The sequence below is a fragment of the Mya arenaria genome, chromosome 4 (assembly GCF_026914265.1).
Source record: "Mya arenaria isolate MELC-2E11 chromosome 4, ASM2691426v1".
NCBI lineage: Eukaryota > Metazoa > Mollusca > Bivalvia > Myida > Myidae > Mya > Mya arenaria.
Genome location: NC_069125.1, coordinates 65,315,918 through 65,460,096, shown reverse-complemented (window position 1 = coordinate 65,460,096; position 144,179 = coordinate 65,315,918). Strand labels below are relative to the sequence as shown.

General features: G+C 36.4%; 8 protein-coding genes across 8 annotated transcripts; 5 read left to right on the top strand and 3 right to left on the bottom strand.

Moving 5' to 3' along the window:
- The first annotated feature begins 2,144 nt into the window (after window positions 1-2,144).
- On the top strand, window positions 2,145-8,212 carry LOC128230999 (mucin-2-like). Its single transcript, XM_052943423.1, has 9 exons — window positions 2,145-2,289; window positions 2,483-2,607; window positions 3,093-3,261; window positions 3,791-3,967; window positions 4,502-5,096; window positions 5,160-7,307; window positions 7,542-7,693; window positions 7,893-7,916; window positions 8,187-8,212. Exons 1-9 carry the CDS (start codon window positions 2,145-2,147, stop codon window positions 8,210-8,212), a joined length of 3,561 nt encoding a protein of 1,186 aa, XP_052799383.1.
- A 36,302-nt stretch (window positions 8,213-44,514) lies between these two features.
- LOC128230998 (serine-rich adhesin for platelets-like) lies at window positions 44,515-62,816 on the bottom strand. Its single transcript, XM_052943421.1, has 5 exons — window positions 62,809-62,816; window positions 60,893-61,092; window positions 46,035-47,991; window positions 45,140-45,264; window positions 44,515-44,646 (listed from the first exon to the last, which is right to left on the bottom strand). The coding sequence occupies exons 1-5, from the start codon at window positions 62,814-62,816 to the stop codon at window positions 44,615-44,617; spliced, it is 2,322 nt and encodes a 773-aa protein (XP_052799381.1). The 3' UTR covers window positions 44,515-44,614.
- A 3,548-nt stretch (window positions 62,817-66,364) lies between these two features.
- Window positions 66,365-68,002, top strand: LOC128230997 (paramyosin-like). Its single transcript, XM_052943420.1, has 2 exons — window positions 66,365-66,671; window positions 67,233-68,002. Exons 1-2 carry the CDS (start codon window positions 66,365-66,367, stop codon window positions 68,000-68,002), a joined length of 1,077 nt encoding a protein of 358 aa, XP_052799380.1.
- Window positions 68,003-68,380: 378 nt separating this feature from the next.
- On the top strand, window positions 68,381-69,360 carry LOC128230996 (paramyosin-like). Its single transcript, XM_052943419.1, has 2 exons — window positions 68,381-68,695; window positions 68,857-69,360. The coding sequence occupies exons 1-2, from the start codon at window positions 68,381-68,383 to the stop codon at window positions 69,358-69,360; spliced, it is 819 nt and encodes a 272-aa protein (XP_052799379.1).
- A 7,149-nt stretch (window positions 69,361-76,509) lies between these two features.
- On the bottom strand, window positions 76,510-91,211 carry LOC128231563 (ribosomal protein S6 kinase-related protein-like). The gene is made up of 14 exons (XM_052944561.1): window positions 91,050-91,211; window positions 89,619-89,831; window positions 89,146-89,229; window positions 88,551-88,619; window positions 87,616-87,688; window positions 87,287-87,394; window positions 83,085-83,125; window positions 81,964-81,991; window positions 81,598-81,687; window positions 80,424-80,512; window positions 79,850-79,960; window positions 78,772-78,873; window positions 78,287-78,388; window positions 76,510-78,025 (listed from the first exon to the last, which is right to left on the bottom strand). The coding sequence occupies exons 1-14, from the start codon at window positions 91,107-91,109 to the stop codon at window positions 77,972-77,974; spliced, it is 1,224 nt and encodes a 407-aa protein (XP_052800521.1). The 5' UTR covers window positions 91,110-91,211; the 3' UTR covers window positions 76,510-77,971.
- Window positions 91,212-91,248: 37 nt separating this feature from the next.
- LOC128231562 (RING-type E3 ubiquitin-protein ligase PPIL2-like) lies at window positions 91,249-103,808 on the top strand. The gene is made up of 19 exons (XM_052944560.1): window positions 91,249-91,323; window positions 94,048-94,146; window positions 94,741-94,803; window positions 95,052-95,155; window positions 95,470-95,561; window positions 96,283-96,372; window positions 97,056-97,131; window positions 97,639-97,739; window positions 98,163-98,207; window positions 98,455-98,530; window positions 99,324-99,430; window positions 99,801-99,890; window positions 100,312-100,345; window positions 100,648-100,765; window positions 101,037-101,093; window positions 101,809-101,878; window positions 102,269-102,331; window positions 102,957-103,102; window positions 103,491-103,808. Exons 1-19 carry the CDS (start codon window positions 91,292-91,294, stop codon window positions 103,591-103,593), a joined length of 1,566 nt encoding a protein of 521 aa, XP_052800520.1. The 5' UTR covers window positions 91,249-91,291; the 3' UTR covers window positions 103,594-103,808.
- A 1,175-nt stretch (window positions 103,809-104,983) lies between these two features.
- LOC128232379 (E3 ubiquitin-protein ligase DTX1-like) lies at window positions 104,984-137,202 on the bottom strand. The gene is made up of 9 exons (XM_052945896.1): window positions 137,001-137,202; window positions 123,410-124,307; window positions 111,528-111,583; window positions 111,147-111,239; window positions 110,172-110,236; window positions 109,766-109,912; window positions 109,234-109,395; window positions 108,689-108,778; window positions 104,984-107,019 (listed from the first exon to the last, which is right to left on the bottom strand). The coding sequence occupies exons 1-9, from the start codon at window positions 137,194-137,196 to the stop codon at window positions 106,780-106,782; spliced, it is 1,947 nt and encodes a 648-aa protein (XP_052801856.1). The 5' UTR covers window positions 137,197-137,202; the 3' UTR covers window positions 104,984-106,779.
- A 191-nt stretch (window positions 137,203-137,393) lies between these two features.
- Window positions 137,394-143,460, top strand: LOC128230125 (coiled-coil domain-containing protein 92-like). Its single transcript, XM_052942152.1, has 4 exons — window positions 137,394-137,504; window positions 138,815-138,998; window positions 139,813-139,860; window positions 140,931-143,460. Exons 2-4 carry the CDS (start codon window positions 138,872-138,874, stop codon window positions 141,695-141,697), a joined length of 942 nt encoding a protein of 313 aa, XP_052798112.1. The 5' UTR covers window positions 137,394-137,504; window positions 138,815-138,871; the 3' UTR covers window positions 141,698-143,460.
- Window positions 143,461-144,179: the final 719 nt, after the last annotated feature.

Sequence of the window (144,179 nt, the reverse complement as noted above, 5' to 3'; positions counted from 1 at the left end):
AACGGTTAAATGTAATGAATGTTATAATGTAGTAAAAGTTGCGAATGGTTGAAATGCTGCGAATGGTTGAAATGTAATGAATGTCGAAAATGGTTCTAATGTAATGAATGTTGCGAATGTCGCGAATGGCTGAAATGTAATGAATGCCGCGAATGGTTAAAATGTCGTAAATGTCGCAAAAGGTTAAAATGTAGTGAATGTCTCTAATGGTTAAAATGTAGTGAATGCCGCGAATGGTTGAAATGTAATGAATGTCGCGAATGGTTGAAATGTAGTGAATGTCGCGAATGGTTGAAATGCTGAGAATGGTCGAACTGTAGTGAATGTTGCGAATGTGGTGAATGGTTGAAATGTAGTGAATGTCGCGAATGGTTGAAATGTAGTAAATGTCGCGAATGGTTGAAATGCTGAGAATGGTTGAAATGTAATGAATGTTGCGAATGTCGTGAATGGTTGAAATGCAGTGAATGTCGCGAATGGTTGAAATGCTGAGAATGGTTGAAATGTAGTGAATGTCGCAGATGGTTGAAATGTAATGAATTTTGCGAATGGTTGAAATGCTGAGAATGGTTGAAATGTAGTGAATATCGCAAATGGTTGAAATGTAATGAATTTTGTGAATGGTTGAAATGCTGAGAATGGTTGCAATGTTGAGAATGGTTGAAATGTAGTAAATGTTGCAAATGGTTGAAATGTTGAGAATGATTGAAATGTAGTGAGTTTTGCGAAGGGTTGAAATGTTTTGAATGTTGCAAATGTAGTAAATATGGCGAATGGTTCAAATATAGTGAATAAAGTAAATTGTTCAAATGTAATGAATGTTGCGAAGGGTTGAAATGTAGTGAATGTTACGAATGGTTGAAATATAGTGAATGTCGCAAATGGTTGAAATGTAGTGAATGTTGCAAAGGGTTAAAATGTAGTGAATGTCGCGAATGGTTCAAATGTACTGAATGTTGCAAAGGGTTAAAATGTAGTGAATGTCGCGAATGGTTCAAATGTACTGAATGTTGCAAAGGGTTAAAATGTAGTGAATGTCGCGAATGGTTCAAATGTACTGAATGTTGCAAAGGGTTAAAATGTAGTGATTGTTACGAATGGTTGAAATGTAGTAAATGTCGCGAATGATTGAAATGTTGCAAATGATTGAACTATAGTTAATGTCTTGAAGGGCTGAAATGTAGTGAACGTCTCGAATGGTTGAAATGAAGTAAATTTTGCAAAGTGTTGAACTGTATTGAATGTTGCGAATGGTTGAAATGTAGAAAATATCGCGAATCGTTGAAATGCTGAGAATGGTTTAAATGTAATGAATGTCGGGAATGGTTAAAATGTAATAAAAATTTTGACTGGTTGAAATGTAGTGAATGTCGCGAATGGTTGAAATGCCGAGAATCGTTCAAATGAAGCGAATGTCGCGAATGGTTGAAATCCTGAGAATAGTTCAAATGTAGTGAATGTCCCGAATGTTGTGAATGATTGAAATGTAGGGAATGTCGCGAATGTGGTGAATGGTTGAAAGGTAATGAATGTTGCGAATGGTTGAAATGTTCTAATCACGAACACTTTTTGATGATAAAGGTCACAAAAAGCTTATTCGATTAACAATAAAACACGACCGAAATGTCTGGAAATGAATAAGCACCCGCAGCGTCCGTCAAGAAGTTCACTAATCTTTAATGATAATAATGAACCAAATGATCCAAATAAGGAAAGGTAATTAGTCATTTTGCTCTCTGCTTCTTTTTATGGCTTGAAATACATAATAAAAAATATATTTTATTGATATTCAGTTTGCTTTATCAATGCTAATTTTCTGTCTGTCAGTTTAGTTACACTGACCTGAGATTTCAAGAAAATATTACTCGTTGGCAAAATCGAAAACATGTCTCGGCTAAAAACAAATGTTGAAAATAGTTTATTATTTTAGGCTTGTTTATCTACATACTGCTTAAGTTTAGTATTAAGAAAATTGCACAACCATCAGTTCTGAATGATAACTAGCAAAACAGCTACGATAGAGCCAAGTCGAACAAATAAAAACATATTTGAAATGATGTTTTGCGATTTAATGTGCATAAACTGTTTTTCATTCACGAGTTCCACTGTGTGACTTTGTTGCAGTGTCGTCTGCTGTTTCTTTCATGAATCTGCCGAGCACGATCAGTGTCAGCAGCAGTTTGGAGCCGGGCGACGCCGTCTTTACCGTACGCACCAACAATGACGCCGTCAACGCCGTCACGTTAGCGTCAGCGTCACAGTTCTTCTCACAGGACACCACAAATGATGGTAACGAACAGGCTTTTTCTTTCGTTATAATGGTATGATGGACAATATTTAAACCATGATAAATCATATTATTGTATTATACTTGTTAAAACTCTTCACATCAGAAGTTGCATTACATTTACTAGTTTCACTGCCAGTGCAGAATGATATTCCTCGCTTTTAACATCTGGCTGACAAATGCATCTATGGCCAGGTCTGCTGTCAGTCGAAACATGTATGGGGTCCAGTCTCGGAGACGTAACGGAGGTGTTGACGTTCACGGCCACGGACGGAACACAGACGGCCACCGCCACGCTCACCGTCAACATTGTTGACACGGTACGCCTCCGTCTTAATATAGGGCTATGGTCATAAGCAATCTGGGGGCAGTCATTTCGCATATGTAATAGATGCTGCACCCACAACTCCAGTTATATAGTTTAAACATGAACGCCTCAGTACGTGTATATAGTGTCAATCACGGTAGTAGCTGACGTATATACTCTGTGCAATGGTGTCAAGGTCACGGTTTAATAGCGTGCTCTATTAGTGAATAGAACTGTTTTTTATCCGCACGCTAGTTTTCCAACGATTAGGCTCCGTCTACTTGTTACCGTTCGGATATAGACAAAAAGAAAAGAACCACTCTAAAACATGGTATACGTCTAAAACACTTTTGTTCTCTTCATAAGTTTATATTACCCTTGGTGACTCGTTCTCTCTATAGGCATGTTTATTGTTGTTGTTGTTTTATCAACTTTGTTTGATCAGCGATTTTCGGATTATGTTAATATTAATTCATGCGGTGAGTATGGTCACTAAAGGTCCCGATAATGCACAACGTCCCAGCCACAACGTGGAAGCTGACCACATCGGAACGTAATGGTCTGCAGGAACTGTACGTTATTGACGTGTCTAACGGCTGTGACATTGTCGATTGCGTGGTGACGTCAGTCGTATCCGACACGAACGCTAACGTCTTTGTGCAACAAGGTAAATTGAACCTTTAGAAGTGTTGTTCATGTTTTGAACCCTAACTCAAACTTTAAAGCTGCACTCTCACAGATTGAACGTTTTGACAACTTTTTATTTTTTTATCCAGGAATGAGACAATGTTTGCGTAAATATCTGCAAACCAGTGATAAAAGACTGCTGACAAAAATCAGATTGCAGATTTTCACATTTCCGTTCGAAAATTAATGATTTATGGCTAAGAGCGTTACTAACGTTTTAGTATGCATAAAACATCAATTTTTTAACCTAAATATGAAAATCTGCGGTCTGATATTCTGTCAGCAGTCTTATATCACTGGTTTCCATGCATTTTCGCGTAAACTGGCTCGTTCCAAGATAAAAAAATAAAAAGTTGTCAAAACGTTCAATCTGTGAGAGTGCAGCTTTAAGCTTTGAATAAAAACGGTATTTATTTTTTATTTGTTGAGATTATTTTTACCGTGAAACATTTAAGCATTCAAGCAGTAAAGTGGCTCCATTTTATAATCAAGAATGATGTTCTTTTCAGGAACAATGATCGTAGCTGACGTACGAATGCTAAAACAGCCAACTTCCGCTGAAATATCCGTGGACTGCGGCGGCGCAACAGGGACAATTTACCTTGGCGTTTCTATAACAACCCCACCACCAACGACAACCACAAGCAGCACAACAGTGACAACGCCAACAACTACAACTTCTCAAAGTATCACTTTAACACCAACTACAACCATCACGACAACTGCGCCAATAACGCAAACAACCACTGCAGAGGAAACTTCTACAATTACAACGTCACCGACTACTACAACACCAACAACAACCACTGCAACGCAAACTACAACCACTGAAACCTCAACTACGACTACAAAGTTAACTACAATAACAACTTTTACTAAAAATACAACGTCAACTACAACGCAAATTACAACGCCAACAACAACTACAACGCCAACTACAACTACAACGCCAACTACAACTACAAATCCAACAACAATTCCAACGCCAACTACAACAGCAACTACAACGCCAATGACAGCGCCAACTACAGAGCCAACAACAACTACAACGCCAACTACAACTACAAATCCAACAACAATTCCAACGCCAACTACAACAGCAACTACAACGCCAATGACAGCGCCAACTACAGAGCCAACAACAACTACAACGCCAACTACAACTACAACGCCAACTACAACTACAAATCCAACAACAATTCCAACGCCAACTACAACAGCAACTACAACGCCAATGACAGCGCCAACTACAGAGCCAACAACAACTACAACGCCAACTACAACTACAAATCCAACAACAATTCCAACGCCAACTACAACAGCAACTACAACGCCAATGACAGCGCCAACTACAGAGCCAACAACAACTACAACGCCAACTACAACTACAAAGCCAATAACAACAATTCCAACGCCAACTACAACAGCAACTACAACGCCAATGACAGCGCCAACTACAGAGCCAACAACAACTACAACGCCAATAACAACTACAACGCCAACAACAACTACAACGCCAACAACAACTACAACGCCAACAACAACTATAACGCCAACAACAACTACAACACCAACAACAACTACAACGCCAACAACAACTACAAAGCCAATAACAACAATTCCAACGCCAACTACAACAGCAACTACAACGCCAACTACAGCTAAAACGCCAACTACAACAACAACAACAAATACAACGCCAACAACAACTCCAACAGCAACTACAACGCCAACTACAACTACAATGTCAACTACAACTACAACGCCAACAACAACAACGCCAACAACAACTGCAACACCAGCAACAACAACTACATTGCCTACTACAACCACAATACCAACTACAACCAAAACGCCAACTGTAGCGCCAACAACAACGCCAACTATAACTCCATCGATTACAACAGCAACAACTACAGCCACTACAAGGCCAACTACAACCATGACGTCAACTACAACGCAAACAACAACAACTACGCCAACAACAACACCAACTACAAACACAACGCCAACTGTAACTACAACGCAATCTACAACGCCAACAATAACTACAACGCCAACTACAACGCCAACTACAACGCCAACTACAACTCCAACGCTAACTACAACAACAACAACAACAACAACAACAACTACAATCACTACAACGCCAATTACAACGCCAACAACAACTACAACGCCATCTACTACCACAGTGCTTACGTCAACTACAACGCCAACTACAATAACACCAACTACAACTACAACGCAAGCTACAACTACTACGCAAACTACAACTACAACGCCAACAACAACTACAACGACAACTACAACGCCAACTACAACGCCAACGCCAACTACAACATCAACGCTAACTACAGCTTCAACACCAACTACAACTACAACGCCAACTACAGCGCCAACTACAATTTCAACGCTAACTTCAATTACAAAGCAAACAACAACTACAACGCCGATTACAACTACACCAACAACAACTACAACGCCAACTTCACCTCCAAGGACAACTACAACTTCAACGCAAACAACAACTACAAAGCCGATTACAACTACAACGCCAACTACAACTCCAACGCCAATTACAACAACAACTACAACTTCAACGCCAACAACAACTACAACGCCAACTATAACCACAACACCGACTACTAGTTTAACGCCAACAACATCTACAACGCCAACAACAATAACAACGCTAACTACAACTTTAACGCCAACAATAACTGCAACACCAGCAACATCAGCAACAACAACTACATTGCCAACTACAACCACAATGCCAACTACAACCACAACGCCAACTGCAGCGCCAACTACAACCATGACGTCAACTACAACGCCAGCAACAACTACATCGCCAACAACAACACCAACTACAACCACAACGCAAAATTCAACAACAACGCAATCTACAACGCCAACAATAACTACAACACCAACAACAACTACAACGCCAACTACAACTACAACTACAACTCCAGCGCTAACTACAACAACAACAACTACATTCACTACAATGCCAACTAAAACACCAACTACAACTACAACGCCAACAACAGCTACTACGCCAACTACAACTACAACGCCAACAACAACTACAACGCCAACTACTACTACAGCTTCAACGTCAACTACAACGCCAACTACAATAACACCAACTACAACTACAATGCAAACTACAACTACTACGCCAACAACAACTACAACGACAACTACATCGCCAACTTCAACCACTACCCCAACTACAACTTCAATGTCAACTACAACTACAGCGCCAACTACAACTAAAACACCAACTACAACTACAACGCCAACTACTACTACAGCGCTAACGTCAACTACAACGCCAAGTCCAATAACACCAACTACAACTACAACGCCAACTACAACTTCAATGTCAACTACAACTTCAATGTCAACTACAACTACAACGACAACTACATCGCCAACTACAACTACAACTACAACGCCAACGCCAACTTCAACGCAAACAACAACTACAACGCCGATTACAACTTCAACGCCAAAAGCCACTACAACGCAAACTACAACTACAACGCCAACTTCTACTACAACGCCAACAACAAGTACGACTGCAAGCACAATGTCAACTACTATTGTAACATCTTCAAATGCTATTATTACATTGCCAATAACAACTACAGAAGTCACTGCATCACCAAGAGCTACTACAACACCAACCATTGCAACAACTACTACAACAAAAACAACACTAAATACGACTAAAATGGCTACTCCTGTTACAACGGCAACTTCAAATTTTTCACAAACCAATACTTCTGCGCTTATTTCTTCCACAACATTTATGACTCTTGCACAATTTGATGAGGAACCAGACGTTCAAAACGTAAAGGAGGAGGAGTCCTCAGGGTTCTTTGACAGTCCATGGGTTATTGCGGGGCTGGCTTTGATACCTGTAGTGTTGGGCGGGGCGGGGCTCGCTCTCTGTCTTGCCAGGAGGCTTGGAGCACACGGGCTGAAGAAGGTGGCTGCTGCAAGACGAAGGTATCTAGTGATTTTATTTCTTTACGGTCTCATCTAACTATATAAAAAAACTAACTGAAAATATCACCCCAGTGTTAAGTAATCGACTGTGTACGCATATCTTAGACGGTTGCACAGTACGTAAATATCTGCCTGAACATACAGATACCATCTGCTGCATAACCATGTTTTGCATGCTCGGATGTTGAACTGTTGGTGATATTACACTTATATTATTGACTATCCTGTCCGAAGACGAGACAGCGAGGACGAGGAGGAGGATATAGACGGTGTTCAGGAGGAGGCGCCACGGCCATCCACCGAAAGGCGGTTCAGCATCTTCTCGTGCCGAGGTAGCGCCCAGCTGGCGCCCAGTTCAAGGACATTCACGGCCATGACACATCCAGGTACGTGGTTGGGGTCGTATTTTTGCGGAACTGCTCCTTGTATTTAGTATTGACTTCTACTTATACTTTTAGTATTGACTGATTGTCGGGTTTAAGCGGAACTACTCGAATAATTTAGTATAGAATTATGGTGTTGATGATATATCAAAGAATGTATATAGACACGATTTTTTACATAGCTTTTGATGTTGAATTTCAGATGACCACAGTCTTACACCCGTCGGTAAGTGCCTGCCTACTTTTTTTATAAAGTAAAACTATACATTTGCCAGTTTGTTTGTTTTTTAAACGCAAGCTACATTTATCATTCAATGCAAACTAATTCCTTGCATTCTTTGTGCCAACGATATTTTGCAAAATAGACCATCTGATTGGATTTTTTTAATATACAGTAATAACATTGTATTCGTTTGGTAAACAGCTTTTCCACTTATTTTATTAGAGTAATTTCCTTTAGAAAAGCTTGAAAAGAACATATTATTACCATTCACAGAACTGACTGGGATGCGGTTCGTATGAGACTGCAGATGGAAACCTGTCGTAGGCACTATACTTGTGCGACCGTACGTCATCATGGAACCAGTGACATTTTACCGGCATATTCAGATATTGTTTCTTGTGTGATCTTGTGTCCATTAATGACAACAAATGATTGAGACTTTAGATGCAGTTACTATAATGTCGATTTTATATTTATATATTGTATAACACCATGGCAACCAATATGTAAACGTTATACGGAAAACAACACCATGACTATCAATCTGTTAATTTTATACAGAATATAACACCATGACGGCGAAATCATTTAACTTTAGATAGAATGCAAAACCATGACCATCTAGTCCAAATAATTGTACGTTGACGGATTTTTTTTAGATTTTTGATATGGCAAATCCTTCACGTACAAATTGTTTAGTATCAAAAGTGGGTAGTTGTTCCGATCAGGATTCCGGGTCAAAGCATATAGCGTCTATAAAATATCATAAAAACAAGAAATATTACCAGATAATGTTATTTTATATTAGTTCTGTACACAAAAAATAAATATCCAACTAATAAGTAATAGTATGAGTTTGACGGCTTTTCTTCATTTCATTCTGTCAAAACATAACGATATATACATGAAGGGCACCTGCAAGGCTTCAGGGCACAGTTTAAAATCGCTCGGAACATTTCGGCCATGGCTGAGTTGTTACGATTGTATAACGAGGTCTATCTCGAAGCTTTGTCGGAGGAGGCCGAGTTCTTACGATTGTAACGAGTTGTTCCCCTTCGCATAATTGTTGTCAGTGTCAGTCAACTTCCGTTTTATTGGAAAGGTAAACAACTTGTTTTGATGCATGAAATGCTTGTTTAGTGCAAAATAACATTTTACTTACATGGTAAAATATAAATATAACTCTTTATGATCAATTTCAACCATAAAATACTTCACTTAAAAGAATTTCAATATTTTTAAAACAACCCCGTTTTTTGCACATTCCCGTTTAGACGTTAGGGATTGGAAGAATCCCGTATAACACGTCTATTATTTTAGACTACATGACCATCGGTCAGTAAACTTCGGACACAATGTAACACCTAATCCATATAAACAGCCGCTTCAGTCTTTGACGATTTTTGTGATGGCAACTCTATGTAAGAGGGAACATTACGAATGTCCAAATGTTAAATAGTTCCCTTAACGCGCAGTATTGTGGCTAATGTAGCACCATGACCACCAATCTGTAAACTTCATACACAATATAACACCATGACCGCCAATCTGTACACTTAGGGTTAGAGACCACTACATAAATTTCATATATATTCTATAGTCAATTGACTAATTTGCACGCGATATAACACTGATTAATAGTGCTTCTCCGCATCATATATGGGAAAAAGAGTTCCACTAAACAATAAACAACGTTTCTTATAAGATAAATACAATTGATTAAACGTAACCACTGTGTTTCCGATAAAGTGGCCACATCCGGTGTAAGGGTACACACAAAAAGGTGAAAATGTAAAAAAAGAGGAAATAGATCCAGCATGTTAAGTCCCTGTTTTTATATCACAATCCATTCAGCTTCAAACCATATCAAGGTTTGAAAGTAGCTATAATGGTCTGAGATGGTATACAAAGCATGCTTTAGACAAGTGTTAATAAAAAGGGGCTTGTAACACTGAGCAGTCCCTTCCGAATTGTGTGATTTGCATATTAGACAGAAAACAACACCATAATAATCTGTAAACTTCAGACATAATGTAACACCATGACTACCAATCGGTACACTTTAAAATGAAGACCAATCAGTACACTTTATAATGATCACCAATCCATTTACTTACGACACAATGAACCACTATGATCTCCAAATCTGTAAACTTTAGATAGAATACTAGACCATGAGCGCCAATCTGTTAACTACATGTGTAGATAGAATACAACACAATGAGTGCCAATCTGTAAACTGTGAATAGAATACAACGCTATGAGTGCCAGTCTGTAAACTGTAGATAAAATACTACACCATAAGTGCCAGTCTGTAAACTGTAGACAGAATACTACACCATGAGCGCCAGTCCAAACAGTCAGAATACAACACCATGAGCGCCAGTCTTCACTCTAGACAGAATAAAACACCATTCGCGCAAATCTGTAAACTGCATGTGCAAATAGAATACAACACAATGAATGCCAATCTGTAAACTGTAGATAGAATACTACACCATGAGCGGCAGTATGTAAACTGTAGATAGAATACTACACCATGAGCGGCAGTATGTAAACTGTAGATAGAATACTACACCATGAGCGGCAGTATGTAAACTGTAGATAGAATACAACATCATGAGCGGCAGTATGTAAACTGTAGATAGAATACTACACCATGAGCGGCAGTATGTAAACTGTAGATAGAATACAACACCATGAGTGGCAGTATGTAAACTGTAGATAAAATACTACACCATGAGCGCCAGTATGTACATTTTAAACAGAATACTACACCATGAGCGCCAGTCTGTATACTGTTTATAGAATACTACACCATGAGCGCCAGTCTGTATACTGTAGATGGAATACTACACCATGAGCGCCAGTCTGTATACTGTTTATAGAATACTACACCATGAGCGCCAGTCTGTATACTGTTTATAGAATACTACACCATGAGCGCCAGTCTGTATACTGTTGACATAATACAACACCATGAGCGCAAGTCTGTGAACTGTATATAGAATACTACACCATGAGCGCCAGTCTGTATATTTTAGACGGATTACAACACCATGGCCACCCATCTGCAAACTACAGACCGAATGTTGCTTTTTATGAGCAAAAAAATCCTTACGTAGATTTTAAGAAAAACAAGCAAATTCGTTGAATTGATATCCCCTGCCTGATTGGGCTAAGTCAAGGAATGGAAATCAATTGTTGGTGAAATATATATATTAGTATATGAGTTTGAGTTCGATTGCCACTGTTTGAATTAAAAAAAAATGTATATATAATGTAGTATTTAGAATTGACCAAGAAACCTAGTTTATGACTCCATGTTACCCAGTTCCAAACTTATCTAAGATTTCATCAAGGCAAACATTCTGATCAAGTTTCATGAAGATTGGTCGAGATATATTGCAAAACATATAGTCTCTAGAGTGTCCACAAAGTTTTTTTAAGATTTGACCCAGTGACCTCATGTTTGACCCCACATGACCTACTAGTTTCAAACTATTCCAAGATTTCATCGAGGCAAACATTCTGATTAAGTTTCATGGAAATTAGAGCAGATGTATTGCTTCTAGAGTGTTCCCAAGATTTCTGTAAGATATGACCTAGTGACCTAGTTTTTGACCCCATATGACCAATTTTAAAACACTTGTAATATTTCATAAAGGCAAACATTTTGACCAAATCTGAAGATAACTGACCATTTAATATCAATGTTTGGTTCGGGACCCAATTTTTCAAAGATTTCACCTACTGACCTGGTTTCTGACCCCATGTGACCCAGTTGAACTATTCAACAACAATCAAGGAAAACAGTCTGATTAACTTTCATGAATATTAGATTGCCTCTAGTGTGTTCCCAATATTTTTTCTAAGATTTGACCTATTGACCTTGTTTTTGACCCATATGACCCACTTTTAAAACGTCGAAATTTAACCCAAGAGAACATTCTGACCATGTTTGAACATAATCCGACCAATCACCACCATAAACTAGTTTCGGACAAGATTTTTGAAAGATTTGACCTAGTTACCTATTTTTTATGTTTAGTTTAATAATAGTTTATTGCATGTATGTTGACAATAAAGCAATACAAATATATCATATATATATACCTTATTTAAAGCAAATGAGTGATTATCTGACATGCAAAGGGATCGGGCCACGAGTTATACCAACATCAGTTACGGCCCTCTCCCAATTTACCTATTTTTTATCACATGTGACCCAGTTTAAAACAAGTCCAGGGGCTCATCAAGGAAAACATTCTGATCAAGTTTCATGAATATTAGACCATACATAATGCATCTAATGTGTTTCAAAGATTTTTCTAAGATTTGACCTAGTGACCTAGTTTTTGACCCCATGTGCCCCACTTTTACAAGCGGTCCATATTTTATCAAGGGGTACATCATGACCAAGTTTGAACATAATCCGACCAATCATTTCCATTTCGGACAAAATAAATCTAAAATTTGACCTAGTGACCTAATTTTCGATCATATGTGACCCAGTTTTAAATAAGTCCAAGATTTCATCAAGGAAAACATTCTGTTTAAGTTTTATGAATATTTGACCATGTATAATGCCTCTAGTATGTTCCAAAGATTTTTCTAAGATTTGACCTAGTGACCTAGTTTATGGCCCTATGTGACCCACTGTTACAAGTGGTCGAGATTTGATCAAGGGGAACAAGTAACCGTACACTGAGCGTTCGCCGAAGTAATGTTTATTTCAGATAAAATGTAATGTGTACAAAAACTATGATCAGCTTATTAAAATTCAAATAACAATGTGAAGGAATCTCAACAAGCGACACGTCTCATGCTGTTTGTTTGTTTTGTTGGTGTTCTCCATCAGAAGTCTGAAAAGAGAAAACAAGAAGAACTTGGTAGAGGGTCACTATTCAATGATCTTGGTTGAACAATTAAAGCATGTACTTTGTGGTTTCAGACTACACTATTTTAAAGTGTATTTTCTTAAGACGGACATGTTTAAACAAATCAGCCCTTTGGCTACTACTCACCAATGACTGTCATTCTGGAACTCTCTGAAAAACGAGATGATTCATTATTTAAAGAATACTGTTTCTCTTACGTTTTAGGATTTTAAATCTAAAACAAAGTCTTTTGACATGGTGCTCACAGATACATTATATAAGGTTAAAGTAACTCGCTCATGGTTTGTAAAATGCACTTTTTTAATTACGAAATATAGTGTGGCATATCATAAGGAGTGTTAAAACAAAAATACCAAAACCTGGAACCCTTCAGCAAATGTTGATATTTGATCAAATAGAAAATTTGCAAATAACAAAAAAAAAAACATGTTGTTGATCAAGCGAGAAAAGCTTTATTCAGTCTGTATGTTAAAATAAGAAATTTAGATTTACCAAAATTGTTTGATAACACTGTTGCACCAATTTTGTTATATGGTTGTGAAGTGTGGGGTTTTGGAGACCTTAGCACAATTGAAAAAATTCAAACTGATTGTATGAAGCATATTTTAAAAGTAAAGAAAGGCACACCTCATGTTATGCTGAATGGTGACTTAGGTAGATTCCCACTCAGTATTGTTATTAAGAATCGGATTATAGGATTCTGGTATAAACTTACTCACAATAACTACAATTTATCGTCGATATTGTATAAACTACTCTATAATGAGTCAATTAGAAATAATAGGCATTACCTGTGGCTAGACAATGTTAAGAATATTTTTTATGAATTTGGACTTAGTTTCATATGGAAAAACCAGTCCTTTGACGGTACAAAGGAATATTTGTTAAATCTTGTTGAAAATTTGTTAAATGATCAATACAAACAATCTTAGAATAGTACTGTAAATGAGTCTCAAAGTGTTACAATTATAGGATTTGACGGATCGCTAGCATGGTATTCAAAGAAATGACCGAAAATGTACTTTATGTAACTTAAATGACATTGGCGATGAATTTCATTACATTCTGAAATGCATCCACTTTGCAAATGAAAGAAGAACATATTTACCAGCTATTCATAGAAATGATGTCAATAAAATATCTTTCCAAAGGATAATGTGTGAGAATGATTGTGAAAAGCTAATACTCACAAGCAAATTCATATATTTTGTGTTTAAAACATTGCGAAACCCACCTGGCAATATAACCTAGTATTTTAAAGATGAGTAGTTCGACTATAACTTATTATGGTTAAGTGTATCTTATGTCTTTTCAAATTCAAATATATTATGCTTTAACATCTGACCCCAAAAACCTGGTTCATTATTTTTTTTGTTTTTTATATTATAATTACATTATATTATAATATAATGTCTACCTCTATTCGAATGTATAATGTGTTGAGTGCAATAAAAGTAAGAAAGAAAGAAATATCGTCTTTAAAGACCACAATTTTCATTAGCGTTAGTAACGCGATTGAAAATTAATTACGGCTGTGGTGTTGCGTGATTGGTTGATTGACATTGTCACGTGATGTTATCAATGTAGCGTTAACAGGTCAACATATCCACCCTCTTGTTAAAGTACTGGTGGTCGTATGGACTTGCAGTCTGTTTTCTACATGTTTCTTGACTTTACTGGCGTGGGTTCGAACCCCACTAAAACAAAAATTATTTTTTATGCTATAACTGTATTTTTTCTGCAATTTCGATATCATAGAGTAAAATAATGATAAAATGAGTGTTTTCAGATGCATTACCGGGAAAACTAATTTTTGGTCCCAAAACATGAGCGAGTCACTTTAATGTCTTGTTAAACTAGCTAGACCATAACTTATTTTAAACACATCAATAACGTGGAACACCACCTTGTTGCCCAATGCTGGAGTTAAAGCGTGTCCATCTGGGCTGCTGACCAAATGGCTCGGACGGTAAGTTGACGCTGGAAATATTAACAATGAAGACAACAATGTAAACGTATGTACACTGTGGACATAAAGTAAGTCATGGATATATTACAGTTACCGTTATAATTGATAGTAAACATGCTATTTACGATACCTTCCGGCAAGCTATTCCAGTGATTGGAATGAACCTGCCCTTTTGTATCTGAAGATATGAGATACGGATGTAAACTTATGCCTTCTGGATTTCTAGTTTACAAGCATTCTGCTATTACTATTAGAATTGAAGCAATCAACGTATATTTCTTTTTTACGACTTACTCAACAGACGAATTTCCAATGTTTGTTTTAGCAAAGCGTTTCTTCACAGCAACGGCGATGCCGGTTAGGACCAGCAGCCCACCAACGCTCCCCGCTACTATAGGAATGATATCTAGTCCCGAATTCTCCGCGGCCACCGGTACGGCTTGTGGCCCCGCAGTTTGTGTTGTTATCAGCGTTTCGTTTTTCGCAATAGAAGGTTTATCAGTCATTGTCGTCATTGCTGCTGACGTCGATGCCTTTGTAGTCGCAAACGATAAAGAAGTTGTTGTTGTCGGTGTTGCAGTTATTGTAGTAGACATTGTTGTTCTTATCGGTGTAGTTGTTGGTGTTGCAGTAGGTGTTGTTGTTATTGTTGTTGTCGCTGTAGTTGTCGTTCTCAGTGTAGTTTTTGTATTCGGTCTTGTTGATGTAGCTGATGTTTTTATTATAGTTGGTGTTGTTGTTGTATGTGATTCTGTTGTTGTTGTAGTCGATATTGCTGTTGCAGTTTGTGTTGTTTTAGTAGTTAATGTTTTGATTGTAACAGTCGGTATTGTTGTTGCACTCGGTATTGGTGCTGTAGTCGGTGTTGTTATTGCAATCGGTATTGTTGTTGTAGTAATTATTGTTGCTGATTTAGACGGTGGTTTTGTTTCTGTTGTACTCGGTTTTGTTGTTTGTATTGGTAATGCTGTTTCTGTTAGTGTTGCTGTTGTTGTTGTTTTTGTAGATTGTGTTGTATTCAGTGTTGATGCTGAAATCGGTGTTGGTGTAGATCTCAGCGATGCTGTTATTGTAGTAGTTGTTGATGTTGTTGTAATCGGCGTTGTTGTTGTAACCGGTTTTGTTGTTTTATTCGGTATTGTTGTTGTAGTCGGTGTTGTTGTTGTAGTCGGTGTTATAGTAGTGGTTGATGTTGTTGTAATCGGCGTTGTTGTTGTAATCGGTGTTGTTGTTTTAGTCGGTGTTGTTGTTATAATCGGTGTTGTTGTTGTAGTCGGTGTTGTTGTTGTAGTCGTTGTTGTTGTTGTTGTTGTTGTAGTCGGCGTTGTTGTCTTAGTCGGTGTTGTTATCTTAGTCGGTGTTGTTGTTGTAGTCGGTGTTATAGTAGTGGTTGATGTTGTTGTAATCGGCGTTGCTGTTGTAATCGGTGTTGTTGTTTTAGTCGGTGCTGTTGGTGTAGTCGGTGTTGTTGTTTTAGACGGTGGTGTTGGTGTAGTCGGTGTTGTTCTTGTAGTCGGTGTTGTTGTTTGAGTAGGTGTTGTTGTTGTAGTCGGTGTTGTTATCGTAATCGTTGTTGTAATCGGTGTCGTTGTTTTAGTCGGTGTTGTTGTTGTAGTCGGTGTTGTTATCGTAATCGGTGTTGTTATTGTAATCGGTGTCGTTGTTTTAGTCGTTGTTGCTGTTTGTTTAGTCAGTGTTGTTGTTGTATTCGGTGTTGTTTTTTTAGTCGGTGAGGTTGTTGTAATCGACGTTGTTGTTATAAAGTGTGTTGTTATAGTTGCTGTTGGTGTTGTAGTCGGTGTTGTTGTTTTAGTCGGTGTTGTTGTTTTAGACAGTGTTGTTGTATTAATCGGTGTTGTTGTTTTAGTCGGTGTTGTTGTTATAATCGGTGTTGTTGTTGTAGTCGGTGTCGTTGTTTTAGTCGTTGTTGCTGTTTGTTTAGTCAGTGTTGTTGTTGTATTCGGTGTTGTTTTTATAGTCAGTGGGGTTGTTGTAATCGACGTTGTTGCTATAATGTGTGTTGTTATAGTTGCTGTTGGCGTTGTAGTCGGTGTCTTTGTTTTAGTCGGTGTTGTTGTTTTAGACAGTGTTGTTGTATCAATCGGTGTTGTTGTTTTAGTCGGTGTTGTTGTTATAATCGGTGTTGTTGTTGTAGTCGGTGTTGTTGTTGTAGTCGTTGTTGTTGTTGTTGTTGTAGTCGGTGTTGTTGTTTTAGTCGGTGTTGTTGTTGTAGTCGGTGTTGTTGTTGTAGTCGGTGTTGTTGTTGTAGTCGGCGTTGTTGTTTTAGTCGGTGTTGTAGTTGTAGTCGGCGTTGTTGTTTTAGTTGTTGTTGTTTTTGTAGTCGGTGTTGTTGTTTTAGTCGGCGTTGTTGTTGTGGTCGGTGTTGTTGTTTTAGTCGGCGTTGTTTTTGTAGTCGGTGTTGGTGTTGTAGTCGGTGTTGTTGTTTTAGTCGGTGTTGTTGTTTTAGACAGTGTTGTTGTATCAATCGTTGTTGTTGTTTTAGTCGGTGTTGTTGTTATAATCGGTGTTGTTGTTGTTGTAGTCGGTGTTGTTGTTGTAGTCGTTGTTGTTGTTGTAGTCGGTGTTGTTGTTTTAGTCGGTTTTGTTGTTGTAGTCGGTGTTGTTGTTTTAGTCGGTGTTGTTGTTGTAGTCGGTGTTGTTGTTGTAGTCGATGTTGTTGTTGTAGTCGGCGTTGTTGTTTTAGTCGGTGTTGTAGTTGTAGTCGGCGTTGTTGTTTTAGTCGTTGTTGTTTTTGTAGTCGGTGTTGTTGTTTTAGTCGGCGTTGTTGTTGTGGTCGTTGTTGTTGTTTTAGTCGGCGTTGTTTTTGTAGTCGGTGTTGTTGTTGTGGTCGGTGTTGTTGTTATAATCGGTGTTGTTGTTGTAGTCGGTGTTGTTGTTTTAGTCGGTGTTGTTGTTGTAGTCCGTGTTGTTGTTATAGTCTGTGATATTGTTGTAATCGGCGTTGTTGTTGTAGTCGGTGATGTTGCTTTAGTCGGTGATGTTGTTGTAATCGGGGTTGTTGTTGTTGTTGTTGTCGGTGATGTTGTTGTAATCGGTGTTGTTGTTTTAGTCGATGAGGTTATTTTAGTCGGTGTTGTTGTTTTAGTCGGTGATGTTGTTGTAATCGGCGTTGTTTTTGTAATCAATGTTGTTGTTTTAGACGGTGATATTGTTGCTGTCGCTGTTGTTGTTATTGTAGATGGTGCTGTAGTTGGTGTTGTTAATGAAGTCGGTGATTTTGTAGTCGGTGTTGTTTTAGCCGTTGTGTTTGTGGTAGTCGGTGTTGTTGTTGTTTTTAAGAGAGAAAATGTTGATACAAATACAGTTGACGATGAATACGTTGATGACATCGCGTATGTACTCAGGGTTGGTGGAGTCATACCAATCCCAAGACCTAGGACACCCTTGGTAGGGCCGCAGGAAACGTCAAGAATAAGAGCCGTAGGCTCCCGGAACACTTTCTTGTAGGAAACGACATGGTAACCTGAAAACAGGCTATGAAAACTTATTATTATGGAATCGTAATTAAATAGTCACAATTAGAAACTCACAATGGTTGACCAATTAACTATTCTCATAGCCTATATCGTTTAGATACCTTTCGTCCAGACGTTCAGGCCGCTCGGCTTGACAGAGTCGACGCTGCACTGGACGCTGCCACAACCGTCAGACACGTCAAGATGGTAGAGCGTGCACAGGCCCGTCCCGACCTGAGAACCCACGTACACGGACGCCGGGATGTTGTGGATCTCAGGATTCTGAAAAGTTGGTCCCATGAAGTGTTCATGTTCGATGTAAAATCAAATACCCACTCCCTCTGTCTTTCATTTTAAGACGCTAAATACATACCAATAATTTAATAATAAACTTCACTGATTTGAAGGGAAGACTAATTTTTGATAAAAAATTCTTCCCATCTCAACAATTATTACCAAGTAATCATTGCCGCAAAATGCAAAACGCATAGCACTTGATTACTAATATGCATATGTTGTTAATCAAACACAAATACCTTTAGTTAACCGATACTCAGGTATGCCTATAGTTGTTTGGTTATTTTTGTGTAGAAAGCGAATATACATTACATGTATTTTTATCTTCAAAGACTGCAACATAGGTCATTAGAACTTCAGTAGAAAGGAAGAATACATTTACACAACTGTTCTTACATTATGTATTATAAAATTTCGGTCAATTCATTGACATATTAGTAATCAGCAAGTGATACCTTTTTGAACAATATCAAAGTTGTATGGGGTCACCAGCCATCAAAATGTAACAATACGGTTAGTAAAATCGTATACATTTACATAATCATTACTATCACTATTTAATCAAACGAGACTTTGAATAAAAACTGTCCATACGTACGTTGTCGATAACGTCAAACGTAAGAGACACTGTGGCCACACTGACTCCGTCTGTGGCTTCTATTTCTAATGTGTCCTGATCGCCAGCATTCAAACAATCTTTGACTATAACTGATTCTGAAACACAAATGTTAAATAACCATAGTAGTTTGAGGATAAGTGAGCGCTCTAGAATCATAATGGAAAAAAATAAAATATTTTAATGACCCTGATTCATAAATCAGAACTAGATATGTATTACCAAGATGTTATCAAAAAGTACTATAAGGCCTAAATCGGTCTTCTATCTTCAAACCACTCCGGTAAAGACTGAGAATACGTTCAGTGCTAATCGCATACAAAAACAAACGTAATTGTTGTTATTATAATCATATAACCATCGTATTTATTCCTGGTAATTACAAAGACAAAGTGAAACAAACTTAATCCCTACTCACTATCATTTGCAGGGTCGAGCTCAAAGAGTGATGATGAGGATGTCATAGAAATGGTGTTGGCGTCATCGTTGTCTGTGTGGATTGTGTAGGCGACCTCTCCAAGTTCTAGGAACTGGTTAACTTCAACACTTGACCCAGGGCTGAAGACAGACACCCCGTACAAGCCTGCAGAATGGACAAGCAGGTGAGGCTGGTCATAGGTGACGACATACATGCAGCGAAGTATTCATATTAAAGTAGTCTTAACTATTATTTCGATATTATCTCCTTCGATTTACACAGTTGATTGATAGCTATCAAAATACGTGAAGTCAGTTTTTATCGATTAAAAAGGGCATATACACTTTATTTTTGTTGTATGTGCTATTTGAAAATTGTTGTAGTGTAGCGTAACCGCATAGTTGCACGATTACCGCCCTTTGTTATAAATTAGCCATTTGCGCTTACAAAGTTAAATGTCTGGCGGTGTATTTCAAAGGTTAGTTTTACATTTTAGACTTATTTATTCCATACAACTATTTTATTAGCGACAATAATAATTAAAGAAATCATGTTAAACATTATTAATTAACCGGGAGTTGTTTTCATAAAGAGTATAAGTAAAAATAAAGCTGTCTCCCTTCATGTTTTCGCAAAGTGGAATATACCCGTTTTACCCATCTTAATAATGAACTCGTCCGCCCGGTGAGTATATAAGCGCGTCGCTTAGCGAAAAGATTCATTCTGTGTTTGACCGCCGTCGAAGTAACTTCAAACAGTAAACCGGAAATAGTCTTTCGAAGGCAAATAATTAGAGTCTTGACCTTCTGGTTGTTTATTATTGAACACAGAGCATTGCGATCTGTGGGATAAAAAGGCACCAGGAACTTGACATCTATAGGGTTATCTAGCGTTCCAGTTCAAGTAGCCAGATACATAGAGCATTGCGATCTAGTCTGGTGAACGGAGCTGGTGGCTAGAAACTCTAATAAGCCTCATACCTGACAACTGCGTTGGCCACAGAGCATTGCGATCTGCGTGCTGACAATGGTTAAGGTATTTTTCATCGCCAATAAAAAGCTCCCGTAAGAGAAAGCCGTTCATCAAATAAGTGACTGAACTTTATATAAACCAATGAATAATCTTTGAACCCTGATTATTTGGTTGATTATGTTTTAACTCACCAATCATTTTTGAATCATTTGTTTTAATCATAAGGCAAAGTAGCCTGAGGAAAATTTATATAAGAGCGATCCATATAGGCTCTACGACACCGATTGAACATACAGCCGGCACGTTACAAAATTTGGCGCCCAACAACATTAAATATGGATCGAACTTCATCACAGCCAGACCTATATGAAGAACGAGAGATGATGGCCAGAGAAATCGAACATTTAAAGCGGGTGGTGCACATTCTACAACTAGAGAAAGAAAAAGCGATGGCACAAAGGGACTTGGATTTATCCAGTAGCAGACTTGTGACTTCCACGCCTAAGCCAGGGGTTCACACGCGATGTGATGTAGGCATACAAACACCTGCTAGGACCGATTTTGTCATGGAGAGGCGACGGTTAAAAAGTGAGCCTGGGACCGACGAAGCTGGGATCGGTACTGTTTGTGGTGGTCTGAAACCACAAGCAATTGAGACTTGTCAGGGCCAGACAAGTAAGCCATTAAGGGCTGGAAGCTCAGCAGGTAGTGACAAACGTACCGTAATGAAGCCGGCTACGTTTGATGGAAATGGTGCCTGGACTGATTATAAGGCACATTTTGAAGCTTGTGCTATGTTAAATGACTGGGATGATACCCAAAAGGGTCTTTGTTTGTCAGTGTCATTGCGAGGACAGGCACAAGGTGTTTATGGCAATTTGGCCACGAAAACAACTAATTACACGGATTTAGTTCAAGCCCTTGAGGAGAGGTTCGCTCCTCCGAACCATACTGAACTATATAGAGTTCAGTTGAAGGACAGGCGACAGAGAGCTACAGAGTCGATTACTGAGTTAGGGCAAGATATTCGTCGCCTGACGAACCTTGCATATCCAAACGCACCCGTAGACGTGCGCGAGACATTGGCAAAAGAGCAGTTTGTGGATGCTCTGGTGAATTCGGATATGCGATTGAAGATAAAACAGGCTAGGCCTGTGAATTTAAATGACGCAGTGTGTCATGCTGTAGAGCTGGATGTTTTCTACAGAGCAGAAAGAAAGAGCAAGGGAATGGTGTGCCTTGCCGCAAACGAAAGTCCGACGATAGCGTATGAGGTAAAGGAACTTATGAAGAAAATGCAGGAAATGCAATGCACTATTGATAAGTTATCAAAGGAAATGTGTAGTCCGTCACATTCACAGATGAATTACGGCTGGAGTGGAAACGTCCGTAACCGTAAATGGGGTCTTAACAGGGACAACGGAAAAAGATGTTTTGAATGTGGGTCAAAGTACCATTTGAGAAGGAATTGTTCCAAACTAAAAGCTTCTCAATCCCATGCGAATACGGGTGAGCGTACATGTAAGAGAAAAGAGCCTTTATGGACAAAAGATTATGTTCTGTCGATATTCAGTTGGACAACGGCGAAAACTAAGACAACTGAGGAAAGGGATAAGGACATGGGATGGATAAAAAGGGCCGGAAGAACCTGTGAGAGTTGTACAAAAGTGTTCAAGAGAAGAGCATATATGCTAAAACACGTGCGAAAAGTACATCGTGGGAAGGATAGTGAAGTTCAATGGGTAACAGATCGGTCGCTAGAAAGTAAACCAAATGTGTTCATGGAGGACGAAAAAGAGCCAAAGAGCACACTGGAAGAGACAGCAGTCGGTATTGAGAAGCAGAAAGCAAGTGTGCCTACAGCGGAAAATAGTAAGGGCATTGAAATGGTGAAGTTTGTAGCGAAGAAAGGGAAGTCGAACATTCAGAAGATAGAGAAGACCAACGTTATCTTCAAGGGCAGAATCTTCGGGAAACAAACGTTCCAGCCAGTGTTTGCTTCCAAGAGGAAGTGCAACGACGTACCTTCCAACTCTACGCTAAAGAAGTTCTGTTTTCAGCCGAGAACGTCTGTGACTGAATTACAGACAGATCTGGTAATGATCAAGAAAGAATCAAGGGATCAGGAGATGCAGACTGAAAATGATGAGCCAGACGAACACATATATCAGAATAAGCAATTTGTTTGCAAATATTGTGGCATGCAGTATCGGGACTACGTCATGTATTGCGCTCATGCTGGTTGTCACAATATAAATACACCTTTGAGATGCAACATTTGTGGGCAGGATCAGAAGGACAGTCAATCATTCTATGTTCATCTGACTTGGGGACACAAGTAGAAACTGAACCAGAATAACATTTGTTTAAATGAGATAGTTAAGTTGTGAAAATGTTTGTATCTTTTGAGTGTTGAAATTACTGTGAATTTGTGGCATTAACATTTACGAAACATTTTTTTTTACGAAATTGTTGAACTTTATTGGCATTTTTGAAATTGCATATTGTATTGTATTGTTTGTGGTTACAAACTTGTTTTATTAAAAAGTTCATTGTTTGATCATTTTTTTTATTAATCATGCAGGGACGCATGAACTCGGAGGCGTGGGTAATGTAGCGTAACCGCATAGTTGCACGATTACCGCCCTTTGTTATAAATTAGCCATTTGCGCTTACAAAGTTAAATGTCTGGCGGTGTATTTCAAAGGTTAGTTTTACATTTTAGACTTATTTATTCCATACAACTATTTTATTAGCGACAATAATAATTAAAGAAATCATGTTAAACATTATTAATTAACCGGGAGTTGTTTTCATAAAGAGTATAAGTAAAAATAAAGCTGTCTCCCTTCATGTTTTCGCAAAGTGGAATATACCCGTTTTACCCATCTTAATAATGAACTCGTCCGCCCGGTGAGTATATAAGCGCGTCGCTTAGCGAAAAGATTCATTCTGTGTTTGACCGCCGTCGAAGTAACTTCAAACAGTAAACCGGAAATAGTCTTTCGAAGGCAAATAATTAGAGTCTTGACCTTCTGGTTGTTTATTATTGAACACAGAGCATTGCGATCTGTGGGATAAAAAGGCACCAGGAACTTGACATCTATAGGGTTATCTAGCGTTCCAGTTCAAGTAGCCAGATACATAGAGCATTGCGATCTAGTCTGGTGAACGGAGCTGGTGGCTAGAAACTCTAATAAGCCTCATACCTGACAACTGCGTTGGCCACAGAGCATTGCGATCTGCGTGCTGACAATGGTTAAGGTATTTTTCATCGCCAATAAAAAGCTCCCGTAAGAGAAAGCCGTTCATCAAATAAGTGACTGAACTTTATATAAACCAATGAATAATCTTTGAACCCTGATTATTTGGTTGATTATGTTTTAACTCACCAATCATTTTTGAATCATTTGTTTTAATCATAAGGCAAAGTAGCCTGAGGAAAATTTATATAAGAGCGATCCATATAGGCTCTACGACACCGATTGAACATACAGCCGGTGTAACGTTGTAAAGTGACCCCCATAGAATAATGACCCCCCGGTCATTATTTTATATAAAATAATGACCCCCGGTCATTATTTTATATAAAATATTGACCGGGGGGTCATTATATTATGACTGGGGGGTCATTATATTATGACTCCTCACACGTAGAAAAATGACCCCTCACGTAGAAATGTGACCCCCTATAGAATAAGGACCCCCCCCCCAATCCAAACCTTGACCTAACCTATCTAAGGTACACTTGCACAACATAATTATCTTCATCCATAGACATCGGAGGAGAGATGGCACCCGTCCGTGCATGCGTCCATACTGCACGTTTTTTTTTGACCGCAGTTAGATGGAATTGATCCAAGCTTCAGGGATTACCACTACCGATGCCTATTTGTGTGGAAAGAAAAAATGGTTAAAGTCTCCGACCGAGAATCACTTGCCCCTCACCGTTGTGAGTTCGACGCCTACCAGGGTCGTGTATGGGTGACAGGCATACAAACTGTGCGCTGCTCAGTTTATCATTTAAAACATAGGCGATGGACTGCATAGGAACGTTCCATCAACAAAATACGCAACTACTTGTTGTAATTTACGGCCTGTTTGAATATCAACAATCAAAAATATTTATAATCACAGAACTAGCTAGTTTTCAGGGGGCGAGGGTGGCTGGATTTCAATCTAGTATCGTTGGACTTCTTACCAGAACTCGTCTAATCCTGATCTGATGTAACATACTTCGATAGCTTCCTCGCCTAAGAATCGAATCTGTGCAACTGGATTAGGAGTCAACTATATAAACCTCTCTGCGATTGAAATTAAATAATTATTAATTATACAAGCAGAATCACTGTAAGTGCACTGTAAGTGACAAGTGTTTGTTAGTGATTTGAATCATTTTCGTAGTCATCAAAGTTGTATAGTGATTAAACGTCCCACACAGATTAATGGAACTAGCAATGATGAATGACTTAAAAATATTATCCCTTTTTTCTTTTCATGACCATTCGAAAAGTGGTTTTAGAAATCATTTAGCACAAAAAGGATAAGCAATTCATGCAAAAGATCTGAGTTACAGGTTAATTACAGCAACCTCTTATTATCATAAATGTTCTTTCTTCCCCAGGACTGTGTACCATTGGAACAACCTACCACTTACTGTTGCCCTCCTCCCTACCCCTGAGCAGTTCAGTGCAGCTATATTTAAGAAATGAACGCCTTCTCGCGTCGGTTCACGATTATATGAATACAACAAGTCTCGTGCATAGTTCGTAAACCCCGAAGGGGTTTACGTTAACTATGCACGCTACTTGTTGTATTCATATACCCGTTGAACTATAGCGAGAAGGCGTTCATTTCTTATATTTATATTATCATTTATATTATTTCTACTTATATCAAAAGAATAATAGTCGATTTATTGGATTATCTTCTAAGAAAATCGATTGCATCTTATTAACACGACGATCGCGTCCGTTATTCGGAAGAGCGGTGGCCAGCCCATATGACGTCACGGAGACTTGTTTATTTCGTATGTGCCAATCAGATTGCGTGACGAAATATCTCGCTCATTTTTTGAAGGAATTTAACATTAACTTGAGATATATTTTAACCTTAATTAGAAGACGTGTCGCGCACACCACCCAGATCCGCTCGTCAAAGGTCAAGGTCACACTTGGAGTCGGCGCAAAATCCGTGTCCGGAGCATAACTTCTATATGGATGGAGGGATTTTAATATAATTTGGCATAAATGTTCTCCATGGCAAGGCGGTGTGTCGCGCGAAAAAATTATGTCTCTGTGGCAAAGGTCAAGGTCACACTTAGAGGTCAAATGTCAAATAACAAGTTCAAGGTTACATAGACCTTAAAACTGAAAACGGTTTCCGCTCAATAACTTAATTATTGTTCAACCTTCAGCTGCCAAACCTGATAGGATGATCACCCATATTGAGTAAATGACCCCTATTGTTTTTGGGGTCACAATATCAAAGGTCAAGGTCATTATCATTCTTTCATCTTCACAAATGTCCATTATGAATCTTTCTGTGAAAATTTAAACCTACAAAGCGGGCTCGACATCTGCCCGTGGGCATGCAGAATGTATTTCTAGTTAACCCTTTTAAACATTCTTTTAAATCTTTTTAAACTACTCTTTAAACCTTCTTGCGATTTTGACGCGCAACCATGTCTACGTCCCCGGGGGTGTTTGACATTACCGGAAGACAGACAGACAGACGGACGGACGGACAAACGGACAGACGGACGGACATACTTCTAATTTTGACCTAATATGACTCAGTTTTAAACTCACTCGAATTAACTAGCATTCTGACCAAATTTTATAAAGATTCATATAAAAATGTGGCCTCTAGAGTGTTTTTACTTTTGTGTGAATATAGATACGGGTCTTGGTAGCATTATCGTTGAATTTGCTAGATCTGATTTTATCACATGACATCGCTTGTTTTTCATGTAATATAATCATTACGAATTTCTTTATATTTAACACGTGTAATATAACTTTGACGTGACTCATTTCCGCCAATACATTCCATATAGAAAAAAGGCGTGAAAAGCGTGCGTACTCATAGCGTTAAAAAGGGTTTATTTTATATGTTTTATTTTTATGTTTTAAGTCATGTGATAAAACGAATCTCACATTCGTTGTCAAAAAATATAATATTTTATTAAACTCGTTCAAGAAAATGTTATAAAGCTCGCCCGAGGCTCGCTATGTAACATTTTCTTGAGCTCGTTTAATAAAATCTTATATCATATGACAACTCATGTGAGATCCTATATATCCGTGGTTCGGGAGTGTTGTTCGGTATATAATAAGGACAATTTCATAAACGAAAGGACTTTTTATTTAAAACTGTATGGAATATAGAGGCGAATCCAACAAAACGTCCCAGGGTGTTGACCTGTGCTTTGGTAAAACTACATGTCACATATGTTTATATCTTAAGCTATTATTTTAGTTAGTAAATCACACAAGGTATATTTAGCACGCATTGTTATGCTCATCAGATGCAATATGTTAAACCAAATTTAGCATAAATTGTATCGTTCTCCACTGAGTTGTTGATTTATTCTTGCACGTGTCACTTATCAATTAAGTATGTTTTCGACATCGCTCCAGTCACATACTATATTGAAAATATTTGCATCCACCTCGTCAGATAACCCACGCAGCCCTTCTACATTGTAAGGCGTGTTAGTAAAAGCCTTCACATATACAGTCTTTACACTTTTGTCAAGTTTTAATAGCAAGGCTTCGTCTGCGTAACAATTCACTAAAGCAGCATCTAATATGTCATCACTTATAAGGGCGTGGTATCTTTCTGGAATGTGGTTCCGAATTCGTTTGTATGGCTTTCTTGAGAACTCTTCGCCATCTACCTCTAGCACCGGGACAAAATGGTCGCTGGAATTCTGAATGTACACTGCTCGACCCCTTAAATTACCACCAATGAGGCCTAACGGTTTGTATTCTAACCAACGCCACTGTTCCTTACTGCCATACTGTGAATAAACATACACAACGCTTCTGGTGAGAGTTGCAAAAGCAAATATCTCCACTTCTGTTCCCCAAGTGTTTTCGGAGGCCATCATTGACGTGTCTAGATATCTGGAAACCGAATCACGTGTAATGCCTTTCATTAGAGTTTCGTTTTCTTTCATGAAGTCAACAATCGCTTGCCTTATCAAGCTATGGTGTGTTTGTACGCCAAAAACTAAATAACTGAATGTTCTAAACAAACAATTGCCATCCCCACGCATGTTTACAGTTTTAGTAGGTTTGGCGTCTCGTCGTATATATTTGTCTGGACCGGATGCATACGTGTTTTTGACTGCCGACTTAAATACACTCGAGATTTGTTCCTGCCATTCTTGATTAGATGGTCTGAATTGAAATGGTTGGGGTTCTTGATTAGTAGATTCTGTAGAATTGGTAGGTTGTGTTGCAACATCTTCTCGCGATACTCTTCTCTTTTTTGGAGGGAGATTGCAGTCGTCAGATTTATCGTTTCTTTTTGCAGGTCTTTCAAACGCTTTCTCGTTTGCTTGGGTTCCTGTTTCTTTGTTTATTAGACTGTGGTCATCTTTTGGACCTTCAGTTGGTCGCTTTTCTGTGTTATCTGTAGCAGCATCGTCATTACTCTGCCTATAGCGATTCAGTCTGTTCCCACTTACACTTGTTTTCATTCCTTCTAGGAAATAAGTGCCTTTTCCAGTTACTTTTGTTATTTTGAATGGTCCTTTCCATTTTAGACCCAATTTCCCTCCTTTTCTCGTCAATTTTCTGGTGTTATGAAGAAGGACTTGGTCGCCGACTTCAAAACCTGCTGTATCGTCTTTAGGTAGTGAAGAATCGTAATATTTCTTCTGCTTCGATTGTGCCGTTTTAATATTGGACGATGCTTCTTTTCTGTTGCACGACAGTTTAATGAACGAGTCTATTCTTTCCTTTAGTGACAATTCAGAGTCTTGGTTATCATCCGATTGCATTGCTAAGTCTAGTTCTATTGGTAAGCGTGCGTGCCTTCCAAACACAAGATAGAATGGTGTTTGTTTCGTCGACTCATGTTTAGACGTTCTATAGGCAAACAGTACGTATGGTAACTTAATGTCCCAATTTTTCTGCGACAAATCTACACTGTGCACAAGCATATCGCACAAAGTCCTGTTAAATCTTTCAGTATGTCCTCCTGTTTGTGGGTGATATGCTGATGCAATTCTATGTTCTATCCCAAACTGCTTGCAAAACTTTTCATTCAAGTCGTTGCAGAATTCTCTCCCCTGATCCGTTATTAATACGCTGGGGCAACCATGTGTCGTGACAAACTTTGTGAATACTGATAGTACAGTTTCAGATGACTTGTCTGGAATCCCTTCTGCCTCTACCCATTTTGTCAAATATTCTGTTATAACGACAATGTACTTGTTTCCTGAAATGTATAAATGTAAGCATTTTACAATACTTATTTTAATCAACGATGCATTGTCAAAGACAATACTAGTATATCCCCAGCCGATAGATGTTTCTTTTCAAGTTTGAGTTTGCATAGAAACTAGAATTTCATTCTGCATGTCTACGGGCCAGCATCGCAGTTTTAAGATGTTGCATAAAAATTCCCTCATGCATATAGGATATCCTCTAGAAAAGCACTTCTAATGACCTCTGTTATCTTTACCTTTAACTGGAGACCTGGTTGATGCGTGCGACACTAGATCTCATGGTAGTTAACATTTGTGTGAAGTTATAGTAAAAAAAATCTCTTCATGCAGTTACCAGATATGCCCTGCACAAGCATTTATCAGTGATCTCTAAGAAGACCTTTACCTTTGACCCATAAACCCAGTTCATGCGCGCAGAACTAGAACTCATGGAGGTGATCACTTGTGTGAAGTTTTTACAGAAATTCCTCCATTTTCATTCAAATTGGAGTTATGGTCCGTAAAAATCAGGACGGACACATGCACGCACATATAGCGAACATCAAAACCTGGCGACTAAGGGTCGAGTTCACCGAAGGTGGGCTCGACAAAAATGGAAGGAAAATAAAAAAGCACTACTCTGTTTCTTAATAATATCTTTCTCAAGTTTACAGTTGATATGTTCTATACAAACTACTTTAAGAAAAAAATCCCCCATTCATTTCGCTTGAAAATTGCAAATTGCTAGTCAAATGCTATAACTCTTAAAAAAAATAATTGAAATCTGGCCAATAGTCTTCAAGAAATAGCCCGGAAACAAAATTTGGACGGACGGACAGACGGGACAGACGGACGGAGGGCAATCCTATCTCGGTTACACCGGTAGGGGAGTTCCATAAAAAAATTCAATGTACTTTTGGAGATATAGTGGAATCCAGTTAGGTTAAAGATGTGTTGAATGTTTTTTAAAGCAGACAGACAGACGGACGCAAAAACGAAAAAAATAAATAAATAAAAAGACGTGCATAATCTCCATATTGCCCTTTATCACTATTCCAAGTTTCATGAATTTTTTTTAAGTATTTTGAAGATATCGCGGGATCCAGATTTTCGGACGGACGGACGGACAGACGGACGGACGGACAGACTGACGGAGGGCATTCCTATAGTCCTCGTAGGGGACTAATAAGCCTGATCATATTTGACTGACAGGTCATAAACAGCTGGTACATTGACATATCAGCTGGCAACCGTCGACGGCGTTTAAGTTACAGAACTATCAAAATTTAATTTAATAAACTATGGTTTTCCCGTAAAAATACAGAACTATCAAAATTTAATTTAATAAACTATGGTTTTCCCGTAAAAATACGACATATATTTACAGTGCTTAAAAAGAAATGCAGTTGCTTTCGCACATGGCCCTGTTTCACATGGGCGGTCGCTTTGCTTGTAACTAATCGTAAACTGCGTAAAATCTATTTCAGTTTACCACCACTCAACAGGTGCATTACCGATACGTCTCTACCGCTCCAGTAACTAAAAATCTCAAGTTAAACTGACTACAATGTATTACAACGTTTCAAATGAGTACGGTGGTACAGAGGTGAAATACCCAGTAGGTTGTTTTCCACCATCATTTAGCATTAACTTCACCGTCAAACCACGTGAAGACTGGACATGGTGATTTTATCAATATAAGTATATTGTAACTTAGCAAACTGATCCTTATAGAAATATGAGTCGCATCATTACTTTTATGCATAATAGTGACTAAAAATGAGCAGTGCAACCGTTGGTACTATGTGAAGGGCGTTTTCTATGTGTAGGGGAGATGTAAAATTATGACCCCCAGTCACAGTTTATGACCGGGGGCACAATATTATGACTCTGCCTCACACAGAAAATAACCCTCATATAGTGGTTTGTGTGAGACTCATTTTCCTATGTGTGGAGGAGTCGTAATATTATGACCCCCGGTCACAGTATTATGACCCCCCGGTCATAGTATTATGACCCCCGGTCACAGTATTATGACCCCCGGTCATAGTATTATGACCCCCGGTCATAGTATTATGACCCCCAGTCATAGTATTATTACGGGGGTCATAACATTATTATGCCCTGTGGTGCCGCATAGCGGTGTTGCCGCATAAAGGTGGTCGGACTCGTTTATGCGGTGATTTTCAACGCATATAGAGGGTGACCACCTTTATGCGGCGACATGCCACGCATAAAACAACTAGATATGTGTCCATAGGACACTGGTGCACCCCTACATGATGCTTAGTAACATGTTATATCATTTGATCTTTAGCGCATATTAAGTTTGTCTTAAAAAGGTTGTTGTGCTCAAGCATGAAGAAAACTAATAAATAAATAGCAAAGTTTTAGTCACTTTTGGGAAATTTCAAACTTTAAAGTCCCATAAGGCTTTTATTTTTATGTTAAAAATGGGTTTAACATTTGTCTAAATAGGGAATGTCAACAATAAAACGTAAAGAAACACTCACTTTTAATTATCCTACATGTAAACATATAGTAAAAAGAATTAAGGGAGGTAATAAAATATTTTGTTTTCCTTATAATGCTTATTGGATATACAAATCTGTTAAAAAGCTTTAAGAAAACAGTTATTTCTTATATAATTTAACTTGAAAAATATATAATTTCTTTAGTATACTTTAGTCACAAAAATAGTGGCAGCCACTCCAAACACAAAGGCCTTATGAGGCTTTAAATTTGAAGGTCAAGGTCATTCAGAGGCCAAGGTTATCTTCATATTAATTTTTTGAAGGTCCAGTTCAAAGCTTTGTTGTGTTCAAATATGAAATTAATAAGTATATTAATACCAAAATTATTACTTCACAAATATTTCCTTATATAATGTATAGTGAATAAAACAACAAAGGGCCATAATTCTGCTAAGACTAAACGCAGCAAAAATTCCTGTCTGTACGATCATCAACATATTAAGGTTGATCATCTGTGAAAGTTTGAACAAAATCCCCCAAGCGGTGTAGGAGGAGTTGCGTTCACAATTTTTTTTCCATATATAATGTATAGTGAATAAAACATCAAAAGGCCATAATTTTGCTAAAACCAATCACAGCCAAAATTCCTGTCTTTACGATCATCTACACATTAAGGTTGATCATCTGTGAAAGTTTGAACAAAATCCACCAAGCGGTGTAGGAGAAGTTGCGTTCACAATTTTTTTCCCTATATAATGTATAGTGAATAAAATATGCCCCCACTTAAGATGGAATGACCTTCGGAACTTAAGACTTTTTCAGAGGAAGAGAGAGTGAGTACATAAAACTAGATCCTGGTCTGGTTGAAACTTCATAGAAGTAACTAGTAATTATCGTTTATGTTTTAATGGGTTTCTTTATGCGGCGAAAGGGGGCCTTTCTGCCGCCTAAACATGCCCTCTGCATGCGTTGAAAATCGCCGCATAATTTTGTTTGACCATCTTTATGCAGCAACACCGCTATGCGGCACCACAATGCCCCGACATATATTGTCTACGAGTCAAAGTCACCAGGGTCTACCAAAGCAGCCCAACAAACCGACAGACAAAACTTACCCTGATAAGAGGTTTCTAGAGGACCTATAAGGTCCATGCCCACTTGCTTGAAAGCCTCGGCGGGAACTGTGATAGGTCGCAGTGGCTTCTTTGCTTTCTTCAGGTTCACCTTTCTTTGACAGTTGTCGCAGTTCTGTATAAACGTGTGTACATCTTCGAAACATCCTTTCCAGTAAAACCTAGTCGAAATCTTTTCCCATCTGAAACAAAGCAAACATAACTATTAGTCCAGATAAGTTACCAAAATACAGTCAACCTTGCCTTAGCGACTCACTGATTTAGACAACTTCCTGCCGTATACGACCCTGTTTACGACCGCCTGACGTAAAAAAATCTATATAAAGTCACTGACTGAATTAAAAGACTCCCTGTCTGACGCCACAAACGACCGTAATGTTTGCACCCCGTGATGATAATATGGCTTAATTAAACGAATTTCATGCATTTTTCAGTCATTAACATATAGCGCTTCGGATCTTGGATTTCTTACCAGCGTGTTAACTTTACTGTGTGCTATGGCAAAAATGTTTATTTTTCTCTTTTATTATCTGAGTTAAGTCAATTTAACCATAACTTCTAATATGTCCAAAATTGGACGATCTGTGGATGCACGAGTTCATTTTATATAATCCGTACGAACAACTTTTCTTGTGAGAAAATCGAATTGGAGCTACCAACCTAATTAAAATTTCGAAATTTCAAAATCCCTGCTCCTTTTAGTATTACCAAACAATAATAAAATATGATGGAAATATAATCTCATATAAACCTATCCATTACCCGATGAATAAACGCGGGATTTGAAAACTCAACCGATGTGCAGTAATATGATATCACGGCAGACAAAATGGCTTGCAAAACAAGTAAAAAGGAATTAGACAAATAATAATGCAAATACGTATACATATTCTAAATAGGGAATATCTTATATCAATTTAAATACCATAATCCAAGAAAAAGACAGGCATCAGGATTTACAAGAACAAATAATAAATTGAAACACTTGACGTTAGTGGACCTGAATTAAAAGACTCCCAGTCATACGTGACCTTTTTGTTAAGGTCTCACGGAAAGTCACCTATTACAAGTTTCACTGTAGTATCATTACTAAAAATAAAGCTAGCCATGGATGCACCTGAGACAAGTTGAAATCCAATACATGTTGTTCTAAATGTTCTAAATGACGATAGAATTATTAGAATTAGTTTTGAGTTTACATAAGCAACTTTCAATGACTGTGGCGTAGTGGTATAATGGAAGAATGCGGAACACTACACATGTTATGATCATGGGTTCGATCCTCATAAGTGCACAGATACAACCTTTTCCTTTTCGGCGGAATTCAAATACTTTCCTGGCATTCTTATAGTTTACTTGGAGGATACTGTCTACTTATTATGTGTACTCGGACCTTATTTGAATTATACATGCAAAATCGAGATAAGTGAGGTTCTCGTGATTTAGATTTTTACATAACATTACTAAATACAAACTATGTAATTCTTTCCAAAAATGAAATAACAAGAGCTGTCACTGTAAGAGACAAATGCCCCCCTAGCACATTGACCTTAATTTGACCTTTGACCTTGAAGGATGACCTTGACCTTGAAATGTTTGAACTCAAAATTTGCAATTCTGTGAAGTTTGATTCAAATCCATTCAATAGTAAAGAAGTTATGGCTGAGACACGAAAAAATTGAACTTTGACCTTTAAGTGTGACCTTGACCTTGGACCTGGGGGACCCGAGAGTTGGATGCGACACACCGTCTCATGGTGCTTTACAATTCTGTGAAGTTTGATTCAAATCCATTCAATAGTAAAGAAGTTATGGCCAAGACACGAAAGATTTGAACTTTGACCTTTAAGTGTGACCTTGACCTTGGACCTGGGGAACTGAGAGTTGGACGCGACACACCTTCTCATGGTGCTTTACAATTCTGTGAAGTTTGATTCGAATCCATTCAACAGTTAAGAAGTTATGACGAAGACACGAAACGGGACGGACGGACGGACGAACGAACGAACGGACGAACGGACAGACAGTGCAATCACTATATGCCTCCCACTTTGTGGGGGGGGGGGGGGCATAAAAAAAACTTCCTCACTTGAGGTTCGAACCCACAACCGCTATCGTCATAGATCTGAACGATACCACTGGGCCAGCGACTCTATATGAGAAATTAATATCTGTAATTTCATTAAGTACAGAGCATTTTAGAGGACAATTAAATTAAAGTGAATATGCTAATGCATCAAGTAAATAAAATACTTATCAAAACAATAACATTTACCTGGAGTCATCCGATCATTACACCCCTATTTATTGACAATAAACTCGTATCTCATAATCAGCTTTTTTAAACGGACTATACTTTAATATTGCACACTGCATATCAAAATAAACCAGTATCATTTACTATTGGCATGAAAAGCGGACAATATATAGACAAAACACTTTATTTCAGTTTTATCTAATAATGGAATGATCCAAAGACCTGTTCACCTATATTATAAACTTTAAAATCAAGTACCGTTATATATTCTTTACCTTTTTCAGTATAATGGTTTTGTCAGCGAAAACCAAAATATTGCGTTCGGACTGTTCTCACAATATATTTACAGTTATTATAATCGAAAATTAATCATAACTGATACAAAGATCTAGAGCTTAATGTTAGTTTGTAAAACGACTCATCTGATACGCCTTATTTATACATACATGACTGTTTTAAAGCATGAAATAACTTTGAGAGTATCCCCTGCCTGTCGGTTGTTCGCTCTCAGTGTCCGTGTCCGTCATAATCCGTACAAGTCTAATAACAAGATAGTTGTCTCGTTATAACGAGATACTTAGTCGTTTTTACGAGATATTTATCTCGTTATTACGAGTTCAGTCACGTTTTGACGCTTTTGTTATTCAGCTTTCGTACTAATTTAAATAATCTTAAATGTCATATCTAACACAGGCTCACAGGAATCACAAGTTCCTTTTTGGTCATGATAATGAAATCATTATATCAAACTTACGTTTTTGAAACTCCCAAATGTCCTCCGTGATCTGATGCATGCATGCTCTGAATGATGTCATCTGTCTTCCCTTTCTTAACAACTTGCAAACGTTTTGATGAGCTGGTTTTCTTATAATACAACCCGTCATCAAAAATAAAAGGTTTGCACTTTCTACGAAAATTCCTCTTTTTGTTCTTGTCTTTTACAGAAACGGGATACTTCCCATTTTTTACAAACTCTACAACATCTGTGTAATCTTTCTCGTCCATGCTGCAAGGTTGGACTGACTGCTTACCACAGACCTTTATATATACACGCGTTTACGTAGAACTGCTTTCGGTGTCGCTGTCGTTTTCTTTGATGTTGAACGAGCGGCTTTTCTGAGGTAAATCAAAGGAACTATTTTTAGAAATGATGCAGTCTGCATAAAACATAAAAAACACCGCTCAGTGACATCATGGACTTTGATGTAAGTCATGGCACGAACAGTGACTGCTTAAATAGCTCCTCAAAGCCTTGCATTTTTAACACATTCGTTTTAAGCAATGCCTCCACGGTATGAACAAAGGCTATCTAACGTCAGATGAAGTAGAACAATGTTGTCTTTGAAGTTGAATCATATACAGCTACGTTAAAGCGACTTATGTATATTGTATTACATTGATGATAATTTAAATGAAATTCAAATGGAAGCAATTTTATATTTCATTTCAATAGATGTAGACACAGCAGCTTCTGCAGCAGTAACATGCAGCGGCTCCAGAAGCAAAAACAACAACAACAAATATAAAAGCCATAGAAACACGACAGTGACTTGAATTGATATAGATATGTTAGTAACAGGCTAAGTGGGGGGGGGGGGGGGTCAATATTTTACAGATAAAATCGGGGGGTCATTATTTTATAAGGGGAGTCAGTATTTTATAGAAAATGGTCATTATTTTATATAAAATAATGACCGGGGGGTCATTATTCTATGGGGGTCACTTTACAACGTTACACCGGCACGTTACAGTAGTATGTCAAATTTAGAAAGAAGCTGTATTAATGAATATGTGTTTCTAAGCCTCGCTCTAGCTACTGTGCCATATTGTTGGCTGTCAAGGAGGTCAGTACATAACATTGCTCGTTAAATCACGAAAGTATTTCATATGGTTATCACAAAAAAATGGTAGGCTATGCATAATAGATATCGACATTTTGTCGTCGGTCTGTTTGAACGGGAGTAATTAACACACTTTTGAGGGATTCGGTTTTAACCATGAGTGGATTCAATTCTGGCGATCTACAGATAATAGAGCGGCTGTACATCGGCTGCAGGCAGAGATGGCCCGCTTATGTACGTAAAATTTATATACATAAATTATTATATGAAAAAGCCTCGATTGACATAAGCCACACCAAAATGCTGCTAACACCAACGCAGTTCCAACGCCCGGAAGAAAAAAAACATAAAACGTGGGATGTTCTCGTTCTAATATATAGTAAAATTATTTAAAACACTCAATGAGTCAGGTGTAAAATCAACTCGTGTCGTAATACTATGTAACAATACCTAGTTATGTCTAAAGTACAATTGAGGGACAATATTTCGGATATGTCGGAGATAAATCATCTTCCATGGCCGCTCATGTAAGATCCCAGCCCTCGCGCAGACTCGGTTAACATGGCTTCCGCAAAAAAACTACCCCCTGGTTTGGATGAACCTATCTTACACTCTCGGCCATTGAATATACTATAATCTTATTTTGCTCTTTCTCAATAGCACTTCTTCTAAACGCCATCTCCACCACTTATGGGTGGTGCAAAGAAAATGATATGTCGACACTTCCGTGGTGCAGCTGGCGTTTAGTAGGCGTACTATTGACATCACAGTATAGCATTATGGAAGCCGAAGTTAATTTTCTACTTTTTGTAATATCCCTCAAAAAATAAAACTGTAACCTCTTCAAACAATCGATATTATCCTCCAAATGTCAAAGTTAGCATTGCCTGGTAACATTGGAATTATCTAAAGTCCGGATCAAATAAAGGACGGTACTACAATATGTTTAAAATGAACCTGCTTCATTAATTAATCATGATTACGAGATTTTCGTAGCCAAATCGCCCGCGGTTCACAGCGAAGCATAGCGTAGAATTTTCGGGTAGTTTGATATGGAAGAGCATATCGTTTATACATATGGTGTGATCTAAGTCAGATTTAAAGTTTTTTTAAACGATTTGCTTACGAAAATCTTGTAATCATGATTAATTAATGAAGCAGTCTCATTGGTTCCTCAAGACGCTTCTAAATTTTCTGACGAAAGCCGGATTTGAAATGGGTCTGCCTTTTCAGCACAATAGTTGTTTGTTTTTTTTCTACATGAGGTCTACTGGCATTACAGGGTTATTGCAGAATATTTAACTGTAACATGCTAATTCATTGGAAGAAGAGTTGTCTCCCCTGTCGCATGCATATTTATTAATAAGAATTTGTCAGTCAATTGTCTAACAGTTGTTACATGATAGCTTTATCATCTAAGGGTTATCTGCTCTAATGAGTTAAATACCTAGGCACAGCCACATGCTGATCAGTTTTAGTTTAGATATCGTACAATACATGTCGCAATAAATACTTAGAGCACATTTAGTGTCGTTCTTATATTTATATGTATTCCTCCATAACATAACAACAGTATTTATTAAGTATAACGGAATCAATTACCGTGGTTGCTGATGATGTGAAATCGTATGGTATACATATGGTAAAGAAGCTCTTGTATAAACGGTGGAAAGATAAGTTTTGTTCCACCTCCAAGTATATAACTATGGTATACCATTTATTTTAACAGGGTATATATGCACGTTACCATGATACTTAGAACAATGTATGTATTATAGACGATGCGCGTTATACAGTCTTCATAAAATGTCTCTTCTATTCTTGTCAACTAACTTCACCGAAGAACGTAGACCTGTGAAAGACTGCATTGTGTTTACCATCAACGTATATGGAAGGAACCACAATTGAAACGACATTGATGATGATTGCCAAGTAACTTTCCTCAACACGACATAGCTTAATCTAATAAAATGAATTATACATACCATGGTATCGTATAGTGAAATACAAACAAAGTCACCCTAAGTTACTTATCGTACGACGATTTTCAACTGAATGCTCAGAGTATTAAAGGGTCACAAATCGAATTAAATATTTAACCTGTTAACCTTAATAGGTCAAAGTACTATTTCTAGCCAAACATTTGTTTTAAAATATATCCCAATAAAACCAAGAATAAGAAAAATCCAAAATTCTATCGTACGATACAATCGCTGATTTGTCCGTTCTCTTTCTTCAGCATTTCTTATCACATATTGGCAATGTTTATGGCCATTACATCTCGACCAAGTTTGATAAATGACCAAGTCTCACTTTTCACTTCGGAGTTATGACCCTTGAATTGAAATTCAAAACTGGTTAAAATTTTATATTCCTGAACATTTTCTTTCCGAACTGTGTATAGGCATCTTGGAAAAGTTTGATAGACTGCAAGATTGCACCATTTTAATGGGGGTAACGTACCTTAACTTATTACAATCTGACCATGTCTCCGTAGGATATTATACCTTTAAGAAGGAAAAAAAACATTCAAAGAGTTTTCCAATTTCAGACAAAATTAGTGCATTGCAGTATAGTTTGAGATTTTTCATTATCATGACTATTTTGATCTTTAGAATTGACATCAACGATTTAAATATGAAATATGGGTTGATGCGGTAACAGGTCGTCATAAAAAAACAAAAGCAAGTTTTACTCGTCCTCGAACAATTACATTAGTTGTACGCGCTAGCGGATCCTGAGTTGTCCAAGTGAACTATTCAAATATCAATAATAAAAAATACATATTTTTTTTAAAAAACTAAGCCAGAACCACATGGGAGAGGTCACTCTCTTCCATATTAGATTTGGGAGTTATTTTTTCGGGACCTGGGGTAGGGGTTTTGCGTCCTAAGTTGCGCACCCGAAAGTGACTCCGCCCCCTCCACTATAACGTTAAGACCTTGGTCCACCTCGGCGTACTCTGGTGTTTGTTACTCAGGACATAACAAAAGAAATTATATATACTATCAATTTAATGTTTATATTTATGTATCAATTTCATAAATAATTATACACATAAAATTGAGTCTTGTATGATAAGTGTAGAGTAGAAAAGAAATAAAAGAAACGAAATGATTATTTTGAATCGCTAGTTTTTAGTAAAATACCTGGAAGGACTGTCATCAAACAGCTCACCAAAAGGAATAAGCCACCAAAATAATTTCCACTTTTCATTTTTAAAAACATAGGTAGTGCAAGAATATATCTTAACATCTCAAAGACCATGCAGCATTTACATATTGAGCTTCACCTTTTCTTTGCGAGTGTTTAACAATATGCGTTTATATTTGAAGAGATGAATCCTTAAATAGGACCAATTTGAATTTTTGGTGTTAATTATTTTATCTGGATAACAAAGCAAATATAACAGCATTTAATGGATTTAAAGACTGATTACTTAGTATTTAAACTCCCGCTAAGTGCTTGAACATAAAGGGATAGGCTAGAGATGTTTGTGCATTGTCACTCTAATTAAGTAATGGGCAAAGTCTCACTTAACTGTACGTTATATTAAATGAAATACTTAAATTGAAGTCTAAAAATCAAGATAGTTGGACTTCAACAATATGGGGTCAAATTGATCGAGTACGTAAGGTCCGTTGTGGAAGGCCAATTATGATATAAGCTCATTGTCAAATGCAAAATTCCATTTGCAGATCGAATTTTGCCAGTTGCAAATTTTAATTTTACAATTGTCAAATGGAGAGACTTTTGTATTTGTCAATTAACAACATGTACATACAGCATAAGTATCGACATTGATTCCAGACCTATATCAGCAATAGTCGCCGACCAGTGACGATTACTCGATTCCACTCGACAATCGTTAAATCACTAATGTCACATGGTAAGCAATTATTACCATGTTCAGAGTAACAAGCATATAGTAGACATTTTTGAGAACAGGTTAAACAAGTCTTGACACTATTTAGTAAAATTTAGATCGACCTAAGTTTCCGATTGCTATTTATCACATATAAGTGACAGTGGTATAGTGGTCAAGTAGTGTCCTCCTAACACCCAAGAGGATGTGAGTTCAATCCCCGCCAGGTTCAGAATGGTTAAGTGATCTGACGGTGTCCCCTATCACACAAGGAATTGTGGGTTCGATCCCAACCAGGGTATGAATGGTTAACTGGCCTAGAGGTGTCCGTACCCCACTCAGAAGTCAGGATGTGGGTTAAATCCCCTCCAGGGTGACAGTGGTCTGGCGGTATAGATGTCCGCCTCTCACCCAAGAGGTCTGGGGTTTGATCAACACCAGGTGTTCATTTTTAGTCGTAACTTAAATAATCTTAAATCTGTACAAACGTCATAAATGACAACACGTTGATTTGTTTTATTTCTTCAACGTTGTGGTCATTTGAATTACTGCTTGATGTTCAATTCAATCAGATGTGTGTATTAAAACAATGACACTATGATACTGAGATCATTTCAATTTTCGACTAAAATCGGCTAAGATCTTTATTGAAATGGGACCAGGGGTATTATCTCATGGCCTTGCTAGACCACGGGTATTATCTCATGGCATTGCTAGACCACGGGTATTATCTCATGGCTTGCTAGACCAGGGGTATTATCTCATGGCCTTGCTAGACCACGGGTATTAGCTCATGGTCTTGCTAGACCAGGGGTATTATCGCATGGCCTTGCTAGACCAGGGGCATTATCTCATGGCCTTGCTAGACCAGGGGCATTATCTCATGGCCTTGCTAGACCAGGGGCATTATCTCATGGCCTTTCTAGACCACGGGTATTATCTCATGGCCTTGCTAGACCATGGTATTATCTCATGGCCTTGCTAGACCAGGGGCATTATCTCATGGCCTTGCTAGACCAGGGTATTATATCATGGCCTTGCTAGACCAGGGGTATTATCTCATGGCCTTGCTAGACCAGAGGTATTATCCCATGGCCTTGCTAGACCAGGGGTATTATCCCATGGCCTTACTAGACCACGGGTATTATCCCATGCCCTTGCTAGACCAGGGGTATTATCCCATGGCATTGCTTGACCAGGGGTATTATCCCATGGCCTTGCTAGAACAGGGGTATTATCCCATGGCCTTGCTAGACCACGGGTATTATTTCATGGCCTTGCTAGACCACGGGTATTATCCCATGGCCTTGCTAGACCAGGGGTATTATCTCATGGCCTTGCTAGACCAGGGGTATTATCTCATGGGCTTGCTAGACCAGGCGTATTATCTCATGGCCTTGCTAGACCAGGGGTATTATCTCATGGCCTTGCTAGACCACGGGTATTATCTCATGGGCTTGCTAGACCACGGGTATTATCTCATGGGCTTGCTAGACCACGGGTATTATCTCATGGGCTTGCTAGACCAGGGATATTATCTCATGGCCTTGCTAGACCAGGCGTATTATCTCATGGCCTTGCTAGACCAGGGGTATTATCTCATGGGCTTGCTAGACCACGGGTATTATCTCATGGGCTTGCTAGACCACGGGTATTATCTCATGGCCTTGCTAGACCAGGGTATTATCTCATGGCCTTGCTAGACCAGGCGTATTATCTCATGGCCTTGCTAGCCCACGGGTATTATCTCATGGGCTTGCTAGACCAGGGGTATTATCCCATGGCCTTGCTAGACCAGGGTATTATCTCATGGCCTTGCTAGACCAGGGGTATTATCCCATGGCCTTGCTAGACCAGGGATATTATCTCATGGCCTTGCTAGACCACGGGTATTATCTCATGGGCTTGCTAGACCAGGGATATTATCTCATGGCCTTGCTAGACCAGGCGTATTATCTCATGGCCTTGCTAGACCACGGGTATTATCTCATGGCCTTGCTAGACCAGGCGTATTATCTCATGGCCTTGCTAGACCACGGGTATTATCTCATGGGCTTGCTAGACCAGGGATATTATCTCATGGGCTTGCTAGACCACGGGTATTATCTCATGGCCTTGCTAGACCACGGGTATTATCTCATGGCCTTGCTAGACCACGGGTATTATCTCATGGCCTTGCTAGACCAGGCGTATTATCTCATGGCCTTGCTAGACCACGGGTATTATCTCATGGCCTTGCTAGACCACGGGTATTATCTCATGGGCTTGCTAGACCAGGGGTATTATCCCATGGCCTTGCTAGACCAGGGGTATTATCTCATGGGCTTGCTAGACCACGGGTATTATCTCATGGGCTTGCTAGACCAGGGATATTATCTCATGGCCTTGCTAGACCAGGCGTATTATCTCATGGCCTTGCTAGACCAGGCGTATTATCCCATGGCCTTCTTAGACCAGGGGTATTATCTCATGGCCTTGCTAGACCACGGGTATTATCTCATGGCCTTGCTAGACCACGGGTATTATCTCATGGGCTTGCTAGACCAGGGGTATTATCCCATGGCCTTGCTAGACCAGGGGTATTATCTCATGGGCTTGCTAGACCACGGGTATTATCTCATGGGCTTGCTAGACCAGGGATATTATCTCATGGCCTTGCTAGACCAGGCGTATTATCTCATGGCCTTGCTAGACCAGGCGTATTATCCCATGGCCTTCTTAGACCAGGGGTATTATCTCATGGCCTTGCTAGACCACGGGTATTATCTCATGGCATTGCTAGACCAGAGATATTATCTCATGGCCTTGCTAGACCAGGGGTATTATCTCATGGCCTTGCTAGACCAGGCGTATTATCTCATGGCCTTGCTAGACCAGGCGTATTATCTCATGGCCTTGCTAGACCAGGCGTATTATTTCATGGCCTTGCTAGACCAGGGATATTATCTCATGGCCTTGCTAGACCAGGGGTATTATCTCATGGCCTTGCTAGACCAGGCATATTATCCCATGGCCTTGCTAGACCAGGCGTATTATCTCATGGCCTTGCTAGACCAGGGGTATCATCCCATGGCCTTGCTAGACCACGGGTATTATCTCATGGCATTGCTAGACCACGGGTATTATCTCATGGTATTGCTAGACCAGGGGTATTATCTCATGGGCTTGCTAGACCAGGGGTATTATTTAATGGCCTTGCTAGACCACGGGTATTATCTCATGGCATTGCTAGACCACGGGTATTATCTCATGGCTTGCTAGACCAGGGGTATTATCCCATGGCCTTGCTAGACCAGGGTATTATCTCATGGCCTTGCTAGACCACGGGTATTATCTCATGGCCTTGCTAGACCAGGGGTATCATCCCATGGCCTTGCTAGACCAGGGGTATTATCTCATGGGCTTGCTAGACCAGGGGTATTATCTCATGGCCTTGCTAGACCAGGGATATTATCTCATGGCCTTGCTAGACCAGGCGTATTATCTCATGGGCTTGCTAGACCAGGGGTATTATCTCATGGCCTTGCTAGACCAGGGGTATTATCTCATGGCCTTGCTAGACCAGGCGTATTATCTCATGGGCTTGCTAGACCACGGGTATTATCCCATGGCCTTGCTAGACCAGGGATATTATCTCATGGCCTTGCTAGACCAGGCGTATTATCTCATGGCCTTGCTTAAATGGCATCTGGGGTGGAGTTCAATATGCAACTTAAGTTATGCTTAGGTTCATACATCATTGACTTTATTCACTATATTGGTCAGTTATTAATAACAAGTAATCCGATTAGCTACATCGTTCTTAGATCCAATTAAGACCAGCATTGAATACCAGCCAACCACAAATTTCTACCTTGGACACGGACTCTTCTGTGATTCATATCAACATTCAGCTGTCTTCACAATCGAGATAAAATAAATAACTATAAACTACAGGTATGATTAAATGAGCTTGAGAACCGATTGAACAATTGTCATAATGTCATACGAAGCAACGAATCTTTAAGGCCTTATAGATTCATCGGTTCTCTGCCACGCGTGCTTTAGAAGTCTATCGCTGTCAGGTTCTGGTTATCTGGAAATAATAAAGATAAAATTCCCCAAGCGAATTAAAGATGTAGAACGAATTACTGATTTTATATTTCAAACTTTCGGAAACTTTCTTCTGACGATTTCACACATTAGGATTTCTTTACGAGTGTTGTTATCGTTTTTGAAGATAAATCCCAAAGCAAGATATCATTAAGTGTGAATCTTTATTTTTTAAAGACTAATAATAAAGTGCAAAATCTCCATTTTTGAGAAAAATGGTGAAGTCGTGAAGACTTAATTAAGAAACATGAAGCCACCACCGATCTTTCCTCGCATAATAAGTAGCTGTATGCGAATATAATTCACCGAAAAAAATCTTGAAATAACAATTTAATACTTTGTATTATAGTTCGCCAAACATGCATTTTCATATTGCATTTTCTCCACATACTATTTTTATAAAATGTATTAACGTGAGCACACAGGCATAGTTTGTAACTTCCAGTTTAAATATTAGAAAATACACCAATGCCTACACTGTCCTATCCCAGAACCATGTGGAGTTTCTCTGAACATCCTGTAGCCGTTCGACTTTCTCTGTTTCCCACGTTCTCCACGCTTACTGCTAGTGTCATTTTGGGCTTCGGCTTTGCTAAGGTTGCTTGAAAACGTAAAGAAAATAAGTCAATGCTTCCAGAGAAAAAAACATGGCAGAAGAAGTAAAGAAAAGGCGTTTCATCAAGAAAATTAGGGAGGATTAAAAACGGTGCCATATTTTTTTTTAAATAGTGTCTAAAATTATATATAAAATTGAAATGCAACTGATGTACCTGAGCATGATTCACACCATTTAGATGCGCTCGAGAGCCCGGCTTTTATACTATGTGACGTCATGATCCCAGTTATAAGATTATTGCAAAGCGCCTTGGGTCCGTTTCAGTAAAGGGTCTTATTTATAAATTCAACTATTTTAAAATTGTAGAAATGCTACAAATGTCAACAAGTTGATTTGTCTTTATTTGAAAGAGGAGTAAGATTTTTTTTATCGAAACGGACTCCTGGATGCCCAGGTAATCAAGTGACAAAATTTTCAAAACGAAAAATTCTAAAATGTAATCTTTAGTGGATACACTTCTTAATATCGTATTATCCAAATGATAATACAAGTGTAAATGAATGGCAAGAAAAACAACACTACTCAGTAATTGAAAGCAAGCATTTGATGACAAACGAAACACCGAAATTACCAAAAAAATGATAATATATTTACTTTACAATATATTTAAAACTTGAAATAAAATATGTAAAGCTGAGATTTAACTTTTGAAAGATATACGTTTTCAGGAATGCATAATGCATCACTTATAGTAAGTATCAAGGATGTAATTATGATGTCTGCAGGTTTCAAACATATGCATATGTATAGCAAACCTTTTTGATTGCACTGGTACACTTGGTTTCTTGTACTTGCTGATCAGCCCAAAGGCAACGCCTGACGCCGCCACAAGACCCGCCCCGGTTCCAACAGCGACCAGAAGGAGAAGATTCGTACCATCAGAACTTTCATCGTTAGATGCAGCTGACCATCCGACACCGGGAGTAGTTGTAGTTGATAATGTAGATTGTGACTTGGTGGCAGAAGTATTGGTCGTTGACACTGGTGGGGTTGTGCCGCCGGAAACTACATTAAATTGTGTTGTATCAGCCTGTGCACTAGTGGAAGATGATGTACTTGATGCTTGTGAAATAGATGTAGACGTGGAATCACTTTGCTGACCCGAACTAAGAGATAAAGTAACATCTGTGGACAGTATAGTTTGCGAAGCTGTTGATTCTGTACTTGAAAGTTCTGAACTAGTTGATGAAGTAGTTGTATCTGAATGTGGAATTTTAGTTTCTGTGCTGGAAAGTTTTGAACTAGTTAAAGCTGTTGTATCGGAACTAGTTGATGATGGTGTTGTATTAGAAGACGGTGTTTTAGTTGCTGTGCTGGAAGGTTCTGAACTAGTTAAAGCTGTTGTTTCGGAACTAGTTAATGCTGCTGCTGTTGTATTAAACGGTGGTGTGTTAATTGATGTGCTGGAAAGTTTTGAACTAGTTAAAGCTGTTGTTTCGGAACTAATTGTTGAAGTTGTTGTATCAGAAAGCGGTGTTTTAGTTGCTGTGCTGGAAAGTTCTAAACTAGTTGAAACTGTTGTTTCGGAACTAGTTGATGATGGTGTTGTATCAGAAAGCGGTGTTTTAGTTGCTGTGCTGGAAAGTTCTAAACTAGTTAAAACTGTGGCATCGGAACTAGTTGTTGAAGGTGTTGTATCAGAAAGCGGTGTTTTAGTTGCTGTGCTGGAAAGTTCTGAACTAGTTAAAACTGTGGCATCGGAACTAGTTGTTGAAGGTGTTGTATCAGAAAGCGGTGTTTTAGTTGCTGTGCTGGAAAGTTCTAAACTAGTTAAAATTGTGGCATCGGAACTAGTTGTTGAAGGTGTTGTATCAGAAAGCGGTGTTTTAGTTGCTGTGCTGGAAAGTTCTAAACTAGTTAAAACTGTTGTTTCGGAACTAGTTGATGATGGTTTTGTATCAGAAAGCGGTGTTTTAGTTGCTGTGCTGGAAAGTTCTAAACTAGTTAAAACTGTTGATTCGGAACTAGTTGATGATGGTGTTGTATTAGAAGGCGGTGTTTTAGTTGCTGTGCTGGAAAGTTCTAAACTAGTTAAAACTGTGGCATCGGAACTAGTTGTTGAAGGTGTTGTATCAGAAAGCGGTGTTTTAGTTGCTGTGCTGGAAAGTTCTAAACTAGTTAAAGCTGTTGTTTCGGAACTAATTGTTGAAGTTGTTGTATCAGAAATCGGTGTTTTAGTTGCTGTGCTGGAAAGTTCTAAACTAGTTAAAACTGTTGATTCGGAACTAGTTGATGATGGTGTTGTATCAGAAAGCGGTGTTTTAGTTGCTGTGCTGGAAAGTTCTGAACTAGTTAAAACTGTGGCATCGGAACTAGTTGATGATGGTGTTGTATCAGAAAGCGGTGTTTTAGTTGATGTGCTGGAAAGTTCTGAACTAGTTAAAGCTGTTGATTCGGAACTAATTGTTGAAGTTGTTGTATCAGAAAGCGGTGTTTTAGTTGCTGTGCTGGAAAGTTCTGAACTAGTTAAAACTGTTGATTCGGAACTAGTTGATGATGGTGTTGTATCAGAAAGCGGTGTTTTAGTTGCTGTGGTGGAAAGTCCTGAACTAGTTAAAGCTGTTGTTTCGTAACTAGTTGTTGAAGTTGTTGTTAATGGTGTGGTGGAACCTATTTCCATAATCAGTTTGGAAACTGCACTGCCGCAAGTGATTTCCAGGATCAGTGTGAACGTATCATCAAACAACTTCTTGTAGGAAACCACATCGTCACCTACAAAATAACAACGCAACGGCATTTGCATCAACTCATTTGGAGTCAAGCATGAAATGGTATGCATTGCTGATTTTTCTTCAGATTATATCCTAAATGGCAAACTATTATACAAGAGCCACCCAATATACTCTTTGATTTCAAATAAAATGGTCTGTAACATAATGATTTCCATTGAACCTTTCCGGTGGATTACAACACGAGACACCTCATGTATTTGACCAAATTTAAACATATTTGGTCTTTGTCTCGACAAACGAATCATATATTTCACTCAAAGTTGTTAGTAAAGTGAACAAATAAAGATAAAATGAAACTCGTTATAGTGTTAGTTGAAGGACATATTGGAAAAACCGCAAATTTCTTTATGTTGGACATATCTTCCCTACTGGATTCTTAGAATATGAGCAGACACACGTAATTTCATTAGCGTTATAAAAGATATCTGACTGATACAGACAATAACTCTCTGTTTCCTACGGAACTCCGTTAGGGCCTTCGCCTGTGAGTGTGTTAATCTGAAACGATATACTCGATAGTACGATGATGAAAACACGACAGAACGATCGTGTTTACAACGTAGTATATCGTATTATCATAATCGTACAGCAATATTCTCGCATTTTCGTTATTGACCTATCGCGTTGTCATTTTCAAACTGTCGAGTTTTCGTTATCGTAGTTCCGTTATTTCAGATCAACACATTCACAGTCGATGACTCTTATGCAAGTGTCACACTGTCCCGCAATAGACACAAGATAGCCATACGAATATGGAATTTTGAATTTGACACGAAGATAGCCCCGAATTTGGTAAACAGCCAGTGAACAGACGATGGTTCCACGACGTCGTATTGAGACGTTGAGACTTCTCTTCAGGGAGATTGAATATGTTGTTCGAACTATAATTTGTAGTCAACGTCGACCAGAGCCATAAGGACAATGGAGAAGAATCCCTTGTAGTTTCTGTACAGTTTTTCAGGTACGGATGACCGCTTACCATCCAGAGCACAACGGCAGTTTGGAAATTGCCATCTCGGTGTTCAGAGAAACTCTGAAGTAGTAGGACTGACTTGGATAATTGACACTGCAGGCCAGATGTCGTAGACCAATTGGCAGCTTGAGACCAGAAGGGATATACTTTCTGTTGCTCATGGCTGATTGAAGAACATGTTTGTTTGTGTATTTGAGTTTATCAAGATCTGCCCGTGCCTATTGGCTGATTTATGGCTTGACCCCGCCGTGACGCCATCACGATTTAAATTGTGCTGTAAATGCCATAAGTAACGAATGTAGAAGTGACTGCAATTCGCAGTCCAAGTCAAACAGAATGAAACAAATATAGATTTAAGAGTTCTGGGTACGATACCTTAGCTCTTTGTGGATAGACCTCTTGGATCTATTACGTGGTCGGTCTACAACACCCGTACATGGAATACAACTCTCCTTGGTTGAACTAGTACTGTGTACACTTTTTCGGTTTGACGGTCTGAGGAAGAGGCTCTGAGGCTGGCCATTTATTTGTCTACATTACCATGGCACATTGGTACGCCATCGTACTACAATACGGTGGCCACATGATGGCTACACGACGGCATTGCGAGTGCTTCAGGTAGTCATGTTACCTTCCTTAGACCTACGGGCCGCGTCTTGTTTCCTTCGTATTGTACTCGTGAGGCGACAATGCCCGATGATAACATGAAGTAATAACGAAGATGACACGATTTGACAAGATGCCCTTACTTTTGTAGTCCGAAAAGCATAACGGTAACACGAATTCAACACGAAAAAAACCTTCGCAAGGTCTTTCGGCTTTCTTTGGAATGCCAAAGAATTAATTCCGTCGTTTTCTTCTCGCTAAATGTATTTTAAGGATTTCTCCCACCCAAGATAAGTAAATCCAAATAGTTTGCCATGCTGGAAATCCTTTTCCCCCACCTCAGATAAGTAGATCCAATAATTTAACCATGCTAGAAATTCTTATCTTGCCCACGGGCGAAGATAAAATGCCCGTATGGAACTCCTTTTTAATGGTCACCACATTGTGATTACCTCCCTTAAAGACTGTCGTCTGTAGCATCACGGAAATCTTGTCTTGTGGCAATATTTAGAACGCTTATTAATTATTTCTCACTTCAAATGTCACCATAACAAAGTTTTCACGCACCTTTCATGAAATAATGCTTCATTCTCCATAGAACTATTTAAAGACCGATTTGTCTATTAACATAATCTGAATCACTGCGCGCATATCCATGACAACCACGAATTATCAAATACCCAGAGTTCCAGCAAAAAAATACATTTTTACCTAATTTTGTTTAACTGAGGTGGGAGTAAAAGCATCTACCATAGCCGCTCGTGTAAGACAGGTTCATCCCGACCCTCGTGCATTGTGTTTTGCGGAAACTCGGTAAACCTCGTTTCCGCAAAACACCCTACGTTCGGGTCGGAATGAACTTATCTTGCACTCTCGGCCATGGAAGATACTTATACACCTCCACCCCAGATATGTAGATCCAAATGTTTGCCTATGCTGGAATATTTAAAAGTATCTTCCATGGCCGAGAATGTAAGATATGTTCATCCCGACCCGATCTTACCCGAGCGGCTATGGTAGATGCTTTTTCTCCCACCTCAGTTCAACAAAATTTAGTAAAAATGTATTTTTTGCTGGAACTCTTTTGTGCGTAGTGAAAATAAATGCGTATGGATATGTGATAATTCGTGGTTGTCATGGATATGCGCGCAGTGATTCAGATTATGTTATTAGTCAAATCGGTCTTTATGAGGAGAGTTTTGTGAAAACTTTTTATGGTGACATTTGAAGCGATAAATAATTAATGAGCATTCTAAATATTGCCACAAGACAAGGTTTCTATGATGCTACAGACGATAGTCTTCAACAAGGGAGGTAATTACAATGTGAAGACCATTAAAAGGAGTTCCATACGGGTTCTTGTTTTATCTTTGCCCGTGGGCAAGATTATAAGTATCTTCCATGGCAGAGAGTGTAAGATAGGTTCATCCCGACCCGAGCATAGGTTTACCGAGTTTCCGCAAAACACCCTGCGCGAGGGTCGGGATGAACCTATCTTACACGAGCGGCTATGGTAGATGCTTTTTCTCCCACCTCAGTTAAACAAAATTAAGTAAAAATGTATTTTTCCTGGAACTCTTTTGTGCGTTGTGAAAATAATGCGTATGGATATTTGATAACTCGTTGTTGTCATGGATATGCGCGCATTGATTCGGATTATGTAAATAGTCAAAGCGGTCTTTAAATAGTACTGATGAGAGTGGAGCATTATTTCATGAAAGGTGCGTGAAAACTTTTTTATGGTGACATTTGAAGCGAGAAATAGTTAATTAGCAATCTAAATATTGCCACAAGACAAGGTTTCTATGATGCTACAGACGACTGTCTTCAACAAGGGAGGTAACTTCAATGTCGTGACCATTAATAAGGAGTTCCATACGGGCATTTTATCTTCGCCCGTGGGCAAGATAAGAATTTCTAGCATGGTTAAATTATTGGATCTACTTATCTGAGGTGGGAGAAAAGAATTTCTAGCATGGTTAAATTTTTGGATCTACTTATCTATGGTGGAAGAAACTCGCGCAAAACAACCTACGCTCGGATTGGGATGAACCTATCTTACACTCTCAGTCATGGAAAATACTTATAATGCTGCCCACGGGCAGATATAAAAAAGTACCCTTGTGTTAAAAGATAATTTTAAAAAAACATTTTTACTAATGTTTGTTTAACTGAAATGGTAGAAGGCATACACCATTTTTATCTAACGATAAGGTGTAAAATTTGAGCGATCTGTAAAAATTCAAAACTGAAAATAAGTGAACGAAAGATCCATCGTGGCCTTCAATAAACGCCTTTTATATTTATGTGTCTGGTGATTTCAGATTTCGTTTATCTTTATTTCTTACATAACACTATATGACAAAAACTTGTTCTTCATAACACATTTCTCTGTTGATGAGTGGTAGCATCTTATCAGGAGTCACCAGATTATTATTTACTCAACATTGTCATAAACTTCAGTGTGCACACCTGAATACATTTTTAAGTAATAGTTAGATGACATGAAGTTTATTCTTAATGATTAAGAATGGGCGGAGGAAGTGGAACGGAAGTTGAAAATCTTAATGATTGAGTCTTCTACTCTAATGGTTGCCTATCTGCAATTTCATTGGCTGAAAATGAAGGTTGTATTCAAAAGTACCATCGCAACTTACTCTTCATCCAGACATTATAACCGCTCGGAGATATGTCTGTTACGTCACAGCTGACATCATCACAACCGTCATACACGTCAACCGTATATAAGGTCGCCAATCCGTTATTGGCCGGTGTAACGTTGTAAAGTGACCCCCATAGAATAATGACCCCCCGGTCATTATTTTATATAAAATAATGACCCCCGGTCATTATTTTATATAAAATATTGACCGGGGGGTCATTATATTATGACTGGGGGGTCATTATATTATGACTCCTCACACGTAGAAAAATGACCCCTCACGTAGAAATGTGACCCCCTATAGAATAAGGACCCCCCCCCCCAATCCAAACCTTGACCTAACCTATCTAAGGTACACTTGCACAACATAATTATCTTCATCCATAGACATCGGAGGAGAGATGGCACCCGTCCGTGCATGCGTCCATACTGCACGTTTTTTTTTGACCGCAGTTAGATGGAATTGATCCAAGCTTCAGGGATTACCACTACCGATGCCTATTTGTGTGGAAAGAAAAAATGGTTAAAGTCTCCGACCGAGAATCACTTGCCCCTCACCGTTGTGAGTTCGACGCCTACCAGGGTCGTGTATGGGTGACAGGCATACAAACTGTGCGCTGCTCAGTTTATCATTTAAAACATAGGCGATGGACTGCATAGGAACGTTCCATCAACAAAATACGCAACTACTTGTTGTAATTTACGGCCTGTTTGAATATCAACAATCAAAAATATTTATAATCACAGAACTAGCTAGTTTTCAGGGGGCGAGGGTGGCTGGATTTCAATCTAGTATCGTTGGACTTCTTACCAGAACTCGTCTAATCCTGATCTGATGTAACATACTTCGATAGCTTCCTCGCCTAAGAATCGAATCTGTGCAACTGGATTAGGAGTCAACTATATAAACCTCTCTGCGATTGAAATTAAATAATTATTAATTATACAAGCAGAATCACTGTAAGTGCACTGTAAGTGACAAGTGTTTGTTAGTGATTTGAATCATTTTCGTAGTCATCAAAGTTGTATAGTGATTAAACGTCCCACACAGATTAATGGAACTAGCAATGATGAATGACTTAAAAATATTATCCCTTTTTTCTTTTCATGACCATTCGAAAAGTGGTTTTAGAAATCATTTAGCACAAAAAGGATAAGCAATTCATGCAAAAGATCTGAGTTACAGGTTAATTACAGCAACCTCTTATTATCATAAATGTTCTTTCTTCCCCAGGACTGTGTACCATTGGAACAACCTACCACTTACTGTTGCCCTCCTCCCTACCCCTGAGCAGTTCAGTGCAGCTATATTTAAGAAATGAACGCCTTCTCGCGTCGGTTCACGATTATATGAATACAACAAGTCTCGTGCATAGTTCGTAAACCCCGAAGGGGTTTACGTTAACTATGCACGCTACTTGTTGTATTCATATACCCGTTGAACTATAGCGAGAAGGCGTTCATTTCTTATATTTATATTATCATTTATATTATTTCTACTTATATCAAAAGAATAATAGTCGATTTATTGGATTATCTTCTAAGAAAATCGATTGCATCTTATTAACACGACGATCGCGTCCGTTATTCGGAAGAGCGGTGGCCAGCCCATATGACGTCACGGAGACTTGTTTATTTCGTATGTGCCAATCAGATTGCGTGACGAAATATCTCGCTCATTTTTTGAAGGAATTTAACATTAACTTGAGATATATTTTAACCTTAATTAGAAGACGTGTCGCGCACACCACCCAGATCCGCTCGTCAAAGGTCAAGGTCACACTTGGAGTCGGCGCAAAATCCGTGTCCGGAGCATAACTTCTATATGGATGGAGGGATTTTAATATAATTTGGCATAAATGTTCTCCATGGCAAGGCGGTGTGTCGCGCGAAAAAATTATGTCTCTGTGGCAAAGGTCAAGGTCACACTTAGAGGTCAAATGTCAAATAACAAGTTCAAGGTTACATAGACCTTAAAACTGAAAACGGTTTCCGCTCAATAACTTAATTATTGTTCAACCTTCAGCTGCCAAACCTGATAGGATGATCACCCATATTGAGTAAATGACCCCTATTGTTTTTGGGGTCACAATATCAAAGGTCAAGGTCATTATCATTCTTTCATCTTCACAAATGTCCATTATGAATCTTTCTGTGAAAATTTAAACCTACAAAGCGGGCTCGACATCTGCCCGTGGGCATGCAGAATGTATTTCTAGTTAACCCTTTTAAACATTCTTTTAAATCTTTTTAAACTACTCTTTAAACCTTCTTGCGATTTTGACGCGCAACCATGTCTACGTCCCCGGGGGTGTTTGACATTACCGGAAGACAGACAGACAGACGGACGGACGGACAAACGGACAGACGGACGGACATACTTCTAATTTTGACCTAATATGACTCAGTTTTAAACTCACTCGAATTAACTAGCATTCTGACCAAATTTTATAAAGATTCATATAAAAATGTGGCCTCTAGAGTGTTTTTACTTTTGTGTGAATATAGATACGGGTCTTGGTAGCATTATCGTTGAATTTGCTAGATCTGATTTTATCACATGACATCGCTTGTTTTTCATGTAATATAATCATTACGAATTTCTTTATATTTAACACGTGTAATATAACTTTGACGTGACTCATTTCCGCCAATACATTCCATATAGAAAAAAGGCGTGAAAAGCGTGCGTACTCATAGCGTTAAAAAGGGTTTATTTTATATGTTTTATTTTTATGTTTTAAGTCATGTGATAAAACGAATCTCACATTCGTTGTCAAAAAATATAATATTTTATTAAACTCGTTCAAGAAAATGTTATAAAGCTCGCCCGAGGCTCGCTATGTAACATTTTCTTGAGCTCGTTTAATAAAATCTTATATCATATGACAACTCATGTGAGATCCTATATATCCGTGGTTCGGGAGTGTTGTTCGGTATATAATAAGGACAATTTCATAAACGAAAGGACTTTTTATTTAAAACTGTATGGAATATAGAGGCGAATCCAACAAAACGTCCCAGGGTGTTGACCTGTGCTTTGGTAAAACTACATGTCACATATGTTTATATCTTAAGCTATTATTTTAGTTAGTAAATCACACAAGGTATATTTAGCACGCATTGTTATGCTCATCAGATGCAATATGTTAAACCAAATTTAGCATAAATTGTATCGTTCTCCACTGAGTTGTTGATTTATTCTTGCACGTGTCACTTATCAATTAAGTATGTTTTCGACATCGCTCCAGTCACATACTATATTGAAAATATTTGCATCCACCTCGTCAGATAACCCACGCAGCCCTTCTACATTGTAAGGCGTGTTAGTAAAAGCCTTCACATATACAGTCTTTACACTTTTGTCAAGTTTTAATAGCAAGGCTTCGTCTGCGTAACAATTCACTAAAGCAGCATCTAATATGTCATCACTTATAAGGGCGTGGTATCTTTCTGGAATGTGGTTCCGAATTCGTTTGTATGGCTTTCTTGAGAACTCTTCGCCATCTACCTCTAGCACCGGGACAAAATGGTCGCTGGAATTCTGAATGTACACTGCTCGACCCCTTAAATTACCACCAATGAGGCCTAACGGTTTGTATTCTAACCAACGCCACTGTTCCTTACTGCCATACTGTGAATAAACATACACAACGCTTCTGGTGAGAGTTGCAAAAGCAAATATCTCCACTTCTGTTCCCCAAGTGTTTTCGGAGGCCATCATTGACGTGTCTAGATATCTGGAAACCGAATCACGTGTAATGCCTTTCATTAGAGTTTCGTTTTCTTTCATGAAGTCAACAATCGCTTGCCTTATCAAGCTATGGTGTGTTTGTACGCCAAAAACTAAATAACTGAATGTTCTAAACAAACAATTGCCATCCCCACGCATGTTTACAGTTTTAGTAGGTTTGGCGTCTCGTCGTATATATTTGTCTGGACCGGATGCATACGTGTTTTTGACTGCCGACTTAAATACACTCGAGATTTGTTCCTGCCATTCTTGATTAGATGGTCTGAATTGAAATGGTTGGGGTTCTTGATTAGTAGATTCTGTAGAATTGGTAGGTTGTGTTGCAACATCTTCTCGCGATACTCTTCTCTTTTTTGGAGGGAGATTGCAGTCGTCAGATTTATCGTTTCTTTTTGCAGGTCTTTCAAACGCTTTCTCGTTTGCTTGGGTTCCTGTTTCTTTGTTTATTAGACTGTGGTCATCTTTTGGACCTTCAGTTGGTCGCTTTTCTGTGTTATCTGTAGCAGCATCGTCATTACTCTGCCTATAGCGATTCAGTCTGTTCCCACTTACACTTGTTTTCATTCCTTCTAGGAAATAAGTGCCTTTTCCAGTTACTTTTGTTATTTTGAATGGTCCTTTCCATTTTAGACCCAATTTCCCTCCTTTTCTCGTCAATTTTCTGGTGTTATGAAGAAGGACTTGGTCGCCGACTTCAAAACCTGCTGTATCGTCTTTAGGTAGTGAAGAATCGTAATATTTCTTCTGCTTCGATTGTGCCGTTTTAATATTGGACGATGCTTCTTTTCTGTTGCACGACAGTTTAATGAACGAGTCTATTCTTTCCTTTAGTGACAATTCAGAGTCTTGGTTATCATCCGATTGCATTGCTAAGTCTAGTTCTATTGGTAAGCGTGCGTGCCTTCCAAACACAAGATAGAATGGTGTTTGTTTCGTCGACTCATGTTTAGACGTTCTATAGGCAAACAGTACGTATGGTAACTTAATGTCCCAATTTTTCTGCGACAAATCTACACTGTGCACAAGCATATCGCACAAAGTCCTGTTAAATCTTTCAGTATGTCCTCCTGTTTGTGGGTGATATGCTGATGCAATTCTATGTTCTATCCCAAACTGCTTGCAAAACTTTTCATTCAAGTCGTTGCAGAATTCTCTCCCCTGATCCGTTATTAATACGCTGGGGCAACCATGTGTCGTGACAAACTTTGTGAATACTGATAGTACAGTTTCAGATGACTTGTCTGGAATCCCTTCTGCCTCTACCCATTTTGTCAAATATTCTGTTATAACGACAATGTACTTGTTTCCTGAAATGTATAAATGTAAGCATTTTACAATACTTATTTTAATCAACGATGCATTGTCAAAGACAATACTAGTATATCCCCAGCCGATAGATGTTTCTTTTCAAGTTTGAGTTTGCATAGAAACTAGAATTTCATTCTGCATGTCTACGGGCCAGCATCGCAGTTTTAAGATGTTGCATAAAAATTCCCTCATGCATATAGGATATCCTCTAGAAAAGCACTTCTAATGACCTCTGTTATCTTTACCTTTAACTGGAGACCTGGTTGATGCGTGCGACACTAGATCTCATGGTAGTTAACATTTGTGTGAAGTTATAGTAAAAAAAAATCTCTTCATGCAGTTACCAGATATGCCCTGCACAAGCATTTATCAGTGATCTCTAAGAAGACCTTTACCTTTGACCCATAAACCCAGTTCATGCGCGCAGAACTAGAACTCATGGAGGTGATCACTTGTGTGAAGTTTTTACAGAAATTCCTCCATTTTCATTCAAATTGGAGTTATGGTCCGTAAAAATCAGGACGGACACATGCACGCACATATAGCGAACATCAAAACCTGGCGACTAAGGGTCGAGTTCACCGAAGGTGGGCTCGACAAAAATGGAAGGAAAATAAAAAAGCACTACTCTGTTTCTTAATAATATCTTTCTCAAGTTTACAGTTGATATGTTCTATACAAACTACTTTAAGAAAAAAATCCCCCATTCATTTCGCTTGAAAATTGCAAATTGCTAGTCAAATGCTATAACTCTTAAAAAAAATAATTGAAATCTGGCCAATAGTCTTCAAGAAATAGCCCGGAAACAAAATTTGGACGGACGGACAGACGGGACAGACGGACGGAGGGCAATCCTATCTCGGTTACACCGGTAGGGGAGTTCCATAAAAAAATTCAATGTACTTTTGGAGATATAGTGGAATCCAGTTAGGTTAAAGATGTGTTGAATGTTTTTTAAAGCAGACAGACAGACGGACGCAAAAACGAAAAAAATAAATAAATAAAAAGACGTGCATAATCTCCATATTGCCCTTTATCACTATTCCAAGTTTCATGAATTTTTTTTAAGTATTTTGAAGATATCGCGGGATCCAGATTTTCGGACGGACGGACGGACAGACGGACGGACGGACAGACTGACGGAGGGCATTCCTATAGTCCTCGTAGGGGACTAATAAGCCTGATCATATTTGACTGACAGGTCATAAACAGCTGGTACATTGACATATCAGCTGGCAACCGTCGACGGCGTTTAAGTTACAGAACTATCAAAATTTAATTTAATAAACTATGGTTTTCCCGTAAAAATACAGAACTATCAAAATTTAATTTAATAAACTATGGTTTTCCCGTAAAAATACGACATATATTTACAGTGCTTAAAAAGAAATGCAGTTGCTTTCGCACATGGCCCTGTTTCACATGGGCGGTCGCTTTGCTTGTAACTAATCGTAAACTGCGTAAAATCTATTTCAGTTTACCACCACTCAACAGGTGCATTACCGATACGTCTCTACCGCTCCAGTAACTAAAAATCTCAAGTTAAACTGACTACAATGTATTACAACGTTTCAAATGAGTACGGTGGTACAGAGGTGAAATACCCAGTAGGTTGTTTTCCACCATCATTTAGCATTAACTTCACCGTCAAACCACGTGAAGACTGGACATGGTGATTTTATCAATATAAGTATATTGTAACTTAGCAAACTGATCCTTATAGAAATATGAGTCGCATCATTACTTTTATGCATAATAGTGACTAAAAATGAGCAGTGCAACCGTTGGTACTATGTGAAGGGCGTTTTCTATGTGTAGGGGAGATGTAAAATTATGACCCCCAGTCACAGTTTATGACCGGGGGCACAATATTATGACTCTGCCTCACACAGAAAATAACCCTCATATAGTGGTTTGTGTGAGACTCATTTTCCTATGTGTGGAGGAGTCGTAATATTATGACCCCCGGTCACAGTATTATGACCCCCCGGTCATAGTATTATGACCCCCGGTCACAGTATTATGACCCCCGGTCATAGTATTATGACCCCCGGTCATAGTATTATGACCCCCAGTCATAGTATTATTACGGGGGTCATAACATTATTATGCCCTGTGGTGCCGCATAGCGGTGTTGCCGCATAAAGGTGGTCGGACTCGTTTATGCGGTGATTTTCAACGCATATAGAGGGTGACCACCTTTATGCGGCGACATGCCACGCATAAAACAACTAGATATGTGTCCATAGGACACTGGTGCACCCCTACATGATGCTTAGTAACATGTTATATCATTTGATCTTTAGCGCATATTAAGTTTGTCTTAAAAAGGTTGTTGTGCTCAAGCATGAAGAAAACTAATAAATAAATAGCAAAGTTTTAGTCACTTTTGGGAAATTTCAAACTTTAAAGTCCCATAAGGCTTTTATTTTTATGTTAAAAATGGGTTTAACATTTGTCTAAATAGGGAATGTCAACAATAAAACGTAAAGAAACACTCACTTTTAATTATCCTACATGTAAACATATAGTAAAAAGAATTAAGGGAGGTAATAAAATATTTTGTTTTCCTTATAATGCTTATTGGATATACAAATCTGTTAAAAAGCTTTAAGAAAACAGTTATTTCTTATATAATTTAACTTGAAAAATATATAATTTCTTTAGTATACTTTAGTCACAAAAATAGTGGCAGCCACTCCAAACACAAAGGCCTTATGAGGCTTTAAATTTGAAGGTCAAGGTCATTCAGAGGCCAAGGTTATCTTCATATTAATTTTTTGAAGGTCCAGTTCAAAGCTTTGTTGTGTTCAAATATGAAATTAATAAGTATATTAATACCAAAATTATTACTTCACAAATATTTCCTTATATAATGTATAGTGAATAAAACAACAAAGGGCCATAATTCTGCTAAGACTAAACGCAGCAAAAATTCCTGTCTGTACGATCATCAACATATTAAGGTTGATCATCTGTGAAAGTTTGAACAAAATCCCCCAAGCGGTGTAGGAGGAGTTGCGTTCACAATTTTTTTTCCATATATAATGTATAGTGAATAAAACATCAAAAGGCCATAATTTTGCTAAAACCAATCACAGCCAAAATTCCTGTCTTTACGATCATCTACACATTAAGGTTGATCATCTGTGAAAGTTTGAACAAAATCCACCAAGCGGTGTAGGAGAAGTTGCGTTCACAATTTTTTTCCCTATATAATGTATAGTGAATAAAATATGCCCCCACTTAAGATGGAATGACCTTCGGAACTTAAGACTTTTTCAGAGGAAGAGAGAGTGAGTACATAAAACTAGATCCTGGTCTGGTTGAAACTTCATAGAAGTAACTAGTAATTATCGTTTATGTTTTAATGGGTTTCTTTATGCGGCGAAAGGGGGCCTTTCTGCCGCCTAAACATGCCCTCTGCATGCGTTGAAAATCGCCGCATAATTTTGTTTGACCATCTTTATGCAGCAACACCGCTATGCGGCACCACAATGCCCCGACATATATTGTCTACGAGTCAAAGTCACCAGGGTCTACCAAAGCAGCCCAACAAACCGACAGACAAAACTTACCCTGATAAGAGGTTTCTAGAGGACCTATAAGGTCCATGCCCACTTGCTTGAAAGCCTCGGCGGGAACTGTGATAGGTCGCAGTGGCTTCTTTGCTTTCTTCAGGTTCACCTTTCTTTGACAGTTGTCGCAGTTCTGTATAAACGTGTGTACATCTTCGAAACATCCTTTCCAGTAAAACCTAGTCGAAATCTTTTCCCATCTGAAACAAAGCAAACATAACTATTAGTCCAGATAAGTTACCAAAATACAGTCAACCTTGCCTTAGCGACTCACTGATTTAGACAACTTCCTGCCGTATACGACCCTGTTTACGACCGCCTGACGTAAAAAAATCTATATAAAGTCACTGACTGAATTAAAAGACTCCCTGTCTGACGCCACAAACGACCGTAATGTTTGCACCCCGTGATGATAATATGGCTTAATTAAACGAATTTCATGCATTTTTCAGTCATTAACATATAGCGCTTCGGATCTTGGATTTCTTACCAGCGTGTTAACTTTACTGTGTGCTATGGCAAAAATGTTTATTTTTCTCTTTTATTATCTGAGTTAAGTCAATTTAACCATAACTTCTAATATGTCCAAAATTGGACGATCTGTGGATGCACGAGTTCATTTTATATAATCCGTACGAACAACTTTTCTTGTGAGAAAATCGAATTGGAGCTACCAACCTAATTAAAATTTCGAAATTTCAAAATCCCTGCTCCTTTTAGTATTACCAAACAATAATAAAATATGATGGAAATATAATCTCATATAAACCTATCCATTACCCGATGAATAAACGCGGGATTTGAAAACTCAACCGATGTGCAGTAATATGATATCACGGCAGACAAAATGGCTTGCAAAACAAGTAAAAAGGAATTAGACAAATAATAATGCAAATACGTATACATATTCTAAATAGGGAATATCTTATATCAATTTAAATACCATAATCCAAGAAAAAGACAGGCATCAGGATTTACAAGAACAAATAATAAATTGAAACACTTGACGTTAGTGGACCTGAATTAAAAGACTCCCAGTCATACGTGACCTTTTTGTTAAGGTCTCACGGAAAGTCACCTATTACAAGTTTCACTGTAGTATCATTACTAAAAATAAAGCTAGCCATGGATGCACCTGAGACAAGTTGAAATCCAATACATGTTGTTCTAAATGTTCTAAATGACGATAGAATTATTAGAATTAGTTTTGAGTTTACATAAGCAACTTTCAATGACTGTGGCGTAGTGGTATAATGGAAGAATGCGGAACACTACACATGTTATGATCATGGGTTCGATCCTCATAAGTGCACAGATACAACCTTTTCCTTTTCGGCGGAATTCAAATACTTTCCTGGCATTCTTATAGTTTACTTGGAGGATACTGTCTACTTATTATGTGTACTCGGACCTTATTTGAATTATACATGCAAAATCGAGATAAGTGAGGTTCTCGTGATTTAGATTTTTACATAACATTACTAAATACAAACTATGTAATTCTTTCCAAAAATGAAATAACAAGAGCTGTCACTGTAAGAGACAAATGCCCCCCTAGCACATTGACCTTAATTTGACCTTTGACCTTGAAGGATGACCTTGACCTTGAAATGTTTGAACTCAAAATTTGCAATTCTGTGAAGTTTGATTCAAATCCATTCAATAGTAAAGAAGTTATGGCTGAGACACGAAAAAATTGAACTTTGACCTTTAAGTGTGACCTTGACCTTGGACCTGGGGGACCCGAGAGTTGGATGCGACACACCGTCTCATGGTGCTTTACAATTCTGTGAAGTTTGATTCAAATCCATTCAATAGTAAAGAAGTTATGGCCAAGACACGAAAGATTTGAACTTTGACCTTTAAGTGTGACCTTGACCTTGGACCTGGGGAACTGAGAGTTGGACGCGACACACCTTCTCATGGTGCTTTACAATTCTGTGAAGTTTGATTCGAATCCATTCAACAGTTAAGAAGTTATGACGAAGACACGAAACGGGACGGACGGACGGACGAACGAACGAACGGACGAACGGACAGACAGTGCAATCACTATATGCCTCCCACTTTGTGGGGGGGGGGGGGGCATAAAAAAAACTTCCTCACTTGAGGTTCGAACCCACAACCGCTATCGTCATAGATCTGAACGATACCACTGGGCCAGCGACTCTATATGAGAAATTAATATCTGTAATTTCATTAAGTACAGAGCATTTTAGAGGACAATTAAATTAAAGTGAATATGCTAATGCATCAAGTAAATAAAATACTTATCAAAACAATAACATTTACCTGGAGTCATCCGATCATTACACCCCTATTTATTGACAATAAACTCGTATCTCATAATCAGCTTTTTTAAACGGACTATACTTTAATATTGCACACTGCATATCAAAATAAACCAGTATCATTTACTATTGGCATGAAAAGCGGACAATATATAGACAAAACACTTTATTTCAGTTTTATCTAATAATGGAATGATCCAAAGACCTGTTCACCTATATTATAAACTTTAAAATCAAGTACCGTTATATATTCTTTACCTTTTTCAGTATAATGGTTTTGTCAGCGAAAACCAAAATATTGCGTTCGGACTGTTCTCACAATATATTTACAGTTATTATAATCGAAAATTAATCATAACTGATACAAAGATCTAGAGCTTAATGTTAGTTTGTAAAACGACTCATCTGATACGCCTTATTTATACATACATGACTGTTTTAAAGCATGAAATAACTTTGAGAGTATCCCCTGCCTGTCGGTTGTTCGCTCTCAGTGTCCGTGTCCGTCATAATCCGTACAAGTCTAATAACAAGATAGTTGTCTCGTTATAACGAGATACTTAGTCGTTTTTACGAGATATTTATCTCGTTATTACGAGTTCAGTCACGTTTTGACGCTTTTGTTATTCAGCTTTCGTACTAATTTAAATAATCTTAAATGTCATATCTAACACAGGCTCACAGGAATCACAAGTTCCTTTTTGGTCATGATAATGAAATCATTATATCAAACTTACGTTTTTGAAACTCCCAAATGTCCTCCGTGATCTGATGCATGCATGCTCTGAATGATGTCATCTGTCTTCCCTTTCTTAACAACTTGCAAACGTTTTGATGAGCTGGTTTTCTTATAATACAACCCGTCATCAAAAATAAAAGGTTTGCACTTTCTACGAAAATTCCTCTTTTTGTTCTTGTCTTTTACAGAAACGGGATACTTCCCATTTTTTACAAACTCTACAACATCTGTGTAATCTTTCTCGTCCATGCTGCAAGGTTGGACTGACTGCTTACCACAGACCTTTATATATACACGCGTTTACGTAGAACTGCTTTCGGTGTCGCTGTCGTTTTCTTTGATGTTGAACGAGCGGCTTTTCTGAGGTAAATCAAAGGAACTATTTTTAGAAATGATGCAGTCTGCATAAAACATAAAAAACACCGCTCAGTGACATCATGGACTTTGATGTAAGTCATGGCACGAACAGTGACTGCTTAAATAGCTCCTCAAAGCCTTGCATTTTTAACACATTCGTTTTAAGCAATGCCTCCACGGTATGAACAAAGGCTATCTAACGTCAGATGAAGTAGAACAATGTTGTCTTTGAAGTTGAATCATATACAGCTACGTTAAAGCGACTTATGTATATTGTATTACATTGATGATAATTTAAATGAAATTCAAATGGAAGCAATTTTATATTTCATTTCAATAGATGTAGACACAGCAGCTTCTGCAGCAGTAACATGCAGCGGCTCCAGAAGCAAAAACAACAACAACAAATATAAAAGCCATAGAAACACGACAGTGACTTGAATTGATATAGATATGTTAGTAACAGGCTAAGTGGGGGGGGGGGGTCAATATTTTACAGATAAAATCGGGGGGTCATTATTTTATAAGGGGAGTCAGTATTTTATAGAAAATGGTCATTATTTTATATAAAATAATGACCGGGGGGTCATTATTCTATGGGGGTCACTTTACAACGTTACACCGGCTCCGACATGTAAACTGTAGCAGGTAAGTTGTTGATGACAGGACCCTGTTTGAGACAACCGTAGGATCGTATGAATGTCGGTAATTCATATCGCATGGTGATATTTATATATACATCGTCATTATTTTCTACATGTATAATATGGTGAGTTAAGGTCGATTTTATTTCACTGATCGTTCACGGAAAAAAAACACAAAATAAATAATCACGAGTGAAATAATATCAAAATTCAACACATTTTCTGTCTCTTATATACTTATATTTCGATAAATGTCATTTATTAAATGATGTCCTGTGGCTCAAAGAATTCTATCAATGAAATATCATTTTGATAATTTTCACATTTTTGAATTCTGAATCCTATCTGAATTCCAAATCAAACGTCGGCGCGCACAGGGCTGGGACACAATTTCAACGCTGTCATTTCCGAAATGACGTTACATTCGTCGATTTTCAGACAGATAGACAGACAGAATTGTTTGTTGTCGTTAACATGTTAATAACAGTTTCTTGACAAAACATGTTAATAGCAGTGAAAATAACACGATATTTTAGGAAAACTTTGATACGTTAACTCAGTTAAAAGAAAAAAGATGCGAGAATGTGAAAAGGAAATATTGCGGGCTTTTTCTTCCCCAATTTCATGTGGTGAGGATCGAGACCTTGATGTCACCTTACATTGTTTGTTTTTTAATCAATTTAATATAATGGATACACATAATATTTTGCCATACGTCCAACATTTTTCATCAATAGGTTTACCAGTTTGAGGGTTTGAAAGACTTTAAAGAAAATAGAATTTACTTTATAATTGAGACTTTTATTTTGAAAAATAGTCTTGTGATTTGTAAAAAACGTTCAAACCAAATACGTGTAACCTTTTGTATAAAAGTACATTTTTCAAGCCATTCGACGTCTTTTATTGTTTAAAGAAATCGATGATAGACAAAACAAAAAATAAGCTATCAACAAAAACAACAACAAAACAAACATAACTGGTAAAAGCAGATACGTATAAAATATCCCGTTTGATAGGGAACAGTTTCATTCGATTAATAATTTAAAAGATGAACCGAATAAAAACAGTCTGTTAATCATTTCTTGTTGCGATTTTTGTATAAAATGCGTCACGTAAAGAAGACTCAAAACCAGACGTCATTTCGACGCTCAGTCGCAATCAATATATCGTTCCTCTGTGTAAGAAGTTATTTTAAGAGATGATATCAAGCCTTTGAGGATAAATAATTAATAAACTAATATACACTTACATGCAGAAGAAAACTTGATTTTAGATGGAACAAAAATATATATGATCTCATAGCATATGTCACTTTGAAAATATCATGTTTTTGAGATGAACGCAAACTCGTAAATGTGTTAATTTCACGATTATGTACGCGTATATAATTCTTATTTATTTCCAAAAAGTTTAAAAAATAACCGAAAAGTAAGAACAATCGATGTCGGTTCAAAATGCCCTTCTAAAACCGTCACCACGGGCGGTCCAGGAATTTACGTTAGAGGGGGCATTTAACTTAGAGGCGCAACCTTTTGGTGCATTTTGGGCACCAGAGTCTGTGAATTACATCCCGGGGGCCCGTTTCATCGACGATATTAATCGTAAAGTGAATGCTCTAAGACGTGAAGTGAATGATCTTAATTGTAAAGCGAATGCTCTTAGACGTGAAATGAATGATCTTAGTCGTGAAGTGAATGCTCTTAGACGTGAAATGAATGATCTTAGTCGTGAAGTGAATGCTCTTAGACGTGAAATGAATTATCTAAGTCGTGAAGTGAATGATTTAAGTTGTGAAATGAATGCTCTTAGACGTGAAATGAATTATCTTAGTCGTGAAGTGAATGCTCTTAGACGTGAAATGAATTATCTTAGTTGTTAAGTGAATGCTCTTAGACGTGAAATAAATGATCTTAGTCGTGAAGTGAATGCTCTAAGACGTGAAATGAATTATCTAAGTCGTGAAGTGAATGATTTAAGTTGTGAAGTGAATGGTCTTAGACGTGAAATGAATTATCTTAGTCGTGAATTAAATGATCTTAGACGACGTGAAGTGAATGCTCTTAGTTGTGAAGTAAATGAGCTTAGACGTGAAGCAGTGAATGATCTTAGTCGTGAAGTGAATGCTCTAAGTGGTGAAGTGAATGCTCTTAGTTGTAAAGTAAATGATCTTAGACGTAAAGAAGTGAATGATCTTAGTCGTGAAGTGAATGTTTCTAGACGTGAAGTGAATATTCTTAGTTGTGAAGTGAACGCTCTTAGGCGTGAATAGAATGTTCTTAGGCGTGAAGTAAATTCTCTTACACGTGAAGTGAATGCTCTTAGACGTGAAGTGAATGCTCTTAGTCGTGAAGTGAATGTTTCTAGACGTAAAGTGAATGTTCTTAGTTGGGAAGTGAACGCTCTTAGGCGTGAAGAGAATGTTCTTAGGCTTGAAGTAAATGCTCTTAGACGTGAAGTGAATGCTCTTAGACGTGAAGTGAATGCTCTTAGACGTGAAGTGAATGCTCTAAGACGTGAAATGAATGCTCTAATACGTGAAGTGAATGATCTTAATCGTTTAGTAAATGATCTTAGACGTGAAGTGAATGCTCTAAGACGTGATATGAATGATCTTAGACGTGAAGTGAATGATCTTAGTTGTGAAGTGAATGATCTTAGTCGTGTAGTGAATGCTCTTAAACGTGAAGTGAATTCTCTTAGTCGTGAAGTGAATGATCTTAGTCGTGAAGTGAATTATCTTAGTCGTGAAGTGAATGCTCTTAGAAGTGAAGTGAATGCTCTTAGTCGTGAAGTGAATGCTCTTAGACGTGAAGTGAATTATCTTAGACGTGAAGTGAATAATCTTGGTCGTGAAGTAAATGATCTCAGTCGTGAAGTGAATGCTCTTAGACGTGAAGTGAATGATCTTAGACGTGAAGTAAATTATCTAAGTCGTGAAGTGAATGCTGTTAGACGTGAAGTGAATGCTCTTAATCGGGAAGTGAATGTTTCTAGACTTGAAGTGAATGTTCTTAGTTGTGAAGTGAACGCTCTTTGGCGTGAAGAGAATGTTTTTAGGCGTGAAGTAAATGTTCTTTGACGTGAAGTGAATGCTCTTAGACGTGAAGTGAATGTTCTTAGTCGTGAAGTGAATGTTTCTAGACGTGAAGTGAATGTTCTTAGTTGTGAAATGAACGCTCTTAGGCTTGAATAGAATGTTCTTAGGCGTGAAGTAAATTCTCTTAGACGTGAAGTGAATGCTCTTTGACGTGAAGTGAATGCTCTTAGTCGTGAAGTGAATGTTTCTAGACGTAAAGTGAATGTTCTTAGTTGTGAAGTGAACGCTCTAAGGCGTTAAGAGAATGTTCTTAGGCGTGAAGTAAATGCTTTTGAAGTGAATGATCTTAGTCGTGTAGTGAATGATCTTAGACGTGAAGTGAATGCTCTTAGACGTGAAGTGAATGCTCTTAGACGTGAAATGAATACTCTTAGACGTGAAGTGAATGATATAAATGGTGAAATGAATGATCTTAGTCGTGTAGTGAATGATCTTAGACGTGAAGTGAATGATCTTAGTCGTGAAGTGAATGATCTAAGACGTGAAGTGAATGATCTTAGATGTGAAGTGAATGCTCTTAGACGTGAAGTGAATTCTCTTAGACGTGAAGTGAATGAACTTAGACGTGAAGTGAATATTCTAAGACGTGAAGTAAATGCTCTTAGACGTGAAGTGAATGATCTAAGACGTGAAGTGAATTCTCTTAGACGTAAAAAGAATGCTCTAAGACGTGAAGTGAATGATCTTAGTTGTGAAGTGAATGATCTTAGTCGTGTAGTGAATGATCTAATACGTTAAGTGAATGATCTTAGTCGTGAAGTGAATGATCTAAGACGTGAAGTGAATGATCTTAGACGTGAAGTGAATGATTTAAGACGTGAAGTGAATGATCTAAGTCGGAAGTGAATGATCTAAGACGTGAAGTGAATGCTCTTAGACGTAAAGTGAATGCTCTTAAACGTGAAGTGAATGCTCTTAGTCGCGAAGTGAATGATCTTAGTCGTGAAGTGAATGATCTTAGTCGTGAAGTGAATGATCTTAGTCGTGAAGTGAATGATCTTAGTCGTGAAGTGAATGATCTTAGTCGTGAAGTGAATTATCTTAGTCGTGAAGTGAATGCTCTTAGAAGTGAAGTGAATGCTCTTAGACGTGAAGTGAATGATCTTAGACGCGAAGTGAATGATCTTAGACATGAAGTGAATGCTCTTAGGCGTGAAATGAATGTTCTTAGACGTGAAGTGAATGATCTTAGTCGTGAAGTGAATGCTCTTAGACGTGAAGTGAATGCTCTTAGACGTGAAATGAATTATCTTAGACGTGAAGTGAATGCTCTAAGACGTGAAGTGAATGCTCTTAGTCGTGAAGTGAATTATCTAAGACGTGAAGTGAATGCTAGATAAGACGTGAAGTGAATGCTCTTAGACGTGAAGTGAATGCTCTTAGACGTGTAGTGAATGATCTAAGTTGTGAAGTGAATGATCTTAGACGTGAAGTGAATGATTTAAGGGTCAAATTTTCGTTCTTTCCTATATTTTTTGTTTGAATTTCACTTGAAAGAAACGCAAGTAGCGCAAAGTTGACGGAATGAAAATTATGAACTGATGTTCGTGCATATTTAAGACTGTTGTAGTTACTATAAAGCTAATGACTAAGGCCACAGTAACCTGTTAATCTTATAGGATTAATGACAAATCACCCCCTGCATGTTCAAGTGACAATTGATTAATCCTAACAACCTCATATCCAGGTGGATGATATCATTGATCAAAAGAGTTGATAAGCTTAACACGATATATTTGATAAATCAACAAATCAACAACTGATATTTCAATATTTATAAAAAGTATAATAATTGAAACTACATAAATAGTTTAACGCGTTTAAAAGCTCTTTAAATCAAGGGATTTATCTCTATTTTGTTATTTGCTAGTCACGATCGGAAATGTTCCGGTGCCAAAATCAAAAGTGCTCAATATTTCACTACTACAGCAAAAGAAAATATTAGCATTGTAGTCGTTATGATATCTCGTTTCTCTTTTATACTTAAAGTGCTCGATATATGAAATACATCATTAATATCTTGAATGAAAAGATTTAAGTAAGTAAATGTACTATTATGTAACCATTTGAACTTTTAGCGAGCACATCGAAATGCAATAATAATTTGGTAGTGATATCAGCAGAAGATATGGCATTTAAAATAAATTCTAACTAGCAGCAGTGGCAGTAAAAGCGCCACAAACACCACAAGCATCATTATAACCATCACCATCACCATCAAAATACATTGTCCTCGTTCTTTTTTTAACAATTTATTTTATGAAAGGTACATACATAAATGTCGGTATTCAATAAGCAATACTACCAGAACGAGATATTTGTACTGCCTATCAAACTTCGGTCGACCCTGTGGACATTTTCTCTATCGAAATCTTTGCCACCTGGAATACTTTCAACTGCACGCAAAAGAACCTATGCACGCCGATATTTCATCAATATAAATATACATACGTTGTCAAGGACATCCAAGGTCAATGACGCTGTAACGACGCTGATTCCATCCGTTGCCTGGAAACTAACGACTTCCTGGTAACCCGCCGTCAAACAATCCATCACAACGACGGATCCTTAAAAACGGAAAATGTAATTTGTTTTAATTTGTGTTTCTAATCCTACAAAAAACATAATCTTATTGAAATGTTCCACTACAACAAACATTATTTTATATACTGCTGTTACAGTCTTAGATAAGAGTGCTAATTATTTAGAGGTTAATACATGGCGGAGCCAGGCCTTAGCACCCGAAGAACTGATAATCGCCGAGAATGCAAATACTCGCGGAAACATAGCACAAATAAGTCATAACTGTTATTAGTTGTATATGTATTAAATGCTGGTAGTGGGCAGAAATTATGGTTGGCCATATATCGAAAATACAGTAAATTTATAACATAAAGCCGCGGAACATCCAGACAGCCTAATGGCGCTCAACATAAGCAACATACATGGTCACCATTTATTGTTTTTAATTATTTTATTTTTTAAACATGAATCTGTCAGACATTATTCTGCATAAAGTTTTCATAATTGTATCTTAAAATAATCATAATTACAAAAAGGTGAAAAAGAAAGCTCGTCAGAAATCTACAAAAAGTCCATTTTGGACGGACATTTTGTGTTATTGTTTATCGTACTGTGGTTCTGAAAGTCCTTCAACTTGCCGTATATATTATGCATGTGTTTACATATTTAAGGCATATATATATTATAAACGTATTTTTATAAAAGTATATTATATGTATACAATGTAACGAAAAAGGCGAGTTATCTTTTTCACAGTAACGTAATCTTCGAAAACTACGATATTTTTTAAACATGTAGATAATAATACTTTTGTTTCGACAGAAATGTTTCTGATGTTTTTAAATAAAGCAAAGCAAATTTTAGATTTTCTTTACTGTTATCGGTGGTGTCCAGTTGAAAAAGTGTAGATTGCGATGTCATCGAAACAGCATTTACGTCATCGTCATCCGTTTCTACGGTGAATACCGTGCTGCCTACTTCCGTGCTACTGTTAACATCTATCGTCTGGTCCAGGTTGGTGAAGGACAATCCAGATATATCTTGAAATGCATTTCAGGAGCGATTTAAAAGATTGATGACAAAATGAGTCACGTTCTCTCAGTATTTTTTATAAATTTATTTTATATTTTAACCGTTCCCTGCTCTTTTAAGTTTACTCTCCGACGGCACCAAGACGAGACTCAATGTAAACGGCGTTTCAAAATTCCGCGTTCTTTTTGAGAGACGAAAAGTTCCTTTCTAAATATTACACACAAAATGTAAAGTCTCAATAAAAAATAGAAGAAAATGTAAATCTTATAAAAAGATGGATACTTTTTTTCGCGCAATCAAACATGAACGCTCGACCCGGGGCGAGCAAGTCAACGCAGAAATGACGTTTTTCAGGTATTGGTATAATAATATTTTGGAAATCGGCAAAAATAAACTGAAATTATATCATTTTACCTTTAACATAGATAACACAAAATAAAAACCAAACTCCGCGTGTAGTCATCATGGTTGCAATAACCGGATCAGATATGTCGCATCGTGTCGCTGAAAAAGCAAAGTTTTGTTAAAATCAACTAGCAACTACGGGGAAAAACTATTTTCGACCTCTTCGTGACTTCTAAAAGTTCATTTGGTAATATCGAACACTATACATGTTTTTCATTCGTATGAGAAGGTTCATATAAAGAATAGACACTGCGTCTAAGATTTAACATAAACATTTTTATGTACTAATAGAGAGGTAAATGATATGTTCATGGCGCTAATGTTCTGAACATAAACATCTACCATGATAAATTAACCTGATTAAATTTTGAAGTACCTTCACTGAATTCTTTGGGTTCGGCTTCTTATACAACGAGGTCAAAGCCAATAATCTTATTACCTTGGCCACTCAAAAAATGATTTTTTTTTTAAATGTCCAATGTCTTGCTAGCACGACCTTTATTTTCTTAATGTCAAAATGCACTAACTACCCTATTTGTGGCAACTCTTTCATTTGCTTGTATTTTGGAAGTGTCATTGAATTACATAGTCTTTGAGAATATGAAATAACTAATTTGTTTGTACAAAATCAGCAAGATCGCTGAAATAACACCCCAAAATCTTTTTACCTTGAAATGTAAGTTACATTTTAACATTATTTTTTATTTAAAAATCAAAACATTTTAACATTATTTTTTGTCATATATATGCACGAGATCAACATTTATTTATACACGCGAAAGAAGAAATTATGATCGTTATAAATACAAAAAACCCTGAACGTATGTCATTGATTTTTGGATGACATATTATAATTTTTCAGTACTTTGCGACCATGAAATTCCAAACAAAACCACCGACAATAGACTAAATCGTCGAATATTTTCCTTATATCGCACGCCTGTGAAATACGACGAAAAAGACGTTTCGCTATTTATGCAAGTGACTAATGAACTAGAATCGGACAACAAACGCGCGTGATATTCAAATAATTAAGGGAAATGGACAATTAATGACATAAGGCAAAATTCTGATTTTAGTTTTTTTCTACTCACAAGAAATATCAAACTTTAAAAATAGCATCACTCGAAATGGTTTCGTTTGTATTTTCTTAACAATTTATTAACAATGAAATAATGTACAGACTTTTGTGAAAGTATCAATGAAATTCAAATTCATTATAACGACCTATGCGTCTTCACAAAACATGAACACGAAGAGTTTGCACAAACTCATAAAAGCGCAATGGTTCCTTACATGGGTCCAAGAGTTATAAATATTTAGCAGTCCACAATTTCTAATCATCATATATGTTATAATCTATGTCCCATGTTTCATGAATTTTCTTGCAGACCTTCCGAGTAAGGCATTAATTCACAATACCATACATGAATGATCAACCCTTCAGTGGTTTCTGAGTTATTCCTCAGACAAGCTTTGTTTGAAAAACAATCCTATCAAAAGCGACCAAGTTTCAAAATTCCTTTGCTGCACGTAACTTCACATTGCTATCAATTAATGTTCAGAGCTTCATTCAGTTCCTTCCAGAAGTGTTCCAGTCGTGTATCTCACAAACTTTTATTCAAGAAATTCAAAGAACAAGGGGAGATAAATGTGTTACAGTTAGACCAAGAGTTATATTTGTTGCCTTGATTGTCAACTTTAAAACCTTTGGAGGGGAGATAACTTTAGACAAAGGGAGAGGGTGAGAATACTGATAAAAACAACATAATGTTTCTCCCTTTCATGAAAAGGAGACACATAATGATTTGGTGACCAAGAGAGACACAACGGAGATTGTTATCTTATTTTACTATGTAAAAATACTTCACAATATAAAAAACAATATGAAAATGCAGTCAGTATAATGGCATCAATGAAGACGAAAACATGCAGATTATACAAGTATAAATTAACACATTATGCATAGTGTAACAGTTGTAAAGTGCATATACATGTTTATAGAAATCATTGTAATTGTATGAACTTCAAAATAAGAAGCATGTCATTGTATAGCTAGGCAAAGTGATCTAACATAAAACAGAAAAAAATATCAGACTCAATAAACGAGTACTCTATCATATATGAAATCTGATAGCTTATAGAATCAGTCTGGAGTTAGCCACCAGAGTGGACACCATTACTAATGTCCATTTCCAAAGGCCATGATATTGTTCCCATGGTGGAGGGTGCAACTCTAACAATCTTCCTATTTTAATAAGATGTTATTAAAATAGAGACTGATAAAGATACTTTGGCCACGTTATAATGGAATGAGAATGATAAATAATGCCCCTTTAATCAGCCCGTATATAGCCAGGTGCAGACAAGGGAAACTTCATAAGCAAATATATACCACAAATTTAATATCATCAGAATATATCATCACAAGCAAAAGCAATCATATTTGTCCTGTTTATAATGAATCTGTTACTGAAATGCTTATAACTCTTTCCCCAAAAAACAAAGTACCTAATGCCTCGGGCAACATGTACACCAAGTTCCATTTAAATATCATGAACATTATTATTAATACTTTCATTTTAGTAAAGTTTAATGCTTTTGCACTATGACAACCTATAACATAGACGATGAAGACATCAAGGCTATCACAATAACCCAACTTGTGTTTTCTTAGAAAACAGACAAGATTGAAAATAAATATTAAAGCTGAAATTGAAAAAGTGAGTTTTAATTATTTACAATCAACTGAGTAATCATCCTTTTTAGTTTTTTTTCTTGCTATACATTTAACATGCAACAAAGCTACACCATATACCATAAATTATGTACTTTGGCTAAACAACCAGAAAGTTATTAAATAAAAATTACAGCATTCAAATAAATAAAGAAAAAGAATACCTAGTTAAAAGAAATCAAAGAAAGTTTACAAAGAAAGGATTGGGACTATGCATAACAAGAAACATCTCAGGTTTATAATATTATCCTTACCTCGGCCATCTTATTGTAGTATGATTCAATCAATTTTTCATATCCTTTATTCTTGGTTGTAAATTGTAATGATTACTGGAAATATTGCTCTAGGCTTTCTTAGATTTAACTGTTTAATTCTTAGTTGTATTTCTGACACTTCTGCTACATATATTTTTTTTTAAAAACATGAGCTTTCACTATTTGGATCTATGTTTGGTAATTAGATAGCCCTATGGTCTGTATGATCATCTTAGTTTAATGATTATGAGGAACTCATGAACACTAGTCAAAAATTGTCATCAAAATAAATTCACAAGAATTGCTTGCTTTATTCCAAATTCCAACATTTTAACACTATATATCAAAGTTGCAAAACTACAACAGTGATATCTTTGAAATGAGTCAGAATACATGTACTTTAAAATATTTACAAAATGTTCAAACACTTCCAACAGCTCTCTCAATCACTTCTTTATATTTTGAAATAAGAAAGATTTATGAATTTATGTGAAAACAAATGATCTGTTTATGTTTGCTTAGTATTAAATTAAAGTTTCTGATTGTTGGCCGCCTTAAAACAATAAATGTTTTCAATCTTTTACTTTTTGACAATCTGGACTTGTTTAAAAACTATTTTTTCCAAAGGAATTTTAAGAATAAAGACATTATTGCACATACAAAATGTCATGGTGACACAATGTATCACATACCTGACCTAACACAGAAACCTGGGGTATTTCTAGTTCTATTATTTCCTTTATAATCACAGTAATCAAATCTTCTATCTTACCGTTTCTATGATTTAAACATACAAATGAGCATTGATTTACTAACCAGTCCTCTCAGATCATCTTGAAAAAAGGGGTTAATCCAAAATTATCACAACAGTTTTGGTGTTAGCATAATTACAACAAAGCAGGTAAACAATAGAATGGCACACAATGATTTGCATCTAGGCAAGACGTTATCAACATATTTGAGGTAAAATAAAAGGTTAGTATAAACAAATTTCCAAAATGAATTGTAACAGAAAAGTAACAAATGCCACCAGCTGGCCAATGCAGACAGACGGATAACCACTTGCAAGATAAATGGTGTCTTGTGGACAAGGAAAAAAAAACCTGTTGACTTTATACTGGAACATCGTCAGAAAAATATTAATAACAGTAAACAGTAACTACACTTTTAAAAATCATGATCAGCAAATATGAAAATCTCTTCAACAGTGTTTTGAGCAAGAGTTCCTGTCTAATGCTGCTTAAAACATCACCTGGATCACATCAAAAATAACAACAACATCAACTTTCCTGCCTAACAACCTTGAGATAATAGACTTGAAGTAAACTCTATTACAGAGGTTTTAATTGGTTCGAAATAATTCAGATGAAATGTAAATGATTTTAATGTAAACCTAACTGCAAACAAGTTCCCAATAACCATTGTTTTCATGAAATTTAAAATCACCTTTTAATCTTACTGTTATTCCTCTGTGCGAAAAAGTGCAAACTAAAATATCATAATTAAGGGACAAATTACAGAATTAGTTTAGAGATATATGTCCTTTTGAAATCATCTTCATTAAAACATGTGGTAAAACTATCGTGGTATTCAAGTATCATTATTATATAACACCAAAAAAAATGTGTAAAACCTATAAAAATGTAAATTCAAAAAAGGAAAAATTTAAGAATTGTATTGAGATGAACTAATGATGCAATTGTTAACATGAGCGCCGTGGTGAAAATGCCAAATGCTTGCCTGTTTTTTTGTTGTTGAATACGCCACTTAGTATATGTAATATATCACTGAATAACATACATTATTAATGAAATAAGTGCATGTCAAAAACAGGTGCTATAACTTATATTGAGGATCATATGGAGTTAGCTAACTGTCTTGCAGCCATGAACACTAAGATGAAGTGTTATGTCCCTTAGCATAATTAAATTTTTGAGATATGATCAACAGCCCCGACATGCTGAAAAACTCAACCCAACTTTTTAAGTCAATCAGCAGACATAATTTCTTTTTAGGATATTTACAAGCGAGCATACCCCTGAACAAACAATTCTCTTCTATATGGTGGAGTAAGAGTTGTATGAGTAAGTTATCAACTACACAAATGCATTGTCAGATCTATAAAAGAATCATTTGCATTAACCAATTCATTAGCATTTAATGTGTCTTATCATTTCACAATGAATACACAACCTCTATAGATGATTCACATAATAAAATTGTATGTAAGAGTACATTATTTTTCATAACCGAGTAAGCTACATGTACATCGAGTAATTTTACAAGAAAATGCCATTGTTAAAGAAATAATGTTATCTGCTTAATCACCCCTCTTTGTCCATCTCACTTTGTCCATCTCACTGAGTCATGGATTCTGGTTATTCTCTCTTTCCGACACTCATCAAAGCATATCTCTTCTAGAACTAATCTGGTTCACAATACATAGATCCAGTCAGGTAGACTGGTTTACAACACAGAGAACTAGTCTGGTTAACTGGCTTATGATAGACTGGTACAATACAGAGAACCAGTCTGGTAGACTGGTACATAGTAGATTGTTACATAACACAGAGAACCAGTCTGGTAGATAAGAACATGGTTAACTGGTACATAACACAAAGAACCATTCTGGTAGACTGGTACATGGTAGACTGGTACAAAACAGAGACGCAGTCTGGTAGACTGGTACATGGTAGACTGGAACATAACACAGAGAACCAGTCTGGCAGATTAGTACATGGTTGACTGGTACATAACACAGAGAACCGTTCTGGTAGACTGGTACATAACACAGCAGATGTGACATCTGTCCAGCAGGTGTATAAATATCAGGAGAGGATCACAGTGGCCAATGCTGGGGTCACTAACATATGTTAGGCATGATCCCCCCAGGCAGTATATGGCTTGGTGGACACACATTCCAGACCCTTGTATAACCAGCATACAGTTGAAATTGTCCTCTTACATATTGCTGTTGTGCCTCTACACATGCAGTGAACGTCATACATACACAGGTCTGTCTGCTCCATTTGGAAGGTTCCATACACAGTCAAACTGTAGAAAACAAAACATTATGATGACAATATGGTTTAACAGAAAGCACACCTTATTAAAAAGTTTTCTAAAACAAAATGTATCAGAATGTCTACAATTAACATGTACTTTCAAAGACATTGCAGAAGCACTATTGCAGAAGCATTACTTTGGAATGAAAGAATTCCACTTAAACTTTTAAAGCCTTTTATTTTACTACTCCTGAGCATAAAGCTGCATAACAATTGTACACAACAGGTGCTAGTATAGACTATGTCTTACATCTTGAAAGCTGTCATTTGAATGTGTAGAGCCAGGTGCAAAACTGTAGCTGGTGCCAGTCATGGGGAAGAAATCTTGTCCCACCAGCTGCCGGGGACTTATCTGGAGTGTATATAATACATGTTTATACATCATAGCTATTAAGAAATTGGATACCAATTTGTATAATGTCATTTGCATTAAGTTGCTGATATAATTATCTGCTATAAACACCTACTCCCGTAAAGATTAAAATCTACCTAGAGGAGGACTAAACTGTTCTTAATCCTACTCTAATATCACTTTGCCGAAATAAGCTAGGTTATATGGGAAATATAAGTTATTGTAGGTGGGGGACTTGAGATATTGGGGGAATATAATTTATGTTTTATTAATCAATGACTTTCTCATAGAATTTATATTCTGTCCCAAATAAAGAATATAAATTAAACAAGTATGTTTCTGAATAGCGTCCACAATTTCATGGAGGTTTTGAAGACCCATACCTTTCTCTCTATGACATCAGTGAAGTTTAGGCGGCTAAAGAGGGTCATATTCTGCAAGGAATACAGGTCAACCAGTCTCTTTGCAGGGCTCTTCATCAGCAACTGTAGGAGGGGAATAATTACACCAATATACAGGCTAGTTTAGTTAATGCTAGTACAGTACAAGGGGTGGAAAAAAAAGATCCTATCTGCTTCTTGGTTTAATGTCACTACGATATATTTTACGACAGACAAGGCCCAGTTTAATAGCTCACCAAGATCTCATGTGAGCTATTAGTTAGAAACACATCCGCAGCAGAGCAGACAACCCAATTATAAATCATACACAGCTTGCCTACAAAGCCAATAATTAGCATTATAAAGTTGTACTTTACTGATACACTCTGCCTTGTGACACCAGATCACTTTCAGCAAACCAGGGCAGTACCAAAGTACTTGAAAAGGGAATCTTCTATCAATTTATGCCCGGTCATGAAAAAAGACACCCATGTTTCATATACCTTAGTTACAATGTTCTGTGCATAAGGATATTTGCCTTACACAATCTTGGTTGTGTACTAGATTAAGAAGAACAATAGATCTGAAATCCTACTGTTCAAACTTTTCTTTAATATCCTCATTTTTGAGATATTGGAGATCAAACATATGCTTTTGTTGTGATTTTATTTCAATAGTACCGTAATACTAGCTCTACAAAACTGCTACATTTCCTGAATAGCTGTTCTCACTGCCTTGTTGGTCTTGTTTCCAGATTGGAAAACATCTTGATTTATTTGGATATCTTAAGAATGGGGAAATCAAAATAAATCTGAATGGTATGATATTTTATTCATTTTTTAGTTTCTAATATCCTTAATGACCTGATGCAGAGAAAAATGATAGGAAAAAATGGACTTTTTGTTTCCGAACCGGGATATAAATTGACAAAAGTTTCAAGATTGGAAAATAATGAAGGTTGATCCCTTTGTTTCCCAATCTGGCGTTTTCTCAACTGATTATTGAAGATAAAGAAGCTTTGTACTCTAAAAAGAAATATTGGAGATAAACAAAAAGCTGAGTAAATGACCACAGTAGCTACCTTGTTGACAATATCCTGAGCTGCATCTGAGACAATGTCGGGACATAAGTAATCACAGTCTATCACACGCTGGGCCATCTCAATATGGTCCGCGGCACCATCAACAGGGTACTAGAAAAAATGTAGAATTTTTGGAATATGCTTATTAAAACAAATATATATAAACAGTCTACAATCAACAAAATACTGGAATAATGTTCACTTTATCTTTTGGTACATACTGCACAACTGACCAAACCTTCAGTGTTTAATTATAAAGAAAGTAAGAAACTGCCTTAGCCTTATTGCCTTTTTCTGCTTTCACAAATTTATTCCAAGGCGCTTGATCTCAGGTTCCTAATTCCCTGACTATTCCCTGAGATTTGCCCAATTCCCAAATTTCTCTGACAGAATTCAAAACTTCCTGACTTTTCCCTGACCCTTGGAACCCTGTTTGAGTTTTATTATTCTTATCTAATAATAATGGTAGCTAAAAATATACATATAACATGATGGACAAACCTGAACTTGGATGTTTTGTCCTTACAATAAAGATCTTATCCAAACAAGCAATAAACACTACAAAGGAGCTGACCTTTCCAACAAGCATGGCATACACCAGGATTCCAAGTGACCACCAGTCTGCAGTGTGTCCGTATGGGTAAACTGCTAATACTTCTGGTGCTAAAACAAACATGTTCAATTCTGCTCAGGTTTTGTATTAAAATCTCATTCTAGTTTTACTAAAAAGACGGTCTGCAGCTGGAATATATCACTTCATATTTGTTTCCAATGAAGAAATCAGTACAGGTGTCCTTTTTAAGAACCCAATGGTCTCAATGAAATACCAATATCTAATCATCCTAAAATGATTTCAAAACAGGAAAAGTATTTTGAAAATCATTTATTAGCAATTATATTACAATTCACTGAGTAAGCATTACATTTACAATGTGGCTATCCAATCCGATAATGGTGTTAAGTATTGGATATGATTTATCAAGGCACAGAAAGGGCAACTTGCCCATGTACTGCAGTGTAGGAGCAGAGAGGGCAACTTACCCACGTACTGCAGTGTAAGAGCAGAGAGGGCAACTAACCCACATACTGCAGTGTAGGAGCAGAGAGGGCAACTTCCCCACTTACTGCAGTGTAGGAGCAGAGAGGGCAACTTGCCCACTTACTGCAGTGTAGGAGCAGAGAGGGCAACTTGTAGGAGCAGAGAGGGCAACTTGCCCACGTACTGCAGTGTAGGAGCAGAGAGGGCAACTTGCCCATGTACTGCAGTGTAGGAGCAGAGAGGGCAACTTGCCCACGTACTGCAGTGTAGGAGCAGAAAGGGTCACTTGCCCACGTACTGCAGTGTAGGAGCAGAGGGCAACTTGCCCACGTACTGCAGTGTAGGAGCAGAGAGGGCAACTTGCCCACGTACTGCAGTGTAGGAGCAGAGAGGGCAACTTGCCCACGTACTGCAGTGTAGGAGCAGAGGGGGCAACTGACCCACGTACTGCTGCAGTGTAGGAGCAGAGAGGGCAACTGACCCAGGTAATGCAGTGTAGGAGCAGAGAGAGCAACTTGCCCATGTACTGCAGTGTAGGAGCAGAGAGGGCAACGTACCCATGTACTGCAGTGTAGGAGCAGAGAGGGCAACTGACCCACCTACTGCTGCAGTGTAGGAGCAGAGAGGGCATCTGACCCATGTATTGTAGTGTAGGAGCAGAGAGGGCAACTAACCCATGTACTGCAGTGTAGGAGAAAGGGTAACTTACCCATGTACTGCAGTGTTCCACAGACTGTCCTTGTCTTTTCACCTCGAGCAAGCCATTTTGCAAGGCCAAAGTCTGTCAACTGTAGATGGCCTTAAGAAAAACATAAATAAAAATTGCCACCTCTGATGATGTTTTTTATAAAAATTATGGTATATATTTGAAAACTTATTATGGTTAAAAAAATAAATATGTTTTTGTTCAATAGCATATCAACATGATTATTTCATCAACAAAATCTTTAAAAAATGCCAGAAAATGTTAACTATCAAGAGTCTCACTTTAATTTGATTTGAGAGGGATTAAATGAAGATTTAATTTTTTACAACCAAAACAAAACCAGACAAATATAAATCATGAAGCTCATACCTTCTGCATCAAACAGGAGATTCTCCATCTGCAAAAGAGCTATAACATTACCAAATGACAAAATACAGTATATCAATAAACAAGAGTGTCACCAGGTGAAGTGGAAAAAAAGGCAATTCAAGTCTTATAAATCGTGAGTATTGCACTATTGGTAAAATATTGACTGGAGGTGATAACTCAAGCAATAAAATCGTTGTCTCATTCGTTATCAAAAAAGGTTTGTGAAACTATGTCCATGAACATTATTATCAAGTTCTATAAAGATTTGGATAAGAGCTGTTGAAGATAGAGAGAATCAAATTCTATATCTTACTCATACAAATAGATTTGAATAAAGACACAGAAAACGATGTTTGGTCAAATTTTGACAATTGAAGAGTCATGAATAATGACTGAAGCAATGTTACTAGATATCATAAATTGTCCATGACATTATTGCTGTAACTATTATAATCAAGTGTGAAGGTGCAGACTTTCTGGTGGTGCCCATGATAGTGGTGACACATATAATTCCCTACCGAAAATATAAAACTATCATCTGCTTAAAACAGACTTTCATACTGGTAATGGTTATAAACTGTTCCAGTACCAGTCAGGCTTAGTCTTTGTTCTGTGTTACCTGGGATTCAGGGATTCTTTTAAAGGATGTTTGTAAATATATAACTCACCTAAAATGAGCTAAAACTTTCTAAATTGAGTGCTTGCAAGTACAAAAACTTCAAAAGGTGAAAGGTTGGAAAATTTGGTTATCAAAACCTGGTGGCAATGTTACATTTATACATTTTCTATAATCTCTAAAAAAATCATTGTCTAAATACAATTTTGTGGAGTTGGCATGTTTCAAATCATTTCATACATGGTCAGAATTGTTGAACATTAATGATAATGGAAACATTCTTTGTTTTCGAGATAATTGATCTTACACGGCTAAAAAGTACCAAAGGTAATAGCAGAAAGTTCTAACTTCCACTTGCAAATTCTAAACAGAGTATTGACTGTTTGCCAACTAGTAGTGCACCAGTGTGACAGGTTTCATCTTTACAGTCCTGTATTAAACTTCATCCCTATAACAGCATTTATATACAACAGAAATTCTATCACCAATCCAAGATTCAAATTACCTTCATGTCTCTGTAAATAACCCCCGACTTATGAAGATAATCTGAAATACAGAAGTAAATCAAATACAGCTGTTCACTGACAATGTTTTGTTACAAGTTGTTGCTAGCAAAAGTTACTAACAAAATTTTTTTTTTAACAATTAAGGTTAAATGTTAATCAAAGCAAATGCTATTAAACATTTTGAATAATGACAATAATACATCTATCAGTTTGTACCGTTAATATCAATTTGAGTCACCTTATTTGAATTTTTTAACCATAATTCTTTTTTCTCAATAAAAGACCTACTGGTAATAAAGCCTCAATACTTAATACGTGCTGATAATGTATTAAAATATACATATATATATAAACGACCAATAGCACAGCAAGCAGATGCAAACATTCATCTGTTGTTGTGGTTATTCAGTCAGTAAGGGACATAACTTGACTATTACTATAGCATGAGTTATGGGTTACATATACATAAGCATATTCTCAGTGGTAACATGTGTATCAAGCTTCAGAATATGCAGAACCTTTCCTTCTAACTTATTAGCAAGTATTTGCACAACAACATCAATGCAAATGAAAACAACATAGTCCGGCAGCCAAATGGGATATTTTGGCTGAACCTTGCATCGGAGTGTATAGAAAATGTTTTTAGCTTTTTAAGTAGTTAAGACCCCCTAGTTAAGGAATCCGTTTGATGGCCTCACACCACCCTTCAAGATGGCTTCCAAGATGGCCGCCAAATTTTATCAAAATCAACAATTGACTAGTAATTGTGTATAAATGCATTAATTCCTGTTCAAAATTATACCATTATGTATTTTTATTGCAAACAGATCCATTCTAAAATATTTCATATCATAATTAAGCCATCATGGCATCCAAAATGGCCGCCAAAACAAAGAAAATTGACAATTGAGTTAGGTTTTGTTTCAAATACCATCAATTGTTATACACATGTATCTCGTTTTTACATTACAATATAGGTATCACAAATGACATTATATTATTACATATTAACCAAGATGGCGTCCAATATGGCCGCCAAAATAAACATTAATTAACACAGACTAAATGAAACGAGCACAACCGTTTACATATATGTATAAAAAACAATGGCATTTTTTTTTTATTCCAATTTACTTCGTAAGAACTACTGACAGAAACATTTGTAAGTGGTATTATAGACAGCATGGGTGACCTCAATAAAATTCTTTCAGAGCTGTAATCTAGAAGCAGAACATGAAAGCTATGGATAACTGTGTTATAAAGTCATTGCTGATCATGATGCTTCACATCATAGCTGAAAAAGAAACTGATTAGGGTTTTCATTTGGTAGCTATTAAATCTACGATCCCCTACTTCTTTGCAGCAAGACACGTGCATTACGTTTGGTATTGCCGCTCCTATTTACTATCTAAGGAGTAAATGCCCGGTTCATGCAGGGAAATATTTCGGAAATGGAAGCATGTGATGCGTCAAATCTTAAGCTTTTGGAACAGCATTTCGAGTGATATGTTCATTGAGACTGGTATGGAAAAGAAGGCATTATTGGTATTACATTAAAATCCGACACACCCAAGATATGGTCGCCTGGTCTACACATTTGTAGCAGGTTGGAGGCAGATATCTCAAGCCTTGCAAATAGTGAACAAGTTAAGCCATCTAATGCTAAACCCAAAGAGGAAATGAAGGCAAGAATATTGAGTGACTGCAACGATCATAGATCACTGCAGGGAGCGATAAATGACTGTATGAATCCATTGGAGCCGTCGAATTACCCTGATGAAATCATCAACTTAGTTACAGGTCAGATAGCACAAGAAACTGTAAATGTTGATCAAGATGTTGAAATTGGAATCAAACAAATGAAGGAATTTGAAAATGGTTGGCCAGGGAGTCTCAATGTCAAGATAAGTCGCAAGATCAGGTGCCGTATTCACTAACGTCTTTAGTCTGAGTTTAAGACTCAGGCTCAAAAAACTGAATTCTTATATGTTTGAAAATATCTCTAATATAACTATTGACAATATATTCTTATGTTATAGCATTTTTATAACAACATTAAATGTTCGCTTTTCTGAGCCTGAGTCTCTAACTCAGACTCAGAACGTAGGTGAATACGGGCCCCGAACACAAGCAGAAACACGAATGGGTATACAAACTGGTGATACGAAGGTCTTTAAGACATAATTAATTTTCACAAGAGTGATCAGCCTTCAAGCGAGCTCACATGACTTTGATGTGAAAGGTTGCATGAGTTGTCCCATGTTCCAACAGCGATGTTTTGAATGTGACTTGCCAAATCCAAATATGTGCTGAAAAAGTATTTGCAAGTTCAGGTGTCAGCACGTTCTGCAACAAAGCAAGTAACATCGATAATTATAGACGGCTACTTATCTTCGCCAGATACAGGCAATACAGCACAGAAACTGAAACAAGGGAAAACAGAAGATCACATACGTAGCGCGTACATCAGTTGTCAACTGCAATGCAAATTCCTCCTCAGAAAGAGATCATGTCGGTAGCAACATTTCATTCCCTAGACATGTGCGTGCTTATTGTTATTGGAGATGAAGATTCACCAATTGAAGTTACACCAACTGTGATAATTACGCGTCATGACATGCGCAACACACATAAAGAAGCTGACAACATTGTTGCCCATCAAATTGTTAGTATAGTAAAGGCAAATGATGCAGGCATTTGAGTACTTTCAGAAGATACCGATGCTTTGTACTTCTTCTTCACCATTACCTGGAACAGTTACGGAATAACCTGTGAAAGACAGACTATTGACAGATATAACAGCCACAGTCAACAAATACAAACGCATAGTTCCAGATTAACTTGCAGCACATGCACTATCAGGATCGGATACTACTACTTTCTGCTACGGCATAGGTAAGGGCATAGTATTGTAGGTACTGAAAGCGAGTATCACTCATGTGTGTTTGAGATGAAACATCTGACTACTCGACAGTCAACCGAGGATCAACTCGTTTCATTTCGCAATGTTACAACATGGATGTTGTTGACGACGACATGTCAGAAGTTCTACAAAAGGTATTAAGTTCTAAGGTTAGGAAAGCGACATCGTGTGCACCAAAGCTTGCTTCTCTACCCCTAACAACAGAGGCATTTAATGATAATATCAAGGGAGCACATTTTCAAACGTGTGTTTGAAATTGTGCAGTTAAATCAGACCAACCAAACCTGGACCCGTTTGAACTGGTTGGGAAAAAAGGACATGCGATCTTTGGTCCCAATAATATTACCAAAACAATTTTCAGTGGCCTCATATGATTTCAGTGGCCTCATATGATGTGCTTAAAATGATAAAATGTTTGTGTCAGTCAAATACTCAATGCAACACTCTTGCTGTCGTTGCAACAATGTGCATATGTCATGTTCAATATTTAGTAAATGTCAAGCATAAGAAAATTGCCACAATAAGCAAACAAAATGAATATATAAATCTTTGAGTTAACAAACTAACTTTTCTATTTAAGTTAGAACAGATGTAGTAATTGTTCTAAAGCTATTAATACAAACCATAAACTACAGTGTAATTTTAAATAAAGAAAAATGCTATTGTTTTTATACATTTGTAAACAATTGTGCCCGTTTTATTTAGTCTGTGTTAATTTATGCTTTTTGGGCGGCCATATTGGACGCCATCTTGGTTAATATGTGTCTTTATAATGCTATTTGTGATACCTATATATAATACATTGTTATGTTAAAACGAGATGCATGTGCATAAAAATTGATGGTATTTGCAACAAAATCTAACTCAAATGTCAATTATTTTAGTTTGGCGGCCATTTTAGACGCCATTATGGCCTAAACATGGTATGAAATATTTTAGAATTGATCGGTTTGCAATATAAATGCTTTATGGTATAGTTTTGCACAGGAATTAAATCATCAAAACAAAATTACGAATTAATTGGTGATTTATATTAAATTTGGCGGCCATCTTGGACGCCATCTTGAATATCTCGATTTCCCCAAGGATGGCGCGAGGCCATCAAACGGATTCCTTAACTGGAGGGTCAAAGCTATTTTAAAACCCCAAAACATTTTCTATACACTCCGATGCAAGGTACTCGACTTCCGCTGCCGGACTAACAACAACGCCAGGGCTTATACCTCTATATTGTTTTTTCATAAAAACAGACAAGCTTCAAATTAGAACATAACTTACCTAGTGACATTGCCATTTCTGCAACATAGAGTTTCACTAATTTCTCTGGGAAAAAACCATGAAACGTCCACAGAGTGAACATGTCTCCGTATGGTACATAGTCCAGGACTGGAAACAGATAATTTGTACATGTTTTTGTTTGTTTTATAATGTAGTTTAAAACATAAGAACTAAACTGTACATTTTGTACATAATAAAAGCAGAATATGGTATGATGCAAATATTCCCAAACACCTATGCCACACACATAAATGTGCCATGGACGCATTGGTAAGTTTAAAAATGTATGTGAAGATTATCCATTTTGCATTACACTGTATGAAACTTACCTATGTAAAGATGTTTACGTGATTGCCAGTACTCATGACACTTGACGATAAATGGATGATCTCCCAAAATTGACTGAAAAAAGAAGAATTAAAGCTATATTGACTAAACTTCAAATGGGACCAGAAATGTGCATTGACAATTTATGAAAAGAATGCAAAAGCTGTGATGGAGGAAATAAAGATAATGATAGATTGATTGATTGATTAAAGTAAGAATTTCATTGAATCATTACATAAAATCTGGAATGAAAAACATTTGTAGAACATAAAATGCACTTTTATGTACAAACATGTATTGTATGTTTATAATTCTGTTATATAGCCTCTGGCTCAATCATTCATATAAAGCATATATAATCTTGCAGCTGCAGTACGTGCTATGCCACAGACCCGTAAGTCTATTGTTGGCAAAACAGATTCTGATTCTTGTTATATCAGTAACATGTGTGTATTTTTCAACTACATAGTAATTCTTAAAGTTAGTTTAAATAATTAGCTATTAGAGAAACATTTTTCCATCCAGTTTTGCGTATACTAGTCTTTAAGCCGTTGAACATATCAATATAAAAATAGCTTTTGATTACCAACATTTTGTTGTTCCCATATAATTCTAAACCCATTGGTATACACATATTTTTTTATGCTTGACATCCAAGATTCAAAGACCATTTTATGATAGTACATAAGCATTCCAGTTTCATTAGATTACCTTTGACAGTTTTTGAGTTATGGCCACGGTTAAGGTTTTTCATGAAGCTGTAGCCGACTATACTAAGGCTTTGACATTTCCTTGACTCTTTGAAAAACTGACAAACCAAAAATATACTGTAAGTACACACAAGGGGTACATGTACAATTGTCCTGTGGATAAGTAAATGTATATGTGAACATGCATTTGTTTACATGTGTATGTTTAAATAAATTATACTGGTAACCTGTATGGCAGCCTCGTCTTTACACTGCTGTATGGCACTCTCCACGATAATCTGCTTCTTGTCCAACACCTTACAACACATACAACAGCATCTCAGTAACATTAGCACACAGTATAAGTGAAACATAATAAATGTTGTAAACTTTCAAACTGACATGGTGGGATCTCACTAACTGTACAAGGTCACATCATATTGTGAATCATAATTCATCTCTAACAGTAATATTACTGTGCAGTTTACTGATAAGAGACAAGTAACATTTTATATTAATTTCTTTACATTTTATATTAATTTCTTTACAACTTACATGTGAAACAGTTTCAAGTCTCTCCTGGTATTCAGTTCAATTTTATTTGCAAACAATGATTAAGATGTTAGAAAAAGAAAGTGATTATCTTTAGATTTAATAGGTAAGAGTTTTTTTTAAGATACCAGTACAATACTTTGAAAACAATTGTTACTTCTTAAGAAAACATTGTATCCAGAACATAAACAAAGTTGCTTCCATACTTTTACAATAATATTTTCTAGTCATTATTTGCACAGAAGTAATTAAAGTTGAAATATAACAAATGCATTGTAAATGTCTGTTGACCTTCATTGCATAGTACAGTTTGTCATCTTCTTTGCGAACCTTCACCACATTTCCATATGCACCTTTGGCTATCACGTCAACAATCTGAAACAGAGCAAACAACTCCTTTACCAAATAGATCTAGGCTGCTAAAGCAGCTTGAAAATGCCTGTATTTATCTTCAAAGTCAGACAATGACAGACATACACATAATAGAAATATGTGTCAACAGACTGCACAAATTGCTGTGTGCACCTGTCGGGGTTTGAACCCACGACCTCTTGCTCTACAAGCGGACACTCTACCGCGTCGCTATAAACCTAGCTCCATAGCGAGACAGTATAAGTTATGCTATATACATACAGAATATATAATTGGTTACACATGACCCAAGAATTCATTATTTTCTCTTCGGCATGCCTTTAATGATAAATTATATGAGAAACAAAAAGAGTCAATACAAAATTTATGTTATGAATTGATAGTTAACTTACATCAAAGTCTGTGTCTTGACTCTTCACAGGAAAGTCGGGAAGAAACAATGCCTCAACCAGGGGCACTGCCAGCTGAGGCTGGGTTTTCTTCTTTGTGGCTACTTCATTGGCATCCATCTTGTCTATAGCATTTGTTGACTTTCCACGGAAAAGGCGCCAAGTACTGCCAGACTTTCCTTTGGAACTCGAAAAATCAACATTTGCATCTAGGACCTAAAGTAATAAAAATATCATTAACAGAATATCTATATTTTTACTATTAGTTTGGACTTTTGCAATCAAATCTTCTATCATTGGGACACAAACATTTTATCTTTCTAGATTAAGCCATTCAGGACTATTTGAGTTTTATTGTTTGATTCCCAGTCAAAACGCAACCCCAAACCTTCTTGTACAGGAGGAAATGCTCTAATGACAGTAATTTGGACTTACTGGCGGTTCAAGAAAACCTAAATAGGATTAAACAGTTTGGGCAGAACTGGCTCGAGCATAGGTGAAGTCATCACAAAGAAGCAAGCATCCATCATAACAACATATGTTATCCATGATGAAGAACTGCAGGTAGTTAAATGAGGCAGATATCTTGGGAGTACATATCAATTGAAAAGCTCTCCTGGAATACTCATATCTCTGTGACAGCAATTTATTTGCCTAAGCTTACTGCGCAGGAACTTCATGACTTTCCTGCATATTAATGAGACCCAGTACTACCATGCTCTTGTCAGGCCCTGTTGAAATATGAAGTTCCTGTTCGGAAACCCCACACTGGGATCAATTTCACATTAATTGTAGCTTGTACAAGTCGAGCATCCAGCCCCAAGCTTCCAGAAGTTAAGTCATCATCAGCACCAGAGGAAACACAATTAAGTGCCTGCTGCCTTTCTTCCATGCTGATGTATACCAGCCAGGTTTTTTCAACTATGCCATCAGATCTCTTAAACCAGCAAGCCAATACCGACTGTGTTGAGGCCTTAAAAATGTAACGGACTGCTGAAGGCGGCGGATTAATGTAACGCTCCGCTGTAGGCGGCAGATATGTGTTCATAGTATAACATTCTGTTATAGACGGAAGTATCTTAATAGTATGTATGTTAACTTGGTTGGTAATAGGCAAATTAGCAAAGCCTGGGTTCTGTGTGGATTGAAAATTTACTGTATATAAAGACCAGCAGAACCTTTCAGAGTCGAGCATGCTTTTCCCTGTAGGAATCTGTTAGCTTGTTTGGTCTCGGACGTTACAAGAATTTCAGAAGCATTGCCATTAACAGCAGGATGTGAATTTTATGTTTTAAACCACATTGGACGTATGCTTCCACATAGCTACTTGTAAGCTCATTTCTGTGAAGATGGGCCAGAGTGAGGTTTTTACACGATTTGAAAAAGAAAAGTTTGTCAAGCAAATGTTCTTCATTCATGAAAGATTACCCTCACCTGAGTATCAGGGACAGACTGCGTCTTCCGTATTGGTGACTTTTGATTAGTGTTGCCCATTTTATATTATATTTCAAATCCTTTACATAACAAAGCAAACAAATGTCTTAAAACGGAAAAATAACAAAAAAATATTCATTGTTGACTTTTTCAATTTCAACGATTTCATAGACCTGTCGGTGTTGAAATATTATTTTGATGTAAAAGTTGCTTTTGAAAAAAATACTCTAAGGATAAACAAAATGGGTAAAAAGCAACATCAAAAAGATAAATTGTAAGTTTTAAATACTTATTAAAGAATATTTATTATTCATCTAATGATGTATTCGCAAATAAGTTCTGCTTATATTCTAAGAGGTTTAAAAATTAGTACACGTACACATGCAGTTTTGTCGGATATATTATTCGGATGCAATATTCTTAATATTTCCTTTCATAATCATAAAGCCTGTTCATCTTTAATATCATTGAAGGGCCATTAATTTGGATGCAAGTTATGGGAAGTCAATATAAGATATATCTGAAAATTTTGAAAAATATATCATATGAAAACTTATAGTGATAAAAATCGTCACAAAAAAGTAAAGTTTTTAGCTCCACTGGCCGAAGGCCATGGAGCTTATGTCGTCACAGATTGTCCGTCGTGAGTGCGTGCGTGCGTGCGTGCGTAAACTTTTACTTTAAACGACATCTCCTCTGAAACTGATAAGCGGATTTTGACAAAACTTCACAGGAATGTTCCTTTGGTGGTCCTTTACCAAAATTGCTCAAATGGTTCCGGTCCATTGCACAATATGGCCGCCAGAGCTAAAAATAGCAAAATCTTTAAACGACATCTCCTCTGAAACGGTTCGGCAGATTTTGATGAAACTTGACAGTAATGTTCCTTGGGTGGTCCTTTATTAAAATTGCTCAAATGGTTCTGGTCCATTGCACAATATGGCCGCCACAGCTAAAAATAGCAAAATCTTTAAACGACATCTCCTCTGAAACGGATAGGCAGATTTTGATGAAACTTGACAGAATTGTTCCTTGGGTGGTCCTTAACCAAAATTGCTCAAATGGTTCCGGTCCGCTGCACAACATGGCTGCCAGGGCAAAAAAATAGAAAAACCTTTAAAGAACATCTTCTCAGAAACCGATGATCAGATTTTAATGAAACTTAACAGAAATGTTCCTTGGATGGTCCTTTATCAAATTTGCTTCAATGGTTTCGGTCCACTGCACAAGATGGCCCCCAGAGGTAAAAATAGAAAAACCTTTAAACGACTTCTCCTCAGAAACCGATGATCGTATTGCAATGAAACTTGACAGAAATGTTACTTGGGTAGTCCTTAACCAAAATAGCCCAAACAGTTCTGGTCTGCTGCACAACATGGGCACCAGAGCTAAGAATAGAAAAAAACGTTAAACTACATCTTCTCAGAAACCGATTATCAGATTTTGATGAAACTTTACATAAATGTTCATCGGGATGCCCTTTAACCAAAATTGCCCAAATGGTTCCGGTCCGCTGCACAACATGGCTGCGAGAGTTAAAAATAGAAAAACCTTTAAGGACTTCTCGTCCGCAGTCTTCACGAAAAAACATTTTAACCTACTAGCCAGTTGGACTAGCATAATGGCATATTTTACTAGTCCGAATGACAATCTAGTAGTCCGACTATTTTGGCACATTATAAAACTGTATGCTTGAGGTAAATACCTATTTCAATTGAGCAGCTTGCAGTTTGAGTAAACATTTTTTTATTATGATGCTCATGCAGTGATAGGGAGTGACATCCTTCTGTTGGGAATAGTGCTCCTTGTTTTTCAGAACCTATGGGTACTATGTAAAAACAAAAGGCATCTTGCTTGAATAGACTGTAATAATATCAACATGGTTAGAAAAGAAATGCCATCCTTTAATAGCTTTGATTACATTTTACTACTGAATTACCTCCCTTTAATAGAAAAAAAAATAATGTCTTAATTTTTCACCTATAGCATCTTTAAATAATTTTTAAACAATAATAATTTATGAGTAAACATATAAGCATAAAGTTCTCACAAAAAGATCAATTTAAAAACCTTACATTTATACATAGGAAAGTATATATAGACTGAACATTAATTTTCGTTTAAGTGACATTCTGAAAGTTTATGAAACAGCTATTTTTAGTAACTTAAATGGCCGAAAAGTGTAAGTGAAACACCAAGTCGATTCTATCTCGTCAGTTCTTGTTCAGGTTAGATATTTGCTTCATAATCTATTCAGATTAAATGTTAACCGATGATCAGATTTTGATGAAACTTGACAGAAATGTTCCTTGGGTGGTCATTAACCAAAATTTGTTAAATGGTTCCAGTCCACTGCTCACCATGGCTGCCAGAGCTAAAAAATAAAAAAAAACTTTATACGACTTGTCGTCGAAACCGATGACCTTTTTTCGATAAAACTTGACAGAAATGTTTGTTTGGTGCTCCTTTACTCAAATTGCCCAAATCATTTCGGTCCACTGCACAACATGGCAGCCAGAGCTATTAAAGTAAAAAAATTTTTTAAATAACTTCTCCTCAAAAATTGATGATTGTATTTCTATGAAACTTGACGAAAATGTTCGTTAGGTGGTCTTTGCTTGAACCTTTTGGCCAGTGGAGCACAGGCACTGATGTGCCTCTTGTTTTAAATAAAGCTGACATTTCATTTTGGAATCAAACTCAGGTCCTCAAGGTACTCTAGGTCATTTAAACTCTGTTTGAAAATTTGGCAGAATTTGTCGTTATTGCAACTTAAAATGTAAACACGCAAATGTTTATGTAGTGCCATCATTTTACCTGATGTTTTTTAACATACTTTTGAACAAAATTATCTGTTTTGTCTAATGCTTAGCTTCAAGTCAAAAGGTTAAAAGGAAGTGTTCAAGTGGCTAAATACGACCAGTAATTTATTTCTTTATTTGGTAATATAAAGAAAACACTTGTCATAAATTTAAGAAGTCTTACTATACACTTACAGATATCTGACAACTACAGAATGGAAGAACCAGTTTGGCGGGTACAAAGGAAAACAGGTGAAGAATCAAGACTTCCGCCGTCTACCATTCTCATGCTGCACGTAAGCTGAATATATGTACTTTTGAACTTTTTTGTATTATGCATATAAATAGTTTCCTCTGTCTACATGTATGTTTCAACATTTCTAACAAAATCGAAAAATATTCAATTGGATGTTCGCTGATATTTGACAGGGGTTCGTAAGTTCAGAATTAATCCTTGAATCAGGATTGAGATCTTTTAATGCAGACAATTGGACAGTTGTAAAGATTGTTTTTAGGAAGTACCTTGAAATAAATATAAGTGACTTTGGTAAAAGAATATGAAAGAGCGCTAAGCCACTATACTTTGCTTAAGGCATTACACCCATCACCCTCATACTCATACTCATACTTACGACGATGTACTCTTGTATAAGTCGAATAAACTGTCTGTTCTGTTCTGTTCTGTTTACTCAAACAGATCCTTGGGTATTTTTCAGGAATGACAATTATTAGCTGTTAGCACCCCTGTTATTAGTTAAAGAAAGTAGCTCATAGTTATTGTTAACATTTTACTTCATGTATATGTACATTTGTAAATATATACTGATACAGTCAAGTTCATGTCATGAGATAAAGCTTTTTTTTTTACTGTCAAGCCTTATTTATTTCAGATTGTCCATGCAGCCATTTGAAAATCCTCTGTGCACAAAAGATGGAGTAATTTATGATCTTATGTATGTCAAAATTATTAAATGAATTATAGCATGCTGTTCTCTAGTTAATTAATTCTTAAAATATTTATTTTACAGACTTTGATGCTCATTTACTTTTATTTTGAACAATTATATCCATGTGGGCCATGCGAATTCAATGATATTGTAAACTTGTACTCTTAAAGCATAAAATCTGCATTTTGCATTCATACATGACCTATCATATTTTTCTGTAAAGCAAGTCTTAGATTTATGTATGTACATTTTAGGAGCATAGTCCCCTTCTTGAAGAAGTATGGTATTAACCCTGTCACAGGAGACAAACTCAGTGCCAAGGAACTGGTCAGACTCAACTTCCACAAAAACGCTGATGGTCAGTTCAACACAAAAAGATGTTTTAGATTTCAAAGGCAATGCCAATATTTTTAGTTAATACTGAATAGACATGCCGTCATTTTTTTTGGCACTCATTCTACAGAAATTTTCTTTTTTTTTCAAGTTGGTAAGGTTTTAAAACAAAGTATTCATTTTGATTATATTTAAATAAGTTATTGTTATGATTATTACAAATATGTACAAAATATACCAAATATACAAGGAGTTAAATTTGACTTCCTACATACCGGTAGATAAGAAAATACATGTGGATGCAAATATGTGTGGTCATAAAGTTGAACTTTACTTCAGGCAAGTATCATTGTCCAGTGACATTCAAGGTCTTCAATGAGAACACTCACATTGTTGCAGTAAGGCAAACTGGAAATGTCTTCGCTAATGAGGTCAGAATAATTTGCTTAGAATATTTTATGGATTAATTCTTAAAATATCATATGTTAAGCTAAGTATAAAATGATATATGAAAACTAGTAAAAAACATACAGATTTCATTGAAGTGTTTTTTTATGTTGTAGATGTCAAGAAACAAATGGTTCAATATCTATTTTAACTTTTGCCGTTTGGTTTAAGATTGAAGGGTGTTTAACAAGTGCTGCTGGAACATAGATAGATAGACATACAGAAGTGCTTATTGTTGTTAACATGGTGTAACCAGTTTCTTGACAAAAACATAAAATGTATCATATTATATAATATTAACATGGCCACAATGATACATGGTATTATCATGGAAGGAGGAAAAGTAATTATGTTAGAAAACTAAAACAAAAAAATCTATCGGTATGCACAAAAAAATTCACTTAAAGAAAATGCATGTATTCCACATAATGCAGTAGCAGTGTGTGTATACCACATGATAAATTACATCATATATGCTACGCGGGAAGGCAATATTTGCTTAAAATGAAGACTTGATTCAAATATAACTTTATTTTTACTACACCACAACGTAGCATTTATGACGCAATTTATCACATGGTATACACACACTGAGTAGTCTTTTGCTGTATACAATACAATATGTTTGGCAATCACTGTAAAATAAATCATTAAACTTAAAAATCTATGATGATTCTTACAACAAGTTTTGCCCATTCCCTTCAGGCTGTGGAGAGACTAAATGTCAAAACAAACTTCTGGAGGGATCTACTTACAGATGAACCATTCACCAGGAAAGACCTTATTACAATACAGGTGGCACATTAGACCAGCTTTAAATGTCTTAATTAACACATTAATAAATGATAGAAAATATGGTCCTTTTATAGTGAAAGGCCAAAAAAAAAAATTGTTTGTTTAGGGTAACCTTCCCAAAATTTTTAGGTAGGGTAGGTAGGGATTTTTTTATTTAGTTTTTTTTTTCAATATCTGTCGTAAGTTCAGAGTGTTTTCTTGTAAATGGCAGTCTTTCCTACATTACTGTCATTGCCTGACTTTGTTTTATCATATAAACAATAATTCTGATTAAAATCTGCATTTATCCGCCCTTCGTTACTCTCTACTCGCTAACGAATATTTTTTTGCTCAGAAACGGAAAAAAATAGTTAGGGTCGGCGCATTTTTAAAGGTAGGGTTGGGTTACCCGAAACGGACATTTTTTTTTTTTAGGCCTAATCAAAATAACTTAACAATGATAATTTATTATTAACATATGAATTTTGAGCATACATTTGCGGAAAGCCAGAAGAATATGTCAAAACTCTGGGACTTTCACCCAAAAAAAGATTGGACATAATTATAATTGACTTTCTCTCTGTCAGAATTTAAGTATATAACATGTGACACATATCTTTGACTGGCTTGCTGGGGTAGTTGTCACTCCTGTGACAGCTCTAGTTATTTCTGCTGAAATGTTGAGGCCCATGTTCTTATTGCAGGACCCAACTAACCTAGACAAATTTAACATCCAGAAGTTCTACCATGTGCAGAAAGGCCTCAAAGTCACCGAGGATGGTAAATGTAGTAATGAAAACATATCTCTCACATGCAAACTTCTAAAATGTAGGATGCAATACAAAGTTAAAATTCAAAATCCTTTTTCACTTGTCTGATAAGTGAACATCTTTTGTATAGGTCTTATTTCAACATCTCATATGTTCTTATGCTTGACAGACTTATATTCCTTATTTTAATTTGCCAAAATAATTCTTAAATCTGATTTGGATTAATAAAAAATGCTTTATTGTAATTATCATTATCAACGGTAATTGGTATTTTAAGTCCAAATATTCTAACAGAAGCATGTATTACGCAAAATATACCAAAACAAAAGTAGTGAGCTAAGATTTATCCTGTTATTAGGGACTTTGGAAGTTTCGAGAAGTGAGGCCCTGCACTATAGGTTGAGTACAGATTAAAATAAGGAAATCAAGTTGTTGTTACTTTGCTTTCTATTTGAAATAAACTTTTCAACAACTAGAATAATATGTTTTGGTGAGCCCCTGGACATTTTTTTTTCAGATGAAGATGTATCCTCTAAGGATCCTAAGAACCGATTGAAGACGATCAACGCTGAGACGCGCGATGTGCTGGCCACATTGGAGAAGGAGTATAAAGCTCCTGTGAGTACCTGACTGGAAATTGACTTCCAGCTACCTGACATGATTAAAACTGAATTCATAAATGAGTACTGGGTACTTGATATACATGTGCATGTACTTTGGAGGGCTTTTTGCTGCATTCATACTTTGCATGTGACTGACTACTTGACATGTTATTGATGGCATGAGCCAATGTGTGTTGATTAGTTTAAAAGGGGCATCACATACTTGTAATGTCATTGACCTGAAGAACATGTGGACATGATGTTACCATGAAACCTAATAGAGCCTTACATATTTTCAAATCTTTTCAACTACCTTTTTCTACAAATATTCTTGATTTTGGTTTATAGTGAAAATGTTACTAAACTTTTCTTCTTTTGTTATGAATGAATTATATCAACTTTGGATGAGTTGTCATATTATGTTACTTTGTTTTTCAAGGAAAAAAGAACAGAAACCAAAAAAGTAGCTGACAAATTCAACTCTGTGAGTATTAAAACTAGATACATGTAGCCAATAGTAAATTAGCAATTGTCAAGCAATAAATTAGAATTTGTGTCTTCCAGTCTTAATTCTCTATCTGTATTGTTATGATTGTTACATTTAAAAGGAAAATCAGAAGCTACACATTCAAACAAAATATTTTTTTAAATTTCATAATTTTAAAATAAAAAATCCATAAAATAAAAAATCCATAATTATGAGCTAAACAAAGTTTGTATATACCGTGTAGGCGCACTACTCAACGGGGGCGGTTTCTGCCTCGTTCACCTCTACTGCTATGGAGCCCACCACTCAACATGAAGCAGGTATATTAACAGAGTCATAATGATAGCTGAATATAATATTTCTTTTGTGAAGTGGAGGAAAATAACCTTGATTTTTATTTCTGTGAATGTGTTCATGTAATACATGAAATTTGGCTGCCTTTTTTTTTTACTTACAAAAAAAAGTTATTGACATATTATTTTTATTAGTTCAATTTGTTCAGAGGGCAACTTTGAATATGTGTTCTAAGCTTCACACCCTGGATTAAAAATAATCCCATCATATAAAATGAATTCCAAACTACCGGTAAAAGTGATCTAAGACCATTAAATATTCAACTATAAAGGAATCACCTTGTCCCCTCTGTCAGTCTGTTCATCTGTCTACTGACATCAAGTCCATAGCTCCATATGTATTGATTTAAACTGCATACACCTTTTGACTGTGTTGATGTGAAGTGCTGTGCAACAGTCACATTATTATGTGTATGGTATTTTTAGAGTTATTGTTTTATTGTTATAATTTTACTCGTACAAGTCTACTTTTTGTCATAACTCCATATGTTTTGGAGGTAATGACTTCAAACTTCATACACACATTGACTTTGTTGAGGAGAAGTGCTGAAGAACTTAGGACAATTAACTTAATTGATGACTTCTCACCGACGTAGTGCATTGAAGGAGTATACATCACTCCCATTGATACTTCTTATTACAAAAAGGAGGTGTGGTGGGGGTATTTATCACATCCAGTGAATGCTCTAGTTTCTATGCTTTTTCCTTTATCAAAGCAAAGGATGGGGACAACATATGTACATGTAGTTGTTTTTCACAGCAATCATTGATGAGGACATTATCCGATATGAAAGATTAAAGAAGAAGGGCTATGTTCGTCTGCTCACCAACCGCGGACCACTGAATCTCGAACTTCATTGTGACATGGTATGGGTCAGAGCAAACATTAATGTTTGTAGCACTTAATTGTTTATATTTGTATGATACTAGGTGGTATTTGCTAATCTGTTGTAAATATGCTGAGTCTTTTATTAGTGAACACTGTTGAATTAAAAAGAATATTATTCCCTTTTGTGTTTTGGTGTAATGGTAGGCTGTCTTAGAAGCCAGTTATATCATTTGGTTAATAGTTTGGTGTGGTTAAAGATAAAAATAATATTTATTGATTGGTCAATATGTATCCAATAACAACTACCGTATTAACCAATCCAATCATTTGAATTTGCTAACTAGCCAAAAGGACAAGTAATTCCAGTTTTATGCACTTGGCTGCTATTTCCTCTCTTTATATATTCAGGTTCCAAAGACATGTGAGAATTTCATCAAGCTGACCAAGAGAGGCTACTATGATAACACCGTATTTCATCGCATAATTAGAAACTTCATGGTAACATGATGATAAATCATCACTATTTATAATTGGAACGCAGTTACAATTTTTAATCAAACATGGCATATAAATGTTGTGGCATGATATGTCAGAAGCCTTGAATGAGTACTTAGATTTCAAGTTTAATGCTCCATATTACTATGTTTATCTTTGGCAGATGTCTTGGGAAACGTGAATTGTATTTGTATTGGCAAGAATGGATGGATGGATACATACAGTGTTCAGATTATTGTGATATACAACTGTAATGTTCATGCTAGTTTCCATTTCATGTTGCATTTAAAAGTTACCAAGTCATGTGTGCATTCTTTCAAAAAGTGCCACATTCCATCAGACTATCCACCACATTGTGTGTTTACAGTTGTACAGTAGCATCTATTTGATAGTTTTATTTCAATTAAGCCTTCAATTACTTCAGATTCAAGGTGGTGACCCGGAAGGCACTGGTAAAGGTGAGTTGACTCCTGTTTCCTTGCAAAATATTTAGACATGTGGTGTGGGATTGAATAAGAACAATTGATTTGATGACTTGGCTTGATACGGATGACTACATGGACAACATGTACATGCACATGCGTATATACTTAAAGGCATGTCTTGGCACTAATGTCATTTGTTTATGTTTAGGTTATTCACTTAGGTGTTTTCATTTTTCATCCTGCTTTACTATTTAAGAAACCATAAATCTAGAACATACCTCAATATATATATATGTGTGCACATCAACATATAATTGTATTGTAAACACAAATAGGAGGGGAGTCAGCATGGGGCGGGACGTTCAAGGATGAGTTCAAACCCAACTTGACCCACTCGGGCCGTGGTGTTCTCTCCATGGCAAACTCTGGACCTGACACCAACAAGTCCCAATTGTATGTATTAACCCTTTTCTGTCAGATCCAGCATTGTATTAAATTAAAAGTGTATTTGACATGACTTTGCTATTCATGTTCCTTATTGTCATAACTAAACTCTGTGTTCATTTTTGGGGCCTGTGACTGTGTGAGATTGGATGTTAAAGACTACATATTCCTTTGTAGGTGTAATATATGATGTTGCTGATGATTTGATAGGAAATAGAAATAAATTGAGTGAGGAAATAAAAAAAAAATGAGTAAATTTTGATATTTTTTTATTTTTCAGTTTCATAACATTCCGATCTGCCAGACATCTTGATGGAAAACATACAGTGTTTGGGAGGTTTGTTTTCATCCTATCATAGATATCAATTCTATTGTACATCCAAAACAAGCTAAACATGTATGTTTTTTAGATACTGTGACAGTCGTGGATTCAAAACTTTAAAGCTGGACTCTCACAGACTGACGGTTTTGACAATTGGTTTTTTTGGTTGTCTTGGAATGAGCCATTTATTTTCCAAAATGTGTGGAAACTAGTGATATAAGACTGCTGACAAAAGATCAGATCGCAGTTTTTTATATTTGTGTTCAAAAATTATGTTTAATTGCTAAAAGCGTTACTGACACTTGAAATGAAATTTTTGGCAGTTTCCAAACTATTGAAATATGTTCTATTGTGAGTTATCTTACATGACTGAATTAAAGGAATTGATACCAAAATAAACTGACTCTGAGACATGTTTTTTCTTAAATGACAAAACTGTCTAACTAAGAGAGTGCAGCTTTCAACTCATTTAAACAACTTCAATCTTTGCTTAACTTAAAAATTGATTTAGATATTCTCATGAAACTAAGTACATTTGTTACCAGTGCCAATAAGCATGTGTAACAAGGCCAATGATTTTTTTCTTTAATAACTTCCAATTCATAATCCTTACCGTAATCATTTGCGGAAAAAGGGACAACCATTAGCATCTGCTTGTGAAGGTCTGGTCATAAACTTTGTGATTGATATTCCAAACATTTATTAGTGCAGATTTGTGTGTATTGTGCAGGGTTGTAGGTGGCCTGGAGACGCTTGATGCCATGGAGAAAATAGAGGCTGACAAGAAGGATCGACCACAGGTAAACCTACAACACTTTGGGGGATGTGGTTTGGAGGGTTTGCTGGAAGGGATTCTATCAATGTTGGATGGAGTTTGTTTGGTCCAAGTTTCTAGTAACATATATTTTATCAATAAGACACTGAGCATATGACATTAACCTCAATTCTTAAATCAGGACAGCATCTTTAAGTTATCATGGCTGAAAGTTGGCAGATGATCTTCGTGAAAATGATGATATTGAGTTGAATGCATGGAGATAAGATGTTGATACTCTGTGCAAGACAAACATTGTCTTACTAAGCTAACAACTTAATGATATCTATTTCATTTTGAACTTCTACATTGACTAACTGACCACAAAGGTGATAGTGACTGCATTCACTATATTTACTTTGTTTTTTTTTTACAGAAAGAGATCCGTATTGAGGCAACGGCAGTTTTTGTTAACCCATATGAGGAGGTGGATGAAGAGGTATGTTTACCCATATGAGGAGGTAGATAAACAGGTATATTTACCCATATTAGGAGGTTGATAAACGGTTATTTTTACCAGTGGATAAACTGGTATGATGACCCATATGAGAGGTTGATGTCCATGTATCTTGAACCATATGAGGAGGTAAATAAATGGGTGTACTGACCGATGAGGATGTGGATGAAAAGGTATGTTGACCCTTATAAGGAGTTGGTTAGACATTTATGTTGACCCTTAAGAGGAAGTGGATGAAAGGTACGTTGACCTTTACAAGGAGGTGGATGATTGTTTTTTTTACTCATATGAGTGGGTGGATGAGCATTTATGTTGATCCATATTAGGAGGTGGATGAACAGGTATGTTGACCCTTATGAGGAAATTGATGGATAGGCATCCTTAAGTGTTATGTATGATATGATTCATTTCGTATTGTAAGAAAGATATACTAACTCTGAAGTTGTGCACTGTAGTTGTAGTTGCTTCTTGTTACCTCATGTAATATTGGTATAAAGCATACCTTTTTACTTGTTATGAATGATATCATGAATATGTATCCCATTTGTTTTTCATAAACACAACAATGCAATGTATAGTGAATGACACAGTGTATACCTATTTACAGCTTGCCAATGAGAGAGAGGATGAGTTGAGTCGTCAGGCCGCTGCGGAGGCGGAGAAAAGAAAGCCCAAGAGTCGGAAGGAGGAGCCCAAAATAGAACACAAGGTCTTCTCTGCAGGCGTCGGCAAATATATTAATCCTTCTACCCTGTAAGTTACCGGTAGTCTTTTTTTACATTTGTAATGAGAACATGTTTCTTCCGATAATGTTCAATTGATGTTTTTTTACTCACACATTTCATTTATTTATTTGTAATTCTAAAAAACACACACTAAAATTAAACAAAAAACATACAGTTTTTGGTCTAGTTTTCACATTTGTACAGCTTTGGTATTCATTCTTCTTAAAGATCCTTCAAGTAGAGTGAAATTGTTTCATAAGATTGTGTAATATTGTTTGATCACTGAAATATGTAGTAGAACTTTTTGAAGAACACTCGTACCGTGTTTGAAACCTGCAATTGGGACTTACACTAAGGGAGCCTCAAATTGTGGAACTATTAAGATAATTCATGTAACTAGTTCTGTTCATATGCAGGAAAAGAAAGATGGCAGAGACCGAGGCAACTGTTTCATCATCAGAGGGCACAAAGAAGAAGGTGAAAACTAAGACTTCACTTTCAGACTTCAGTGCTTGGTGAAAATAATTGTGACTTTTAAATGATCATGTGGAAAGAAATGTTTCAGCATGTGCATGAAAACGTTTTGAATAAGTTTCATTCAAAAGTATTACGGTACTACTGATATGCTCATATTCAATAGCATCGTGAATTCTTTTTTGCAAAGGTTGGAAGTCATTTATATTGTGAAATTGTTATTTGTATGAATTTGTCAAAATAAAAGTTTTAACATTTTAGATCTTGCTGTCTTCATAAATTTAGCAACTTTATCAACACAATTATTGTCATTTACTTCACGAGTTCTGGTGGATGATTGAAAAGTAATGGTTGACTTAATCCTGATAAACTTATCGTTCAAATCAGAAAGTTTATCAAGGAACAAGTGTATTGCTTCACTCATTTTAGCCCCATTTCTCCATAAAAATCAAATATAAATGCATACAGTACTTGGAAGAAAAACCAATGACGTCATTTTTGGTATAATGTCATGGCTGAAATTTTGACGACCAATTTTCCTATTAAACATCAATTTATTATTAATTTTAATAAATTTTAAGCATGAAATAAACTAATTATTTGTTTTATTGTAAGATTTAATATTACGTGATATGCTCGCCTGGTGAAATGTATTGCTCTCTAACGCTGAAACAAACAATTATTCTCTATATCCTTGGAAATTAGCATAGTCATCGTCATCTGCAGTCATTGTCATTGGGCAAAACAATGAAAATGTTAAGTCATACTTTGAAAAGCAGTAACTGATATGAAACCTATAACACATTTTCAGTTGATCAATATGAAAAAGTCATGTGAAGCTTGTCCCATAACTTTGGCTTATGTATTTATTGAGATGTGTGCCTTTATCGACAGTGACGGATGAAGGATGGCATTCCATTGCTGTGCTCCTGTCATTTGTCAGTATCTTTGAAGCACGTAATAATTTTGAAATAACCTTTCACCAATGATAACCAGATGTAATGACGTTTAAAGCATATGATCTCACTACTTCAGTTCAAGGTCAGTGTCATAATTGTGTCATTTTTCTTGTTTGTAAATCAAAGGATTTCTAGATGAACTCGTGTTTGATTTATTGTTTGATAATTTGATCCATAATTCTTCCAACTGTTGAGTTGAAAAAGCATACATACTAAACATAAACATACAGTGTCTGTTCAGTCCGGTTTGCATCAAGCCTTCGGTTAAATAACTACAGGCTGATCTCTTTCCGATGTTATCTATTGACACACTTGATTCATTCTTTGCCATGAGAAGCAAAAGTCTGTTACACGGATCATGATCAGCCCATTGATAGACAGAATGATTTCCTACAAATATGTATTTATTTAGTAATCACAAGTTACTTGTACCAATTGTGAAGAGAATTTTGTTGTAGAAAAGGATGGAAAAACACTACCTTTATCTTTTTTATTTTCAGCAAGTATATCACATTAAGTAGACCATTAGTAGAAAAAGAGCAATTTCATAATAGAGTATTTCAGAACTACATGGCGTAGACACTAACAATATTATAACTTAAGATATTAGACCTAAAAGAAACTATAAAACAACACCATTCATGTATGCCGGTTACAGAGTTAGCAGAAAATGGACATAACATGCTTTGATCAATTCTCATCCTATTGATCTGAGGCTTCATTCATAAAGCAACTTAAGTAAAAAAAAATATCTTCATGAAAAATTGCCTCTTTTATATGTTTAATTTAAAGAAAAATAGCATTGAATATTTAAATAGCATGAATGTTTGTTCTCCTCAAATATAAAAATAAGCAAGAAAATGGTCTATTAAATGCTGGCATATGAATGGACTGTACGAAAAGTAAATGGGACATAAAATCATCTTATTTTCTCAAATATATTTAAAAAAATCACTATTAAGATTCTGCATCTTGGTGAAAAATACCCAACTTACATAACCTCTACTTTTCATTATTTTTCATGTGCATTTGTATTTGACCATTTTCTTGCTCATTTTTATGTTTTTGCTGAACAAAAGTTTTTTTATAAAAAGATAAAAGGCAATGTTCCACATATAATAATTCACTAAGATACTTAATAAATACAGCCCCAGGTACGTTTGAATGAAGATATACACTTACAACGGCTATAATAATGACAACAGTAGTTCTAAGTGTATTAACATACAAAAAAACAACCCAATGTATGTTTTACATATTTGTATATAAAGCAAGAAGTAGATGAAATGTGATGTAAAATTAAAATGTTAGTTTCTCTCCCTCGGACTAATAAAGGCTGACAGAAACAGAAAATGTGTGTTAACTAACTGGAAAACCAAGTAACATACAAAGTCATGCACTAACATGCATTTTGTAATGATTCACAAAAATGTGTCAATTGTAAATTAGAAAAACATGCACTATACATTTGTTTAAACAATAAATATCCAAACACACAAGGTTTAGTGAAAACAATATGAACTTCATCAAATAATTCATAATCACTGCTTAGTACAGCCCGCTTGAAGAAGATCATTCTCGTAATATCATCAATAAACTGAAGGTACACAATCCTGTATACACTGAACTATGTCATAATATCAATTGAATATATCAATTCACTCAAAATAGTTCCTTTCAATTAATCACTAGCATGTTGAGAAAAAAACTTTATTAGACAACTTTCTCAAAGTCTGGTATGTGTATCAAGCCACATATATACATGTAGTAGCCTGTGTGATAACATGTGCGATACATGTACACCAATCACACTCGAGACATACACTGCAGCTGATATCATTTCAGCTTATATACATTTTGAAGAAAACCACATAAAGTAAAGAATTTATCTAAAACAGACACTTACAACAAAAGTTAACTGCAGTAGTAACAAATATTGTAAAATATACCACAGAATCATATTTTAAAATACAGACTAATAGAGAGAAAGCAATAGACAGCTTTATTACTATCACATTAGCTGTCAAATAACAAGAGAAGCTGAAATTATGACATATCTCAATTATGATGATGTAGACAGAAGCAAGAAAAGCACTGTCACTTTGTTCCATGATGATAAGTTGGTAACTTCTTCAATATTTTACCTGTGCAAGATGCAGTGAACACCACCCCTGCCACCCAAATTATACTCTTCAGGCAACAAAAATTTGCATAAATTTACATAAAAAATATTTAAGCAAATAACCAAATTCAAAATATTGCACATTATCCTTCAATCAGCAGGGCCTGAGTCGGCAAGGTCACTCTCAGTGACCCCATGTACAGCGAGCTCAGCCAACAAATTGTCCAGGTACTTGGGGTCGGGGAAGCCATGTTCCCCGTGGTTGCCGTGCAACTCGGTCTTATGGTGGATCTCATTCCATGTGACACTGTGGTCTCGACCTGTCGTGTGTGATCGTCCAATGGTGAATGTCAACCGCCGCTTCCATGCCACTATCAACAACTGTAAAACCTGCAATCAGTACACAAATAATATTACAGCTGTACTTTCCTTCATAGTTACCATTTATGTCCTTCAACTCAGAGTTAAAACGTCTGCGTATTAAGAGTCTACAAGGCATCTTCAATAGATCTTATAGCTGTATGTGGTTTTCATCAATAGTGTTCAAATCATTAAATACTTCAAATACTGGGATCCACACTCTGACAGTGAAAGCACAACACTGTCATCACCCCCTCGCATCAGCTTAAGGGTTTTCTTTTTTTCCAAGAATTATACATCAAATATGATAGTCATTGATCCCAGAGGACTAGAAAATAAAAAATTACAGTGTTTATGAAGTTTCAACATGAGTTAGACTCTTCAATGATAGAAATGGAAGCACAAGACTGTCATTATCCCCTAGCATCAGCTTAAGATTGGTTTATTTTCAAGAATCATTATGAAATTGATCCAGAGGACGGGAATATAAACAAGAGGCCCAAAAGGGCCTATGCTCTACTGGCATGGCTTTTGTGGTCATATCAATCCAGAGCATGTATGTATGGGTAAAAGGCAACAGACATATAGTTTATGTTTTGTGTTTGGGTTACCTGAAAACGTAGCACGTTCAACATCTGAGCCCAGAAAGTATTGTAAGCAGATTAGTTGCATGAACTATTTTAATATGTGCCAAGTAAAAGTCATCTGACAAAAAAAAATGCTTTCAAAACTGTACTCATAGTAAAATTTTCTGTAGTTTTAAAAGTTAAAAAAAGTTGGTCAAAAGGTCAAAGTCAAGGGCATCCTAGGACAACATTGATCAATGATCAAACATTCACAATCAATTGTGCTGAGATGGATGCACGAACACACAAAAAGATTTTCAAACCTTTCCAGATTTATGTTTACCAAACCTGTGAACCCTGGGTGTGGCCAGTAATGACACCAGGTGCATAACTTAAACATTCACAACCAATTTTGTTAAGATGAATGCTCAAACTACAGAACTTAAGCTAAAAAATGGCCTTTGGGCTTTCAACAAGAACAAGGCAGAGTAATTCACAAAATCAACTGCAGAAGCAAAAAGCAAATTGTCTCTCAAAATCCTAGACTTGCAAATTGTCTCCCTTAACTCTAGACTTGAATTAACATATACATGTAAACTTGGCTAAAAATAGAATTTGCTCATGCAGACCTGGCTAAAAATAGAAAGCATTTCTTTAAAACTTTCATGGCCCATAATCTAGGCATTCATGGGCGGATCTTGCTGGTTTTCGAAAGGAACCAAGCTCTAATGGATATCTAGATACTGTACAAGTTTCATAGAGATATAATCAAAACTGAAGACTGTATCGTGTTCACAACCAATTGTTTACACAATAGCATTTTTTTATACTATCAAGGGCCATAATCTAGGCATGCATGGGCGGATCTGGCTGGTTTTCGAAAGGAACCGAGCTCTAATGGATATCTAGGTACTGTACAAGTTTCATTGAGATACAATCAAAACTGAAGACTGTATCGTGTTCACAAGCAATTGTTTACAGACGCACGACCGCACAGACGCACGGATGCACATACTACGTACACATTACCATCACATAAGCTCTTCTGGCCTTTGGCCAGTAGAGCTAATAACTACCGTGGAACTACTTCTACCAGAGTACAAAAACATTTTAGCAAAGGCCAAACTACTAACCTTTCTCCCTTTCTCATTGTCAGGCAGGTAGCCGATACGTGGAAAGGCAGTCAGGTAGTACCTCTGGCCCGGGGCAGGGTGCTCTGGACCCTGAAAGTCAGGAGAGTAGATGTACTTAATATATTCATTCTGTATAACAGTATATACACTCCTTACATGTATATTACTTATCAAATAGACTTCATTAAATTTTGTGTACCTCCAATGTCAATGACAATTTTAGCATTGAAGATCTTATTTAAAGTGGGGGTTTTTTATTAAAGAAATCTGATATCATCACAGCACACAAAGACCAATGCATTTTTCAACTAGTAGTTTGTCCTTTATCCGAAAAAATTATTTTCTATTGACACATTTATAGAATGACTTTATTAAAAACAGGTTGTGAATTTTTTTTTAATATACATGTACATCGATTTTAAGATGGTCCACAATTTATATAAAAGTGTAATATAATAAAAATCATGACTTTGAACTTTATATTAACATTAAATAGAATGCATAAAACCTCAAATACATTTGCCAAACAAAACCTGCGATCCTACCTGAACTCCGGGCTCTATATTGTAGATGATCTGTATAGTTTTACAATCAGGGTGTCCAGCAAGGGAGTGGGGGATCACCTGGTAATCCATTTCACCCCGCGGGCAGCTACCAGTCTTCTCCCCATATATAGTCTTACACGCTGGGCACTGGATACATCCATCCTGGGGAAAGACAAGTATTCACCATGATGAATACACAAAACCATTTATTGGATCATTCATAAGATCATTGATGCCAGATATTCAGTCAAGTTGTTTTATTCAGAACCAAAAAACTTGGTATTTTTATTATTACTTCCACTGCCAAATAACAGAAAATCCACATCATCTACATGAATGTAATTGGGTGCCATTTACTTATCTACAACATTTAATGTTGTTATGATCTGTCTCTAGAATTACACCAAGCAAGGCATATAATGTTATCTTATTTGTGAAAGTTTCTCTTCAATATTGGATAAATCTTTGTGGATAAAAATTAACAGTAAAACATTTGACAACACGTTTTCACAAATCAATTTAATAGTCATACCTTGGGACCGCTGTCATAGAGGGCTGTGAGACATAGTTTGTGATACATGTGGCTGCATTTCTCAAGCTGAAGGACCACCCTGTCTTCCGGCCCTCCCACCCCGTGACCTGATGCCTCACTCAGTCTCTCGTAACAGATGCAGCAGTCCTGTGGGAGGTTAAAAGGCAGATTCTGATAAAAGGTTGTATTTTTCCCCAAAAAAATAATCTCTCAATTTGCAAATATAATATTATTCAGTGATTGTTCTAAACATTTACATTTACTTAGAATAAGCTACAATTTTTTACTCACAGAGTGTAATAAGGTACATATTTTATAGCAATACAGCAAGAATTTCAGGAAGAGTAGGGCAAAATGAAATGTAAAAATAAAGGAAATGAGTCATAGAAAAACCTGAAAATATTACCTCATCTTTCGGTGCCGCAGCAACAACTGTCACATATTTCTTCAGGATTTTCTCCGCAGACATACCTAATAGAATGGAATGTAGAAAAATCACAGGATTTAATGTTAGTCAACTGGTGCATAATGCCATCTTATAATACCATCTCTAACCATTTAACTAAATATATATAAAATGTAGGCTTTATCAAGAGAGCTGTGGTGCAAACACTTGTGCTCGTCTGTTGTTTTTTTCATTTAAACAATGAGCATTACTTGACAATTATTAAAGCAAGAGTTATGGGCCAAGCTTAGTGTTTGTGTATTCCTATTGTTTCTGGCAAAAGGTGTACCAAACTTGGAAAAAAAAGTTAATGGGTAAAGTTGAAGTTTTTGAATGCAGACGATGACCATCCAGACATCAAGGCTATGACAATAGCTTCAACTTTTTGCTTCAAAAGTAAGCAAGCTAATTAAACAAAGTAAACTAGAGCTATCAAAGAAGCGATGACTATCCCCGCAGGCCACCTTGACACAGCATGTTTATGCCTGACTTTATTGAAATATATCATAATTGATGTTTACAGATTATATGAAGGGAAATAATTTATTTGCCACAAGATCAATCTTAATTCTTTAATATAGCGGCAAAATCAAGCGACATTATTCAATCATGCACAAAGAACTTGACCCAGCCATGTGAGTGACCTTAACCCAGCCATGAAAGTGACCTTGAGCAAGAAGGACTGGGATTTTGAAATTCAAGCATGCATGGCAGTTATGGACTTGGACATGAACTCTTTATCATCAGCAAAGCTTTAACTCCTCCAAAACTGACTAAGTTCTAATATGTGCAGTGACCTTGACATTGAAGCTAGAGACCTAGGTTATGGTCCAGACACGAACTACTATCATTAGTAAAGATAATATAGCAAAACTGACAAGTTCTGAAAAAATACTGAACATCTATTCAGGACAAAGTTAAAATGGTATAACTCACCAGCGCTGGCAGACTTCTGTTTTGTGGATTTTTCGTAGTTTAGTATTTTGCCAGCAGGTGGAAGCTGTGAGCCATAACCAGCATTTCGCTGACCTTTAATAACATAAGATATCAATGTTACCTTTAATACCATCAAGCTTTCAGTGTAGCATTGGAATTTAAGGTTCTTTGTTAATGCTTTAACGTTCTTCAGATGCATAATAGTAACTTGCCTCCATCAGAGCATATAAGTTTATATATATGAAAAAGATTTACATAAATTTTATTATCCTCAGTAGTCTATTAAAAGTCCCTTTTCAATGGCTTGTTATTCCATGTTGGATAATATTACCTTTTGCCTTTTACTATACTAGTGTAGCGTAAAATAGGTATAAAGTTTACCATGTGAGGCAGCATTTGGCTGTACACGGCTAGAACTGGAGCCCCCAAACAGACTTCTGGAATACGAGACAGATAACTTGTTTCACATAACAGAAAATGATTGTATAACTTAAAAATTATCATAATAAAGATACAGGGGATGCAAATGTTTAAGTAAAAACCTGGGGGCATCACGATGAAACCAGTAAAAACTTGGGGTCATGGCGACAAAACCTGTAAAAACTTCGGGACATAGAGACAAATCCAGTAAAAACTAGGGGACATCGATGGGGACAATACCAGTAAATACTTGGGGACATGGAGACAAATCCAGTAAAAACTAGGGGACATCGATGGCGACAATACCAGTAAATACTTGGGGACATGAAGACAAATCCAGTAAAAACTAGGGGACATCGATGGCGACAATACCAGTAAATACTTGGGGACATGGGAGACAAATCCAGTAAAAACTAGGGGACATCGATGGCGACAATACCAGTAAATACTTGGGGACATGGAGACAAATCCACTAAAAACTAGGGGACATCGATGGCGACAATACCAGTAAATACTTGGGGACATGGGAGACAAATCCAGTAAAAACTAAGGGACATCGATGGCGACAATACCCGTAAATACTTGGGGACATGGGAGACAAATCCAGTAAAAACTAGGGGACATCGATGGCGACAATACCAGTAAATACTTGGGGACATGGGAGACAAATCCAGTAAAAACTAGGGGACATCGATGGCGACAATACCAGTAAATACTTGGGGACATGGAGACAAATCCACTAAAAACTAGGGGACATCGATGGCGACAATACCAGTAAATACTTGGGGACATGGGAGACAAATCCAGTAAAAACTAAGGGACATCGATGGCGACAATACCCGTAAATACTTGGGGACATGGGAGACAAATCCAGTAAAAACTAGGGGACATCGATGGGGACAATACCAGTAAATACTTGGGGACATGGAGACAAATCCAGTAAAAACTAGGGGACATCGATGGCGACAATACCAGTAAATACTTGGGGACATGGAGACAAATCCAGTAAAAACTAGGGGACATCGATGGCGACAATACCAGTAAATACTTGGGGACATGGGAGACAAATCCAGTAAAAACTAGGGGACATCGATGGCGACAATACCAGTAAATACTTGGGGACATGAAGACAAAACCAGTAAAAACTTGGGGACATCTTTGGCGACAATACCCGTAAATACGTGGGGACATGGCGATAAAAGCCGTAAAAACTTGGGGACATGGCGACAAAAGCCGTAAAACTTGGGGACACCAGGCAACAAAAGCAGCAAAAACATGGCGACAATACCAATCAGCATGAGAAAGAACAGATTACTGAGAAACAAACAGTGGGGAATTTTCATCGATGGTCAACTTAAAACAGTGTATGGGTGTATTATTTAATTTATTTATTCAAATCAATGTTAATAACACTGACGAAAAAAGAAAAAAGTAAGTATGTAAATTGCATACTTAGGCTGTTATGGGAAATATGAAGAAGAACATAACATTGATTATTTTTATTTACATTGTTGCTAATTTTTTTATTCCCTTGCAAGTATTATTTACAAAGAAGAATCACTATGCACTGTCAATGTGTAAAGGTGTGAAAAACTGCCTCTGTCTTACTAGATAGTTTCATACCAATAGTACAAACTGGTGCAATGACAGTGCGGTTTGTCCCATAATACCATCTGTGCTGACGGTGTTGAAATTATATATGTACAAAATAAGCATATGCTTTTACAATTCGTGATGATGATGACATTTAATTTGAAGGCTTCAAGGGCAGCAACATTGGGATGACATAATAAAATTGTTGTTTATTGATTATGTAATACAGTATGCAATTAATCATTCTTGTGCTTTATACAGCATTTGCTTTTGTTATTCAATATGTTTTATCATTTATATACATGTGCTGTACTTAGTGTTGTGCTGATGATCGATTATAATCGACAATTGATAGGAAAGGCCTACATCGGCGACAATCGACAGTGAAATTTGAACAATCCATTATAGAAACAAGGAAGGTAACTACTGCTGACTAATTTTCTTTTTCTACTTAATGCTAGTTAATGTTGAAATGTTAAGGTGTTTAACTATGTTAAGTTATCTAGTCAAATTCTTAAAAAGTCAGTATTCACTTCAGTACCTTATTACAAAATTTCTTTGTAATTTAACCGCTAAAGGATTAGTTTTCAACTTCTCATGTTTGTGGTTTAAAGGTAATTTTTTAAAACATGTTACCATTTAAGAATTCAGTTTTTTCAGTTTTCTGAAAGGAAATGTTCTTGAAACATATGGAATATTCAACTGCTTGTTGCACTTGTTACTGACTAATTATTAAAAAGAAATTGATATCTTTCTTTGTGTTTATTTTACACATGTATACAATACTAAATGTAGGACAAAAATTAGAGCCTGTGGTCTTATGTTCTGTGAGGTAACTTGTAAACACTAAAAGATAGTTGCGTTCTCGATTAATGTGTAACTTAAACAAAGGAATGAACAAACAATATTTTAAGGGTACATTGGTGCTAAAAACTGGTGCATGTTCTGTATCTGTATGCCTTAAATATCATGACCAAAGATAATGAAATAATGATTAAATCGATTAATAATTGGTTCCATAAACTGATTATCAATAGCAATATTTCTGTCCCATTCCCAACACTAGCTGTACTATTTAAAAACTTCTGCCTTTTTCACATTTCAATGAAATTTGCCAAAACAAACATAGTGGATGCCGATTTTGAGACTTTTTCACTGCATCCTATCTATGGTTTTAAGTTTTTTCCCCCAAAATTTCTCTCATTTTTTTCTCATTTATTTGGAACATAGATATTATAATAAATGAATAACAGTTTTGCCTACGTCCTATTCAGAGCTTCTAAAAACCAACATTTCGCTTGTCTGGACCAATTTTGCCCACGCTGGATAGATTTCAGTAGCCGAAAATGGTTAAAAAATTGTTCTGAAATTTGTTCATTTTTAATATTTTCGGTCCAAAACCACTAAGTCAGATAAAATTGTAATACACATACCTGGTTTGTCATTCACACATAAACAAGACAACCAAATAAAAGTGACAAGATAACCACTACAATGTTGACAAATTTCAATCATTAATCGTGTTTATAGTGATACATAACACCTGGTATTCGTCCACATATGTCTATGTCTCAATCTTTCCTTATTTTTTATATAATAAAGCTTTTAGATTTTCTCACAAAACTAGAAAGTCACACAGTGACAAATTTTCGATAATTGAGCAGTGTCAAAGAGTTCAGTAAAGCAACAGAACTGAGATCTGAGAAGGTTAAGGTGATGATAGTTAAGAAGGGGGAACTGTTAAAATCCTATTAGAAATGTCAAAACACACTAAATTAAAATAAGAATATTGCAGAAAAATGAATATGAAACAAAATATTATGAAGAATTAAACATTATGATTTTTCAAAGAAAAATATATTTTTTTTATAAAACTTGAGCAAGAAATTGTCCCACGGTGACATATAATTTGATGTCACAGTGGTCCAGGGGTCAAGACCTTGTGAAGGATTCCAGAGAATCAATGATCAAATCCGGCATTGCATGTAAAACTTCATCTTTTTATTTCATTTTGTCAACTTCTATTTGTTTTGTTTTTTAGAATTAATTTTTTTTCCTATTTACATGCTTATAAAAGTATTTTAAACATGTCAAAAATGTTTTATACAGTGAATACTTCAGTACCACAGCTTAAGGACCTTAAGTTTAACAAAAGAGCATATTAAGAGCAATTCAAACTGTACAATTGATTTCCATTAACTTCCTTATTCCATGATATTATATATGATAGGAATACAGTTTTAAATATCCAATAATTGAAATTGTGCATTAAAATAAATTGACCTAAATTAAATAAGAAACAAAATTTACCTAATCGATATTTTTTTTTTCCACATGTTAATTTCAATATCCTCATAGAAGTGAAACGTTATTCCTTTCAGTGCGTATCATTTCTCATTTCCTTATAATTATTTCAATGTAAGCAAGATGCATCTTGAATGTCCAAAATTGCCGACTGGAAGATATTGTCAATAACATCCAATATTCAGGCCTACTACTAGGTCTTACAGCCAGAATATGCCAGGTCTGGAAATATCCACTAATGTATATCATGAGTATCCTCAAAATAAAAGCAGCCAACCGGTATTACACAAACCACTACAAATCAATACCATCAATTCCTATAACACTTAAATACCATATATATCCTCATGAGGGGTTAACAGTCAAAATGACAATAATGAAAAACAAGGAAAAACTAACTAAGGCTATAAATACAAACATTGTAGGAAATTAAGTGACTGCAAAAGAAAACAGAGGAGATCTCCAATTATCTGTTCAAAAACAGGAAAAAATGACAAATAAACAGAAATTCTTTAGTGAATAACCAAAGGAAAAATTGAATATTCGTGCATTATTCATTGTGGGTTTTTTTATGATGAACAACACTCCTCTAAAAACAAACACTGTCAACCACAGGGCTTGATAAACATGTTCTGTACCAGTCAGAGACTGTTACTACTTTCATTATATATTATAATTACAGATTACGCTAACTCACACTCGATTTTTAAAAATTAAATCAATCACAATACAACTAGAGCTAAAACAGACATGATGAGTACCACTACATGCCTCATTGACACATTGTGTTTTAAATCGTCCAACACTATATATATATTAGCTTCATGGACACGATGAGGATGTGACCCAGGATAAATAATATGCCAGGCACTACTTCATACATGCCATATTTCTGAAAAAGAAAGAGGCTTCCCATTGGATATTAATTTTTGACAATGACTAGATGATTTTTGTCATCATTCATCCCTCAGTGTGGTCATTTTTTATTTGCGCTCTACATTGAAAACACAGTTTATTCCAACTATTGTTTCTTTTTTCCCTGAAAAGCTTTGTATTGAGTACATATGTTAATAAGTTAATGTATTGTACAAAGTTATGTTAGCTGGGCATAACATCTGGTCCAACCTATTTTTGTCCCGAGATGACCCATATTCACACTGGTCCAACCTAGTTTTTGACCCAAGATGACCCATATTAACACTCAGGTCCAATCTAGTTTTTGACTCAAGATGACCCATATTAACACTCAGGTCCAACCTAGTTTTTGACTCAAGATGACCCATATTCACACTGGTCCAACCAAGTTTTTGACTCAAGTTGAACCATATTCACACTGGTCCAACCTAGTTTTTGACTCAAGATGACCCATATTCACACTGGTCCAACCTAGTTTTTGACCCAAGATGACCCATATTCACACTGGTCCAACCTAGTTTTTGACCCAAGTTGAACCATATTCACACTGGTCCAACCTAGTTTTTGACCCAAGTTGAACCATATTCACACTGGTCCAACCTAGTTTTTGACTCAAGATGACCCATATTCACACTGGTCCAACCTAGTTTTTGACCCAAGATGACCCATATTCACACTGGTCCAACCTAGTTTTTGACCCAAGTTGAACCATATTCACACTGGTCCAACCTAGTTTTTGACCCAAGTTGAACCATATTCACACTGGTCCAACCTAGTTTTTGACTCAAGATGACCCATATTAACACTCAGGTCCAACCTAGTTTTTGACTCGAGATGACCCATATTCACACTGGTCTAACGAAGGTTTTGACTCAAGATGACCCATATTCACACTGGTCCAACATAGTTTTTGACCCAAGATGACCCATATTCACACTGGTCCAACCTAGTTTTTGACTCAAGATGACCCATATTCACACTCAGGTCCAATCTAGTTTTTGACTCAAGATGACCCATATTCACACTGGTCCAACCTAGTTTTTGACCCAAGATGACCCATATTCACACTGGTCCAACCTAGTTTTTGACCCAAGTTGAACCATATTCACACTGGTCCAACCTAGTTTTTGACCCAAGATGACCCATATTCACACTGGTCCAACCTAGTTTTTGACTCAAGATGACCCATATTAACACTCAGGTCCAACCTAGTTTTTGACTCGAGATAACCCATATTCACACTGGTCTAACCAAGGTTTTGACTCAAGATGACCCATATTCACACTGGTCCAACCTAGTTTTTGACCCAAGATGACCCATATTCACACTGGTCCAACCTAGTTTTTGACTCAAGATGACCCATATTCACACTCAGGTCCAACCTAGTTTTTGACTCAAGATGACCCATATTCACACTGGTCCAACCTAGTTTTTGACTCAAGATGACCCATATTCACACTGGTCCAACCTAGTTTTTGACCCAAGATGACCCATATTCACACTGGTCCAACCTAGTTTTTGACCCAAGATGACCCATATTCACACTGGTCCAACCTAGTTTTTGACCCAAGATGACCCATATTCACACTGGTCCAACCTAGTTTTTGACCCAAGATGACCCATATTCACACTGGTCCAACCTAGTTTTTGACCCAAGATGACCCATATTCACACTGGTCCAACCTAGTTTTTGACCCAAGATGACCCATATTAACACTGGTCCAACCTAGTTTTTGACCCAAGATGACCCATATTCACACTGGTCCAACCTAGTTTTGACCCAAGATGACCCATATTCACACTCAGGTCCAACCTAGTTTTTGACCCAAGATGACCCATTGGCCATATTCACACTAGTCCAACCTAGTTTTGACCCAAGATGACCCATATTAATACTGGTCCTACCTAGTTTTTCATCCAAGATGACCCATATTCACACTGGTCCAACCTACCATTTGACCTGAGATGACCAATTTCACAATATCATGCTGAGAAATATTCCGACAGATTTTTGAAGATTGAATGAACACTTGACGAATTTGTGAAAGGAATTAGATGCAAAATTTTGTCTCAATATTTGACTTAGTTTTAGACCAGGGGTGACCCATATTCATTGTAGTCTTAAAATCTGTTAATGAATTTGGTTAGTCCTTTATATACTTACTCTAAACTATGGAGAAAACAGTAAGGAATGGAACATGTTTCCATTGTCCAATGAAGATTAAGTTCAAGACTGTGTTCAAATGGGTTAAGGGCGATATGTTGAAAACTTAGTTCTTCATATTGATTATGATGAAAAAAATCTTCGCTCGCTTTGATTTTTATGAAAAAAAAGGGGTTGTTTTTCTATCAATTAATTTTGTGCTTGCTAACTTTCATTTTACCAAAAAACTGAATTGTGTGGCCTTATGGCCGCAATATTCGTTATTTCACATGATATGTCAGTTGACTGGTTTAAGTTAAAGAACAACAACTCTGTTAGTTTAAGGATACTAGGAGGTTTAGTCATTGACCAGTTCTGAATGTTGTTACCGGACTTAATGAGTCATATTTTCAAGTAAAACATGTTTGCATCCTGTTTGAAAGCAAAAAATAGTCAAATGGATAATATGAAGTTAACAAAGTGAGCAATGCATGTTATACAGATATCCAGATAGCTGCTTAAAGTGGTAACTGATATACTTAAGGGCCAGCCACAATTCAAAAGTGGGTGGGGAAGGTAAAAAACTGACACCTTTAAAAACTTCATGTTTTATTTAGTTTTGAGGAACAATGTTATTTAGGAGTGAAACATATCTTTTTGGTGACATGTTTTAAGTTAAACAAATTTTACATTTTATCAGATTTTGGATCAAAAAGCATTTACATTATTGCGGAAAAGTCTGTAGGAATTTCTACTGTCTTTTTTCCTTGTCAAAATGCCCCAGACTACCTATTCAACTCTCTGAAGAGTTCTTGATGATATCTTGTCAAATAAAAAAGTTATTTTGAAAAATCAACACAAAGCCCCAAGACATTGTTCATTGGGCAGTTCAGATAAATTTGATTCATAAACATATTCTTTTTGTATTAAGACATTTCCGGGAATACGTAAATGCTTTTTAATTGGAAATCTCATAAAATATTCTTTCGTAAAAAATGCTCAAGAATCAAAAGTGGTTGTCCAAAATCAATGTCACTTTTGTTACTTCCGGAAATACAATATTTATTGTAATGTGGTAAAAACCTAGAGTAAACTCTGATAAAATTAAGTGAAGTAAGCACTTTTGCTCAAACCATTACAAATTTTCCCCAAATTACAAATTGTGTAATTCATTGTTTATAATTTCATAAAAGCTGTAGTGGATGCAGTCTCACCTGCAAATCCAACAGATCCTGGCTCTATTCATTCTGTTTGTGAAACCTTTATCTTGTTTGCATTTTAAGTTTTAATATAACAGGTTATTGAAGGTTAACAACAATTAAATATGCTTTTACATGGATACAATGCTGATATTCTTGTTGCAGTGTGCATCATTTTGCAACTGATGCGCAATAATTATGTAGGTGGTTTGTTGTCATGTTCTTTCTTTATTTAGACAGTAAAATAAAATTGAAATTTACTAACTGTTCCAAAAAGCATGACTAAAGTATCACACTTACTGACTCCAGGTTAAATCATTTCAATGATCATGAAAATACTCTGTCTGAAAAATGTAATACCAAATGATATTATGAACTTTAATTGTTGTTCGGTAGTAAATCGAAATGCTTTAGGCAATAAGAGTCATACTTTCAAGCACATACATGGACCATACCATTTTTCAGAAGGTTGCTGTGACCTTGACCTTGAAGGCAGGGACATGGGCCATTTGTGTGACACATTCTCATACTTTGTTGGTCACTTCTGCCAAATAATTTTAAAATCTGACAATGAATGAGAAAGATATGGGCTGTACACAAACAATAATCAGTACCCGTAAGGCTTATATAGCCCAAAATACTATGTTTAGAATGTTGCTGTCACCTTGACCTCGAAGGTAGGGACATGGGTCATTTGCACGACATATCCTCATGCTATTATGGTCACTTCAGCCATATGATTTAAAAACCTGAGCATGAATGAGAAAGATATGGGCCCGGCAGACGGACAGACGTGACGAATATCGTGATTACTATAAAGGCCACTTCATTTTGTGAAGCAGGGGTATAAAAATGAACAGTCCACTGATGGGAGTATCAACTAACACAGCAATTGCGGATTGGGGCATAGACAGTCTGTGTTAATAATTATGGAAATATTGACAGTAACATAGATCAACATGGTAAAGTTATAAAGAATGCTGAAAGAAATGGCAGAGTTATAACAAATGCTGACAAGAGAATCAACAATGAAGGTAGTCACATATAAAACGACGAAGGGAACGTTGTCTGACACTGTAATGATATGAAATACAATATGGGAACATTGAAGGACATGCTATGTTATACGACTATGGGAGAATCAATTGACATGGAAGTGACATAAAATACAAAGAAGGTAGTACTGTCAGACTAGACAGTCATAATATACTGCTACAAACGCACCGACAGATAGGGCAGAAGCATGAAATATGACAACAGGAACACATGGATAGACATGACAGTGACATAGATTATTTTGACAGGAGCACTGACATCAATAGACATGGCCCTCAGAATGAACATGACCTTGCGAACGCATACAACCTCAGCTGTTACAAGAAAAAAAAGCAAATTCGTTGAATTGAAATCTCCCGCCTGATAAGGCAAAGTTCATGGATTGGAAATGAAAAGTAGGTGGAATATTCCTATATTAACATGTAATATGGCTGCAGAGAAATGGACTGCTATGAACATTGGATATAAGTTTTAGTTTTTTTGGAATTATTTGAAATAAAAGTTTTGTATATATAGAGTAACATTTTTAATAGATTCTATGAATTTGCATGATTTCAAAGTGAAAGTTCAGATATGTCTGAAGTGATAACAGGAAATAGTGGAAAATGACATTTTAAGGTACCTGTTGATCATGTTCACTGTGTGTTATTTTCAATTACAGATAATGAAGGACGGACAACGCCAAAACAATATCCCCCTCCCGAAAGCTTCGATTTGGTGGGGGATAAAAAAATCATGAATAGGAGCTTCATGTTGGTGATTTTTGATTTTATTGATTAATTAATAATTTTTTATCACATGTGACCCAGTTTTCTAATTTTTTATCACATGTAACCCAGTTTTAAACATGTCAAAGAGTTCATCATGGAAAACATTCTGATCACGTTTCATGAATATTAGACCATACTCTAATGTGTTCCAAAGATTTTTCTAAGATTTGAGCTAGTGACCTATTTTTTGACCCCATGTGGCCAACTTTTACAAGAGGTCCATATTTCATTTTGGGGTACATCCTGACCAAGTTTAAACATAATCTGACCAATCATTACCATGAAATGGTTCCTGACAAGATTTTCCCTAGATTCGACCTAGTGACCTCATTTTCGATCATATGTGACCCAGTTTTAAAAACTTCTAAGAGTTCATCAAGAAAACATTTTGATTAAGTTTCATGAATATTTGACCATGTTTGTTCAAAAGATTTTTCTAAAATTTGACCTAGTGACCTAGTTTTTGACCCCATGTGACCCACTTTTACAAGTGGTCGAGATGTGATCCAGGGGACCATTCTGACCAAGTTTGAACATTTTCTGATCAATGCCTACCAAGATATGGTTCCGGACAGACGGACGGACGGATGGAATGATGGACGGACGGACAACACCAAAACAATATCCCGCTCCCGAAACCTTCGATTCGACGGGGGATAACAATAACAGGAACATTGTTGGACACAACAACAACAGTAGCACTTTCAAACACTATAATGACACAAAATATGTTGACGTGAACACAGCACTGACATAAAATACAACATTGAAGACACAGGCTTGCTTTTAACATGAAATCCAATGATATGAACATTGACAGACATGATGCCAAATCTGAAGACAGGAGCACTAACTGACATGAAGGTGATATGGAATAAGGTTAGGTACATTAACAGACACAACAGTGATATGAAAAGTGCGACATTTAATATGATGACAGGAGCACTGAGGGGCACAACAGTGCTATGTGATAAGTCCACAGGAGTATCAACATACACAGCAGTGGCATGAAATACGACAACAAAACCTTTGACTGTCACCAAGGTGGAATGAATTAAGAAGACAAGAACGCAGAAGGACAGGGCATAAAAAGAACAACTAGACCATTGAGGGACATGACAGTACTTGTCATAAAAAGAACAACTAGACCATTGAGGGACATAACAGTACTTGTCATAAAAAGAACAACTAGACCATTGAGGGACATGACAGTACTTGTCATAAAAAGAACAACTAGACCATTGAGGGACATGACAGTACTTGTCATAAAAAGAACAACTAGACCATTGAGGGACATGACAGTACTTGTCATAAAAAGAACAACTAGACCATTGAGGGACATGACAGTACTTGTCATAAAAAGAACAACTAGACCATTGAGGGACATGACAGTACTTGTCATAAAAAGAACAACTAGACCATTGAGGGACATGACAGTACTATCAAAACTGCTGATGAGAGCAATGAATAACACGGCAATGATATGAAACATTCTCATGGGAATATCAATAGATATGGCAATGAAATGAAAATCAAGGACTGGAGCAGTGGTTGCAGGCATATAATGATATCAAACACTATGATCGTGACCATAGCTTTACTGTTTCTTGTTTCAATATAAAACATAACTCAATTTCTAAAACTAAAAAATAAGCTGTACCAACCGACTCACAATCTACAATCTAGGTTGAGCAAACTACAAACAAACAAGGATTGCCTTAAAGATTTAAAGCATTCTATCACGTCACTACTTTTTAAAGTTTGTGCTCAACTAATGAGTTTGTCAAACTTGAAAATTGTTAATCCTAAAGGTTATATATTATTACTTAGACCAATGTATATAACAACATTGAAATTACTTACCCTGATCTTGTATAGCCCATAGCCATGGATGGGAAGCCAGGTACTGGTCCTGACTGGCCACTGCTGCCCACCTGACCATGACCAAACATTGGTACACCATGACCAATCAAGGGACCACCGGGCATGGAGCCTGAGGGCTGGGAGGTAGCAGCATGGGTTTGTGAGAATGGATTGACCCCGGCAGGGTTTGGATACGAATTCGAACTTGCCTGAGGCATCATCTGTGGATTTCCTTGGCCAAAAGTAAGGCCCTGTGTAAGTAAATGTCTCCTTCGTGTGATAGGCCCTTGATGATGAACACTAGAATTTAGGGACGGCATAAAACTAAAGGGGGCACTCGTACCTGTTGTACCGAACTGGAAGTTTGGAGAGCTGGACACTGAGACAAAGGGTGATGTCTGAGAATTGTTAATGGAATTTGACTGAATCACAGAATTTAGCTGAGTCACTGAAGATGCAGGAACTGTTCCCATGTTTACCGGGTTAGGATTCTGACCAAACACGGATGATGTGGTTGTTGAAGATCTTGTCCTCTTTTGCCCAGAGCTGCTTGGGCCTGGGGAAGTACTCTGTCGTTTAACACCTGTCACAACCTGTGGTCCATCTAATGGATAGTTTCTGCTGGTAAACACCCTCTGAACCTTTCTCACACGGCCTGTATGTATTCTAGTCTGTGTCATGTTTGCCAGATCTATGTGATATGGAAGTCTAAACTTAGTAGATCTCAGATCAATGAAAACACGAGGGTTTTTCACAAAGCATTCATCCAGATACTCTGCAACTTCTAAATCAAAGTGACACCAGGAACCCGGAACATCCCCTTCCCACTGCCAGGTGATCCCTTTCGCAATAGGACTAGTCGACGGTACGATGCTACGTCGCATAGCCCTCTGTGTCCCTGAATGAGTGAGAACAACAAATCAGATTGGAATGATAATCGTTTATGCTTCAACTACCAGTATCATCTTTTAGCATATTAGAATAAAGAGATCATGTTAGAAATCAGAACTTATGTATTGTAATGAAACTAGGTATTGACAACATAAAAATGTATAATCAGCAATATGTTACAATGGAAGTTAATATCATCACCTTAGTGCAATAACTCAGTAACTGCATATAGAAACAGGGATGATAACAGAGCCAAGTTGCCAATCCTGAAAATGTCTGCGTGGGGTTCAGGGGGCCGCTTAAGGCCCCCGATGGGTCCAGGGCAAAGCCCTGGTGGGGGGACAAGGGGGGGCGAAGCCCCCCGAAGCTGTCCGTATTTCAGGGATTCTAATACCCTTTTTTGCCTTAGAATAGTGTTCAAGGAGTACACCTTTCGGTTTGGTAGATATACAGGGTTCGAATTTAGGCTCGCATACTCGCAAAATGCGAGCGACATTTGCAAATTGCGAGTAACTTTTATTCATGCTCGCAAAATTCTGCGAGTGGCTTTTTCTAGACCACAAAATGTTAAAAGGAAAGTAGATAAATATGAAATTAACTCCGCTGCGTAGTCGAGTGTAAACACCCTATAAGTGGCATGTTTACACTACCAGTATAAAAAATGACAGTACGGAGTCAAGCTCTAGTAAGTTTTCAAAAATAGAACAAATACGGAAAAGGCCGAGTTTCATCTCGAATCTTTCCGAGGTGTGCATAATACAAAGTGAATTCAAATGACGTAATCACCTAGCTTAATCATTGGCTAAATTAAGCGCGTTCGCGCACTATATGTAAACCCCATCAACCTTTGATATATTTCCGCCCAAATGCCAAAGTGAATAGACTTTGTCGGTCGATATATTTCATGGTCCAGAGCATTCTCGCTAGATTAATTTTACTGTTTCTTTCATTTATTTTAATTTTATAATGTTATTGCTTTTAATACTTATAGACTAAATGAAATCTGTACCATGCTTGCCGAATGGATATTACCCAATGGCAAGGGTTAATATACAAAGTGAACAATGTCAAATTATTGGACAGCTTTGTAATAAAAAAGCGGCTAGCATCTGATGAGTCTTTCCGTATTCCTCAAAAAGAAAAAGCCATCAACAAGTTCAAGTAGTTGAGTAACTCAAGATTGATACGTTTTAATATTCATAATATGTCTTTAGGTGTAAATTTCTACTTAAATTAGACAATATTATGAGGGAATAAAGCAAATAATAAAATTGCAAGTTGATTTTTCATTTTGCGAGTTGCCTCAAAAAGCACTCGCAAAATTTTGCGAGTGCTCCTCAAAGTTAAATTCGAACCCTGATATAATTATGTTCAACACGAGACATCCACAATCAGAACAATTATCAGGAATCTTAGCAGTGAAGTTTAACACCTTTGTCTTTAAACAAAGTTAAATTTACTTTTTTCTACCTGAAGTCACAGGCATTAGACATGTACCTGACATTTTGATTCAGTTGTCCACTTCCCATAAAACTCAACTGGCTATGATCAAATGGCTGTGTATGAACAGTCTACACTGTGGGATGTTTGATTTATAATAATGAACAACATATCAATTATCATGCTTGCAAATGTTTATTGTAAGTGTTAATTATTCAATTTTTATGTATCATATAAAGAATATTTATTCCATTTCTGCACATTTGATGAAAATATAATGTTATTAATTATTATATATATTATTCCAAGTAATATCCAAACTGGACTTAAATGCTTTGACAGCGTAGCCGTTGTGGACATGGTGGACTTTGACGTATTATGGTCTCTAAGCCAGATTCTTTCCCCTCATGGTGTTAAACGAGTCCAGTAGCACACAAACTAGATTGTCCCACGGCAGTTCAAGTCTCTCCAACTGGCTTTCAATTTCTATGAAAATTGATTCAGAATCAGCCCTTGTGATTTTTAAGGAGGCCAAATGTCTCAACACTATTTCTTTCTCTATAGCAGAAAAATAGCTGAAACAGTTTTCTCAGTGTGTTTGTTGACTTGTCTTAGTTGAAACAAAACCGAGATCCATTAACTCCTCCACATGTTCATCATTGAAATGGCTAGCCACTCCGTAAGTCATCTTGTATGATGCTGTACACCTTTGAAGTTTTAATTCGCTGAGAGCTTTTGTACCTTTGGCAAGTGTCTTAAGTAAGACACACTACTGTGGTGCCAGGGAGCATGTTCTGTCATAAATCCAAGTATCATGGCCTCTGGATTGAATTGTCAGTCAATGACAGGAACAACTGGATGCATTGGCTGAGGTATCTGTTCATCCCTGACTTTTGTAACCATCAACATACCTGGAAATACAAATTACAACTATATAATTTAAATCTCACTCAAACTGGGTCCTCAAGAGGTTTTGTTGAACTGTCTCAAATAGAAAATAAAATGACTGCCTCTGCGTAATATGTATTACTACTACAAAATATTTATTCTTTTTTTCTTTTTTCTTTTAATTTGAACCAAACCAATTTTCATTTGAACCTCCCATTGTGGTCAACAGCCACTTCTTATTGAGAACAATGCTTCAGACATTATGAGAATAATAAAGAAACGGTTTACAGCGTAAAATAATAATTTGTAAAATAAAAATCGATTATTATGACACAATCCGAATCGGGATGTCCGAAATAATGCTACATGCGCAAATTTCATTATTAGTTTGATCACTTTCTATAAACTTAAAAAGAAACGTTTCGGGAATTTCTCTTAAAAATAAATGGCAAATATACCCTTTAAATCGACGAATCTATGTTTCGAAGTTGGTGGTGGTCGTTTTTTTTCCAATTTTCCAATACCCGTTTATTCGTCTGTCATATCCGGATACGACCATCCGGATATTGTCTTCTAGTCCCATCGGTAATTTCCGTTATCACCGGATGCTATCTTAACCAATCATATAGCTCGATTGCCAAGACGTAAATAGGTTCGTTAATTTCCGGCTTTACACTTCCGAAAAACTCACCTTTCGTACCCATGTTGTTCAAACTGAGCTCGATTCGGTCCCTGTACCCCCCCCCCCCCCCCCCCCTAGAAAAAAAATCAACGGATTTACATTAATCTCAAAATCGATCCGTGAGGCCTTAAATCCGGAATTCCGGATTAATCCGGAATTTTATCATCCCTGTAGAAATAGAAGCAGATATTGCGTTCTTGCACTAAGGTGACATAAATACAGTAACTTATTAATTTAAAACAATTAAAATACGATTAAATTCTTTTATCCAATGTTGAGCCTTAAGGTAGTGACCATGAACTTTAATTCAAATTTATAACCAACAAGAAACACCGCAATGCGAAAAAAAACAGGTTTTCAATGATGAATGAAGAAGTTTAGGCTTTGTTTTGAGATTCAATTTTAACTGTTTTTCTATTTTTAGTAACACTGACCTTGACCCTAAATGTAATCCAATGAAAGGTCTCCATAAACTCTTCCTATATGTCAACCCTAACTTAAGTTATTCAGAACCTACTATTTTTCTATTTTCAGTAACAGTGACCTTAACCTTGACCCCAAACGCAATCCCATGAAAGCGCTCCATAATCCCTATGTACCATGTTTGGTCATTATACGTCAAACCGTACTTAAATTATTCAATATCATAGGACTGGTATGTTTGACTTACATTTGACTAGCTTTATGTGTTTCTTTGTGTTAAAACCTGGTTAAAAAACCATAATGAAGCACATGTCTAGTCAGGAACTGTTTTTATAAAAACAATTCTTTTTGATATCTCGAGGACTCCTTTTATTTGCCGCGTAATAGGGAGCATGGCGTCGGGGCCATCCACATGGGCCCTTACAACATTCAAAAACAGTAATATTCCATACAGTGCATGCAGTTATCAAGTTTCAAAATAACAGTGCTGACAAAAAAGTTTAGACATTTAGAATAGCAATACCTGTATAATGTTGCATGGTTATCGATGTCTATATATTGCATATGTTTAATACATCTGAGTTTGAAATATTTTTACCTTCGAAAGCAAAAGTTATAGAAGCATAGCAGCAGATATAATGCACTTCAAAAGTGCCTTTTTAATGATTGAGATCGTTTTTCTAATTTTAGTTCTCATAATACTTCTGAGACTATGAGTCTTCAAAGTATACATGTATACCACTGATATCTGGACTCTGATTTTTTAGTCAGGTTTTGATTGGCTAGTTTGACAGGTAGTCCACGTCATGTTTATAACAATAATAGAATAATAAACAAGAGCTGTCACATAATGTGAAAAATGCCCCCGAATGTGACATTGACCTATAAACAAGGTCAGTACCGGGTACATGAAAAGTTGATCTTGCCTTTACGTGTCAAATACATAAAAATTATGGCAAGTTATTTTAAATTGCCTCTATAAATTAAAAAAAACACCACCCATACTTGACAACCTACGCTCTTACGTCCTTATATTCAGCATTCCATTGTGAATATACATCTAAGTGTATCTTTCACCTTAGAGGTAGGGACATGGATCTTGCACGCGACACGTCATCTTGGTATGTCGAACACATGTGACAAGTTATTTTAAAATCTGTCCATACAAGAAAATGTTACATCCTGGACACGACAACCTATACTCTATGTCCTTATATGCAGAATTCTATTGTGAATAAACACTAAGTGTGACCTTGACCTTAGAGGTAGGGACATGGGTCTTGCACGCGACATGTCGTCTTGGTATGTTGAACACATGTTATTTTAAAATCTGTCCATACAAGAGAAAGTTACAGCCCAGACACGAGTTATTGAGCCCGACACACAGACAGACGAACGGACGGTGTGATTTTAATATGCCCACCTTCGGGGGCATAATAAAAATAATTATTATTCTTATCTCTTAAAGACAGAACTAAATATTGAAAATCGTTTGTCCCTATAAGTCAATAATTCTCATCATATAAAGTGAAATCTGATTGGAAATATAAAATAGAATGTTTATAATAATATAAGCTTCTGGCCTAATTATTGAACAACAATGCAAATATCATTATATATTATTATATTACAGGTCTGACAATTTCAAAATTATGTACCACAACATAGAACACATACACAATTTATTACAATGTTATGATATTACATCCTTGGTATCTTATTATTTTATGCAATTTATTAACTGTACAATATAAGTAAGATATATTATATATATAATCATTTCACAAATTTAATGTATGGTAATGCAAGTTATGGCTGTCACAGAGACAGTACACTCGACTATTCCAACGCTTTTGAGTTTCAGGACTGCAATGTTTTAGTGAAACATTCATGGATCTCTGTAAAATTAGATTACGGTAGAATGATTCTTGCATAGATTAGTGTAAAATTTCAAACAAGAACATAAATTTTATACGGACTTGACAGAAATAGCATAATACATGAAAGAATTTGTACATATACATGTACTTTCCTCAATTTAGGAAGTCTGTTCACAGTTGAGCATTGTTTTAAGTTTCTATGAAATACATTGAGTGGTTGGTGAGATGTGCAATTGAAATTTATGCTGAACAATGATCGTACCCGTAATTAAAATAATGCATTTTGAATACACAAAGTTTGGTGACTAATATATAATGAATCTTATACTCTTATACTCTACTATTAAACTCTTAAAATGAATAAAGAAAATTCCCATGAAGTTGACGGGGATCTTTTAGAGTGGCACTTAATGTAAAGTTAAGTGCAAAGACAAATCTTACTTACATGTATGTAAAACAAAATAAATAGTTATCTAACTTGATTTATTAACTAGGTTGGATGGTTAAGAACCATTGTTTACAGTTTCAATGCAATACATCAAGAAATTGTTTTCTAATGTGTGCTTACATGCAACACCTTAATAACCAGAATTAGCAAATAAAACGGGCCTAAATTTGCATTACATTATATTGATGGCAACATGTAAAACTAAACCGTCAATGTTCTATGTTTCCAGGAGAATAAAACAAGTGAAATAAATTTTAGTAACAACGTGTATTACATCAATATTCAAATCTCAAACATTCTTAACACTACTTCATTACATTTCTTTAAAATTAAACTATCTGTGATCATTTAAGTTAAATTGTATGTTCAATACTTTTTTTACGTAACTTGTATGCTATCGCTGGAACATAACATAATTTTCAAAAGCTATAGAATTTTCACTGCGTCTGAAGGAATAAACAAGAGCTGTCATGTATGTGACCCCGAATGTGACATTGACCTACGAACAAGGTCAGTACATGAAAAGTTGATCTTGCCTTTACGTGTCAAATACATATGGCAAGTTATTTTAAATTGCCTCTGAACATAAAAAAACACCACCCATACTTGACAACCTATACTGTTATGTCCTTATATTCAGAATTCCATTGTGAATAAACACTAAGTGTATCTTTCACCTTAGAGGTAGGGACATGGGTCTTGCACACGACACGTCGTCTCCGTATGTGGAACACATGTAGCAAGTGATTTTAAAATCTGTCCATACAAGGGAAAGTAACAGCCCTGACACGACAACCTATACTCTATGTCCTTATATGCAGCACTCCATTGTGAATAAACACTAAGTGTGACCTTGACCTTTGAGGTAGGGACACGGGTCTTGCACGCGACACGTCGTCTTGGTATGTGGAACACATGTGGCAAGTTATTTTAAAATCTATCCATACAAGAGAAAGTTACAGCTCGGACACGACAACCTATACTCTATGTCTTTATATGCAGCACTCCATTGTGAATAAACACTATGTGTGACCTTGACCTTTGAGGCAGGGACACGGGTCTTGCACGCGACACGTTGTCTTCGTATGTGGAACATATGTGGCAAGTTATTTTAAAATCTTTCCATACAAGAGAAAGTTACAGCCCGGACACGACAACCTATACTCTATGTCCTTATATGCAGCACTCCATTGTGAATAACCACTAAGTGTGACCTTGACCTTTGAGGTAGGGACACGGGTCTTGCACGCGACACGTTGTCTTGGTATGTGGAACACATGTGGCAAGTTACTTTAAAATCTGTCCATACAAGGGAAAGTTACAGCCCGGACACGACAACCTATACTCTATGTCCTTATATGCAGCACTCCATTGTGAATAAACACTATGTGTGACCTTGACCTTTGAGGCAGGGACACGGGTCTTGCACGCGACACGTCGTCTTCGTATGTGGAACACATGTGGCAAGTTATTTTAAAATCTGTCCATACAAGAGAAAGTTACAGCCCGGACACGACAACCTATACTCTATGTCCTTATATGCAGCACTCCATTGTGAATAAACACTAAGTGTGACCTTGACCTTTGAGGTAGGTAAACGGGTCTTGCAGGCGACACGTCGTCTTGGTATGTGGAACACATGTGGCAAGTTATTTTAAAAAATTTCCATACAAGAGAAAGTTACAGCCCGGACACGACAACCTATACTCTATGTCCTTATATGCAGCACTCCATTGTGAATAAACACTAAGTGTGACCTTGACCTTTGATGTAGGGACACGGGTTTTGCACCCGACACGTCGTCTTGGTATGTGGAACACATTTGGCAAGTTATTTTAAAATCTGACCATACAAGGGAAAGTTACAGCCCGAACACGACAACCTATACTCTCTGTCCTTATATGCGGCACTCCATTGTGAATAAACACTAAGTGTGACCTTGACCTTTGAGGTAGGGACACGGGTCTTGCAGGCGACACGTCGTCTTGGTATGTGGAACACATGTGTTAAGTTATTTTAAAATCTGTCCATACAAGAGAAAGTTACAGCCCGGACACAACAACCTATACTCTATGTCCTTATATGCAACACTCCATTGGGAATAAACACTAAGTGTGACCTTGACCTTTGAGGTAGGGACACGGGTCTTGCACGCAACACGTCGTCTTGGTATGTGGAACACATGTGGCAAGTTATTTTAAAATCTGTCCATACAAGGGAAAGTTACAGCCCGGACTTGACAACCTATACTCTATGTCCTTATATGCAGCACTCCATTGTGAATAAACACTAAGTGTGACCTTGACCTTTGAGGTAGGGAAACGGGTCTTGCACGCGACACGTCGTCTTGGTATGTGGTACACATGTGGCAAGTTATTTTAAAATCTGTCCATACAAGAAAAAGTTACAGCTCGGACACGACAACCTATACTCTATGTCCTTATATGCAGCACTCCATTGTGAATAAACACTAAGTGTGACCTTGACCTTTGAGGTAGGGACACGAGTCTTGCACGCCACACGTCATCTTGGTATGTGGAACACATGTGGCAAGTTATTTTAAAATCTGTCCATACAAGGGAAAGTTACAGAGCCGGACAGACGGACGGTGCGATTTTAATATGCCCACCTTCGGGGGCATAAAAATGCTGCCCGTAAAAAATCCTTTAAAATCCACCTTGCTGTCAGTAGTAAAGGTTTTATGACATAAACAAGACAATACAAATACCAACCAACAAATTTTGTTTGATAAGAGTGTTTGTATTCAGTATGAAAACATTTGTAAATATACATTCATGTAAAATAAACAATGGAATAACCTTCCAGCCAAATTAAAAACAATTATCAATAAAAGAATCAGTGCCCACTTCTTATAGTAAGAAGAGTCAATACAAAACAAATTACTTTAGTTTTTCTTTTATTACTTCGTTTATTTGTATTTTTTATTAGGTACACACCAAGGTGCGGAGCTTCGGCCAAAAATAAATGAAACAAAAAAAATTCTGTACTTTGTAAAGTAAGTCCAGTAAAAGTGCAAAATTGAAATCCTGATTAAAGAAAAAACAAAACAAAATGAATTGTAGGTTCGGGTATTCTGAACGGTGCCATGGATATGCAAAAATAGAATGATTATACTTGATTATTTAGAAGAATTGTTGACAACCCTTGAAAAAATTTCAATTCATCACATTATTGCCGAGATGTTGACTTATGTGTGCTTACATGCAAAATATATGAAGGTCCATAATTTGCACTATATGCACAATAGAGTTATCCTACTTGATTAATTCAGTAAGTTGGACGGTTGGGAACACTCGTCTTAAGTTTCAATCAAAGACTTGCTAAGATATTGTGCTCCTAGCGGTGTAATGCCAATGCATTAGGTGAGTAGTATAGCTCTCCTTATTCTATAATTAGTCAAGCTAAAAATATAGCTGTCTTTTAATCAACTCATTTTAATATGAAAATAAATTGTAAACTATTAGAAAAGTTGGATATTCATAAATCAAGCTAAGAGTATGATTTCTGCTCTTTAATAGGTTCTGACAATGATGATACTGTATTAATGTTAGCGATGTATTATCATCTGTTGAATATGATAAACATGTAAGACTTAAAGACAGTTTCCATATTTAAGAAAACACGACCTTTAAAAGTGAAGCATGACATCATTTTTTTCTGTGACATTGTACGTCACCAATGAATGAAATCAACGTTACATAAGTCAACAAAAAGAAAATTGCATGTTCATGTGGTATCCTTTTAAACCTACATGTATGCACTGATGAAATTCCATGACAAAATCATATACATTTTTTGATAGAACTAGATTATTTTGACAGATGTCTCAATATTGACATGAGTGTTATACTTTGAAGACTGACGCTTCAGAAGTGTTATGAATAATGAAACAAGAGCTGTCAAATGAGTGACTAAGACCCCCAAATTCCGCCCCAACACAGGAATGGCAAACAAGTTCGTTGAAAAGAGGCCATAACTCTGAGGTTATTGTACACTGCATTTCCATTTATCATGCTTAACCAATGTGTTATTAAATTAAATTCATTAAGCTTCTGACAAGAAAAAGTAACAAAGGACAATAACTCTGTAGTTAGCTATATAAGAGTTATAGTTCCTGTACACTGCACTTCCTCTTATTGTGCTTTACCATTGTATGAAGCTTAATTGCATTTCATCCTTCAGTTTTAAAGTTATGCTCTCGACTAGGAAAAGTAACAAATGGCTATAACTATGCTCTGGACTGGGAAAAGTAACAAACGGCTATAACTCTATGATAAGGTGAAATAGAGTGATGGTTCTTGTACACTGCACTTCATCTCATTGTGCTTTACCATCATATAAAGTTTAATTAAATTCCATCAAGTAATGTTCAAGTTATGCTCTGGCCTAGTGAAAATAAGAAAGGGCAATAGGTCTGTTATAAGCTGGAATAGAGTTATGGTTCTTGAACACTGCACTTCCTCTCATTATGCTTTTCTATCAGATAAAGTTTATTAAATTTCATCCTGTAGTTTTCAAGCAATGCTCTGGACAAGAAAAAGTAATTAAATTCCATCCAGTAGTTTTCAAGTCATTCTCTGGACAAGAAAAAGTAACAAAGAAAAATAACTCTGTAATTAGCAGAAATATAGTGATGGTCCTAGTACACTGAACTTTCTCTAATAATTTTGTGCTTTACCATCGTATGAAGTTCGATTAAATTCCAACCAGTAATTTTTACAGAATGCTTCACACAAGAAAAGTAACAAAGGGCAATAACTCTGTAATTTGCTGGAGAAGAGTTATGGTTCTTTTACATTGCACTTGCTCTCATTGTGCTTTACCTTCATATGAAGTTTAAATTAAATTCCATCCAGAAGTTTTCAAGTTTAATATGCTGCAGACAAGAAAAATTGCAACAGACCAATCGACCAACCACAGGGTGACTCCAATAATACACCCTCAAAATTTGTATGTCACAGTCAGGGGTATAAAAATATAAACAGTACCTAACTAGGCATATGCTGCTTAGCAATAATGCTTATACCAATGTTCAAATACAAATTTGAAGTTCATGGTTGTGTTCTACTTGAATTGTAGGAAATAAGAAATGAGTCCATGAACACAAACTAATTTCGCTACGGTGTCCGCTTTAAGCTGACTATGTTTGAATTGTTCACTATCTAATGGTCTCTTAAAGTATAAAAGATAATTAAGTGCTACTTTATTTTACATCTATACTGTCAATCAAAAAGCTTTTAAAAACATTTAACATAAACTTTAGTCTTAACCAATCCAAATTCCTATTAATAACCACAATAGCCAATATCTGAACCCAAATAATGAAGCTGTTGACCAACATCGGTTTTGAAATTGTGGTGCATTCAGCATAGACACACTTTGCCTCTCAAAGACATCCTTAGGTTGAGAAAAATGTACATTTAACTTCAAATCATGAACAAATATACAACTAGTACAATGCTGTTACATGAAATTACTTCTCCACAACATTTAGTATTTATAATTAGATGAGATTCAACTTAAATTGTTTTCAAGTTGTTTTTAAAGCTGTAATTTGGCTATTTTTCCAATGCTGAAAACTATATATTCTTTTCAATTTGAATGCAAAAAGTCCCAATGGATCTTTGGTATGGATCCATAAAAAAATCCAGGTGTAGTACTGTTGTTAAATTCAATGTCGAGACAAGGGCAGACTGTTAGGTCATGAAGTGTGTTCGTTTATTTATCAGGAATGATAACAGTCCCAAAATCCCAATCTTGATAATCCTTAAAGTTAAACATGTTTATGAGAGATTCCAACAAAAAATTCAAATGTTTTCCATTTCAATGCACTTGTTAATATTTTTAAAGGAAACTGTTAGTGTTTTATAGAGTCTGAAATTATTTTTTTTTAATTTCAATTGAAATGTTAACAAACTGCTTGTTACAATGATAAAACATCATCAAAAGTTCAAATTAGAGCTCTATTGTTAACAATTATTTAATGATATCACAAAAAAAATATTGCACTAACAGAATAAATGATGATATTGAAAATTTAATGACTTCAGGGTTGGATTTACAATATAATGATAATTACATGGGTATCTGCCAGTTGATGTTTGTTTTTGTTTTTATAAAAGCAAGTAAAATAACTAAATTATAAACAAAATGCGTTCCAACATTGAATACTTGAATGAATCCCTTTTATGCAAACATCAAGTAAAAAGTCTAAAAAAGAAAGCTCTCAATCCTGATTTTCAAATTAATTCTTAATTTTATCATCCCTTTGAAGAGGTAGATTTTTATTTAACTCATATCTTCATAAAATATTTTAATACACATTAACAGTACCTTTCAAGTTTCAAGAGTGTATTTTTTTATCAAGTCCAACATCAAAATGTTCCTGAATTATTCGCAGACATACAAAGATTAGGACAAATATTAGTTGCCATTTTATGATTGAAAGACTCTTGAACTATTAGTTGAACTCTCCAACTACAGTTTGAAATTCCATTTTATACTTCTAGAAAGCATATTTTCTTACCATTCCTTTATTTATTTTTTAAATTTAAATTCCACTAAAAATAATAAAATAATGGTTATTTAAGGCTACTTAGAATTATAAGCACACTTTGAATATTTATCAATAATAAAAAATAAAAACTGAGGACAGCATAATGTTGCTTAATGTTGTTATATTGCACTTGATTTAGATACTGTCATTTATTGTTGAAAGAACAGAACATGACCCCAAATATTTTAATTTAAAATCATTGAGATTTTAATTAAGTTTCATTCTAATGTTGTATCTTCATTTAATCATCTGCAACAGAACAAGAAATCAAAAGACAACATGTTGCCAACATTATAGAAATCAGCCAGCAAAGTTAAGTTATTACAATAATGCACTGAATTACAGTGGTGACTGGTGTGTACCTGTTCCAATTCGAGTCTGAATACATTTTTGCAGATCTGCTGTATACAAATATAAATTACGATCCACATCGCCTAACTGAAGTGGGGAAGTAGCTTGTTTGTTTGATTCGAAGAATCCACAAATTTCTGGGCTATAAGGTCTCCACTGGCCATATTCGTTTTGCCATTCCCAAACAACAACACCATTAGTCGCCATTTTCTACTTTCGGTTTATTGACCTAGCATGTTTTGATCTCGAGTCACGGGATTCTTTTTTTTTTAACAAGCATCTTTTTTTATAATCGTAATCACGAAAAATAATCTGATTCTAAATGAATGAAAAAAACTATATTTTCTACATAATATAATAAAATAAATAAATAAATAATTGTAGTCCCACAATGCAATCGCATTCTTGTTGTGAGGGGAAACTTTGCTGCTAAAAATGTGCACTTTTATATTTTTACAGTGAAAATTCTCAGATGTCCCTTTGATTTCATCGAAATGCTTCTTCAGTCATTAAATGTATAACTCCTTTTATCAACTGGAACTATTGTTGGTTTATTTAATCGAAGGAATATTATAAAAATTAACATATGCTTATCCGAAATCCAAGAATTGTGTGTTAATTTTGGTGGGTGGGGAAGAAAATTTTAAACTATCAATAAACTCCTTGTTTTATACGATCAGTTTATTGCATTTTCAAATGTTTTTACAGAATTGAATTTATTTGATCCAATTGTGTTTTTGTTGAATCAGACATGTATAGGTGTTCATTTCATCTTTTTTTTAAGGGCCATTTTTATGGTAAATGTGTTCAAACTTCAGTTTACCTTTGTAGTAAGTTCAGGTCTACTATATTGCCAGGCACTGAAAAATTGCAGTCATGAAAGAAAAAAATACAAGATAATTTATTTCATGTCGTAATAAGCGAAGTACAATTTCTTTGTACAAAATATATTAAATATGTTATGTTAATAAAATTATAAACTAAAACACTACCTTGCAATTGCAGAGATATTTTCCGAAAATCCAATCTTTATCCACCCTTTTATCAGGGTATTTTTGTGTCCCGGTTGTGGCTTGAAGTATGTGATTTAGAAATTATTTGACAAAGATGTTAAGCAAACAAATGTTGTGTTGTTGCATGCAAGAACTATGACTGTACTACAAAGGTCAAGGCCTTACATAGAGGGTAATCATTCAAGAAGCACATGGAGAAAAGGCTGTCATGTCTTCGCTGTAGCTCTGTCATGCATAGGATGTTTTTTTATCACCTGCTGACACAGATGTTTGGAACATAAGGACTACTTGTTGCAAGATCCATGTTCAATCATGATTGCATTCTATGAATATAAACTTGATGACATAGGGACACCAAGATTTGCTGATAATGCAGTGTAGATTGAAAGATCATGTGGTCCAAACTGGACAACCAAACTAGGCCATAAATTTCTCTGAATTGAACGATATCAGATTAGCAAATCTGAGCTGTATATTCTTTTGATCTGGGCATATTGACATAAATATTGGTAGTATAGTGCTAACTTTGGTGTACTAAACAACAATACTACACCACTTTTTTAAATATGCATTTACTATTATACTAAGTGCCCTTTTGATATTATCTCAAAGGCTTTGTAATTAAAGTATTAATGATTTTATCATTTATACATATGATGTCAAGAAAATCTTTTGAAGCAAAATTGGGAAACCATAATATATCATAGCAGTGTCCACTTTACTTATATTTTTCTTAGTGATTATATGGTAATGGCAAATGTCAGGAAGAGGAAATAAGTTTTACAAGATACTGGAACCATTTTCTTTTTCAGACAATGGCATACAGTTAGTAAACTTTCCAGTGGAAATATCAATTCAGATACTTCAACATGGCAACACAGGAAGCCATACACAAGCGCAATTTGGAGAGCTCCATCCTTTTCATGCAACAAGAGCATGCAGCTACTCTTAAAGCCTTGCATGAAGAAATCCAAAAACTGCAGAAAAAATGTACAGGTATGGTCACAAAGGACAATGTAATTTGTTTCCTCTTAAAAGAAAAAAAAAATATTGAATTTTATGGATTTGAAAGACACCCAACCTGATCAAAATAGAAAACCCACCAATATTTTATTCATGAATTTTAAGTTCAGATGTTTTGATCAGCATTTCTTTTACAATAAACATTTATTAATTCAACTGATGACTATTGTCACAAGGTATTCAAACAATAGAAAAGGGCGAAAGTGATTTTTTTAAAAATACTGTTATATTGATGCATTCAAATGAACATTTAGGTTTTCACTACTAATCTGTGTGTCCTTCAACTCTTATGGTTACCAAATTGGGGATCTTAGATCTTTCTAGTGATTTTGGGGCCAAAGTTCAGCCAAATCTATGACTTTGATGTTAAATAGTTTTCCCATTTTTTGTCCAAATTCGCAAAATTTACATAAAGAAAAAAATGTTGATCAAATTATGACAAAATAGCTAAGATGCATTTTCATCTGCAATTTGCTGTCACCAGTGAGAATACATTTATATGATCTTGATTCTATATTATATATGTCAGTACACAAAAACTAGTGGTTTTATTATGGAATAAATAATATTTTGTTTAGACATGAATATAGGTTTTGTACCTTGCACTTTCAGTCATGTTTTCAGTAATTGACTTTGATAACATACTCTCACTGTTGGTGTAATAAATCACTCATAAAATGCATGAAATGTTCAATGAAAGTTTATTTTAGGTATTTTGTGTGTTAACTGTTGTTGATAACTTAGATGTGTTTTTAATCATAATGACAAATCAATTTGTGCTTTTTAGAGTTAACATTCGAGCTGAACATGGCTGGACTTGATGTCAATGATGGAGGTAATCAATATATATTTAAGCTAAAATTCAAGCACAAGTATGATAATGAAATGCTCATATAAGTTTATCCTGTAAAAAAAACCTATTCCTTATAAAAAATATCGCTTCTTCGTTAAATAATGAGGAATGTTATAGATCAAGACAGCCAAAAAAGTTAAGGTATAAGCACATGCATGGAAAACAAGGCCCATTAATTTTGCTTTTATAATTGTCAATGGGCATAATAAGGGATTTGAATGAAATGAAACTTGAAATATAGATAGATGTCAATAAGCGGAAATGAAGATCACAAGAACCATAATCATGCCCTGCATATTTCTTAAGTTTTCTCCCCTTTACCTTATATTTCTAAAAAAGCGTGCTAGTCCATGCCATATCTGGGAAAATACTGAACAGCTAATTCAATTAAATTTCGAAATAAAGATAGCAATGGCAATAAGAGGAAGTGCAGTGTTGCGGCTTTGTCTGTCTTTCTGTCTGTCCGTCTAGACCGAGGTCCTGAGAATTACTTCAAAAATACAGATGTGATATGAAAACTTGGTATATATATATTTATACAGTCATCGAAATTAGTCTCTTGGATGAACAAGCCCGAATTCTCATACAACTGCTTGGCATTGCATTTTTGAACAATCCCTGCTGTATAATACACAGAATTTGAGCAAGCCTGAAAATAATTATTCCAGTGCAAGGCTTGCGGGCTTGTGCTTATTTTGACCACTGTACATAGATGGCAATGAGCGGAAATGCGGTGCACAAGAACCATATCCCTATCATGCATATTTATTAAGTTATCTCCCCTTTAGCTTTTTTTATCATAATCATAATTCAACAATTCACTTTCTGTCAACACGTTGTCTGCCATTTTACTGAAAATTGGCATTTGGGTAACATCCATCGTCTTATATTTGGTGGCATTTAAGACAACTTTTATAGTGATTTGCAATATTCCAAAACATTACATTACTTTAGTAAAATGAATGGCCATGTACCGGTATACATGCACCAAGATCTCTAATTTTGGCCGTCATGTCAATTTTTTAATAAAAAAATTAATTCTTTTTTTCTAGTTCCACCAGAAGTAGCGGAACACATGAAGCATCAGGAGAAAATGATTGATGCTCAGCGAGAGACACAGCATGAACTGGAAGTAGAGTTGGAGAAGAAAGACAAGCTAATCAAGGAAAATGAATACACCTATAAACGACAGAAAATGAAATATATTGAAGATATAAGGGCCAAAAATAATGAACTTGAGCAATTGCGTGCTGAATTAGATGCAACAGCAAATAGTACTGCATATTATCAAAATGAACTGTTAAAAATAAAGAAGGCCAAATTTCAAAATGTGCACAATGACACTGAAACAAAAGGTGCTGCCCATGCACCAGCCCCTCCAAAAGAGAGCAGATCAAACCCAACCCGTGCTTTCCATATCCGTCGGACTTTGGTTGACCCCTCAAATAATGCTGAAATACAAGGACCTGGCAGTGGTGGGGCCAGGCAAGGCTCAGGCAGCACAAGTCGATCGGACTCGCCAGCCGAACTGGCCAGGCCTTTCCTGCGGGGAGAGGAAGCAGAACAAAGCGTTATACAGATCAAACAAAGCAACCCCTTGCCACCGATCAGAACATCATCCGGTCGTGTTGTTTTCAGGGAGCCGGTGGATGTTGTTCAGGTCAGTGTTCACAATGTGCCCAAGCCCCTGTCCCGCAGTAAGAAGGCCATCTCCTCTGTCCAGGAAGTGGAGACCCTAGCAGTGGGCCAGGTCTCCCACAGCAACCCGTCATGGAAACACTCCCGCAGGAAGGAATCTCACAGCTCAGAGTATAGATAGTCGTAAATACACTATGGTCGCATGTTGGATGTTATGTGAAATATAGACTGAATTAATGAACATATTTAGAGATGCTTTATGTTAAAGATATTTTTGTTTTATTTTGTTTGAGATTTATTAAAGTATTTAAATAGGTAATCTATGTTCATTTTTATTTTACATGGATTTCGTTTACTTTTATTAAACATTTTAAGATGGTATATTTATTTTCCCACCAAGTTTCTATTGTTGCTGACTTTTTTTAACTTCATAGCATCTAGGAATGTCAAAAGATAAAAGTAAGATGCAAGCTTAAATGGACTTGTTTGCAAAATTAAGCAGTAAGCAGATACATGTATGTTTTCATTTCTCATCCTAATCAGTGTTATTTTGTTTGTTTTACTCTTCTTTGTGTGGGGTTTACATGTACATTTATGATACATGTACTTTGTCATTAGTACCTGTGATATTGTTCCTAAACAGCTGTGAATTTGTGATATTTCTTTGCCTTTACTTTGTATTGTGAAGGTCTATCAACTTTGATTGTTAAATCTATTCCTGTTACCATTTCATTTGAAGCACTTTTTATTTTTATTTTATTAAATCATGTTTTAAATAAGAGAGAATAAGAGTGATGAATTGACTGAAATTGCCTGTACCTGTGATGTACATGTTCACATATCTGAGTGTTGTATTACGGTTCATGTGATACTAGTACCTGGCAGGCTAAGATGTTCACATATCTGAGTGTTGTATTACGGTTCATGTGATACTAGTACCTGGCAGGCTAAGATGTTCACATATCTGAGTGTTGTATTACGGTTCATGTGATACATGGAAGGCTATGCACACATATCTGAGTGTATCATGGTCTATGTGCTTGACTGCTTGTAGAGTTACAGTTTACATGTTGTCTTTTTATAATTACTGTATACTGTATATTATATGTGTATGCAGTCTGCTGAACATAGACACCCCAGAATATCACACACCATCCACATTTGCAAACACTGGTGCCATTTGCATAGAGATGTATTTACGTGGAATACAAACATACCCAATTACTGGTAAATTATTTGTTTACATTTTCCATGGTTTCACTTTTTCATTATAATGTTATTTTAAAATGACGTATAAACTGACCTTTGTTTACAAAAGTTTAATTTTGTTTGTCTATGAAACATTTTAGGATGTAAGGCTTAATATTGGACAAGGGTAATTGCAACATACACAGTTTAAAGTTTGTTAAACTCTCGTGCACCTGTTACAAGCTTGTGATTGTGTGTAATAGGTGAAGACTAATTAGTCATTGTCCATGAATTCTATTGTTTTAAAATGCTGATGGCATTAAACTGCATTACTATAGTATATTTTGCAAATTTTTTAATAAGCGATTTCTTCGTACAAAATGTAATAATTATGTTAATCTCTGAAAACTAACCATTAGAACATTGATTGAATGGTGCAGATTTTGTTTTGAATTATATTACGTTTATATAGTATACTTGTGGTTTATGCCTCTGACTTTTAGATGTTTTGTTATGGTTTCCAGTTTAGAATACATGTAAACTTCATGTTATGAAGACATGTACATGCTGTACTTACAAAGAATGTGGTTGCCTTTTATGATCTCATAACTTGTAATTGTCCTTCAAGGCATTGTTAGTCTCATCGTTCAACACCTTGATATTGTTAAGACACATTCAAATGACCATGTGGAAATGACTGTTTTGTTAAAATTTCACAGACTGTGATGCGTTTATGTTGTAAAAATGCACAAATAAAACTGCAAAAAAAAGTATTATTTTGTATTCAATATAGGAAATCAAAGAAGATATTTCTAGGGAGTGCAAGATGTCAAGCATTTAACAGCCATGTTGGCTCACCTTGTAAGTGTCTATCATGTGTTTCTGGTCCTGATAGAAAAATCTGACCCGAGGGCACGTGCGTAAGCCGGTAACGAGGCTTGCCAAGTTACTGGCCACGCAGCGTGCCCGAGGGTTGGATTTTTCTATCCGGGCCGGAAAAATATGATTGATACTTTTTCTTGCGTATCTAAATTTATCAATTTGTTGAAAAAATGACGTAAAAAAAGAACTTTTGTACAATTACACCAAAAGGCGCGTGCGATGTTGTTAACTGACGTCATATAGCGCAGTAATTTTAAATAACTATAAATAGCGTTTTTTACGATGAATTATTTTCAACTTTAATTAAAAGTCTTGCAAACATATATATTTGATTGCGCTTTATTGAAATGGCATAATATATCTTTCATAAACCATACAATAATTGATATAAGAAGTGGCGCGTTGTTGCGCGTGACTTCTCATACATGGGTCATGTAAGATGGGTTTTTCCAGCACTGGTCACATAACCGGAAACACACGTCCGGAATCCAAGAATACATTTGCTCCCAAAAGCTATAATGACGGAAGGAAAGCTTACATTTAAAAAGACTTCAAAGAAAACTTTATCAAACATTTGAAGATACAAATACTAT

Excerpts from the sequence above, each read along its gene's own strand:
- LOC128230997 (XM_052943420.1), top strand. The coding sequence starts at position 66,365 with ATGTCGGTTCAAAATGCCCTTCTAAAACCGTCACCACGGGCGGTCCAG. Across the intron at positions 66,672-67,232 it reads TGAAGTGAATGCTCTTAGAC|TGAATGCTCTTAGACGTGAA; the intron begins GTGAAATGAATT and ends TTACACGTGAAG.
- LOC128230125 (XM_052942152.1), top strand. The coding sequence starts at position 138,872 with ATGGCAACACAGGAAGCCATACACAAGCGCAATTTGGAGAGCTCCATC. Across the intron at positions 138,999-139,812 it reads ACTGCAGAAAAAATGTACAG|AGTTAACATTCGAGCTGAAC; the intron begins GTATGGTCACAA and ends TGTGCTTTTTAG. Across the intron at positions 139,861-140,930 it reads ACTTGATGTCAATGATGGAG|TTCCACCAGAAGTAGCGGAA; the intron begins GTAATCAATATA and ends CTTTTTTTCTAG.
- LOC128230996 (XM_052943419.1), top strand. The coding sequence starts at position 68,381 with ATGAATACTCTTAGACGTGAAGTGAATGATATAAATGGTGAAATGAAT. Across the intron at positions 68,696-68,856 it reads AGAATGCTCTAAGACGTGAA|TCGGAAGTGAATGATCTAAG; the intron begins GTGAATGATCTT and ends GAATGATCTAAG.
- LOC128230998 (XM_052943421.1), bottom strand. Across the intron at positions 47,992-60,892 it reads TCTAGAAACCTCTTATCAGG|GTGACGATGTGGTTTCCTAC; the intron begins GTAAGTTTTGTC and ends GTTATTTTGTAG. Across the intron at positions 45,265-46,034 it reads GTACCAGTGCAATCAAAAAG|CAACCTTAGCAAAGCCGAAG; the intron begins GTTTGCTATACA and ends TACGTTTTCAAG.
- LOC128230999 (XM_052943423.1), top strand. The coding sequence starts at position 2,145 with ATGAATCTGCCGAGCACGATCAGTGTCAGCAGCAGTTTGGAGCCGGGC. Across the intron at positions 3,968-4,501 it reads AACAACTACAACTTCTCAAA|CAACTACAACGCCAATGACA; the intron begins GTATCACTTTAA and ends CAACTACAACAG. Across the intron at positions 5,097-5,159 it reads ACACCAGCAACAACAACTAC|GCCAACTATAACTCCATCGA; the intron begins ATTGCCTACTAC and ends GCCAACAACAAC.
- LOC128232379 (XM_052945896.1), bottom strand. The coding sequence starts at position 137,196 with ATGGCGACTAATGGTGTTGTTGTTTGGGAATGGCAAAACGAATATGGC. Across the intron at positions 111,584-123,409 it reads ATGGGCTATACAAGATCAGG|AAGTCTGTTTGGGGGCTCCA; the intron begins GTAAGTAATTTC and ends CTCGTATTCCAG. Across the intron at positions 110,237-111,146 it reads ACAGAAGTCTGCCAGCGCTG|GTATGTCTGCGGAGAAAATC; the intron begins GTGAGTTATACC and ends CCATTCTATTAG.
- LOC128231563 (XM_052944561.1), bottom strand. The coding sequence starts at position 91,109 with ATGGGCAACACTAATCAAAAGTCACCAATACGGAAGACGCAGTCTGTC. Across the intron at positions 89,832-91,049 it reads AGTCTGTCCCTGATACTCAG|GTCCTAGATGCAAATGTTGA; the intron begins GTGAGGGTAATC and ends TTATTACTTTAG. Across the intron at positions 83,126-87,286 it reads AGAAATGGCAATGTCACTAG|ATTATCTTCATAAGTCGGGG; the intron begins GTAAGTTATGTT and ends TCTGTATTTCAG.
- LOC128231562 (XM_052944560.1), top strand. The coding sequence starts at position 91,292 with ATGGGTAAAAAGCAACATCAAAAAGATAAATT. Across the intron at positions 96,373-97,055 it reads AAGACCTTATTACAATACAG|GACCCAACTAACCTAGACAA; the intron begins GTGGCACATTAG and ends TTCTTATTGCAG. Across the intron at positions 103,103-103,490 it reads TATATTAATCCTTCTACCCT|GAAAAGAAAGATGGCAGAGA; the intron begins GTAAGTTACCGG and ends GTTCATATGCAG.